This window comes from Gymnoscopelus braueri (genome assembly GCF_963280865.1).
Source record: "Gymnoscopelus braueri genome assembly, chromosome: 22".
In the NCBI taxonomy this organism is placed as follows: domain Eukaryota; kingdom Metazoa; phylum Chordata; class Actinopteri; order Myctophiformes; family Myctophidae; genus Gymnoscopelus; species Gymnoscopelus braueri.
Window position 1 is genome coordinate 37,577,823 of NC_137624.1, and position 144,179 is coordinate 37,722,001.

Consider the following 144,179-nt stretch of genomic DNA (forward strand, 5'->3'; position numbering starts at 1 on the left):
TTACGGCTACACTCCACTTTAACAGCTAAACAGGACCCTGAGTTCTCACAGGTTGATGGATTTGCTGACTCTTCCTAAATGGTGCTTCTTCAAATGTTACAATCTAAATCTGATCATTTAGGTAGCTAAGCTAGGATGCTAATGTTCAGCCACTCCCTGCACCCTGAGCTCATGCTTCCTTCAATGCATGAGGAGCTAGCAAGCCGCTTCTTATCACCTGACCGTAGGACGTAGCGCTAGCGCATGGAAGGATCACGTTATTCCAACCAGTTCCTTTCCCCTCCATCAGGCCAGTGACCAGTACAACTATAGTTAATGTAACCCAGGTTTAAAAAGGGTTTCAAAAGGTTTTCAAAAGATTTGTCACTGCTGTCTGTGTGTCACACACAGTCACACACACACAGAGTCTCACTCAATCAATCAGTCAATCAGTCACACCAGTGCTTGCAATTGCAATCACAGCCACACCCTATAAAGCAGAGGCAGTCTGCAGTAGCAGAGTGAGGTGCACACCACTCTGAGGCTGCTGCAGGTCTGTACTCATTTCCAAACACTGCTCACATTTTTCAACTTGTTACTTTTGATCAATTGACTAAAATCACTATTGTGGCTTTTAGACTTCACCCACACTGATTGCAAACTGGCTGCTGGCACAACCTGCTAGCTATGACTATATGAAACTGATTGAATTGGTGAGTGAAATGTTTGTTTCCCATTTGAACCAAATGTTTGTTTTGTTTTATTTGAAATGTTTGTTCTAATGTAATTATATTGAAAGTTATGCAATGCTTGTAGATAAGCTGTTTTTATTTTATTTGATATTAATTTGGCCTTTGTATGTATCCAGGCCAGGTTTCTTTTCCACATAATAGAACAAGGATCATGATGGCAAGCCAACTAAGCTGAACCCAAACTGAATGAAGTTTGTCCTACCAGGACGGGTAGGCCAAACAGAGCAGCAGCCTCACACACACATTCCCCCCAAGTAACACTACACACTACACTGCCATTACCCTCTGACCATTGACAATTATCTGCCTGCTTAAGAACTCTGAACTTGGATACCTTGACGAATATACTTTGCTGAAAGTTATTGAACTGTTGTATGTTTTGTTTTATTTGTATTTTGACCAAATACACAGTCACACACACACACACACACACACACACACACACACACACACACACACACACACACACACACACACACACACACACACACACACACACACACACACACACACACACACACACACACCCTTCAGGGGTATATATACCCCCACGCCCTTCAGGGGTACAAATACCCCCACACCCTTCAGGGGTACAAATACCCCCACACCCTTCAGGGGTACTTATAACAGCGTCTTCGCCATATTTGGATGCTACCGATAATAGAAGAGATTCCACAGAACTTTGTAAGCCTCGATGAACCCCCAAACAATTTGCTGACTGCTTCCTTCAATGCATGAGGAGCTAGCAAGCCGCTTCTTATCTCCTGACCGTAGGACGTACCGCGTGGAAGGATCACGTTATTCCAACCAGTTCCTTTCCTCTCCATCAGGCCTGTGACCAGTACAACTATAGTACACACACACACACACACACACACACACACACACACACACACACACACACACACACACACACACACACACACACACACACACATTTAATAATGTATTCATGTCCACATAAGAGATACAATACAAGGACACAGATATTACAAGGTGCTGTAAAAAATGTACAGTCAGCAAATCATGGACAAATACCACCACACCCTTCAGGGGTACAAATACCCTCAAACAACACCGCCGTCAAACCGGTTTTCCTGCCCAGAAATAGCTTCACATTTCATTATTGTTGTGACTTGTGACTAGTCTACTACTCTACAACATGAAGAAGCCACCAACCAAAAAACGATTCGTCCAGAGCAGCATGCTACTACACTTCGCCGCCAGCTCCAGCAAGACGCCAGCAAAGGACAGCGGCAGTGCCAGGACACCAGCGCCAATCAGCGTGCCAGCGGTGACGACTGCAACCCCAGCCCCAGCAGTGGCAGTTGGTGGGGGGCCACAACCAGCAGCCACAACGCCAGACCCGCCACCACCAGCAACCATCGCTGCGGTCAGCACCATACCCATACGCCCCTGCTCCCCGGATTCCAGCGGCGCAGTTGCTCCAACAGACCTCTCTGCTATAGACAGCAGACTAGGCTGCTATATGTTTGCACTGCAGTGCACTGTATTTGATTTGTTAACTTTGCTGTTGTAAATACACTTTTGAGAATAAAAAAACATACCGGTCAACGTTAGAATTCACCATACGCCACTGAGTGGGGGACACATGCAAGCGCACGCATCGGCACCCCTAGGTGGTTTCTGTAACAAGCCCTGTGGTGTGATGCAAACAATGAGGTACATGGGTTGTGGAAAACCAGAGGGAAAGGTTGAGTCTGGTGGGAAGGATCTGTAACCTGGCTTTTACTGTATGTTATGTTATGTTATGTTATGTTTATTTATTTGATATGGACATCACAAATTACATTGGACGGAACCAGATGCATTGCTTACAGTGTATATAGCACAAGTGCTAATTTTCAACACCTGTCCACAGGAAGCTTTTCTAAAATACAGTAACACCAATCTAAAACCCAATCAGGTACAAAAAAATAATAATTGTATAAATATATATATACACACATATACACACCCATACATAAGTATGCATACACATATAGACACACCCTCACATGTACTAATAGTTAACATAATCAAACTCAATATCAGACCCAATACATTAACTAAACAAAAGAAGACATAATCATTCAAATAACCAATCAGTAACTATACATGTGAGCACAGTTGATTTGATTTCAACCATAATTTGAGCCCTCTGTTAAACACATTACCATCCGTCTCTAGTTTTAGAACCGTAGGCAAAGAGTTCCAAAGGTTTACTCTTGTAAAGGTGATAATGTCCTCATTGAGAGCAGTGTTCCTTAGAAATGAATGGGAAACAGAGTGATCAGCAGAGGGAAGACAAACAAGTTTTCACTGAAGTTTATGTCCAGTCCAGTGTTGTTGTTGTTGTCTCACACACACACACACACACACACACACACACACACACACACACACACACACACACACACACACACACACACACACACACACACAGTATAGTGACGTTGATGCTGTCGCACAATTAAAACGTGCCAAATTAATGTCTGCCTTTTTCATTCAGAGAAATGCATTATAGGATGTAACCTATGTCATAGTGACCATCCTGATGTACTATTTACTGTGGGATGAAATTAATCCACTATAAGGTATTATAACAAGTAAGACGCGCGAACGCGGTAAGCGAACGCAAAAAAAGAAAAAAAAGAATGAAAAAAAATATTTAAAAAAAAGTAACCAATACATTTTTTTTTTTTTTTTTTTTTTAAATCTGCGTTAAAAGGAGCATCTTAGAAAAATACAAATTCACAAAAAAAAAACTTGGAATGTTTTTGAACAATTCAACAAAGTGTTTGAAGTGCCTGTTTCACCCACTTCCGGGGGGCGGAGCCAAAATCCGAGCCCGATGTATTTGTTCGTAGACCCCCACTTAGGGGGGGTAGAAAAAGTTTGGGAGCGATTCGGGCACTTTTCATTTAACATGGGGTTTCAATGGGGAGTTTTTAGGAGCCTTCTCCGGGGCGTGGCTTCCGGGGGAAGGGGCGGGCTTAAACGCAACCTTGACAGGTGTGTTCAGTTTTCAAAGACCTTTCATTTGATGTATGGTACGTCTAAATTGGACATTTACTTATCTCAGAGGAGCTGCACACAGGCAGTGCACACAGGCAGTGCACACAGAGACACAACCCAAGCAGGGTTACATAGTAAGCTCCACTTGGTCGGAGGCGCGGCTTCGCCGCGCCTCCTCCCGCGTTCGCAATCATAAAATGCATACACTATAAGGTATAAATGGTGTGTGTGTGTGTGTGTGTGTGTGTGTGTGTGTGTGTGTGTGTGTGTGTGTGTGTGTGTGTGTGTGTGTAGATGCAATGTGTGTGTGTTAGTATGTAGGTTAGGTGGAACAGTATTATTTCGTTGTGGTTTCTGATTGCAAGAACTCGATGAACAAACAGGCTGCCTGCGTCACAGACGAAGACCACTGATGTTTCCATATCAAGCCTTTCTTTCTCAAACAGGATGTGTGTGTGCGTGCGCGCGCGTGTGGTCTGCTGTCTGCTGTGCAAGGTGCTGGATAGAAGTGTTGTCACGTGTTGTCTGTGCAGGAGAATCAGTGTGAGAAACTGCTGGACTCCCATACTGAAAAATGAAAATTAGATGCAAAAATGGTCCTTTACTTACAAAAGTGCAAAAGAAAAGTGACCCAGAGAGTGGACATGCTACACCTGACGAGTCACGTTATAATAAGTCACATCTACCCGCAGCACACTGGGCCAATGTTCTCCCAGTTGAGTTGAGACTGTTCAAGTTCGGAGGAGGACGGCTCGTTGTGATTAAAAGTATGTTATAGCTCGTTGAGCTGTGGAAGGAAATTAAAAAAAGATTGCATAATGATCCTCGCATCACCCTCAGGGTGTGCCTGTGTTAAATTTATGTGGGAGGAGCTAATGTGTGTGTCTACTGCACAGGCCCCGCCGCTCACCTTATCAAACGGCGAATTTACATAAAGTGTGAACGCGTCTGAAACAGACATTCTCCTGTCGCTACATGTGTGAACGGCCAACACTGGACATTGGCCCCGATTCACTAAGCAATTTACGACCATATTTTGATCTTACCGGCATTTAAGACAATTCCTACACTTGCAGTCAGATTCATTACTGTTTTTTTGTCTGTGTTTTGAGCGTGAGGTGCGCACGTTCTCAAGTCACCTCCGAGGCTGTCTTACCAGGGCTGAAATGTGCGTATGTCTTTAGAATGCTTTATTCTTCATGCCAAAATCAATTACAACAGTGGCAAACCTCAAATAAAATATGGATGTGGCCAACTTTTGTCAACACATATATATAAAAAATAAAACATATGTCAAACGATTTATTGCTTGTAGCCTATGCATATGTAGCAGGATGGGCGTGGGTTCCCACGCTGCCCACGGCCCCATCCTCCGCCCACTCATCAGTGGGCTGATTGGCAACAGTATTAAAGCAACGCACCCCCAAACTCAGTTAATTCAATTCAATTCAATTTTATTAAAGTGTCAAATCACAACAGCTGTCTGTCTGTCTCCACACCTGGTCCACTATTGGTTCAGGCTGGCCTGTTGGTCTCGTCTGCACTTGCATCGCGCACCAGCGCAGGTATGTCTCTCCGTCTTGCTGTTTATGAAATTGTCTTATGCTGCGTGGTGCATGGTCGTGAACTTGACAATGACCGTTTGTGTCCTTTGTAGCCTCGGTGTGTCTACCCACCTTGTTGGCGTTTTGCGCCCAGCATCCGGTGTTGCTTCACGCTGCACAACGGGTACGTTGGTGGTCCTTCCTCTCCGCAGTATAACAAGTTAATGTCAGGCAGGCACTATAATAATCATGGCCTTTATTATTACTACAGTTTGTTCCTACCGGTGTCCGCCGCTGCAAGCGGGCCATCGTGGCTTCCGCCTTTGCTGCATAGCGGTACGTTACTGTCTGTCTCTCTGCTCCTGTCTTAATGAACATTAGTATTATAAATTGGTAGAATGACACGGCCATTTATCGTTTCAGGCACCGTGATACCTGCTGCTGCTTTGCGGGGTTTGAATCACCCACGCCTTACGAACCCTTTAACACTGACGCTCCACGCTGAGGTTCTCTTCCCCCGTTCCTAAACGTCCGTGGAACAATTTGCTCCGCCGAGCTCAGGCCCTTATATGGGTTAAGGTACTATTTTCTGCCGCATTGGTCCACACCCTCAGGCTCACCGCCAGCCTTCTGGTTTATTTTGTTTATTGTTTATTATTTCGCATTATTGCTTATTTTGTTATTTGCTTATTATTGTTTATTTAGTGCTATTGCTTATTTTGTTTATTTAGTGTTGTTATTTTGTGATTATTGCTTATTTTGGTGAGATAGGCCTACAGACGGCATTCTATTATAATATATATAAGATATAATATATATATATATATATATTATACATATATCACCTAATCCAAGCCAAATGTTAAATTAATCTATTTGTCCGAAAAGCCTACTTTCTGTCTTGCAGGCCTGTTGCTGGGGACCCCTTGCTGTGTTGGAGCAGGTGGCGGCCACCCAGTTGGGTTGTGGTAATCCCCCCCCTTTGCTGTGCTTTTAGCGTGAAATCGTGTGCTGTGCCATATTGGGGTGCCCTTCCTCTGGGTCGGTCGGCCTGCTCCTCCTCCCCCTTACTCCCCAGCATCAGCAAATAGGTTTTATTATTAAGTGCATTGCTCCATTGTTTTTAGCTATTAATTGTTTTGCCACTTTTATTATTGATATTACCCTGTTAGCTACAATAAAGCTTTTTGTACTTTGTCTAAACACCGTTTCTGCCTTTTATAATTATTGTACAACGAACTTGTGTGAGGAGCAATATATGTTCAGGTGGTTGGTTTACATATAATAATAATAAGAATAATAATATTTCCTGGGGTGCAACTCCCCAGGTGGCGTAGTTGGCTATATTATATATTAATGCATACCGCCCTGCTACACATAATATAGACTTGATGCAGATGCCACCGCTTTTTATTTATTTTGTAGGTTTTAGAGCTGAATTATTAGGTCCCTCAGTGTGTTTGCCAGTTTCGGGCAAGCGGGCCATCTCAGCCAAAGTGTCACGTAATAATGAAAATAGACTATCATGCCTTAATGTCACGGCGGCGGCGCAGACCTGCGCGGATTAATTTATAATACTGTAGGCTACTGTATATTGATCACATGAACACCACACACAATAGCCTAATACATTTTACCATCTGATGAGGAAACTATAGTGGATGAAAGCTGTGTCCAGAAGATCCATTCCGACGTAGGACAGTGATATATTAATCCAAAATTAACTAATTTAATCAATAAGTAATCAATAAGCTCTGGTCCATAATCGGATAGCAGCGTTCCACTTGTATGCTGGATTTCATCATATTTTTACCTCTGTAAAGGTAAGCAATGTTCATTAGAAAAGGCTTATATAATATCCTTTCCATGTTTTATTAGCCTTTTATTTGGTCATGGGGTTAAACCTTGTAAACTTCTTTATTCTCCTTACACATGAGAGCATGTATTACTTGATCCATCGTGCGATCGAAGGACTTGCTTCCAGACAGAACAGTTGTACAAGTCAAGGCGATGCGACGCCGCATCTGTTATGTTTAGACGATAGACACACCAGAGAGCACCAGCGTTGCCAGATGTTGAGAAAAATAAGCAACCAGATCTAGGAAAACAAGCCCAAAAGAAGCAACTATGGCACTAGGCCATTATGAGCACTTTAATTAAACCTATACATTGAAATTATATAGGCTACTGTATACATTGAAAATAGCCGATCTACAAGCCAATTTAAATCATGCAATAAAATGTGGAAGATTTGGAAGATTTTTTAAACATTCTAACAACACAAATCTCTCTGGTACGGGGCTCCAGCTGGCACAAAACATTTTCAGATACATTAGCCTACATATTAATTTGGGGGTCCATAACATGAAAATGTTTGAGAACCACCGGTTAAAATAATTTAAAAACTGTGAAGCAAGTCCAAATAAGCAACTACACTTTAGAAACAAGCCCAAAAAAACGCAACCCACAACTACCAATATTTACAAGCAACTTTACAGAAAAAAAAAGCCCAAATTTGCTTATAATAAGCGGATATGGCAACACTGTTCAGTACGGTGACGTTGAAGTTGGATGTTGTTGGATGCTAGCCTGGTAAACCCTCCCTCCGGAAATCTCATTTCTATTTGATTCCAGGAGTGAGTCTGGGCCAAGCCCCCAGAGTTGCTGAGAAACATTGAAGCTGCCACTCCAGTGGCCAAAGCTGGAACTGCAGGCGGGGAGAAATGCATGCATGCGCAAAACACACGGAGAGATATTTATATATATAGATATAAATATGTAAACATATTATACAGAAATACATATGCATATTAGTTATACATAGGCATCTCGAGTGTATTTAATAAATATATCGCGTTCAATCCTTGACACACGGGCTGCCGTAGAACGCAAAAAGGACACTAGTGCGCATGCTCATAAGTCTATGGGGGTACAAAATCAAACCAATAATTCTACTTCCGGCAGGTTTCCGGGTGCTTCAAAACGCCACTGAGCACATTCATTGAAATGATAGCTGGGGGCGGGGCAATCCGCCCTCTAGTTATATTATACCTCTATGGTGTGGGCTGATCGCCCATTCTGCAATATTGGCTGCAGGCTGAGTTGGGCGGAAGGAATACCGTTGACTGACAACCCCTTCAGCCAATGATATTTTTTCCCCTTCAGCCAATCAGCAGTTCACCAGTCTAATGTGACGCCACGGGACTTTTGAGACAGCCAAGCCCAAAATGGGTTGCCTTATTCGGATACATGGGTGTCACTGCCCACCCCTACCGGTTCTCTAAATTTTTTTTTTTAAATAGGCTTTGTCATGATTAATTGACCACATATATGAAGTTAAACAACTAAATTCTATCCAAACGATATATTATAAGTAAATTCCGTGCCTCAAAATAGAAGTTAGAGAGCTTTTTGAAGTAAAAAAATAGCGGAGATTATAGCGGACAAGAAAAAGATGGCTGCCGTTCGTGTTTTGGGCTCACTCGAACTCGCCACCTGATTGGCCAACTGTCGCTGTCAATCACAGAACGATGTGCGACGACGCTGATAGGCTCGGTTAGCTGGTAATTCCACTAGAAACCCCCACAAAGGGCTATCAGGCCAGACTCACTCCTGGAATCAAATAGAAATGAGATTTCCGGAGGGAGGGTTTACCAGGCTAGTTGGATGCAGCCTTCCAGATTAATCATGTCCTACACCTGGTCATCCGCATGTCTCAGGGATATACGAACTCCTTTGGGAATTGCATGTCATTTTGTGAGTACAGAAAATACGCCCTCCTTTAAGAACTTTATTTACCCCATATTTACGACCAGCATAATGAATCGGGGCCAATGTCCTGACATGAAGCCCCGGACATTTTCCAGTGTTAAATGTCTGAAAGTGGCTTTACATTAGTTTTTCTTGACCACAAATGTACAGCATGGTATGTAGAAAGTTGTTTAGACCGATGTTAGGATCATTGTGTACCTGCTATCAGTGGTGCCTAGCAGTGGTTGGTGTGTTCTACCGTGTAACGCTGTGTACGTAGTATACCGTACAAGAACATTTTTAAAACATCATTATGGTTTACCCTCCTAAAAAACCTAGTACACACACCACTGGTACACACCACATAGTGTACGTGTGACGTGTGCGTGACATCTTTAAAACTAGAAAAAGTGCTCCTCGGAGCACAGGTCTCCGCCAGGTCAGGTAGGTTATTGTGGGGCAGCAATGTTCGGAATTAGCCAATCAGGATGGAATATGAAAAATCGGACGGAACCATCTTGATCACTTGACTATATGTGTACCGATTTGCATGATGTTTGAATTTGTAGGAGTAATATAAAAGAGAAAAGTGTTGCAAAATTGGCCTCCTGGTGGCGCTATAATAGGGCAATGTTAAAAGGGTGGCATTTGTTCTTCAATGTAGTGCGAATCTGCGTGCAAAGTGTCACCGCAATCGGACGCTGCATTCATGATTTGTGGCATTTTGTTCAAAACGGGCCACTCCTGCAAACTTTAGATGTCAATGTTAGCCAATCAGGATGGAATATGAAAATTTTAAAAGATCCATCGTGATCACATGACTATAGAGATCATGTGTACCGATGTGCGTGAAATTTGGATAAATTCTGAATGCTTAAAGGTAGGGTAAGTGATATTTTTTGGTTAAAACAAAAAGTATTTTGTTAAAAGGTTAAAATACTATATTCTGATAGTAATCATTGATATAGAGTGTTTTTTTCAGTAACAGATGTCTCCCTGTCTCTCCAGCTCTTTAATAAACAGACAATACATTTTTCGGTAGGTGTCAAAATCTCAGCCAATCAGGAGAAAGTACCCATTTTTAAGCTTAATTTGTATAGTGTTCCAGTTCCAATTTTGTCTGCTCATTTCTTAGTGTAATCACTTCCAATTTCACTTGTTTAATCTATATCCTGATTGAGTTCTCTGTCCAGGTTGGATAAAATTGGAAATGAAACTGAAACTGAAACGAAAATGCATTTTCTGTTTAATAAAGAGGTGGAGAGACAAGGAGACTCCTTTTACTGAACAAACACTCTATAGCAATGAGTACTATCAGAATATAGAGCTATTTAACACTTATTTTAACCATAGCAAATCACTTACCCTACCTTTAATATCAAAAAAATTGTTTTACATAAGTCGGCCTCCTGGTGGCGCTATGAAAGGCAAATGTGAAAAATGCAGGGCAGTTGTTTTTCCTTGACCTCTAGGGAGTGTGCGTGCAAAGTTTCATGCAGATCGGTGCAGTTATAGTTAAAAACACAAATCGTCCATTTATAGCGCCACCATGAGGCTGATTTGAACATTTTCAAGTGGCATTTCTTCCTCGGCCTAGTGGGAATGTGCGTGTGAAATCTCACGGAAATTGCAAGCTGCGTTCATGATTTGAGGCATTTTGTTGAAAACGGAGCAATCCTGCAAACTTTGGAAGCCAACCTTAGCCAATCAGGATGAAATATGGAAAATTGGACAGATCCGTGTTTATCACATGACTATAGAAATACTGTGTACTGATTTGCGTGATGTTTGGATAAAATTTGTAGGAGTACTGTCAAGAAATGTGTTTTGCAAAAAGCGGCCTCCTGGTGGCGCTATAAAAGGCTAATTTGAAAAATTTGGGGCAGAGGTTCTGCTTTGGCATCCAGGGAGTGTGTGTGCACAGTTTCACTGCGATCAAGCCAACGGTGCCAGAGATTAGCTGTACACAAAATGACAGAATGACGGACACACGGACGGATGGACGGACGGACGGACACACACGGACGGACGGACAGGGGGCAAAACATACTCTCTCGCCATGCCTTTCGGCCTGGCGGAGACAATAAAGGTCCCACCAGTTCAAATAATCACCACTACTAACTACACTGCCTACTATATCCTCTAGTTTCAAATGTTCATAATGCTACTTAGATAGCATGTTGTTCCAGGAGTAAGCAACATGTCTTTCCTCCAGAGGGCCTGTAGGCTACTGACTTTGATAAAGTGAGTGAAGGGCCGAGACTTGAAACACATGGTGCTGAATTATATTCAAACGGCATGAATTTTGCTAGGTCACTATGAAAAGATGTCATACATCAAACAATCCACCTCAATGCATTTTCTACTTTTAGATTAGCCCAACTAATGTATATCTTGCCACTGTCTTATTAATCACCACTTCATGACAGACTGTTTCACAATGATAAACATTTGATATTTACCATGTGAGTACATAGTTACATGATATTTACCATGTGAGTACATACAGTTACATGATATTTACCATGTGAGTACATACATACAGTTACATGATATTTACCATGTGAGTACATACAGTTACATGATAGGCTATCTACCATGTGAGTACATAGTTACATGATATTTACCATGTGAGTACATAGTTACATGATATTTACCATGTGAGTACATACAGTTACATGATATTTACCATGTGAGTACATACAGTTACATGATATTTACCATGTGAGTACATACAGTTACATGATATTTACCATGTGAGTACATACAGTTACATGATATTTACCATGTGAGTACATACAGTTACATGATATCTACCATGTGAGTACATACAGTTACATGATATTTACCATGTGAGTACATACAGTTACATGATATCTACCATGTGAGTACATACAGTTACATGATATTTACCATGTGAGTACATAGTTACATGATATTTACCATCTGAGTACATACAGTTACATGATATTTACCATGTGAGTACATACAGTTACATCAGTAGAATGCAGGAATGGACTCACATTGTAAACATTACTTTCCTATATATTTGGAATGGAGTTAAATTAATTTAGCTCCAAATCTGGGGCTCGTTTTGTTTTTCTTTGAGGAAATTGTGGACCGGATTGGTTCAAGGGTGGTTCAAAGTCTGGCCCTCGTGCCATATGTTGAACATAATGTTGTTTAGACAGATGCTGGTTCATTGTTTACCTGCTATCCTATAGTTTAACATGTACACAATGAATTAATGGCATACATTATTCATATATTAATATACATATTAAAGTCATTTATATGTTTCTGTATTATGTTCACATCATAGTACAGCAATATGTTCTACACAGTCTTACTATGCCAGGAATATTATATTATACAGTAGTACTACATCAATATAAGATATTATACAGTAATACTATAGTAATATAATATATAATATCATTGTTTCATAGTAACGTTGCACAGAACAGGTCACATGGTCTGACATAAATAAAACTAGGTCATGGAGACGCACAGTGAAATACAGTGTTCTCATGTGTCTTTACTGACACCTAGTGGTTCCCCTGAGGAAGTTCAACAGCAAGTGAAGGGCCTGTAAAACCAGGTCAAAGCCGCTCTGTTAATGATTGGTTGAATACTTTTTGAGACAGAAATGTAAACAGCACGAGGTATCAGGCCCGGAGTGGGCCTGTAATTCAGGCTGGGAGTCAGACACCCTTCCAGGCCACCCTACCCAAACACTAGGCTACATGAACACGAACGCGCCTGCCGCCCGCACTCACACACATGCCTTGTGGCACTGACAGCGTGTCAGACCATAACAATAGTACATTTGTCTGAGATGTTTCTTGTTAAAAAAAAACTAAAAATACAAACATATACCACACACTGTAGGCCTACAGTAGTATAGTCACTACAACACTCACTTCTACTGTACAGTATGTCACAGGAGCAATCCTTATTAATCAACAGTTACAGCGTTATTCCTTTACACATTGGCAAAGTAATCACCGGAAATCATTATCACCAACAGTCACACAACAGTTCTATATCCAGTGCTTTTCTATTCCCTACATACAACATACAGTACTGTAATGTTTCTGGTCTTACTGTCACTCTTAGTGTCTAGTAAAAGAAACGTAATGTCCACACAAGAATATATCATTGAGCGTTAGTGTTTACTTCCACACTTGGGTTGCATACGTATCTACATGTTCCCAAAGTCCTGGGTTCAAATTCCACCAAGGGTGGCCTAGTCTTTACTGCCAAGTATGTTTTGAAGACTTAACATCCACAAACTATTTACTTAATGACAGCCACAACAGAAGAAACAAACTGCAAAGGCGACTTCTGAGCCTGCATGTTCTCAAAACCTGATTACATCCTGTATTTTCTGTATTTTAAATACATAAAAATGTACACATTTTAAACAGGTTACCTCATTTACATCTTTGGAAATAAATGTTTCCAAGCAATCAATCAATGACTCAACCAACCAACCTTTATTTAAACCTCAACGTTTATTAATTCAACCACCACTTTTATTTATTTGTACATTTGGTAAAACGGACTCACCATTTATTCATTTTAAAATTGCGTTAAAATTAGCAAACAGGAAAGAAAATAAGACTTTTTGTTATTCCTTTTTTTTGGCAAAAAACAAACAGAAAAACAAGTCAGTTCCTTTTTTTCCTAATCTCATGCAACGTCCAGAATGTCCAGAGTGTTTTTTGACTGGGGTGGCCCAAGTGAGGCACTGATTTATGTATGCGGGGTGAATGAAGCACGAGCGCATGTGCATACGTAGACGCACGCACATAAGCGGACACATGCTTCTCATTATTACCATTTTTTGTCTCCACAACCCATTTCTACTTTAATTACTAACAATACAGTGTCTTACATTCCTGTGATTCAAGTTTAAAGTTGGTAAATATGCTCTGAATCAGATTTCATAGTGCTCTGATATCAGAGTGCTCTGGTGTTGACGTTATAGAATGCTCTGACGTCAGAGTGCTCTGGTGTTGACGTTATAGAGTGCTCCGTTATGTTTATTCACGAACAGTCAAGTCGATACTCAGCGTTGCCATTTGCATCTTTTGAAATTAATTCAAATGAACGTAAAGTCACCCCATCTATACACATAATAACAACCTGTTTAACCTGTTACACGTACTGTATGCATGTTGAAAACTCTAGTCTAGAGGACCAAAGAACCATCACATTTTGCAATAATTTCATCCATCACTGTTATCACAAATGTTCAGACGCACGTCGGACAACCTGGCTTTTCACTCAGAGTGGTCATTGTGTGCTGCTCCAGAGAATCCAGGGGTGGCTTGTGCCACCTTAGGCGACCCCTTGGACACAGCACTGCTCTCATGTGCTTTGTGAATTTTAACAGTGAGAGAGAGAGAGAGAGAGAGACAGACAGACAGAGAGAGGTGTAACGAGTGTTTACGAAATAAATCCGAAACCTTTATACGAGCAATAAGTTATTTTTTACAAGTGATTATTTTAACTCTACGTTAACGTCGTTTTTTTCTGCAATTGTTAGCTTTAGCCTAGCATAGCGTGCGTTCATACGACTTTCATGTCTACCATATGAATACTTTCAGGATATAAAAAAGCCCCTCAAATTCTGCCCCTCCTCTGCAAAATGGCGGTAACCACTTCCTGCTTCGCTTTTAAGAAAAAGGTTAGAGGTCATGGGATTTCACCTCAATTCAGAACAAATTATGCCCGGAAATGAGACCCCATATTTATACTTAGAATAATTATTTTTCTCAGGTGGTTACTGCTCTTTGGCCTTGACGAGGGGGTGGTGGGGTAGCTACTATTCCTACTGTTGCTGTTGAACTCTGGGCAAATTACAGAACAGGATGTTTTTAAGCTGAAAACTAGAAGTTAGACAAATTTTGGCTTCATTAAAATATTTCAGACAGACAGTAAAGTGACTGAAAACAAGGCAGCGGATACGATCGACCATTTAAGGGGAAGGATTTCATTCAGCGGACGTCCCGATTTCATCGACAAGCGATGACAGTCTTGTGTGATGTGTGCTACTCAAGTAGGATCTAATCTAGCAAGTACATAGATTTTAGGATTGTTCCAAATAACGCTATGAATTAATGCTAAGAAAACGGAAACGCCGGACTAAGTCAGAATAAATTAATGTCGGAATATTGGCCTCTCCAAAAGCGAAATCCTTCCCTGTCATGCGGCATATATTTCTTATTTTCTTCATATCTATTTACACAAGACGTTAAGATGCCGTGTCAATGGTGACGCATGTTCCAAAAAACTAAACAAAACAAAAAAAAAGACATGGGCCGAAACTTGGGTTTCTTGTAGTCTTCTTGCGAAGAAAAAGAAGAGGAGAAAGACAGTGAGAGACTGCTGTTGGGGGTGGGGGGGGGGGTCTAACCTTTTGGGAGGCAACATGCAGAAAAGGGCAGGTGGGGTATTATATATATTTATGTATATATATACACACACACATACACATACACACACACACACACACACACATACACACTGGCTGGACCCCCGTTGCAGAAAGTGAGCTCAGAGAGGGGGGAAATAGAGGGGGGAGGAGAGAGGAGTGAGGGAGTTGTAGTTTTAAATAAGTTCAATGTCTGTACAGCAAACGATTCCCATGTGCGGGTCCTCATAAATATTGCTCGCTTTTTTTTTTCCTTTTCTTTTTACATGGATGAGGAACTCTTCTCCTGTCCGAAAGTTCCTCCCTCACCCCAAAATTCTTTCCCCCATCCCACAGCAGTTGATTAGCTGTTGTATTAATATTTACATGTCAAACCGTTCTGTCTTCCAGGGAGGGGTCCGATACACCGCCAATGAAAGTAAAGGGAAACAAATTCCAAAATAAGCACAATTGAAGTCTATGCTTGACGATAATCAATAACCGACGATATTCCATCTTGTGTTTTATATTAAAAACAATAATAATACGGAAAAAACATCTCGAGGGGGAGGAGGAGTGAGATGACGGGTTGTTAGGGAACGCCCCTTGGCGGACGGGAGAGTTAAGAAAACTTAAATAAATAATGGAATACTCTCACTGCAAACTTTACCCTCTTCCACAAACCCATTCTCCTCTCTCCCCTGTGTGACTCAAACCGACGTCACAATGTACGAGCCGCTCTCGCCTCCCGGCACGGTCTCCGCTCCGCTGCCACCTCCTCCTCCTCCTCCCTTGTCTCCTCCTCCGCTCCCCCCCTTCTCGCCCGCGTCTCGCTTCTTGCCGCCGCCCGCGTTGATGGGCGTGGGGATCTGCGAGGGACGTCCGGCGCTCTGTGGACCGTCGCCTCCCGCCGCTGCGGCGGTGGTGGCGGCGGCGGCTCCGGCGGCTCCTCCCCTCCGGGGGCTCGGCGTGTAATTGAACGGGCTCACCCGGGCGGCCAGGAGCGCCTGGTTGGCGGAGGGAGGCGAGGCGGAGGGAGGAGCGAACGGGTTCGAGCGCTGTTGCTGCTGCTGCTGTATCTGTGGCTGTGGGTCAGAGACGATGCAGGGGTTGCTCCGCGCTAGCCGGCGCCGCTCCGACAGGAGGTGGTTGAGGTTGGTCTCCGAGGAGGAGGACGAGACGCCGTCGATGACGGGAGGGGCGTTGCCCGTCGTCCCCGGGGTGGAGCGCGGCTTGTTCACGGGGCAGTCCTCGATGCGCACCCACACGTCCTCCTGGTTGGACGAGGAGGTGTCCATGGGCGACGTCGAGGAGGCGGCGTGGGCGTTCCGCGTCTTCCGTCGCCACGTGCCCTTCCGCTGCTTCTTGCGCTCCTCCTCCTCCTCGCTCCTCACGCCGCGCTCGCTGGACTCGCTGGAGGCCGACAGGATGGACGAGGCGCTGCCGGCGCGCTTCCACGTCCCCACGCGGGGGAGCGAGGACGTGGTGGAGGACGGGTTGTTGGCGGTAGTGCCTCCTCCTCCTCCTCTGCCTCTTCCCTCCCTCTTCCAGGTACCCGCCAGGGGCCGTGGTCGGGGGGAGGGGCTCTCTGAATGCGAGCGGTTGGGATCTCCGCCGCCTTCTCCTCCTCCTCTTCTTGCGCTTCCTCCCGTCTTCTCCTGATTGGAGGTGGACGAGGGCTTGGTCCCCGGGAGGAGCGGCTGCTGATTGGACGAGGGGACGGGGGACATGTCGGGGAGGGAGGGGCTAGAGGAGAGCGACTCGACGGAGGCCGACTCCTCCAGCTTCCTCTTTAGTGTTGGACTCGGCGCCTCCTTGATGAACGTTGATTGGCGCACGAGGCCGGGGGGCTTGTCAGGACGCTCAGAGGTAGAGGAGGCGGAGGAGGACTTCCTGGGCCCTCCTCCAGCACCTCCTCCTCCCAGGGCCTTAGACGACGACTCGCTGCGCGGGATCCCACTGTTCGAGGAGGTGTTGTTGGTGGTGATGGAGGGGGAGGAGGTCTGGCGGGCGGGGGAGGGGTGGTGGCTGGAGGAGGAGGAGATGCGGCCGGACGACAAGGACTTGGTGGAGGAGGCGGAGCTGCCTCCTCCTCCTCCTCCTCCCGGGGAGGCGGTGCGAGGGAGGTGGGAGGAGAGTTTGGAGGCCGGGGAGGAGGAGGTGGGCGGGGTCAGAAGGCTCTGACCCCGCCCCGGGGAGGCGGAGGAGGACGAGGAGGAGGAAGGTCGGAGGCCGGCTTTGCCGCCTCCGCCGGGCCCCGGGGGTCCGGGCATGGGCTTCACGGCTCCTCTCAGGGCGTTCTGATTGGACGGGGCGCCGGCGGAGGAGGAGGAGAGAGTAGGGAGCGCTCCTTGCTTGACGGGAAGCTTCTTCTGAACGGGGGAGGTGCTGGGGGAGGAGCTCCGGCCGCCTCCTCCGGGGAGGTGGGCGTTGCTCCGGCCCCGGGGCCCCAGCAGGGCCGTGGGAGGAGCCGTGGGATCCCGGGGCCGGCCCGTGATCAGGCTCCGGTAGACTTTCTTCCCTCCCTTCACGGCGGCGGTTTCGTTCTCCTCGACCCGCCGGGCCTCCAGGGAGCTCCGCTCGCCCGGCTTCAGGATGCGGGGGCCCGCGCCGGGGCCTCCTGCCAGGCCTGGACCTCCTGGAACGGTTCCTCCCGGAACTCCTGTTCCTGTTTTAGAAGAAGGAGCAGAAGGCGCGGCGGGCAGAGAGGAGGGCAGCGGGGGCTTGGAGTTCTCCTCCTTGTTGTTGTTGCTGTTGGACATGGAGGGGAGGTGAAAGGGAGAGCCGATGGAGGACCTGAGGGAGAGCACCGAGTCAGAGTCCTCGTCAGAGGAGGAGACGGAGTCGGTGAAGGAGCGGTGGGAGAGGCGCGGCGTAGCGGCGGCGGCCTGGTGCAAGCTGCACACCACCGAGTTGGCTCCCTCCTGGATGGCCTTCCAGTCCAACGTCTCCTCCCCTTCCTCGTCCTCCTGGACCTCCAGGTGCTCCTCCTGGGTCTCCTCCTGAGGCGCTTCTTCCTCCTCCGTCTGTACCTCCTCTTCCCCTTCTGTCGTCGCCTCCTCTTCCTCCTCCGCCCGGCCCTCTGGCTCCTGCTCCTCCATCTCCCCGTCGTCCGGCATCCTGAGAGCTCTCTTGTCCTCCTTCTCCGCCTCCTCCTTACCCATACTTCCAGGAGCACCTCCTCGGCCCCCCTCTCCGGCAGAGAGAGGAGGCGTGGCTTGCTTGCCGCCGTGGTTCGACGCCGACGGCGCCTTGGCGGAACTGGCCGTCTTCTTCTTCTTCTTGGGCATGGCCGAGGAGATGCACTCCTGCAGGAGGTCGTCCTCCGAGTCGACGACGCTCAGCGACGACAAGGAGGAGTTGCGGGAGAAGCAGACGGGCGTGTCCTCCACGTTGAACGCCCGCGGCGCGTACGCCGAGGAGGAGGGAGGAAGAGGAGGAGACGAGGAGGCGGGCGGGGCCTGCTGGCTCTCCGTCTGGCAGGAGGAGGCGGGAGGAGGAGGAGGAAGGGAGGAAGGAGAGGGAGGCGATAGAGGAGAGGAGTGGACTCCTCTGTCCGCTTCTGCTGGCCCGTGGCGTGACCCGGGCGGCGCCTCCTTGTTGTTGTTGTTCTCCTGGTCCACGTCGCTCAGGTGGCGAGAGGAGGAGGAGTAGAAGCGGGGCCCGTCCTCGCTCCCCTCCTCCCTGGTCGGCTGCTGCTGGCGGGCGTCTGGGAGGCGCCTGGGGGGCTCCGCCCCCCCGTCCTCATGCTCCTCCCTCTGCCTAGAGCTGTCACGATTACAAATTGAAGTCGACGATTAATCACTCAAATAATTGCGATTAATGATTGAATTGTGTGTTTGGCTGCGTTGAACATTGGAACATATGAATAAAAAAACATTTCTGTTTGCCTTTTAGGCTTCAGAATCAAACATTGCACAGGCCAGATATGACAAATAACTTAAATATCCAAATAAACTATTAACATATTTAATCATTTTATACATTTAAAAATAGCAGAAATAGCTGATCTACAAGCTTGTAGATCTGCTATTTCTGCTTTTTTTATATATTTGGAAATTAGTTATTTTTCACATTTTTCAACATGGAAACGATTATGCAAAAATAATGGCGATTATCTCAAATAATTGCGATTAGACGATGATGTAATAATTGTGACAGGCCTACCTCTGCCCGGGCCCCAGCGGCCTGCCTCCTTCCTCCTCCTCGTCCTCGTCAAAGTCCAGCGAGCTCAGCGAGTCGTTGCGCGAGAAGCAGCAGGGCGTGCCCTCCACCGGCGTGTAGCGGTGCGGCGAGTCCAGGGAGAACCCGGCGGTGGGCGGGTTCCGCTTGGCCCCCAAGCCGCCTCCCCCCGGAGGCGCGGGAGGGGGAGGAAGAGTCGAGGAGGAGGAAGGAGGAGGGAGAGACGAGGGATGAGGGTGGGTGGGAGGGGAAAGGTCGCGGGTTCGCCTGGTCATGGGCTTGACCGGCGAGGTGGGCTTGCTCCTGCGCCTGTCCTCCTCCCTCACCTCCTGCCGGTGGAAGGGCGGGTGGTGGTGGTGGTGAAGGAGGTGGTGGGGGAGGTGGGAGGGGGTGGGGTCGAGCCTGGCGGTCCCGCCTCCCCTCGGAAGGTTGTGGGTGGCGGGAGGAGGGCGGCCCTTCGGCATGGCGGCGCTGATGCACTCCGCCAGGATGTCGTCGCCCGCCGCCTCGCTGTCCAGACAGGGGCCACGGCGGGAGGGCGGCGGGAGGAGGCGCTGCTGCTGCTCCTCCGTGCCCTCGGCGACGGCGTGCATCCGCTCGTTGGGCGGAGAGTCGATGGTGAGGTCGCTGAGCGACGAGGCGGCCGTGGAGAAGTTGAGGGGCGTGTCCTCCACGCAGTACACCCGGGGAAGCTCCTCGCCCGCGACCGCCACGGAGGAAGAGGAGGAGGGAGGGGCGGGTCCTCCGCCCCGCGGGGGGAGGAGCTTGTAGACGGGGAGCTGGCTGGGCGGAGGCAGCTTGCGGGAGGAGGCGGCGGCGGCGGCGGATGTGGGGTTGTTGGCGGGAGGAGGGGCCGGTTTCTTTGGCTTCCGCGAGGAGCGCGTGGGCATGGCCGAGTTGATGCACGCCTCCAGGATCTCGATGTCGTCGCCGTCCGAGTCGTCCAGGAGGTGATCGGGCTCCTGGAGGAGAAGAGGAGGAGGAGGAGGCGGCGGTTGAGGTTGCGGCTGCTGGGGCGGAGCCCGTCTCGTCGTCTCCTGCACTCGGAGGGGAGGAGGAGGAGGAGGAGCCGTCGTGGCCGCCACGTGGGACATGCGGTCCGCCTCGCGGAGCTGCTGGGGCGTCCGGAGGAGGAGGAGGCTCCCCGGGTCCCGGCGGATGAACGGCTCGTCCAGACTGAGCGCGCTCAGACTAGAGCAGCGGGACAGGAAGCCGTCGGGGGTGCTCTCCGTGGCGAAGTGGAGCAGCGCGTCTCCCCCCACGCCTCCCCGCCCCTCCTCCTCCTGGAGGAGCAGCAGGCGGGGCCCGCCGACGCCGCCGCCGGCCGACGGGGGCGACGCCTCCTCCACCACCCGCTCGCCTCCCGCCGGCTTCTGGGCGGCCCGGTCCGGGCGGCCCGGCGCTCTGGGCATGCCCTTGTGGCACACGGGCAGGTCGCGGACCTCGCGGTAGTCGCCTTCGGCGCCGTCGGAGACCGCCAGGGGCCCCCCCGTGGGAGGGGAGGCGGTCTGCGGCGGGGGCGTCTTGGAGCGGCTGGGGGGCATGGTCTGCCCGGGGCTGTCGGGGAGGTCGCTGGGGCTGATGAGACCGCTGCAGCAGCCTCCGCCCGCGCCGTCCTCCCCGTCTCCGCTGGACGGGATGGAGCTGGCGATGGAGTGCGTCCCGAAGCTCTCCAGCGAGCTGACGGAGGTGCAGCGGCTGAACATGAGCGGCGTCTCGTGCTCGACGTGAGCGGGAGGGGGCAGAGGAGGAGGAGGCTGGGAGGAGGAGGACGCGGGAGGGCCGCCGGAGGAGGAGGTCGCCGACGGATGAGGCGGGGTCTGGGAGCCGGGGCTGGTCTTGTGGGGGAGGACCAGGTGCGGGTGGCCGGAGCCGGGAGGAGGAGCGTGATGGTGATGGTGGCGCGCCTTCATCCTGCCGTGCTCCTTGGAGGAGGAGGAGGTCGGGCAGGGAGCCGCGTTGCCGCCGCCGGCCCCGTCCTTCCGAGCCATGGGACGGGCGGAGGGCTCCTCCCCGTCCTCGTCCTCCTGCGAGGACAGCGACGACAGGCTGGAGCCGCGCGAGAAGCAGATGGGCGTGTCCTCCACGCAGTACGTCTGGAGGGTCTCGTGATTGGCCGCCGCCGCGGGCCGGCTGGCCACGCTGGCCCCTCTCTCGGGGGGAGGAGGCGGCTGTTTGGGCCTCCTGGAGCTCTTCATCAGGGAGGCCTCTTCCTTGGAGGTCGAGGACGAGCCGGAGGTGGCGGTCGCCGCCGCCGCGGAAGGAGGCGGCTGCAGCTTGCCGCCGCGGAGGAACAGCTGGGGCTTCTGGGAAGGCGCGGCGGCGTGGCCGTCGTCGCTGGACCCGCCCCCGTACTTGAGGCTGTAGTCGATGGGCTGCGGGTTGGCGTCCCTCGGACTCTCCTGGCGCTCCTCGTCGTCGTATCGCTCGCTGTAGTTGATGGGCTTGTCGTCGTCGTCGTCGTCGTCGTCGAAGGAGGCGGCGGTCAGGGTCTGCGGGGAGGTCTTCTTGGGGTCCGAGGACCTGAAGGGGGCCTGGATGTAGAGGGGTGAAACGTGTCACTGATTAAGACCTGAGGCCGCTTCCAAACATTTTCAAAATCCTAAAAAAAATATCGGAATAAAATAATTTTCACGATTTTTCAAAAATAGCAGATCTACAAGCTCGTAGCGCGGCACTCGGTGCCGCGCTATGAGCTTGTATATCTGCTATTTTTGAATAGCCTAAAGAAATCTAAAAGTGACACAGATGCGTCCCAGGTATCAATGGGTTAATAGAAATGTTATGGAACTTTATTAGCTTAATTCACCATCATTTTATGCTCTTAAAGGGCAAGACCACTTTGGTAGAGGTTTGGGTTGTGTAGTTACCTTGCCATGATGTAACTCCAAAGGTGGACAAGAAATCAAAAATGATTGCTCCATTGATTAGAAATTGATCATTCTAAATATGCTCCTCATTGACTTACATTGTACGGAAAAAAACGCTCTCAAAGTCACTCTTTTAGCACGTAAACAAACATATACAAAGTTGATTCAGACAGCAGAGAACATCACCAAACCCAGCACATAAAAATGATAACTTCCTGTTGATTTTGATTTGTATTAACACATTGACTGCCAGAATTATTTCAGATTTTTAGCTGTAGCCTGCCAGAGATTTTTCATTGAAAAAAAAAAAGTACTCAGGAGCCGAGATACAGAATTTTTAAGTTTTAAGTTAACAAGGAAGTGGATAGGAGTCTAAATCTTCGAACAATCATATCTCCTTGGTCTTTGGGTCAAATTAAAAAAAAATTACGAAAAAAATTTTTTTTTCTTTTTTTTTTTTAAAATAGAACGCAGATCTGCGTTTTTTCAGCTTTGCTTATGATCGTTTATGTGCTAAAAGAGTGACTTTGAGAGTTGTTTCACCGTACAAAGTAAGTCAATGAGGAGCATATTTAGAATTATTTATTTCTAATCAATGGAGCAATTTTTGTTATTTCTGTCCACCTTTGGAGTTACACCATGGCAAGGTAACTACACACCATAAACCTCCACCAAAGTAGTCTTGCCCTTTAACTCTTGCATACATTAATGTAACAGAGTAAAGGATCAAGAGATTCATGGAATAACAAGAGTACTGAAACAACAGATTAATAGAATAATAGAAAGACAGTATCGTTAAGGACCTGGATGTGGTACTTCCTCTTGAGCAGTACTTTCTCCTCGCCCTCGTTGGCCGCCACGTTAGCCCCGTTGCCCCCGTTGTCCTGGTAGTGCGTGGGACGGTAACCGGGGCTCCCCGGCGCGCCCCTCCCCGGGGTCGGAGCGGTCGCCCAGCGGTCGGCGGGGTCGCAGGTCGGGCTCTGGCGTCCGGAGTTGAGCTGCTCGTCCGAGTACTTGAGGCTGTAGTTGATGGGGGTGTCCAGCTCGGCGCCCTCGCCCGCCTCCATGTCGTGGTTGGCGCTGTGGATCTTGTGCGCCAGGTCGGCCGGGTACTTCCTGTAGGATGCCGCACAGCGGACACCGCTCGAGGCGTTCGAGCCGGAAGACGCCGAGACCTCGTCGTCCTGGAATCAATATACAGCAATTAACGGGGAAATGTGGGGGTTAAAGGAATAGTTCACCCAAAAAATTACGTATTTTCTATCAATTACACACCCCATGAAGCATTGAATTCATGGAGATTTATTAGGTTTTGACGCATTCCTGAGCCAATAATTTGATGACCGGGTGTATTTCCGGTAGGAGACTTAAAGAGTCTCCTTTGTGTCTCCTACCGGATACATTAGCATCTTTCCGCCGGTGAAAAAATTGTTGGCTTAAGTGTAATTGATAGAAAATAAGTAATTATTTGGGTGAACTACTCCTTTAATGGGAAAATACGGCAATATATGGGAAATAATGGGACTATGTATATATACGTACTACTGCTAGATTTAGGGTTAGTACTTTACCTACTTGTGTACTACAACTGTACTGAATCGATTTAACAACATCAAGTGCCAGTGGGTTTTTAAAACCTCCCGTCTAACGACTGGAACAATAATATTTCTAACACGATCCGCCATTGCAGAGTGATCGCCCGTCGAAAATGGCTCGTTTTCACCACTGTAAAAAAGTATGGAGATCTGGACCCTTTTCTCCAAATCCTATCATTGGAGCGGACGGAAGGGACGTTTTTTGGGGCCCTTGTCACATCCGTCCATTCCATTTTACAGGGACCTAGAATCATTCCTAAGTTGCGTTAGAGCGCCCCTTGTGGAAAGAAAAAATATATATGTTTATGGCACTCGACGGGTGTATTTGAAAAAAACGTTTTTGGCACTCAATGTGTTAATTGTCACTTCCATAATACATAATATTCAGAATACATGGGAGCAAAATACCGTTCTCCGTAACTCTGGTGGTGCTTGTCACATTAAAAACAGACAAAAAAAAAAGAATTAGTTCTACGGCTCCTACTAGTATTAGTAAATCTATTATTACTAGTACTCCTACTACTATACCAGTATTACTACTTAGTATTACTTCCGCTATTAGCACTCCTACTACTAGCACTAGTGCTACTATTAGTGCTACTAGTATTGCTATTCATACAGCTAGTCCTACCATAACTCTGCCTACCTTGTGGGCCAGGTCTGGGGGGTACTTCCTGTACCCGTGGCGACTCCCCGACGTGGAACCCGCGTCGTCGTCCTCAGAGTAGTTGGAGTCGGCGGCCGCCGCCCGTTCCCGCCGGCCGTAGCCGTCCGCACTCGTGACGCTGTTGAGGCTGTCGCTGGAGGCGCGGGCGTACGCCGAGGTCACGGCGACCGGCGGAGGAGCGGTCGGTCTGGTCTGGTCGGACGGAGCGCCTCGCTTGGCGTCCGGCTCCATGTGGAACGCCCCCGGGCCTCTTCGCTCTCCTCCGCTCCCTGCTCTTCGGTCCCTCTCTCCTCCTCCTCCTCCTCGCCCTACTCCTCTTCGGTCTCTCTCTGCCACTCCTCCTCGAGAGGAAGGACTCGACAGGACGGGGGTGTTGACGTAAGGCGAGCGTCCTCCGGGGCCGTTCGGGCTCCCCGTCGCCGCCTCGTAATCCCCGTAGCCCCCCGTTCCGGCGCCGCCGCCGCCTCCTCCGCCGCCCGCGCCGGGCTTGGCGCCCCGCCCGCCCGCCTTGCCCCGGTGCATCTTGGGGCTCAGGTTGTCGATGTTGTCGAAGGTCTCAGAGAGGTCCTGGGCGTCCAGCTCCTCAATGAGAGCTTTCTGTTCAGGAGGAACGGAGTGAGGGAGAGAGGGAGAGAGGGAGAGAGAGGGAGAGAAAATGGAAAGGAATTCAGAATGGATTCTCTGCTATTTCATACAAAACACGTATACTACAACAACTATTAATACTAACAATACTAATACTACTACAATCACAAATGCTACGCCTTATACTACTATTAACCCATTCCCTGCCATCGACGGAGATCTCTGTCAATAAAAAGAAAATCATGTTTTTTGTGATTACGCTAGAGGGCGCTCTTCGCCAACCTATGAATGATGCCTCGACTGCGAGAGAACGATAGAACCGGAAATGACGTCATCCAAAAACAAATAACCCAATGTTATGAGATGTAGAAAAACACATCTAGCTCGGATTTCTTCTCCCAGACTGCGTTTTTTGTGTGAAAACGAGACATTTAACTGCAGATAACAACAGAACAGACTATCGCGGTTAAAAAGTTTTGGTTCCGGTGGAAAGAGGAGAGACTCGTCTCCCCACGGAGACATCGTTTGTTTACATCCGGGTTGAAAAAAAAGAATGGTGGATCGTCAAAAAGACTCAAAATAAGGTAAAGCCACTGGCAGTGGCGGATGAATTAATTAATTAAATAATATCTGGCAGTGAATGTGTTACTACTAATACAGCTGAACTACAACTGCTAACACTACTACTAATAATAACTGAGAAATATTGCATTGCGATCGTATGCCTCTGCCAACCGGTTTAGGGTCTTGTCCAGGCTCACATTCAGTATGTAGTTTACCTGCTTCCTGGCGTGCAGCGACGGCTGCTGCGCCCCCCCGGCGCCGCCGGGCGGCGACATCACCACGTTGGCGTCCTTGTACTTGGGCGGCCGGTTGGCGAGGAGGTTCCTCAGCGCCGCGGCGCTCCCCATGGCGATCATGCGGTGCTTGGAGTGCACCAGGTTGCGGAGCGCCGAGACGGCGCCGGCGTCCCACAGCGCCTCCTGGTCCCGGGCGCAGCGGGCGGACAGGTTCCACAGCGCCCCGCAGGCGTTGGACACGATGGTCAGGCTGTGGGAGCGGAGGTGGCGGAGGAGCACGTGGAGACAGTCGTGGTCGCGGAGGATCTGGCTGTTTATTATGGTCAGGGATGGAGAGAGAGAAGAGAAGAGAAGAGAGAGGGGGAGGCAAGGCAGGCAGAGAGGGGTGGGAGGGAAGTAGAGAAAGAGAAGAGAGAGAGTTTGGAGAGAGAGGGATAGAGGAGAGAAGGGGGTTAACCCATTTAGTAAAAAAAAACTGTTTTCTGAAAAAACGTGTGTTGCTATATCAGTGGTGCTCAAACTTTTTCGGGTCAAGGACCCCCGAAATGATATATATATTTGGCCGCGGACCCCCATTTAAAAATATTTAGTTCCAGGGACGCCCAGAAGCGAAGGTTTGAGTTAAAAATATTTATTCAAGGATTTGAACAAATCTTCCAGTTTAAAAAAAAATTGCAGATCTACAAGCTCATAGCGCGGCACGAAGTGACGTGCTATGAGCTTGTAGATCTGCTATTTTTGAATAGACAAAGTATAGAATGACACCGATGCTTTCCCATGTGTTAATGGGCTAACAGGTGTTTGTGAATGAAGATCGTTCGGCACTTGTCGATGCGCGAGGCCATGGGTTGCTCAGCGTGTCCCTTCTTTCTGCCTTGTTGTCAAGCGATATGTAAAAAAAACGTCATGCATTTGCTGTGAAACCATTAAATGGTTATTTACCGGTAATCCTCGTTGGTCGCTATCAGACTGGAGACGTTGCGCAGGATCCCGCCTCCGCTCTCGACCACGGCCAGCGTGTTGCTGTGGCTACGGTGAGAGAGGGCGGCGACCAGGAAGGCCAGGGCTCCGAGGACCCGGCAGATCTCCGCCTTGTTCTCGGTGCAGTGAGCCGATAGGTTCCACAAGGCTGAGAGGACGGACTTCAGGGTGGACTCCTTGGGTGATGAGACGGGATGGAGAGAGAGGAGGAGGAAGAGAAAAGGATAAGAGAGGAGGGGGGAAAGAGGGAGAAAGGAGAAGAGAGAGCAAGAGGCAAGATTTTTTGTTTTATACATGTATAGTATTCCCAAAGTATACATATTTTCATAGATACTGGAATACTACGTGAGGACAAAGAAGGTATGGTGAATCTATTTTAGGGATGTTTTGGGGGGTAGAAAACTAATAGACATTTATTAACACATTGCCTGCCAAGAACGCATATATGCGTTCTTTAGAATCCATCACTTGCTTGCCAAGAACGCATATATATATATATATATTATTTTTTTTACATTTTTCTTTTTTAAATTTGACCCAAAGACCAAGGAGATATGATTTTTCGAAGATTTAGACTCCTATCCACTTCCTTGTTAACTTAAAACTGAAAAATTCTGTATCTCGGCTCCTGAGTACTTTTCTTTTCTCAATGAAAAATCTCTGGCATAAAACTGCAAAAAAATCTGAAATAACTCTGGCAGTCAATGTGTTAAACAGGGACGGTTTTCTGAGGATTTAAACAACGCCAAGGGTGTTTTAAATACTGGCAGACATGGGTATGTATGTTGTACACTAGGTATGTGCATGCTACCACACTTTATCACTCATGCCCTCAGATTTATAACAGGGGAGACAGCTACAACACCCATCACTGCATACTGTATAATAGGGTTGGTTGGCCCTCACTTGCGACTAGGAGAGATCAAGCATCGTTTTGTATTTATCTACAACGTTTTAATTGGGAGTTTACCCCTTTACTTAAATTCTCTTTGGAGGTGGAAAACTAGTACCTATCACACGCGCTCTCAGGACTGCTTCATGCTTGAGATTCTGCGTGTCTCCACCGAGTTTGGAAAGTCTACTTTTCAGTTTTGTGCTCTGCATACCTGAACTAACTTACAGGGTTTGTCTCTTGTTCCTCTTGGTAATTTTCTGTTGGATATATCAACTCTGGTCAAGCTAAATTGCACCCGTTTTAATAGATGCTGATAAATCATGTGATGTCATTTTCTTTTAAAATCATGTTATTTTATGTGGTTTTTGTTATCTCTGCACCACTGGAAGAGATGGTATCAGTGTGTTTTCTGAAAATTAAATAAAGGCTGAAATTAAATTATATTAAACAGCATAGCACTCCCCTATTAAACAAACAAAAACAGTAGCATGTGCATCTTTTAGATTATTGTAACTAAACCAAATAAATTAAGAAAACACAAGCTTCAACAATGAAAATGGCATTTATTCTGGTACCCTTATTAATGTGTTTGTATGGCTAACATAACAATGCTAATGCATACCAGAATGTTTTCCCTCATACTATGCATACCCTAAAATGTAGTTACTGTGGTCAGCCTTCGGATGGCAGTATATACAGTCAAAAAATATCTGAGTTTTGCTAATGGTATTAAGGATAGCACTTCTTTGATCCGATTTGTGAATGATTCAGGCTTATCAGTCTTCTAACTGGCTTGGGGGGCAATTGTAGTATGACAAATACCTGAGGAAGCTACAAAGATGCAATCCTAAATGCAAGGATGTGCATTCCCAAAACATGGCCAACTGTGGCTGGCTTCAAGTGGCACCCAATACAGGTAGGTGCAACATTAGGATACATTTTGGACAGTTTCTCTCTCATGAGAGCATGTATGGTCAAAATAATTAAAAGAACAATCTGCCGCGCGGTAATCGTGTTAACCAGCAATACAAACAATGTACTTTATATGGAGATTCCTCTGCTTTGTCAATAACAGCATTCCCATACCAGATAAAATATTTTGGGAGGAAAAAGATGACTATGTGTCATGTGTATATGGCCACATGTACTGTACTATTGAAATGAACTAAAGTGGTGTCAAATTTGTTGTGCAGAACTCTTTATGGTTATTGGAGAAACATTGGCATTAGACAGCATCTCCAGAAGAGCCCAGGTGGGGCCCTGTTTATTTATTTTACAGAGATCCAGTGCTCATATCAGCTATATTTGCTGACCAGTTCTAGAAGGGTTCTTTTAGCTCACGGGTTGGATACATTCCAAATAAATGCGGAGATGTGACTGTCAAGATCTCGGAACATAAGATTTAGGTAGAAAGAAAGGAATAATTTGAAACAGATACAGCAAATGAGGCAACACTGTCATTTTAAATCGTGTTAACCATGCCCGCCACGGAAACCGGCAGTGATGCCCATCTCACGAGATCCAATTTTGTACAGTCTAAAAGTGTTTAAAAGGGGGAACTGTCCTATTTCCTCCTAAATAATGATCATTGGGTGTTATTATATATGGAAGATCCTTTTAAATGCAGTTTTTCTGTGGACACGCACATTAAGAATACCAGGTTGGGAGCTTAGGATCACCCACTTCATACATAATGAATATCTACAGCTACTTGCAAAAGAGACTGAGGTACTCTGCCTTTTCATTTATTTAGTTTGTATTGATTGATTAGACACGACAGGCATGCTATTTGGAGTGAAGTGAGTAATATTAATGTGACTGAAGGGAGGTAATATGACCTTGGGTGCATCATAAGTCAAGTTTGTTTCTACCAGCCTGTTTGACAGAGGAGCTTGCAGCTTACAAAAAACAAACCAAAAACACACAGGGAAGGCATCCTCGCACATTTTAACCCCATCGTGTGGCCTAGAGGAGTAACGTCAACTCCACAAACATAAAAAACTAAACAAATGCGAAAATCGTGGCACTACCTCTTTAACCCATTAACACATTAACCGCCAAGAACGTAGTCCTACGGTCCGTTAAATCCAACTGTTAAGCGCCGAGACCGTAGCCCTACAGGCTGCGGTCTTTTCGCGCATGCGCGGTCCGGGTGCACTTTCGGAATTTTTTTGATCCACTTCCGTTTCCGGTTTGATGACCGGAAATAGAATTATTTGGGATCCGGTTTTGACGATCACGCCCGCTCCCATTCTACAGACGAAACTGAAACTCAATTCTCTTCCTGTAGTTTTTTCTCCTCGCATTTCACTGTTTAACGTAATCCGCTCTAACTCAAACATGGATGCCCCGTTTGACACGCGATCTTCACTGGGAGATACAGGGAGATCTCGCGGATGTAAACAGACCGTGTAGAGCTCAATCTTAAGGATTTTAACAAGATCTATGGCGACATGAAAAAAACAAAAAAACAACAAAAACACCTTGGCACTGGTGAGTACATTATGAGATTAACCTCTGGCGGTCGATGTGTTAACTGCCAGAGGTATTTTCATATTTTTTTAGCCAGTGCCAGAGTTTTTCATTTAAGTTTTAAGTTAACAAGGAAGTGGATAGGAGTCTAGATCTTTGAAAAATCATATCTCCTTGGTCTTTGGGTCAAATTGGAAGTTCACGTAGATCTACGCGATTGGCACGTGGCGGCTTTAAATAGGTTCGCGTAGATCTACGTGATTGGCAATGAATCAGTTAAAGTGATATAAATATAAATCATTGTTGGATCGTGTAACAGAAATTCCAAGATAATATTCAAAGATTTTCTATCAATTATACACGCCATGGAACCTTGAATTCATGGAGATTTGTTTTGTTTTTGTCGCATTCCTAAACCAATAATTTGATGACCGTGGCATCACTCTTGACTCCACCGGTCATCAAATTATCGGCTCAGGCATGCGACAAAAACAAAACAATCTCCATGAATTCAAGGCTTTATTGGGTGTGTAATTGATAGAAAATAAGTAATTTTTTGGGTGAACTACTCCTTTAATGTGGTTAATGTAGATAGTATTTTTAAGACAGTCGCCTGTGGGCCGCTGAAACTCCTTCGACGACCCCCTGGGGGCGTCCCGGGACCACTGAGCTAGTAGTGATCGAGGTGTTTATTTTCTCTCACTCACACCACCGGTACAAGCAGTGAAATGTTGCTGTGACAACGGTCGGCAAGACTGTGCAACATCAGCGATACAATATACGCAAGATAATAATAGCACTGTATTATTATAATAGCGCTGTGTTCTTACCTTCTGGACTTCCAGGGCGCACTCCATCAGCGCACGTACGCTGCCTACTTCTCTCAGCGTCTTCTTGGAGTTGACGTCGGCCCGCCAAGACAGGTTCCTCAGGACGCTGGCGATCACCTGCAGCACACGACGGTGCAAAACTGTTACTTTTCAGGATTCTAATTCAAAAATAGCAAATCTACAAGCATTGGTAAATCCATTTACCAATGGATTAGATCAGTGGTTTTCAACCTTTTTCATGCCAGGGACCCCTAAATTGATATACATTGATATACCATCTGAAAATGTTTTGTGCCAGGGACCCCCAGAAGCAAAGATTTGAGTTAAAAATGTTCTCTTTGAAAATGTTATATATTCAAAGATTTGCACACATTTTCATGATTTTTCTAAAATAGCAGATCTACAAGCTCATAGCGCGGCACTCGGCCGCGCTATGAGCTTGTATATCTGCTATTTTTGAATAGCCAAAGCTAAGTGGTTAAAATTATCCTGAGGCTATGTTTACTAATTTAGCTGGGGACCCCCTGGTAGCCCCCCAAGGACCACTGGTGGTCCCCGGACCACTGGTTGAAAACCACTGGATTAGATTATTAGGCTACATAACATTACATTAGCCTCGTCCCTACCTGTTGCAGATCTTCGCTCTCCGATTTGAGCTGAGCAACCATCGCACGCATGCATGCCTTCATGGAGCACAGTGTGGCCTGATGGGAAAAACAGAACAAAAACCACCACCACCCACAGGTTAGACAGATCGACAGATTACACAGATCGATAGATCTTCAAGCAGAGGGATAAGACTTCAAACCTTGTTTGCCACGTCTCCGAAGGTGAGGTTGGTCAAAGCCATGCCTGCGTAGCGGCGTAGTGTGATGTTGTAGTGTTCGCTGGTCAGTCCGTAGATCTCGCAGTCCACGTGGAGCAGCTCGCCGATAGCCTGCAGACCGCCTGAGGATGGATGGGACAACGATGCCAGGGTGAGAGTAAGGTACGGTCAGTAAGGTCTGTGAGTATAATGCTTGGTCAGTAAAATGGTCTGTCAGTGAAACTGTTGCTAAGTAAAATGGTCCGTCAGTGAAACTGTTGCTAAGTAAAATTGTCTATAAATAAAACGGTATGTCGATGAAATAATCGCAATAAAAATAAATGATAATAGGCCTGACTTCGATTAGTCGACTAATCGATCGAGGGAGTCTGATTCGACTGCCAATCTCTTAGTCGAATAATATATATATATATATTTTTTAAAGTTTATTCGACTGAGAGATTGGCCTAATTTGTTATGTTAATTAACTAATAGTTTGAAAAAATAGGATATACATATATCATATATCATGATTTATTGGGAGTAACCAAGCAAGTATATGTTAAATCAGACATTAAGCACCCCTACAGCCCAAATGTAACGTTTCTCTATTGCATAACATCTTGTTTGCATGATTCGACTGAGAGATTGGCAGTCGAATCAGACTGATTCGACTGCCAATCTCAGAATCAAGGTAAAGTCGATCAGAGTGGACTATAGACTATAGGCCTGTCCCCTTAGTTGGGGATGGGGACAATAATAATAATGAGGACATTGTACCCAGTTCGTTCATGGCGTGCCGGTGTTCCTCATCAAACGACAACTTCATGAGGACACACACCGCCGGACAGATCTGGTGGTCCACCGGAGACGGCACTTAAAAAGGACAGACAGACAGACACAAGTTTATTCTTCCCCTACATTCTCACTGTGTCACACAGGTGTCTGTCAAACTAGGTCTCAGTAGGTTGAGGAAGGTCTCAGGATGTCTCAACTGGGTCAGGTAATCTCAAGACATTTCAGGACATCCTAAAATTATCTTAAGACATCCTGACATGCATTAGGACATTCTGAGACATCTTAGAACATCCTCACATGCTTTAGGACATTCCAAGACATCTTCGTACTGTACATGCCGACACGTGTTAGGTCGGGACATCCTGAGACGTCTTAGGACATTAGAAAAGGAAGGGAAGAAATGTATTAAGTTGACATAATACATTTTTCTACAGGGAGCTAAGACACAGTGTGCGGAGTTCAGCACCTGTAAAACAAAATGCGTTGGGATGTGCGTGCTTCCCTTTGGACTCTACCTCTTAGGACATACTGACATTTTAGGACATCCTGAGTTTTTTGTAGGACCAAGAAAACACAGCAAAGCCCATCTGTTCATCTTTTCATCCGTATAGGACTTAAGGACGTTCCTAAAGACATTTTTGGAATATCCTAACACATCATGATGTCTTAAGATATTTTGGAATGTCCTAACACATCTAGGGCCTAAGGTGTCTCGAAATGCCCTAATACCTCAGGATGTCCTAAAACGGTGCAGCCATCATCAGGACACAAACATAAATGTGTTGTGACAGATCACACAAACATTGACAATACTACACACAGATACAGAGAGAAAAATAGAATAGGCTATATCAGTCATAGTTCGAGGGCATCACATATCACATGCGGCATCACATATCGGGTGCATTGGGTGCATTCTATCCCTGGTAATAGCCTTCCCCTTCCTAAGTACCCGGGAACCATAACCACAATTTTAACTCATTCACTGCCAAGGACGACTTCCAAAGGCCCAGACTGCCAAGGAGGGGGTTTCCACCACATGGTGCTCTTCACTAACACATGAGTGACCATTTCATCCCCAGATGCACACAGAACCAGGAGATCACGTGATCCCAAGATTTACTGCTCCATTCACTTCCTGGTTAACGTCTTTGGGTAATCGCCATGTATTTTTGGCGAGACATGCTGTATTCAACGGCCTATAACAAGCGAACGGTGGGTCGCGATAACATTGGGTTTTTTTCTTCGGGGAAGCACAGTGAAACCCTCCGTGATTAGCAACGATCAGGGGATCGATCATACTGGAGATAAATATTCTGTGACTACTTGAAAAGTCGCTGGCAGTGGATGATTCATTTATTTATTTATTTATTCTGGCAGTGAATGAGTCAAGATCAACTGTCCTAAAACATCTAAAAAACACGTCAAGGTCTAAGAGTTCTTTATAAGGACTCCCCCAGGTATGGTCTAGTAGTCCTAGACTCCTAGTCCTGGTTTCCCCCGGTCTAGGTGTAATCCTGGTCTAGATTGAAGGGGTCTTTTTAGGGATCTCACCTGGATCTAGTCCTAGTAGCCCCCCAGGTCTAGGTTTAATCTAAAAGGAAGAGGTCTTTGTAGGTACCGGTCTAATCCTAAATCTAATCCTGGATTTAAAAAAAAGGGATGTTTTAAGGGAACTTACTAGGGTTGTGGTCCTGGTCCAGTCCCTGTTCGTGGGCGTCCTGCCAGGCCCAGCACGCCTCGCAGTAGACCCGGATCTGCTCCAGGAGGTGCAGGACCCGGATCTCCCTTCGGCCGCGCTTGTCCTCCGGCCGGCTGTGCACAATGTTATGGAGCGCGGCGCTGGCACGTGCACGCGCCTCCTTGCTTCCTCTGGAATTACCTGATAGGACGGACAGGTAGGCAGGTAAGATCAGGGCCTGAAATAAATGTTTCTAAATGTGTGTGTGTATGGGTGGGGGGGTCCCTGGCTAATAAGGCTTAATACATTATAATTGCCCTCTATAACACAAATTAAAAATGTAAAACTATATTTTAAATATTGTATTTATTTTAGAAATAGTTAATCTTTTACTCAAGGGTGACAATGGCCGTGGCAAGATGATTGATGAAATTTGTCAATGTGTGGTCCAGCCCTATGGAATGTATGGAATGTGCTAACTAAAAACCAACGCAATACTCCCTACGGTTAATGAGCATCAAAACTATATTTTAAATACATTTTTAGCACATGCATTCCATACATTCCATGAACAAATGACATCATCAACTTGCGACGGGCGCTGTCGCCCTTGAGTAAAAGATGAACTATTTCTAAAATAAAGAAAGTATTGAAGGTGTTTTACAATTTTTATTTCAGCTATAGAGGGCAAATATAATGTATTAAGGCATATAAGGCTTATTAGCCAGGGATCCTTTTAACTACTTCACAGAGGGAGGATTTATACACTTTTGGTGGATAATCTATCTTGTGAGCTTAACTAAAGGTCTTAGACTGTCCGTCTCAGATTGCATTTCGTCGCTCTGCTCCAACTTAATGGGTTCTCTGAACTATGCTGTAGACGGCTGTCTCTTTCTCCTTCTACTCTCAGTGCTCTATTCTTGTACTCGGTATCCTTGACTTCACGTCTTTCCACTTAACTTTACAAAGTTAAGTTTTACACACAGACTCACACACACACTGCAGTTACCACTGCAGTGTGTGTGTGAGTCTGTGTGAATGTGTGTGTGAGTGAGTGAGTGAGTGAGTGCGTGCGTGCTATACACTACTCTTTGGAAAGTTCCTCAAAATAATGGGGAAAGGGAAGAAAAATAGAGAACGAACATAGACGTTTGTGCCAGTACTTTAGAAGTGCTCTGGAGAGAGAGAGAGAGAGAGAGAGAGAGAACGCACGCCCATCTCTCGCGCATTCATGTCGGCTGATTATATTAATCAACATTGCTGTAAATGGATTGTTACCTAGCAACAGGGAGTCCTTGTCGTTGCCATGGAGAAGCTGAATGAGCAGGGGGAGACATCCGGACTGTCTCATGGCGATGCAGGAGTCCTGGGACGAGGACATCGCCAGCAGAGTGCGAGACATGTCGTCTTTATCGTGTGTCCCCAACATGGACAACAGACTGTACACCATCTCAACCTGGTAATACATCATCATCATCACCATTATTATTACTACGACTATTATGAGGAATAAATACTATCATTAAGTATTCAAAAGAACAAATTACGAAGTACATTTTCTTTTTAATATCAATGCATACATTCATTTCAATACAACGCTGTATTGAGAATTTCCCCCAAAAACTATTTTCACTATTTGATATAGGGCTTAAGTGGTGAATTCATAATATATTTATACTCAAAAGTGCAAAATACTCAAACAATTTACTTAACACATTGGGTGCCAGAGGTTTATTAAAATATTATACTTTGAGTGCCAGGACTTTTTAAACATTTTGAACCTTTTTCAAGTAGTCACAAAAAAATTTCAGTGATCACCGTCCTCACGGTGATCCCCTCATTACACACATACAGGTCTCGTACAATCGGGGGGAAAACATTTTAAACATTCGGAAATCCATTCCATAGTTGCAGCCAGTTCAAAAAAGTTAAATTAACATTGTAAAAAAAAAAAGTGCACAGGAGCCGAGATACAGGTTTTTGAAGTCATAAGTTAACCAGGAGGTGGATTGGAGTCTAAATCTTGTAGGAGTGATATTTCCTGTTGCTGTGAAGAAAAAAATAAAAAATAAAAAAAAAGTAATTTTTTTTTTTTTTTTTTCAAAAACCGTATATATACGGTTTTGGCACTCAACGTTAGTATGCGCAAAACCGTATATATACGGTTTTGGCACCCAATGTGTTAAGTACAGTTACTTAGTTTACAGTCCACCACTGGTTAAAGCTAACAAGCTAGCAGTTAGCAACGGGTTTACAATTATCACCTTGGTTCCCAGGTGACTGGTGAGTCGCCGAGGGGCGGAGTAACCTCCCACACAGCTAATCTCGTTTGACGGCTCATGGTCCAATCGGCTGCCAGCAACCTGGGCGGACAGAAAACATTAGAAAAATTAAAAATATTCAAAAACATCCCGACATGAACAATGAATTGTAAAGTACTTTGAATTGCCCTGAAATGTCCCATACAAATAACCTTCCCATGCATCGTAGTATTATTACCTGTGAGTCTGCATTCACTCCGTCAACCTGTAGCGCAGTATTGGAAGGAGACTGGAGGATATATAGAGAGAGAGGGGGAGAGAGAGAGAGAGAGATATTGTTAAAAGAAAAATACCACTATCCGGTATTCTGACACTCTATTCTCTCTCTTTCACGTTCTCAATCTTCCGCTCTCTCAATTATTCTCAGTTTTCTCTCGTTCCTCATATTTTCTCTCTTTCTCTCTTATTCTGCCCATTATTACCTCTTGTCGATGTTGCCGGAGTTCTTTCTCGATGTATTGGATGCGCGCAACTCGGGCCTGGCGGTGGGGTGTGGGGTACGGTTCAGCACACATGAGTAACAAATGCACATGAAAGCACAAGAGAGAACAGCATACAAAAGCACATGAGTACACGTCATCATGGCTGCCTCGAAAACGAGGATCCGCACAAAAGTAGGTGAGCGTACACAAATGTACAGTAGATTACAGTACACAGTACATGAGTACACAAACACAGATGAAAGTAGATCAGAATAGGCAAAAGTACACAAGAGTGCACACTGCACAATAATAGAAAGTGCAAGTGTGCTACAAATAACACTCAGCAATAACTACACGCTGTGGACATATTAGTTATTTATCCATCTAGCTCTCTACACAGACGATATTCAAATGTTATCATCGGGCCTCATGCAGGAAGCAATATACAGTAAGACAATAATACAAACGTCTTCTTATTTTTGTTACTACCCATTGATTTCTGCGATTCACCAGTTTTTTCTTATTTTTGCTCTTCTTTTAGGCATGAGAACGTTTTAAGTTGCCGAGAGCACAGAAGAGGAAAACATCTAGTTTTCTGTCCACAAAGTATTTGTCCAATGCAAGGAAACATACACTTCAAATTTGAGGAAAACTAAAACTGCACGTATATCATGTAATCAAATTTAGATGATTATTATTATTATGTTTTAGATTAATTATAATGAGTATTATTACATCTGTGGTCTACTTTCACTCATGAGGGTGAAAGGGCTAGGCGGGTTAGGGTTTTTCACTTATTTTCAGTCATCGGAGTGAAAGTAAGTAAAAAGATGAAATATAAATATTACGTTTGTTTAACCCATTAAAACCGGGAAAGCATCTGTGTCATTTTAGATTGAACGTTGGCTATTAAAAAATAGCAGAGATACAAGCTCACAGCGTGTCACTACATGTCCCGCTGCGAGCTTGTACATCTGCTATTTTTGAAAAGGATCTTGAATAATTTAGAATTTTGAACGTTTGAGAACTACTGATTCAGAAGGCATTTGTAGAATCGGCCTCACAGCCTGCTTTTGCGACACAAATTTGACCCTCCGTCTCCTGCTCCTCCCATTAGGCCTCTCCTCTCTCCCTCCACCCCTCCATCGTCTACCTGTCCTCTCTTCTCCTCTCTCCCTCCACCCCTCGATCGTCTACCTGTCCTCTCTTCTCCTCTCTCCCTCCACCCCTCGATCGTCTACCTGTCCTCTCTTCTCCTCTCTCCCTCCACCCCTCGATCGTCTACCTGTCCTCTCTTCTCCTCTCTCCCTCCACCCCTCCATCGTCTACCTGTCCTCTCTTCTCCATGTCCTGACAGGTCCCCAGCTCCTCCTCCATGGCCGCGCGGAGCTGCCGCGCTTCGAACTCCAGCTGTCGGCGAGTCATGTCCGTCTGCATGGAGAACTGATGGGAGTAATGAGAAGGAGATGGAAAGGAGGAGAAGGGAGGTTAAGAGATAAGGGGAGGGGAGGAGAGAGCCGAGGAGAAGAGGAGGGGAGACAAGAAAAGGAGGAGACAAGAGGAGGAAAGAGAGAAATAGAATCAAGGATGTAAATAATTAACACAAAATCCAATCATACCCAAATTGAATTGTAGAGGAGCCTCTATAGAGGGCACCTGCAGAAACGCCTTCACAGCTGCCCATAGGAACTCATACATACTCTATTACCCCCCCCCCCCCCGGGCCACCTGTTTCCTTGTGGCCTGGCTGCTGCAACACACCATTGATTGACACAGCCCTGGGTAGGCAACCCGGCCTGGCGGAGATCTGTGCTCTGAGCAGCGCACTTTTCTAGTCTAATTCTACTACTAATGTAGTACTAACAGCAGTGTTGATTTCGTCGAAACTATGACGAAAAACGTTCATCGACTATCCTTCTTCACTGACGAAAACTAAATAAAAACTAAGCTACCATGACTAAAACTAAGACTAGTTTTTATTTGTTGACGAAATTATCAAGATATTTAGACTAAAATGTTAGTGAGGGACTAGTGGAGAAGTAGAACTAAAAGACAAGTCATTTCATGTTTGTTTGCGCTCGGGTGTTGTGCTCTTAAAATAGCAGATCTACAAGCTCACAACGCGTCGCGCTGCGACGCGTTGTGAGCTTGTAGATTGGCTATTTTCAGCATGCAACCAAGTGTAAAATCAGCCATTACGACGCCATCAAGGCACCGTGAAAATAAATGTTTGACTAAAACTAGACAAAAACTAAAACATTTCAGGTGACTAAAATATGACTAAAACTAAATGGAATCTTATTCAAAAAACTATGACTAAAACTAAATCAGAAATTTGCTGTCAAAATCAACACTGACTAGCAGTGCATGTAGAAGTAACAATACTACGTACGTTCTCCGTCAAAGGGAGGCTATCGATCCTCTTCGTGAGGTTCTGCAGTTGAGCATAATACCAATCCTTCTCTTTCTCCTCCTTGTCCAGCTCGGCCAATAGCAGCGACCTGGGGGATACAGACACAGACGTTAGCCAATTAGGAAGAGGGAGGCTCCCGTCACAGCCAATCAGTAGCCCCAACGGGTCAACCAATCGAAGCTCACCTCTCCTTCTCCAGCTCGTCCAGATAGCCAGGCTGCGGGGCGTCTCTGGGGTCCCTGACGCCGGGCGTCGGGGGGTCTCGAGCCTCCCTGCCTGGCGGCAGAGGTATCCCTCTCCGGGGAAAGCCCGTGGCAGAGGGCCCGGAGCCCTGGGGGTTGTTGCCCGAAGACGAGGCACCGAGCTGGGGCTTGGAGCGAAGCTTCACCCCCTGGAAACCTCCGTTTGGGTCCATACTCATTTCTGCCAGAAAGAGAGAGAGTATTAATCCAAGTACTATTTGGGTGTACTTTATAGAGTACCGAAGTCCTGACGTCACTCGTTCATCCCCTGGGTCGTGGAAGTAATTTCTCTTTGGAGAATAACATTGGGTCATCTTAAAATCGTCTCATGTAAGAATTGTGGTCCAAAACTAAACCCTGTCCCGACGATATTAATTCGGCGGAAGTAACATTAGCATTTCTCGCCGTCAGTTGATGCTTCATATCCATCCATCAAACCGCCGGGATCGTTTGTTTATTTTTGGAACACAGTTGTTATTTGACGTGATATTAAACAAGTCTATGGGAATTCTGAATGGGGAAATAAACCGCGACCCAGGTAGGATGAGTAAATGACGTCAGACTTCGGTGCTCTATTTGTTGATCTTGATCTTCATGTATTGTGTACTCACCTTTCAGTCGATCAATGAGCTCCGACTGGCTGGGCACCTCGTTCGGCTCTTCTTCGATGCTGCCCTGTAGCTGCTTGAGGACTTCCTGGAATGACAGGAAGAGGAAGTGATGCATCAGGGGCGACATAAAGTCCATCCCTCTTTGCTTATGTAATACCATTGATGATAACAATGTTTTACATTTGAAATTTTACCAGAACACACACACACACACACACACACACACTATTTATATTAATAAAATAAAGTATATACTGTACATAAAATCTATATGATATACAAGATTGTATATATGTATATATTAATTACTTTATATATTAATACATCCAGTATATATCGTCACCTTCGGGTGGAAACCTTGTATGTCCAAACAAAATAAATAAAGTTGTGTTCCAATGGATCCAATGCAGTCATTTAGTCAAAATCAGTTGTTAAAGCGGCACTATGTAACTTTTTTTTAAATCAATCTGTATGGTAGAGAATGTTAATATACAATATAACTTACAATTGGGGTGGTTATATTTTGTCTCCCTGCTCTCCTATGGAGTCATTTAGATCGTGTCAAATAAAAGGTCATGTCTCACCTAGACACAGGATCTGACCCGAATTTTGACCTGATGGTCAAGATTCAATTTATCCCCTGAGCAAGCAGGCAGGCTCTATTAAAATGTCAGCACTTACACAGGAAAACGGGTTCAAATCCGGGGTAGAAGAGAAAAGTTTCATAGTGCAGCTTTAATACTTTTTCATTGATTCAATATTTTTAAAACCCATACTTAAAGCTCTATTATGGAACTTCTTTCAGTGAATAAAATGTTATTTTGTCCAATCTGTATGGTAGAGTATGTTAATACAATATAACCTTAATAATAATCTTGAACGGGGGTCCCCCGCTGGCACAAAAGTATTTTCAGATGGGGTCCACGGACAAATACATTTTGGGGTCCTTGATATGAAAATGTTTGAGAACCACTGGTTTAAACAGCATTAGGAATGAAGCCCAAATAAGCAACTCACTACACTTTAGAAACAAGCCCAAAAACAATGGAGACCGCAACTACCAATATTATCAAGCAACTTTACAGAAAAACAAGCCCAAAGTCGCTTACTATAAGAGGACATGGTGGCAACACTGGGTTTAGTGTCTTTCTCAAGGACCAACGACACTTCCGACACTAAGCCAGGATCCAAGAATCGAATCAAGAGTCACCGTATTCTACTAGCACTTTTCCACTAGTACTACGACTACTATTACAGATACTAGTATTACTACTGCTAGAGCTACTCCTCCGAAGCCGCTCTACTAGCGCCCTACTGTAAGAACTAATCGATATTAACCCATTTAGACCGGGTAAGTATCTGTGACATTTTAGATTTCTCTGGCTATTCAAACATAGCAGATCTACAAGCTCATAGCGCGCTATGAGCTTGTAGATCTGCTATTCTTGAAAAATCGTGAAAATGTGTGCAAATCTTTGAGTATATATATATTTTAAAGCGAACATTTGTAAAATATTTTGTTCCAGGGACCCCCAGAGGCAAAGATTTGAGTTAAAAATGTTTAAAAAAAAATATATGTATCCAAAGATTTGCACAAAATGTTCCAAGATTTTCCAAAAATAGCAGATCTACAAGCTACGAGCTTGTATATCTGCTATTTTTGAATAATAATAATTAAGTATAAATTAATGGTTATAGCTAAAATGACACAGTAGCCTATGCGTTCCCGGTCTTAATGGGGTTAAAGAGTTATGAAAACTGTATTACTCACCACTATGAATCGACATCTCTTATAAAGTTTCAAGTCCATAAATCGACATCTCTTATAAAGCTTCAAGTCCATTCAGGAGCTGAGTGAGAAGCCAGAGTGAACGTACTCTAGGCCTAACTACTCTCATGGAAGTCTACTAGTATTATTCTGTCAGTAGTGTAACTAGTAGTCCAGAATGTCTGCTAGTCCAGAATGTCTACTAGTCGTCCAGAATGCAGAGCGAATGTCAACCCCCCGATGAAAACACCAGACAACACCTCTCCCTCTTTCTCTTCCTCCCTGAGGAAGGAAGCCAGCATTTCCACATACATACGGAAATAAAAGCATTTCCCTTCTATTTTCAACACAATAGCTAGCTTGTGTGACGGGGCTAACTCTCAATATGAGTGTGTGCGCGCGTGTGTGTGTGTGTGTGTGTGTGCGTAAGACCTTTGAACACCCCCACACACATAAACTGATGAATGATGATGTCACCAGGTCAACACAACAGAAAAAAACACTGAGTTCTTCTCTCCGAACACAAAAATACAGGAAGGGGATGGGATGGGAGGACGGCCGAACGCAGGCGCACACAGACAATGAATCACAAGCCAGTCACATTAATTGTGTGTGTGTGCGTCTCAAACAACGAATCTTGTTGTTGTGCGAGTCTCGCGACTCACGAGGCCCTTTGGAGAGGGAGAGTGTCATTGAGTTCCACCAGCATGTCAGTTTGAACACTTTCATGCCGTTTGTTCAAACATGGATGAAACTTAATTGAACAGAAATCAATCCCCCTTTTATCATCGTCCACTATGTGACGGGCGTATTTTACCTTTTTAACCCATTAAGACCTGAGGCCGATTCTTACTAATGTCTTCTAAATCCTAACAGTTTTCTGAAAGACGTTATGTTTCTATATCCGTGGTTCTCAAACCTTTTCATGTCAAGGACCCCCAAAATGATATGTATTTGGCCGCCAAACCCCATCTCAAAATATTTTGTTCCAGGGACCCCCCAGAAGAAAAGATTTGAGTTAAAAATGTTCGCTTTAAAAGAAAACAAATATTAATTTGCACACATTTTCTCAATTTTTCAAAAACAGCAGATCTACAAGCTCATAGCGCGGCACTCGGTGCCGCGCTATGAGCTTGTATATCTGCTATTTTTTAATAGCCAAAGTGTAAAATAATGCTTTTTAGCTCAAATCAAAAAATGACACAGATCCAGGTCTGGATCTGTCGTCGTTCCAGGTCTTAATGGGTTTGCTATAGTTAGTTATAGCCATTTTCTTGTACACGTGGGGTGTCGAACGGTTTAACGCAGTTAACTGTTGCGTGATGTTTATAGCAAACAAATTAACATTGCAGTGCACACCATTGGACACAGCAACTGTATCATAATATGTAGCGCAACTGAACCGCTGTCAGCAGTGCAGTGAATGAAGCCATGATCTCTGACGTACTTAGATACTTTCCAGCACTATTCAGTTGTTGTCACTACTAGCATCGTCCGTCACACGGACGGACACATCAAAGCAGAGCACATATTATTAGGGAAACGCTCGCAGAACTAATCAATGTGCTAAATCCAGTCTGATAACTGCTGACCCGTCACTTTGAAAAACAGAACGAGCGTGTAACACTTCTCTAGAGTCTTATGTGATGATAGTTCTCAAAATTTTTCGTGCCATGGACCCCCAAGTTGAGATATATTTGGCCGCGGAGGCGCGGACCACCATGTGAAAATGTTTTGTGCCAGGGACCCCCAGACGTAAGATTTGTGTTAAAGAAAATCGCTTTAAAGAAATATATATTCAAAGATTTGCACAAATCTTCCAAGATTTTTCCAAAAAAAAAAGAAAATAGCAGATATACAAGCTCACAACGCGTCGCGGTGCGACACGTTGTGAGCTTGTAGATCGGCTATTTTCAAATAAAATCATGCAGGGAAATTATAATAAGCAGATCTGGCAACCCTGGTTGTATTTCACATTTGTTTTGATGAAACATTTTATTATTCAACGGTCGGTAGCAACAAAATAGCCGATCACGGTTACAACATTTTTGTTTTCCGGTGGATAGAGGAGACCCTCCCCCTCCCCCCACACCCCCATTGTTTACTTCTGTGTACACACCGTGGTTCCCGTGGGTCTCCGTGGATCGTCAAAATAAGGTAAAAACCGCTGGCATGGGGATGAAAAACGATGTTTTAATGTTGGCAGTCAATGTGTTAACAGTAGTGATGATAGTACTGTGGTGGCTACAGCAGCAGTAACAATAGCAGCAGTAGTAATTAATGGTAGTAGTACTGGTAGTAACAGTAGGCATGTAACGAGTTATCGTAAATCGATTAGAATCGATTCAAACTGGTGACAATTTAAATCGATTAATAAAAAATGTATCGCGACGGAAACAGCAGGAAAAAGAAAATACAGGATCTTTGTAAGAGAATTGATTAAAAAAAAAGGTTTTCAGTCATTTGCTACTGCATTGAAAAGAGGATAAGAGAAAACACAATATTGTAAAAAAAATAAGAGAAGTACTGGATTTGTGTAAGAGAAATACTATTTTTTACTATTTACTAGTTTTTTTTGGCAGATGTTTGTGTTTAAAAAAATCATGAAAAATCATATTGTGAATCGTGATTCGAATCGTATCGCGAGTGGAGTGAATCGTTATCGTTACATGCCTACAGTCAACAGTATTACCAGGTACTCACTTTCATATTAAAGGCTTCAGACTCCAATTTGGTCAGATGGTTGGAATTGTCCTGTAACTCCTGTCGTAGGTTGGAGTTCTCCATCTTCAGCGCCTCAACCTGCCTGAGGAGCTGATCGTAAGACGCAGCACACATCTTCTACTTCCTGCTGACCTGCGATACACAGAGGTTATGGGTTATTAGGGGTCTTCAACGTTTTTCATGCCAAGGACCCCCTAGCTGAGAGAGAGAGATGAAGCAGGGACCCCCCCCCCCACTACATATTGTATATAATTGTGTTGCAGATTCAACTTTTTCACAGATAGCTTCATAGACATGTTTGACATTACTGTCATCAGTGCAGGTTGGATCCATGTTAATGAGTATTTTCAGGCACTTAAACACTTAAACACTTAAACGGTCAATGCTTAGTAAACTTGACCTTTCACCTCTGTACTTGGTCTCCTTTTTCCCCCCCCCTACACCAAACCTCTTTGCCTGAAATTAGCCAATCTACAAGCTCACAACGCCTCGCGGTGCGAGGCGTTGTGAGCTTGTAGATTGGCTATTTTCTCCCCAGAATAGGGATGCTGGGGTTCAAGTGGTTAATGTACAAAAAAAAGTTGCTATCACACAAAGATTTGGCAACCCCCCCTGTAGTAACTCTGAGGACTCCCTAGGGGTCCCAGACCCCCTGTTGAAGACCCCTGGGTTTCGATTGATGCAGTATGTTTGTTTTGTAGAATCATACAAGGGCACACACGCGAGCCGTGTTGACCTGTAGGTACGCATTATTTACAATACTACTATATTACTCCTTTCTTAGGGATGCATGACCAGTCCTGTCGGGCCGATAAATGATCTGCCGATAATGGGTTTGATTATATTATTATGCATTATTATGAAAATGAAATTATAGCCAATAAATAGAGCTGATACTAGAAGTTGTGCTCATAACAAACTGCTGCACATGGGTAAAGCCACACACTGTAGAGTCTACACAGTCTCAGACTAATAGAGCATTGGTTCTCAAAGTGGGGTCTGGGGACCCCCAGGGGTCCTTGGGGAAGTACCAGGGGGTCCCCAGCTAAATTAGTTACAATTAGTTACTAAACAAGCGTCACGATCATTTAAACCACTTTAACCATGTGTTATACTTTGGCTATTAAAAAATAGCAGATATACAAGCTCATAGCTTGTGGCGGCAGTGGCTCAGGGGTAGAGTGGCCGGTAGAGCGGCCGGATGGCAACCGCGAGATTCCCAGTTCGATCCCGGGCTCCCCCAGAGTTAGTGTCGAAGTGTCCTTGAGCAAGACGCTGAACCCCTAATTGCTCCCGATGTGCAGGTTGGTGCCTTGCATGGTTTCCTCCGCCATCGGTGTATGAATGTTTGTGTGAATGGGTGAATGTAATGCACAATATATGTAAAGCGCCTTGGAAAAAAAGCGCTATATAAATTAACCATTTACCATTTATAGCAAGCTTGTAGATCTGTTATTTTTGAAAAATCTTTGTGCAAATCTTTGAATATATGTATTTTTTAAAGCAAACATGTTTTACTCAAATATTTTCTTCTTGGGGGTCACTGTCAGAAAATATGAGATGGGGGTCCGCAGTCAAATATGTTCATTTTGGGGGTCCTTCACATGAAGAATTTTGAGAACCACTGGACTAGAGATCCAAAAATAATTAGCGCCGATATAGACATTCTTTTCACCGTTTCAGAGGTGGATAAAATGATGCGACAGGGACAGTTCAGGTGGTGATGCACGCACACACACACACATCCAAACATTGCAACAGGTGCTGGATAAAAAGTAGCACGTGGATGTGGATGTGCATTCGACCTGCTGAGGGGGGGGACTTCCTCTTTCATTGGTTTGTCGCCTAGGTTGTGTCTAAACCCTAACATTTAACTTCCTAAAAACTACGCTTAAACTTAACCCTAACCTCACAAAACAACATGCCTAACGCTAGCCTTAACCTAACAGAAATTATGTCTAAACCCATCCTCAAAACCCTGTCCACCTGGGTGAGATACTGGGAAACTCTCCTGGGTGAGATACAGGGAAAAGAGACTCTCCTGGGTGAGATACAGGGAAAAGAGACTCTCCTGGGTGAGATACAGGGAAAAGAGACTCTCCCCTGCGGGAGGTCTTCATCAGGAAATGTGTGGGGGTGGTTAAGTAGAACCAAGTGGGCAGAGCTCACATCGATCACATGGTTTGACACACCTGGGACACAATATAGGTCCTAGTATGAAAATGAAACAACGTAAGAAAGAAATGCTGTTATTGCTCTCATCAAGTATCTACAATAAGGACAATAGAAACCAATGTGTTAAAAAATGTATATCAGTCCCCCATACATAACAACCCATGTCCCCGATACACAAGATCTCAAAAAGAGGACCTGCAGGTAGAAAAAGGACACACCCCCTATAATGCAACAGGCCTACATATTTTTGTAGGATTCCTAGAGGAACGGAAAAGGTCTATGAGTTTTAACACAACAAATCTTCTAATTCACCTGAAATAAAACAGAATTTTCAGAAGAAAGGAAGTTTACTAAAGACAGCCCAAAAGGCCTTTTTTCCGTGGTACAGGTCTGTAGATTCTATCAGCCAATGGCATATTTGTGACCACTCTCTCGAAGCCGCTGCTACTTTAGATGTGGTCAACATAAGTCATACCATGGACACGCATACAAATTAGGCATCTATCAAGTGCAAATTACAAGTGCAAGATCAGCCTAAACGGAATGAACCCTACAGCATTGGTTCTTTAAGACCCAGGGGTCCTTGAGGGGGGGGGGGTCCAGGGGGTCCTCAGCAAAAGTAGTTCAACAACCATTTTAACCACTTTATCCATTTATATGTTGGCTATTAAAAAATAGCAGATATACAAGCTCACAGCTCGTCATTTCATGTCGCGCTGCGAGCTTGTACATGTGCTATTTTTGAAGATTTTTGAAAAATATAGAAAATGTTTGGATATTTTTTAATATATATATATTATAATTTTTTACATAAATCAGATCCCGGTTCCCGGTTTTAATGGGTTAAAAGACAGTGAGTTTACAGACTGCGGTGGAAAACGGGGAGTCAGTGTGAGTCTGCAGTCCTGAGCTCATAGGGGGGTACTGTAGGTCATTCCACTCGGGCGCCAGGAGGGAGAAGAGGACTCTCTAGGCCAGTGGGTTCTCAAACTTTTTCATGGCAAGGACCCCCAAATTGACACTTATTAGCCCCGCGGACCCCCATTTCAAAAGATATGCCAGGGACCCCCATAAGAGAAGATTTTTTTTACGGCTCTAGCAGTGATTCTCAACCATTTTAATTTCAAGGACCCCCAGTTTGACATGCATTAGGGCTACAGACCCCCATTTAATGGCATTTCTATCACTTGGACCGCAATTTATATTGTAAAATCTATGTCAATGTAACTCTGAGAGTGTACAAATGGAACCAAATGGACCCGCTAGGGTCCATTTGGTTTCATTTGTACACTCTCAGAGTTACAGACCCATAAGGGTCCATTTGGTGCCTAATCTATCATTTAGCTGGGGACCCCCTGGAACTCCCTCAAGTACCCCTGGGGGTCCCCGGACCCCACTTTGAGAAACCAATGCTCTAGGATGCTTGGAGCGTTGCCCAAGGTGTTTTGGGGAAGAGGACAAACTTCCTGCCATGCCCTGGCCCGGCAGGCCATCACCAGTGACACCAGCTGCGTCATTTTAAGATTCCTTTGGCTATACTACAAAAATAGCAGATATACAACCTCATAGAGCGGCACTGAGCTTGCAGATCTGCTATTTTTGAATATAAAATCTGTGGAAATGTGTTCATGAACAAGGACGCTTTATGTCAAGAACAATGAACCACCAACAAACAAACAAAACCAAAACTATTTGCCATGAGCCTGAGAGAACAGGTGTCTTTTCAAGGCAGCCTTATAAAAGAGTCCAGAGTTGGAGCATGGCAAATCTCCACTGGGAGAGAGAGTTCCACAGGGTGCGGGGGGGGGGGGCTGGACTGCCACACTGAAGGCTCTGTTCGCTTGCTAGTTTGGGGGGGTAATACTAGTAGTGCTATTCCTGCTACTAGCATTACTAATACTCTTGTCCTTTTTGTACCTAGTATATTACTAATATAAACAGCAGTGTCTCAGGAGGCAGAGAGCGCCCGTCTGGGAGCCAGGAGGCTCCTGGTTTCATCTCTCAGTGGCCTTGAACAAAACAAACACTGAATGTGTGTGTGTGTGTGTGTGTGTGTGTGTGTGTGTGTGTGTGTGTGTGTGTGTGTGTGTGTGTGTGTGTGTGTGTGTGTGTGTGTGTGTGTGTGTAAAATTAATTTCATGTTGCATCGTTGATACGATTACATAGTATTTGTAGTGATGTGTCGTGTGATGATCATGTGTTGGTAATAGGAGTTAGTAGTACATGAAGTAGTAGTAGTACTACTAGCAGTAGTGGTAGTAATAGTATGATACGTTATTAGAGCTGGCATTGTAGTAGTAGTAGTAGTAGTAGTAGTAGTAGTAATAGTAATTCTAGTAGTAGTGGTAGCATCTTTAGTAGTATGACAAGTCGTTTGAGCATTTAACCCATTAATACCGGGAGAGCATCTGTGACATTTTGCATTATTTTATACTTTGGCTATTCAAATATAGCAGATCTACAAAGCTCATAGCGCGGCACCGAGTGCAGCTCTATGAACTTGTAGATCTGCAACAACAAAAAAAGATGTGAAGATTTGTGCAAATCTTTGAATATATATATTATTATTTTTAAGCGAACATTTGTAACTCAAATCTTTGCTTCTGGAGGGTCCCTGGAACAAAATATTTTGAGATGGGGGTCCGCGGCCAAATACATATCATTTTGGGGGTCCTTGACATCGGCCTCAGGTCTTAATGGGTTAAATAGTGCCTAAAAGTGTAGGCTACTCAGAGATGCTGCTAGCCCTGCGTCCTGGACGCACATTTTTAATAAAGGACGCATTAAACCAACCATCACAGCGTCCACGGGACGCATACAACCAAAGCGAGCCGCTAGCCACGCAGCCGTGCTCCAAACCGAGCCACGCAGCCGTGCACCACACCGAGCCGCGAGCCGCGCCCAAAGCGAGCCGCAAGCCGCGCACCAAACCGAACCGCGAGCCGTGCACCAAACCGAGCCGCGATCCGCGCAGCAAAGTGAGCCGCGAGCCGCGCACCAAAGCGACCCGCGAGCGCACACCAAACCGCGAGCAGCAAAGTGAGCCGCGAGCCGCGCACCAAACCGACCCGCGAGCCGAAACACCGACGCGCGACACGTCGTTTTCAGATCGTTATTTTTGGTGCGACACAAGCATAAATCATTTGAAGGTAATCCCACTTTTTAAGAAGAAAACACCAGAGCAATAAATACTGCCGCAAACATCTACTTTTCTTAAACAAATATCTCTGCTCCGTTTACATTCTCTTCCACAAAGTGTTGTTGTTCTTTAGTTCCTATCTATCTCTGCTCCTATGAAGTGTACATTATCTTTTTCATATTATTATTATGAACTTTATATTGTAGTTTGTACCCTGTATTCTGAGTTTGTGACTACAACAAGTAGCAAAATAGAATGTACATTAGGACAGTGGTTCTCAACCTGTGGGTCAGGACCCCCAGGGGGCTCCCCACATGATTTGGGGGGGGGGTCCCCAGATGACAGTGAAGTCACAATTTAAGGACTTTTAAGATATTTTTAATACCTCAAGAAAGAAAAGAAAAAAGACTATTACTGCATCCAAACTAATCAACAAACTATACTATAAATACGGTCAAAATTGTGAAATAATATAAGAAAGAGGCGATCTACAAGCAAAAAAACGACCTTGTAGATCTGCTATTTTGACTATGTATCTGTGGAACTGAGTTAAACTAAATTAAATGCCTCAACTCCTAATTCCAAGCGCTTCTCAGGGTGGGGGGTCCCCAGTTCAAATATGATTATTTTGGGGGGTCGCTGCCTGAAAAGATTGAGATCCACTGCATTGGGATATAATGTACACAGTCACACACACATAGAAGATATGGAGATTGGAGATCAAAGAAAACGATAGAAGGGGGGGGGGGGGGGAGACGTGTAATTGGGGACCCATAAAATGTTTCTGGGACCCATTTGAACGACCACCTGTGGGTCCCGGGACCCATTACATTGAAAACCTAGCAACATCACTGGCTACTACAGCTGAATCCATGTTTGACTAGTTAACATGATGTCAGAGCTGTTGCCGCTCACTAAAGTAACCAGTAGTAAGACTTCCTGTGTTACTAGTTCAGTCCAGAGGGCCACTACCCACTACTAGTACATCAACAAGCTGACTAGGTGGGACTTTCATGCTGCTAGTGCTCTGGAAAAGTGCCACTAGCTGCTAGAAAAGAGTGACTACTAGTACTGCAAGATGTTTTGTTCAACTAGTAAAAACTAGTGCCGACATTGACCGAACTGAGGTCTGATATCAAGGACAGGGAATACATGCTCAAACAGTTTGCCATATGGTAGAAGTAACAGGAGTAGTTGTAGTAACAACAATAGTAGCAGTAGTGGTGGTGGTAGTACTACTACTAGTAGTAACAGTGGCAGCGATATAGTATAGTAACAATCTAGAAATACGGAGAGAAGAGAAGAGAACGGCCATTTTGAATTTGACTCAGCTGTCGGTTGAAAATAGAGTCTGATGTCAGGGTTTATAATGATAGAACATAAGGTAAATTACATTAATCTAATACCAGTCAATGTTTAATTATATAATATATACAATTTAATAATATTCACTATTTCAGTATACCTTTGTATTTGTATTTACGAGATAATAACATTCATCATTTCAGAATATTTAGATATATATTTATGGTTATATTTATATAATTACGTGACTAACGCAAATATTTTAAATATATATATATATGATTTAAATTCAAGGAGCCCTCCATCAATGATATAGACTCAACCAAGCACAAGCAATCAAGGACCTCCAACATCGACGCAAAACAGCCAAGCACTTTCTCACTGCCTAAACAAGTAATGCAATTATTCATCATTATCAAGCACCTTCGAGGACTTCACTTAGTGATGTCATCTGAGCACATAACAGGAAGATGTCATACATGTCTCATCTGGTCCAAACGGCCATGAAATTCCAGCATTCTCCAGCACTTCCTCAAAGCATCCCCAGCACTTATAATGCTCGACTGAGAGAAACACCAGGAAAAACAATCAAGCACTTCAAATGTCTGGTTTCAACACCAAATGGCGTCCCCTCAGACACTGCCCCTCTGCATGTCAAATTTAAAAAGACTTCCTAGGTTTTTATCCAACACCACCTTAACCCCCGTCCAATCGAACGCCTAGCCTTCCCGGACGCCATAGAATCGAGCACATTCAAGCGCTTCCAAGAACCTCCTTAGTAACAGTGCAGCAAAAGGCCGATCAGACTGCAGAGAGACAGAGTGAATGGATCCACACCTCCCCCCACTCACCATTTTTTTCCACCCATCCCCCCTTCCCCTGATTCTCTCCTCTTCTCTCTCTCATCCCTCTCTCCTCGGCAACAGACAGACAGGGGGGGGGGGGGAACACCAGAGAGTATCGCCACGGCGACCCCTCCCTCTGTCTCTCTCCCTCCCTGAATCCATTAACCTCCTTTCACCAAAGATGGAGAGAGAGAGAAACCACTCATCCCTTTGTCTCTGCCCCGCGCCATCTGTCTGTCTATCCCTCCGTCCGCCACGGACTCTCCATCCCTCCATCCCAAAAAAAGGGACCATAGCGGGGTAATGCATTTAATAAAAAAACGAACGAGGAAGAGATCTCTTACCCCATCGCCAGATCAGCATCCATCACTTCTCTCTATCTCTCCCTCTCTAGCTCTCTCTATTCTAACCATCAGCACAGAGAGACAGGGGTCATGTGGTACCGCGGGATCAGCCAATGGGAGGAGAGGAGAGGAAAGGAGAGGAGAGTCTAATGGGTTGGGATTATTTTTTTATTTAACAACGCGCATCAAGTTATTATATAATACAACAATTTGACAGCTGAGGAGGACATTCAAGCCTTAATGCACTCCTTTTTCCCCCCCCTTTTGCCTAGTAAACTCTCCCATAGATAACACAGTACATGGATTAACAACATAAGTGTAGGTGAGCGGGCACAGAAACAAATAATAAACAGTAGCCTACAAACAATATAAAATAACTAAAACAAACAAGTAATAATATCAAATGTAACAGTGATAAGGAATAATAATAATGATTATTATGATTATTATTATCATCATCAAAAAGGAAAGAGGCAAATGACAAAGAAAACAATGATTCTTTTGTATTTCTAACCTTTTTTCTTTTCTTTTTTACAAATCAAATGGTTTTTAATGCTGAGACTTACTAGGTTTACTTACTCTGGGTCAGTTAATGCCAGTATTATTAGTAGTACTGGTATTATTATTATTACTACCACTACTACAACTACTACTACAACTCATCATGTTAATACTGTCTGTCAGTATTCATTCTATTACTGTTATATAATACTATTTAGAACTACTGTTATTACTACTTGTATTACGTTGTTACAACTAATAATAATTACTGTTAAAATGAAAAATGCTAATAATACATTTTCGTTACTGCCCTTAGTACAACTATTGATGACTTTTGCTAGTTCTGCTACTAACAACAATGTTATTGCAACCAGAAGTAGCCTAACTGCTATCGATTTCTAAAAGTCTCTGTGTGGATGCTACCAGTAAATGACCAGAATGTTAATAGCGCAGAGAGGAATGAATGAAAGCGAGAACGGGTTGTGTTCTTGCATGCAAATGAAAGAGGGATGAAACCGTTCCAAAAAGACTTCAGATGGCTATGAAGACTATGGCTACACTACCTATAGTACTGCTACTTCTAGTAGTAATATTGCCACTACTCTACTCTTCTACTGCTACTACTGTTACTACTAATAAGAGTAGGATAATGTAGTAATAGTTGTAGCTTTAATACAGCAGACATACTAACAGCAAGAGCAGTAGTAGTAATACAACATATAATAGTAGGCCTGTCACAATTATTTTTGCATAATCGTCATAATCGTTTCCATGTTGAAAATTGTTCACACATTTTCAAATATTAAAAAAAAAGCAGAAATAGCAGATCTACAAGCTTACAACGCGTCACTTCGTGACACGTTGTAAGCTTGTAGATCAGCTATTTCTGCTTTTTTTTTTCATGTATAAAATACATGGTTAAATAAATCGTTAATTGCAATTATTTGAGTGACAATTAATCGTCAACTTAAATTTGTAATCGTGCCAGCCCTGAACAGTAGTAGTATTAATAAAAGCGGTATTAGAAGTAGTATTATCAGTAGTAACAGTAACCGTAGCAGTAGTAAGAGTGGTAGTAGTGACAGTTACAGCAGTAATGGTAACTACAGCAGAGTTGGGTGATGTGAAGGCCCTGACACTGAAAGCGTCAGTGGCCGTGCCTCGCGTTATCAAACGCACCCATTGTTTACAACGGCTGCAGCCACATTGGAGGCGTCAAGTGCACGTATCGAAACCTGTCGACGCGTCTTTCAGAAGCACGGTTCAGATTTTGGAGCGTCGACGTGTGGCGCAGACCACCAAAACACAATGTGCATCAACTAAGGCATTGCCAACTAAAGCCTGTTCTTTTTAATGTTATCAAATACACAAAGGTCTGCAGTAGCAGGTGGAACAGAGAGAGGAGAAGTGTGAATTAGGGTGAAATTAACTGTGCTGTGTTCTTGATTCGGTACTTGAACTTGTATTCTTGTTAGAATAGACAGCATTCTCTTTTAGTAAGCTACAGAGGTGTAAAAGTCATGGCATGTGCAACTGTAGTTCTCCTTCACTTAAATCATGTTTTTTTTAATTGACCATCAATTAAAACTCTCAACAAACGTGACCGGGATGTTTAAGACAAAGCCGAGCATTGCTGTCCAGTGTCCACTTTTTTTGTGACACAGAGCGATCAAGCACTTGTAACAGAGTAAGCAATTAAGCTCAAGTAATGCCCCCGTAAGTACAACTGTGCCACTTGCCAAAAAGAACCGATCTAAAAGCTAATTTGTCCGAGGTGTTATGGGCTTCAGATGATATCCTGTTTATAGAAACAAGAACTCAAGTAATACTCTGTGGAGTGCCAGAACAGCTCACACATAACAAGCACAGACTAGTGCACAGACTTCACTGCACCCTCCTCCAGGCATCGCTAATCGAATCCATTGCCTACGCTATCATGATGAGCTGACAGGACCTTGTGACCTAATCTGAAACCCAAAGCCTGATTTATATTTCGCCATACAAGGCTGCAGGCCGAAAATAGCAGATCTGCAATTTTCCGTGTGCTACATCGTTGTATGATGGATGCAACCTTAATAAGAATGGAGTTTTTTAAATATACAATGACCATGATATAATTATATTAATAATAATCTAATATAATGACTAATGAGCAACTGCTTTTACAGAAATGTATGTATAGTAGCTAGTTTTTTTGTATTTTTTTTATTACGGGTCAATTCTTGACGAATGTTCCTGGGCCAGTGGTTACAATGGTGGAGCAAGTGATCTTGAAAAAATGTCCCTTAAAGGAGTAGTTCACCCAAAAAATGACTTATTTTCTATCAATTGCACACCCCATGAAGCCTTGAATCCATGGATTTATTTGTGTTTTTGTTGCATTCCTAAACTAATAATTTGATTCCTGTCTCCTACCGGCTAATGTATCCGGTAGGAGACACAAAGTAGATTCTTTGTGTCTCCTACCGGAAAAACACCCGGGCATCAAATTATTGGCTTAGGAATGCGACAAAAAACACAATAAATCCATGTATTCAAGTCTTCATGGGGTGTGCAATTGATAGAAAATAAATCATTTTTTGGGTGAACTCCTCCTTTAATGTCTACCCCTGGGCCCCAAGTACTCTGGATGAGCAGGTTGGTGCTTGCATCGCGATGCAACACATTGAGAACTTGTAAATCAGCATAATACTGGACTATAAATCATTCTTTAATCAGTTCTGTCTTACTCTTGACTGTCGTTTGGCACAGAGTGTACAGGGCAGGCAATAATGCAATACTAGTTGCAAGAAGGCATAGGTAAGCTTGTCTAGCTAGTCTTTACAATTTCTTAAACCCCGGACAGCAAGCTGACAATGAGGAATATAGCTGATACAACATAAATGAATTGTATGACATGAATGTTGAAATCAATAGCATGTTTTGCTTTACATCGTATGATTGACATTGCAACTTTGTTCAGAAGCAAATTAAGTCAACGTGAATGCAGTATGACTTCAATGGAATTGTCGTTATTTACAAATGAGATCACATGTATGAATCAAGGTCATTATTTTTTTCTCAGATTAATTGTGTAGGCCTATAAAAGTGTCTCTCACTGACAATAGCTGATCTACAAAGTCACAACACTTTGTGCGACGCATGTGAGCTTGTAAATCGGCCATTTTCAGCGAGCGAAACGGTTGTAGAATTAGTATCAGGCTTTAAGGAACTTTGTGCTTGAAAGGAAGACCAAAGTGTTAACGCCAAGCACAAAAGGTAAAGGGCTTTCATGTCTCAGGAGTCAGGACCCATGTCCACACATTTTAAAATCAAAGTTAAAACAGCCAAAGGGATGCCTTTGCGTCCATACCTGATAATGTCAGCAGTCAGCACATTAACAACAAGCACTGGGTAGATGTCAACAATGAAGCAAGCAATAATAATCACAGATTCAACCACGGTCTCACGGAACGGAAAACAAAGTCCTGCAACTTCACCTTGGCTATCGCACATTGAAGTTACAGCAACCCAATCATTTGATAGGAATATGCAAGTAAACACTAGAAATAAACAAAATTTGGAAGATCCTTCTTGATAGTAGCCTAGGGTATTCCACACGCACCGATTGTTTACTTCTTCCTGGAGGCAGACACAGTGATGTGCAACAGCTATCAATCTCAAAGACAACTGACAGATTCCCTCACAGAAAGATATTAGCGTACATACGATTCCCTTAAACTTAAAAGAAGCATGAGTCATTCTCTCTCTGAAAATGTAATTATAAAAATAATAACAACACTGTTTGCTAGTTGGGGTTTTGAAAGGGGACCAAATGGACACACATTTTCAAAATGGTTTTACATGTTGCCAAATACCATTGTATTGACCGTTTCTCCAACTGGGCAGGACAGGCGGTGAGACAAGGAGACTCACTAACTCAGATGTGGAGGCCAGAGCAGAGGAAGTGAAGGAGAAGCAGGACAAAAGCATAGAGGAGAGGAGCAAAGTGCTGCTGCTGTTGTTGCTGTAACCGGAGGCGCAGAGGTAGGAGAACCAATAACGTCAAGACGGGCTGCTGCTACAGCATGCCCGATTACTCATAGGCAATATGGCTTTCATAGGAATGTCCCAGAAGGGTATGCTTTGCAAGCACTAAAAAAAGAAAAATGTATTACACCCAGTATGAAGCAGTGCCTTTGATATGTTTATTTCATTGAGCTAATAGAGCTATATATATGAACTAGAGGAGCAATGTTAAATCCCTGTTCATTAATTTCAATAGACTTCTCTTGAAGCAAATCACACCTAAAGATCTAAATAGCAGGCTGCTGCTAAAGTGTGCAGTCTGTGCGTATCTCTCCCTGTGCGTATCTCTCCCTGTGTGTGTGTGTGTGTGTGTGTGTGTGTGTGTGTGTGCGTGCGCAGGACAGGTGCATTCAAACTTTGCATTCACTTGTTTGTGTGTGCACTTATGAGTGGCGTGCGTGTGTGCACATTGCATACGCACACACGCACGCATGTAAACACACGCACACACACACACGTGTGCCTTGCGCAGTGGCGGCCAGTGTGTGCGTATCTTTCTTAAGTGTCGCATGTGAGTGCTGTGTTACCTGTAATGTTAATTTTGGAGCACCAGGGGGCAAATTGACAGCTCGGGCATTTAAGTGGCACCAAAGTGAAGCACCAAAATCTGCTCTGTGATTCCAGCACATACTGGCACCAAGTTATGGTGCCCAACCCAAACGCAGACTACAGATTCTAATCAGCACAACCCTGCCATGACATACCCAGTCATTTTAACCACACAATAGTTTACTGATAGTGTCCAACAACATGGACGATTGGAGCCTTTTGCAACGTTTCAATGTCACATTACATCTTCGTCAGGTCATGACCTGACTGCAGTATCAGCAGTAGTAGCAGCAGAAGCATTGTAACAGTAGTAGTACTGCAGTAGTAGTAGCAGTCACAATAACAGTAGTAGCTAATAATAGCAGTAGTAGTATCATAATAGTAGTAGTCACAATAATAATAGTAGAATCATTGTAACAATAGTAGAACTGCAGTATTAATAGCAGTCACATTAACAGTAGTAATACTGTAGTATCGTAATAGTAGCAGTCACAATAATAACAGTAGTAGTCACAATAATAACAGTAGTAGTCACAATAATAACAGTAGTAGTCACAATAATAACAGTGTAATAGCACTGCAGTATCAGCAGTAGTAGTTAGCACTGTAGCAGTAGCCGGGTACTGCAGTAGCAGCAGCAGCAGCATTGCAACAGTAGTAGAACTGCAGTAGTAGTGGCAGTCACAATAACAGTAATAATACTGTAGTATCGTAATAGTAGTCGTCACAATAATAACAGTAGTAGTCACCATAATAACAGTGTAATAGCACTGCAGTATCAGCAGTCGTAGTAGCAGTCACGATGACAGTAGTAATACTGTAGTATCACAATAGTAGTAGTCACAATAATAACAGTCATAGTAGTAAAGCAGTAGTCTCAATAACAGCAGTAGTCTCAATAACAGCAGTGATAGTACTGTACTACTAGTACTAGTATAGCAGCAGCAGTAGTAGCAGCATTACTAATACTTTTAGCAGTCACTGTAGTGACTTACTTAGCCTTGGATGTGACAGTGTTAAGTTACTACAGTGACTGCTAAAAGTATTAGTAATGCTACTACTATACTACTACAGTTTACAAGAAGCCTCTTGTACCATAAGGCTATGTAGTAAACTGTAATAGCAGCAGCAGCAGCACAACAAACACCTCCAAAGTATTCATGTACCTCATGTACTCTTTGCCATCCAGTACCTGAAAGTAAAGTATGCACATCATCAGCAGGTGCCACCAGAGTAGACCGTGTGCTGCTGAGCACTGACTGCACTACTCCCTCTCTCAAGATTCAGGAATGGCACCATCAACCTTTTAGCTAGCAGGCTAACCGGCCGGTGGCTATAGGCTGGCTGCTAACTCATGTCAAACTAACTACTATGGTTTGCTGTCTGTCGTTGTGTTTAAACTACCAGTTAAAACACACACACGGACAGAGCGTCCATGAAACAGTAAATATTACAAGCGTTGGTTGTTTGTTAATGGTTGTAAACTAAGCAGGCTGCTATAGGCTAACAGCCAGGGTTGCCAAGTCCGCTTATTATAAGCGACTTTGGGCTTGTTTCTCCTGTGAAGTTGCTTGTCAGGGGGGGTTTTGGGCTTGTTTCTAAAGTGCAGTTGCTTATTTGGGCTCGTTTCCTAAATGTTGTTTAAACCAGTGTTTCTTAAACATTTTCATGTAAAGGACCCCCAAATTAGTATGCATTTGTCTGCGGACCCCCATCTGAAAATATTTTATGCCAGGACAGGGACCCCCCATACAAGATTTGTGTTGTTAAAATGTTTCCAAAAATATCCCAGATTATTATTTTTTTTATTCAAGATTTTTTCATTGTTGAATATATAAGATCTACAAGCCTCACAACGCGTCGCGATATTTTCAATTAGCCAATGTGTATATGTTTAAAGGGCGAAGGAAGGGCTCGCTTCTTCTGTGGGCTCGTTTTCATAGACCTGGTTGCTTGTCTCTCTCTCAAAACCTGGCAACACTGCGAAGAACCGCTGTGTGCTCGACTCTTTTTTTTTCTCCCTTTTCTTCTGGGAGGATATAAACGGCAATTTCTTTTATTATTAAACGTTACTAAAAACGTTTTAGTTTAAAGCGACTAAGTGAGAGAAATCCCACTTTTATTTATTAATTTCTTGAGCTTTAAAAAGAGAAATGTTTCCCCCAAACAAAGACACAACAAACATAACAAAGCACAGAAAAAGAAGGGGAAAAAAAGGCTACCTTTTCCCACGTGGGTCCTAGAAAAGAATCCTGCCGTTTCTTTTTCACGGAATCCGACAGTAATCCCAGTAAAAGTCCATGTTGTTGTAAGAAGTACAACTACGAAGCTTTTCCCAGGACTTTATTGGGTATTCATGTCTAGTTGAGGCTGTTTGGAAGCCATGTTGTATGAGTGTGACTCTCCGGCAGAGTTGCCAGGTTTTGCGAGAGAAACAAGCAACCAGGTCTAAGAAAACGGTAACAGGATAGGTGGGCACTATAGTTTAGCAACTATAGTTTAGCAAAATGTGACATCTGGGCACCTCGATGTAAAATTGGCTATTTTGTGCAAAATATAAAAAAATAAAAAAAGGTCTTATGTAGAATGTAAAGTATACATGATGTGAACATTGATTGATTGATTGATGTAGTTTATTTAGAAAGACATGAGAATAGTACATGACAGTACATAACAGTACATGGAAGTACAAATTCACAATACAAGGTCTACTAAACTGGAAACTCTCATTAAGCACTAAGCTTGTTTAAGATGAGAACCCCATGCACACAAATCATGATGTCATATAAGAGGCAGACAGATATACACACTACTATACAGAATGTCATACAATCAGCTTTCAGGTTACTGGTATGACGAGAGGAAAAAAATAAATATATATATACAAAAGAGGAAAAAGAAGGAGGGGGGGGTAGGGGGGGTAGGTTAAGACTTAGACAGGGGCCATTTTCGAATTGCAGCCTCCTGAAGGTGTATCTTTAGGGCAGTTTTGAAAGTGAGTAGGGTTTTACACTCCTTTACTCCTTTTGGTAGGGCATTCCACATTTTTGATGAATAGCATGAGAACGAGTTCATACCCTTAGTTGCGCCAAATCTGGGTTGAACATAATTTGTGGAGCTGCCTCTGGTGTTATGATCATAGACTGCATTAACATTTTGGAAGTATTTTGACAAATACAGGGGGATCCCAATGTTGTGGTGTATCTTGAAGACCAGGCCCATAGCAAGTTGCTGTACTCTGTCCTCAACCCTAAGCCATCCAATCCTAGCAAAATGAGCAGGGGTTAGATGGGTTCTGTGATTGAGGCCAAGAAGTAGCCTTACAAGTTTGTTTTGGGATGTTTGGAGCCTTGTTTTGCTTAAACATTCGACAATTAATTCATTTTTTTTAACAGGACGTTCATGAAAGTCCTTGCGGGCTTGTTTCCAATGAGGGCCTGTGAGCAATTAGGGGTTAAGAGTCTTGCTCAGGGACAAATTTCATTTCATCGACACATATGCTGGCGTGGCCTGGAATCGTACCTGGGACAACCAGGGCCTCTGGCTCCCTAAGCGGGCTCACTAACCACTCAGCTATGGCCAATTAATTAATTAAGGTCTATTTCTACAATTGCTACAAAACCTGTATATCCAGTCATTTTGGGGCATAAACAAGAAGTTGAAGGATAAAATTAAGTCTGATAATGATGTACCGTGCATGTTCACATCATGTATACAGTACAATACAACCAGATATCCCTAGTGCCCACCTGTCCTGTATCCAAGAAAACAAGCCCAAAAGAAGCCACTATAGGCCACATGAACACTTTGAAAATAGCCGATGCAATGCGTTGTGAGCTTGTAGGTTGGCTATTTTCAATAAAAAATCTTGAAAAATAATGTTTTTGAAACATTTTGAGTACACAAATAGGGGTCCCTCCCTGGCTGACACACAATATTTTCAGATCTGTGGCCAAGTCAAGAACACATTAATTTGGGGGTCTGTGACATGAAAATGTTTAAGAACCACTGGTTTAAACAACATAAGGAAACAAGCCCAAATAAGCAACTACACTTTAGAAACAAGCCCAAATAAGCAACTACACCTTAGAAACAAATAAGCAACCACACTTTAGAAACAAGCCCAAATAAGTAACTAGAACTACATGGAAACAAGCCCAAATAAGCAACTACACTTTAGAAACAAGCCCAAATAAGCAACTACACTTTAGAAACAAGCCCAAATAAGCAACTACACTTTAGAAACAAGCCCAAATAAGCAACTGCACTTTAGAAATAAGCCCAAATAAGCAACTGCACTTTAGAAACAAGCCCAAACCAGCAACTACACTTTAGAAACCAACCCAAAAAAACGCAGCCCGCAACTAACCAATATATTTACAAGCTACTTTACAGACAAAACAAGCACAAAGTCGCTTATAATAAGCAGACATGGCAACACTGCTCCAGACGGGAAGGGAGGGCAATGAGGTGCCAGATATCGCGAGAAACCCCCAAAAGGCCTCCTTTCCAATCAAGTTACTGTACTGTATAAATAATAATAAATATACTGTAGTGTCAGTGTCAGGTACTGTTTACAGTGTGTGTGTGTGTGTGTGTGTGTGTGTGTGTGTGTGTGTGTGTGTGTGTGTGTGTGTGTGTGTGTGTGTGTGTGTGTGTGTGTGTGTGTGTCCCATAGGGCAGCCTATGTTGAATGGGTAGAGAGGCCGCATGGGAGACAAAGTCCCAGGTTCGATTCCTGGCCCCCCCCAACCAGGGGCGTCAATTGGGTATGGCAAGGTATGGCAAGGTATGGCAGGTGCTCCAGGAAAAAAAAAAAAAAAAAAAAAAACACAACATGAATAGTAGCCTAATGCAGGTGTAAGACCATTGCGTTTGTGTTGTGTTATAGGTATATGCATTTCGGGGATTTTGACCCCAAAACAACCTATCCTCGCCCCGTGCCATGCAGGATAGGTGTCCCTTATTTTAATCTCTGGGAGTTGGCAACCCTAACCTTGCCATACCTTAGCTTTTGCTGAACTGACGCCACTGCCCCCAACGTGTCGAGGAGGTGTCCCTGAGCAAGACACTTAACCCTTAACTTAATTCCTGCAGTCAGTCTCCACTTGGAGAAGTTCTTGTCACCTGTCTTGTTTCCATAGCCTAATGGACCCTTCGCTAAACCCCACCCCAAAAGCGATTGTCCAATGCCAGCTTAGAAACCGTTGTTAGCCTGGCACAGGTCTGGCAAGCTTTCGTCACCTGCCATAGCTGTCGATGTTATTTCACCCGCACACACACACACACACACACACAAAATAATTTGCAACATAATAGCAAGAACAGGAATAATACCACGATAACGCAATGGTGACTATAATGACTATGAACCAGGCAGCAACAGATTCCACGTACCCAAAACCGTTGGAGGGTTATTTTCCCAAGCTGAAATCTGCGTTTAAACTGCAAGGCTGCATGGTTGTGTTGTTGAACACATACACAGTTTAACGTCGGGAAAGTTACACGACTCACTCGCCCACTCACTAATCACCGTAATCATAACAAAATTCAGAATCACATCGCTGCCTGTTTCGGATTCCGCACGTTAAAGTATATTCATTCATTTGTTCGTCTATTTATTAACTGCTACTGTAGTCTTACCCTGCGGTACATGAAAACTCCCGTTACAGTCATGGATCAACTTCAACCTGGTGTTTGCACTTTCTCCATTTACGGTCCGTACATCTATAGAAACGTTCAGATTTCAAATATAAATTGCTTACCTTATGGCTACGGATGTTAAAATGGTGCACGGGACGCTCAAAAGTACCCGTATATTCTGTATTGTTCAATAAAAAGCATGTTAATCCGATCGGTGGCCATTTTCTCATAGAGTTATAATGTATCAGAGTGCAATACACCTACCAACCGATAGGGTCGCTTGGTTGAAAGTATATGGAGAAAATGACCAGCGATCAGATTAAAATGCTTTTTATTGAACAATACGGATGATACGGGTACTTTTGAGAGCCCGTACATAAATGTAACATCCGTGGCCATGGGATAAGCACTTTATATTTGACATATGAACGTTTCTGTAGATGTACGGGCTATAAATGGAGAAAGTGCAAACACCAAGTTGAAGTTCATCCATGACGGTCGAGACAGACGACCGTCGTGTATCCATGGCTATTACTCAACTCCCTCTAACATTTCCCGTGTTTTTAGTTTATTGAAATAATGTCATGCACATTTGTCCAGTGCATAGCCTACTGCAGGCCTTGTTGACTAGATTTAGGAGAGATTTTGAAGCTATTGCTGCTGAAATTATCGATTATTTTTAAGGGGAAAAGCCGTCATTTAACATGCAAGTCAATGGGTGAGAAGCAGAGAGTGCCAGGCGCTGCCAGGCCTGGGTGTGACTAACTTCGCACCACCAGTCACAGAGTGGAGTGGGTGGGGCTTAGCGAAGGGTCCATTGGAGAGCAGTGGGATCGGATGTCATCCGTGAAGTCCAGGTCTGTCTCCATAACTGCTGGGCGGTGGTGACTGGTGACCTCCTCATAGTGATGGTAAATCCGAGTTCGGCCTCCAACCCAGCTTACGGCTCTTCGCAATGCAATGCTGAACAGGAAGGGGGTTTAACTTTAGCCTATCCCCCTGTTGTTGTGGTTGTGAACCAATCCGATTCCCTGATTTCATAATCAGTTATCAACTTTACTTAGCATGCGTGTTGTGACTGTGAGCATCTGTTCTATTGCATGGGACACAGGGACAGACAGGGTGGTGCTCCGAAGGCTTCATTATTCTCATCTTTCCCCAATGGATAGAATTGAACGTCAGCTGATGAATAATGAACACTGCTGATGATGCGCCTGAGCCAGAATTTGAGCAATAGCAGAGCGTTTAGTGTGGAGCCAAATATATTTAAATAAATATAACCATATACATGTGTGTGTGTGTGTATATATATATATATATATATATATATATATATATATATATATATATATATATATATATATATATATGTGTGTGTGTGTGTGTGTGTGTGTGTGCGCGTGCTACTACTGAAATATGAATAATAATATCTAGACATTAAAGGTACAGTGATACGTTTTGTTAAAATAAGTGTTAAATAGCTCAATATTCCGATAGTAATCATTACTATAGACTAGTGTTTGTTTAGTAACGGGGGCCTGCCCGTCTCTCAGGCTCTTTAGAAACAGAAAATACCATTTCAGGTAGGGATACCAATCATAGCCAATCAGGAGAGAGAAAAACTCAAGACAATTCCCAGATTCCCATACAACTCAATGATAAATATGCCAAGCAACAAAACATTTATATAAGAACTTAATAGTAATATTCAAGAGTTTCTCATATACAGATACACAAGGAAAAAAATATTGTTGTAAAAAGACATAATAAAGCAATAGAGTAACATTATATAGCTGCAAGCAGCAGAGATCAGAGCCTCAGACCTTCGTGCATGTCAGGATCAAAATGACTCCTTGCATTACAATAGGGCCTCACACCAGTGGGTTCTTGGGTCCTAAATATATCTGCAAACGCAATGATCGGCCCTTCACTCTGAATAACTACTACGGTTATTATTAGCACCATTATTGGAACTAATGTTATTTTATACTTCTATTACTGGTAGTAATACTATTGCTAATAGACAATTACTACTGGTACCAACACTATTACCCCTATAATGATTGTGTGTACTCTCGTATTAGTACTACTACAAATTGCAACCATGAACCACCACAGACTATGATTTTTCCATACAAAAAACTTTATTCATGTCAACATTCAAGCATAATATGGACAAAAAAAAAACTTTGACTTTTTACATTTTTCTTGATTTGTGTTTTTAAACAAATGTACCACTTGCTAAGAAACTTCGTAAATAAAAAAAGAACAAAACACAGAAAATACAAGAAAACATGCGACTAAAACTGTTGACTGAAGAAAACTTGTGGCGTAATTTTTTACAGAAATGACACTGGCCTTTAACAAGGAGAGGGAAACTTTGTCCATGTTCATTCTACGTTGAAATATTGCCAGGAAAAGTCACATGTAAACAGAAACGATGCTATTCACACAAGCCTACTGAAGGACCTTGCTTCGTCCTTTCTGATCTCAGTTCCATTAATAACATTTTAAAAGTATGGACATTATTTGTATGGATATCGACATCAAGAACTACATACATTTTTCTTCTTCGCTTTTAAAAAAAAGGTCAAATGTTGGGGCGAAAAAAACAGAAAAACGACGGATAGGAACCAACAGCATTGATGCTGGCCAATCAGTCTTCTGAAAAACTGAATTCTTCTGAGGTGCGTTCATTCCTGAAAGAGAAAGATGCCTCCTTCCCTAGCTCGCCTGTCTCCTTTTCCTTCCCTACTCTCCCCCCGCCTACCTCCGGTACCTCCCTCTCTCCTTGTCTCCTCGCTCCCTGGGCCTCTCTCGCTCTCTGTCCCTGTCGCTCCTCCTCTCCCTCTCCCGCTCCCTGTCGCGCCTCCCTCCTCCGTCGCGGGCCCCGCCTTCCCTCTCCCTCTCGCGGGGGCGGTCCCTCTCGCGGGGGCGCGATCTACGGCTGTCCGGCACCACCGCCTGCGTGCGCCGGAGGAAGTCGTCCACGCGCATGTCGTAGTCGTGCTGCAAGTGCAGAAACGAGAGTAAATAGATGTTGCATGAACAAGAATAAACAGAATATCGTCGCTGTCGGGTGGAAGCCTTGTATGTCCCAAACTGTTACTTTTACGGAAAGTAAATAACTTGTGTTCCAATGGATCCAATGTAGTCACACAAGCTCTTATCAGTACCTTTAATTGGTTACACAATTATTTAAAAAAAACACATTTAAACACTTTCATTAAAAAAAAATATATAAATCTAGCAGAAGCTCACAATGTGTCACATTGTGAGCTTCTGCTAGATTTATATATTTTTTTCTTGTAGATCGGCTATTTTTGCTACTTTTGTGTGACACTGTAGTGTGATAAAGTGGGGCCTTAATTCACAAAAGAAAATAAGTTGAAACATGGAGACACAAGGTTTCTGCCAGCAAGGATTAGATCAGCGGTCCTAAAACTATGTGTCGGGACATCAAGTGGGGTCGCGGGTAGGTAAAGGTGGGGTCAGTGTGTTGATTTTGACATTTAGTTAGTTTAGTACTAATTTTGTCTTTTGAATAAAATGTCATTTAGTTTTAGTCAAACTTTAGTGATCTGGGGCCAGTTGCACCACCTCACACTAAGTTCAAACTTAGCCTAGTTATAGCTCGGTGCCGCGCTATGAGCTTGTATATCTGCTATTTTTGAATAGACAAAGAAATCTAAAATGACAGAGATACTTTCCTGGATTGAATGTGTTTAAGCTATAACTAGGCTAAGTTTGAACTTAGTGTGAGGTGGTGCAACTGGCCCCTTAAATGTTTGTGTTTTTGTCCGACTAAATATCATAAGATTTTAGTCGACTAAATCTACTGTTGATTGTCGACAAAATGTATTGTACCTTGATAGTGTCGTAAATGCCTGATTTTACACTTGGCTGCATGCTGAAATTAGCCGATCTACAAGCTTACAACACGTCGCAGCACGACGCGTTGTGAGCTTGTAGATCTGCTATTTTCAGAGCGCAACACCTGAGCCCAACCGAACATAAACTGACTTAGCGCTACTGGATCTCTTCTCCGCCAGTCCCTCACTAACATTTTAGTCTAGTTTTTATTTGTTGACGAAATTGTCAATATATTTAGTCTTAGTTTTAGTCATCATAGCCTAGTTTTTATTTAGTTTTAGTCAGTGAAAAAAAGGTAGTCGACAAACATTTTTCGTCATAGTTTTAGTTGACGAAATTAACTCTGAGGAGGGGGGAGGGTCACATATTGACAACAGAAAAATAAATAAAAGAAAAACTCATATTCACCAGGCTGGAGGAGAAGTTCCTTGGCCCGCCGGAGGAGCGCTTGTTTTCCCGGTAGGCCTGGTGGGCCAGGGGTCCCGCACCCTGGGGGGGATAGGGGTGGTGGTGGTGGGGGGGCGGGGCCGAGGAGGAGGAAGAGGCCACGGCCGACTGGTGGTGGTAGTACTGGGAGGAGTGGTGGGGGTGGTGGTGGGGGGGCGGAGCCTGGGGCTCCACTGCCGAATAAGGAGCCTGGAGAGATGGAGAGAGCGTGGAGGATTATCTGTGGTGTGTTTGCATGTGGGGTATCCTAGTAAAACTAGCAGTATTAATAATAATAATAAAAGTAGTAATAATATCAGTAGTAGCAGTAGTAATAATACTTGTACTAACAACACAAGTAATAACAGTAGAGGTAACAGTAGAGTAGAGTGTGGTTGCAAAGCGTTTCTGCAACATACGGTTATCTTTTTCTAAAATGGTGGCGCCCCCCATAGGTCAAAGTGAAATCCAGCACCTTTTGATGCTGGGTTGTACAGAGCCCCCCCCCCTCAATGTGATTATCTCAAATCACAGCCAGGCAGGAAGGCAGGAAGGCTGGGAGGCAGAGATTATGTTTGTGCCCTGTGCGTGAGAGAGCGTGTGTATAAGTGTGTGTGTGTGTGTGTGTGTGTGTGTGTGTGTGTGTGTGTGTGTATATATCTGAGCGCTGCATATCTTGGAAACCGCTGGGTAGATCAGGCCGACAGGCCACTTTACATTTTGGACTGTAACCCTTTTACTGTAGGTCTTACTCTGTATGTGTCTGTGTGGCCCCTGTGTATTGCGAGAACCATCGGGACGAAATTATTTTAAGTCATATCGCCCAACCCCACCCCCCCCCCTGTACCCTGATATTAACAGGTACTGCACGAGTGCTCTTACTGTTTCAGACGAAGCACTTTGAGGTGGATCGTTCAGATTTGCTATACAAATAAACCTGCCATCCTAGTGTGAGTACAGTGTGAATATAGTGCGAGTGTAGGCCTACCATTCCTTGCCAAGGCGGCGGTGGGCCCATGTTGTGATGGAAGTCTCTCATGTAGTCATACTGAGACTGAAAGCAACACAAACAAAACATGTAAATGCCATGTCAAAAAAAAAAGATATATAATATATATATATTTTTTTTTTATATATATATATATATATATATATATATATATATATATATATATATATATATATATATATATATATATATATATATATATATATATATATATATATATATATATATATATGAATGACTAAACAAGGCATGATTTAGAATGTAAAACTGAAAAGAAAAACAGTGTTTAAAAAACACATAATAATAATCAAAATGTCATCTAAACATTAAACCGGGAAAGCATCTGCGTCATTTTAGATTTTATACGTTCGGGTTGGCTATTCAAAAAGAGCAGATATACAAGCTCACAGCGCGTCACTTCGTGCTGCGCTGCGAGCTTGTACATCTGCAATTCTTTATCATTTTTGAAAAATCTTTAAAGTGTGAGAACTACTGGTTTAGAAGGCATTTGTAGAATCAGTCTTCAGGTCTTAATGGGTTCTTAAGCTGGTATGTTTGGTACTCACGCCGTTCAGGAAGACGTCACGTCGGACACCTGAGAATCTCCTGAAAGAAAAAGACAATAAAAAATACAATAAATCTCTGTAAGAGAATACCAGCACTCACGGAACAGTCCTTTTAAAGGCACTTTTATTTAAATATATACTAAGTCGGCATGGCATGCTGCAGGGCAGACCGCAACGTACGCGCTTCGGCATCAAGCCTTCATCAGCGTTGTGTTTTCTTCCCAACAATAGCCGTAGGTCAACCTTTCGCGCAGAATGTTAAAGGCTAGTGGTGAACTCCGCAAGGTCAATGATAAATACTAAGTGGAAGGCTTGTTTACCTGTCTACCGGTGGGTTGCGCGGGTCCGGGATGAAACCTGGATGGGGGAAAGAAACTGTAAAAACTGTCTGTGTGCGAACCAGTGAAGTGGTCTGTGAGCGTTGGGGGAGTAAATAAAGTCAATGAATACATTTGTCTGTGATTAAAGCAAGTCTAAATAAAAGACAATTTCAGTCAATAAATAAAAGGCCAGACCTGCGAACATTTGAGGGGTGAAAATGGTGAAAAGCTCTGAAATCAGTGGGGTATGGCTTGATTATCTACCCTGGCAAATGTATAGCAGCCAATCAGAGTATAACGGTTATCATTTAGTGACATAGCAAACAGGAATCCAATCTACGCACACCTCAACATTTTTCAGAACCATCTCCAAACACTGTCAGCCGCTCCAAAGTAAAAATTGACTGCCCCAAATATGAAAATGCCTTTTGTACATAATTGTTCCATTATGAAATGTTTGTGTTGCCATTACAAGCATTGCCATAAAAATGGTCTCGGGCAAATAAATAAAATGGCCTGAGTAAATTAATAAGATGGTCTGTGAGGAACTAATAAAATACATAAAAACACTGAGTAAAAAAAAAAAAAGGTCTTTGAATAAAACAGTGTTTCTAACTAAACCAGCCAGTGTCTCTGAAGTGTCTACTAGTCTCACACTAGACGTAGTCCAGTAATAGTATTACCGTACCTGGTCTAGGGTTGAAGTCGGGCGCGTAGTCAACGCGCGGGCGCTTCCTTCCGTGAATGTCGTACTCTTCTGGACGACGCCTACGTGAACAGGTGGGAAAGTAAGACAACAAGAAGGAAAAACACACCTAGTACAAGCATGGTATGCACATAATACACAGCCATTTGACCTGAAATTGTATGCTTAATATCTATCGTTAAAACTTACATTTCAACCTTTACATTCGGACCACTTGGAAAAAGTTGAAAGTTATTTAAAAATACCTTCAAACCTTAAGTATTAATGGTAAAATACACTGGTTTCCATGACATTTCTAAATGCTCCCCCAATAAAACTAACAATTTAAATGTCTTCTTTTGGTTGTGCCCCCTCAAAATGACTACAAATGCAATTTACTTAACTCTGCCACCGCACTCTGATCAATCTGGTGCGTTATCCAAAAAACTCATTCAACAAATCAAACATGGAGGGTCGCACTCAGAAATAAAAGTCCATGAGAAGGATGAGGAGGAAAAGTGTGTCATCCTTGTCAATATGAGGCATATGGAACAATACAAAGTATGGACTTTTATTTCCGAATGTGACCCAACATGGTTTGATTTGTACAAATTTAATTTCTTAAACAAAGTTCCATTTAAAATCTGGGTTATTTTCCTGTTCCTCCCCCATATAAACCATTTAATTTTAAAGTGATAGTCCACCGCACACCTAAGCCAATAATTTGATGACCTGCGGACTGGTAGGCAGCGGTTCCGGTAGGAGACACAAAGGAGACTCTTGGTGTCTCCTACCGGAACCGCTGCCGGTCATCAAATTATTGGCATAGGAATGCGACAAAAACTAAAGAATATATCCATGAATTCAAGTCTCCATGGCGTGACTAACCGATCGGTTAACTATCTTTTTGGGGGGCCAAAGTAAAACTACAAATGTAATTAAAATATTTCTGTTTCATATTGTTTGTCAAAAGAAATCTATAAAGTTTAATAAAAAATTCCCCCCCTCCCCAATTATATATATATATATATTTTTTTTTTTTCAAAATAAGACTTTCTAGAGTCTTCCCTAAAATTGAAAGTATAATCTAATGGCAATACAAAACTTTCTGCTTGTTTTTTAGAAGTCAAACTAAAATGTCTTTCTTTCTGCTTCATATCATCTTACTCGTCTTTTTAAAATAATAATCTTCCTGCTTGTGGTTTCAAAATGCAAATCAAATCTAAAAACCTTTCACACTTTCTGTAATGGTTCTCATTTTTCAGTGCACACACTCTCCTCAAAAACAACTTTCCAACACTCTCACACACACACACACACACAATCTTTTGAAAAGTGACAACATACCGCATTTCCCGTTTTTCACTTTTTGCGTTAAAAAAACAGGAAACAGTTCATAATGTGACATCATCACCACCTTAAGTCCATTTTTAAGCAAATATTCTCTCTCTCCCCCTTTTTCCGTCTGTCAACCCCGTTTTACAACTGCTGTGGCTTTTTGAGAGGAGCTTAGGAAAAGGGGGGAGGGGCCAACAGCAGAGATGCCAACTGTCCATCAAATTAAAAAAAAAAGTAAAATGATAATAAAACAACAGAAGAGAGGAATAAATGGCAAAAACCAGACAGGGGGGCTGGGGCACCTCAGTCCATTTGTAGCAGCAGAGCTCTCTTTTTCTCTATCCCCCCTTTCCTTTTCAGACAGAAAGGGGAGGGGGGCATTTTTCAGTTCATGGACAAACAGGAAGTGGATAAAAGCTACCCACAGTTCCTTGCTCCTCGCTACACAGTGGGTGGGGGTTTGGGGGTGGGGGGAGGACTCCCTCCCTCTTTTCCTCTCTCTCTCCCCCCCTCCATCCCTTCTTGTTGGAGAGAGAGAGAGAGAGAAATCCCTCAGTTTGTGAGACGGGAAACAGCCCCCCTCTCCAGTCCAACGTGGAGTGACCCTTGAACATGAGGTCAACCTTTTCTCTTTCATTTCCCCCCTTAGTCCTTTTTTATGAATTCTGTACGAATTCTTTCGTACCCCGTCAGTCCTTTTTTATGAATCCTGCACAAATTCTCCTCTTTTTACGTTTTTTTTTATTATCCCTTAGTCCTTTATGTATTCTCTTTTCCGTTTCAATTTCAGTTTGTATGCAAAAAACCTTATGACATTCCTGTTGTCGTGTTTTTGAGATTTACACATCCCCCCCAATATTCTAACATCCCACAATGCAACTGTTCAAACAGGGTGGGGTGGATGGGTTGGGTTCAACACATCGTCCTCAAAGACTCCCTCTTTAACTTGCAACTTAAGCACTTACACTCCTAAAGCACTTTAAACCCTGCGATATTTCTCATCTCCCATAAGGCAACTCTCCCGCAACAGTTCAACCCTTATTTCTCAGTTCTTGGGACCGGGAAACTGTATCGCAGATCTGGGATTTTCAACGCGTCCTCAAATCCCACTTTCTGATTGGCTCACTAGGCCCAAAACGCAGCCCACCTCAAAACATTTCTCCGCCCCCGAAAACAAGTTCATTTTTTTCAAGCCACGCCCCTTCCTTCCGTTCTCTCAAGGGTCCCTGATAAACCAAAAAGTCTGTAGTCCAAAACCGGCCGTTCACTCGCCAGTGGAACTGAAAGGAGGGGAGGAGCTTGGGGGAGGAAGGAGGAGGGGCTTAGAGCTGAAAGACCCCTCCCTCCCCCCCATCTCTCCTTCTGTCTCTAATTTATTCAATTATTTTCTTATTTGGGAAAATGGGATAATCAGTCGGTCAACGTCCTGACAACCATCGTCCAATCAGCTAGCGACAGAACGCCTCCGTGGGAAACTCCTGGAAAGATAAAGAACTCAGGCAAAGAACGGTTATGAAAGACGAGAGGAGAAGAGGAGGGAAGGAAAGAAGAGGAGAGTACAAGAGAGGAGAGTAGGAGAGAAGAGAGAAGAGGAGAGGGGAAAAGAGAGGGGAGGTAAGAAAAAGGAGAAAGAGCGAGGGAATAAAAGAGAACAGAGAAGAGAGGAAAGGGGAGAAGAGGGAAAAAAAATGCGGTGCAATGGAAAAGTATTCTAGCTAACCTCCTAGCAGGTACAGGACACGACGCTTAGCTTCCCTGTGTGCGGAAAACAACTCCCTGTCACCTAAGAGAATTGCCTGCTTCCAACCACAAGTTAACCGTTTGTTTTTAGGGGTGGTGCCGCTGAGCAGTGCTTGGAGGCCTAGCCTAACTGTGGTTAGCCTAGCCTCCCCTTCCCGGCAGCTCCAGAACACGACGGGGAGCTATAGCTTTAGCAACTTAAAAGGCTTTTTTCTTTGATTCGTTCAAAGTCGTTTGAACGTCACCAAACTTACCTGAAAATAGCCCAGTTGTCGTTTGCTAAGCGAAAATAGGTGCAGGTTTACAAAGTTGATTCTCCAGGGACTCTGGTCCCTCTAAGTTGACTTAGTAAGCGTAGACTCGAGACCATATTTAACCCTCTATCGTCTCCGCCCGACTTACGTCATTTAAGCCACCGTTAAGAGGTCTAGCATGGACTCTGAAGTAAACCGCGGCTAGCTTCAGCGGGTGAGACCTCAATCGCGGGGGATTAAACCATGAATTCAGCATCTTAGCCGCTACTTATCGGGGTCCAGAATAGCTTGTAACTCAACAGAAGCCAAGCTTTAGCCCTGAACCATCTATCCCCGGGTCAAACCTACTTAGGTCTGGATGGAACTCGGAACCACATTCAAACCTGGGCCTTTTCAAAACCTGGAAACACTGGGGGTCCGAGGCAACTCGGAATCCCAGAACGCAAATTATTTTAAGGAGGGAGTCCAAGTTGTCCTGCGGCTCCGATCGAAAACAGCGGTTGGAGGGGGGGTGGGGGGGTTATCCGCCAGCAACCCCTCGAAACCAGAGGGAGGGTCCTAGGTGTCCAATAGGTTCTTAGGATCGCTGCTAACCTTCCCGGGTCACCATGGGGGGCGGGACCGTTGCCGCGGTGAGGAGGTGGGCGCCCTCCGCGATGGTGATGGTGGTGGTGGGGGGGCGGGGCGTCCCCCGGGGCGATGGCGGAGGACACAGCGGGGTTGGAGGCCGGATTGTGGCGCTGCTGGTGGTGCTTGTGGCGATGGATGCGGTGCATGAGCTGATGGAGGTCCACGCTGTCATCAGGGGGGAAGAGGGTGCACAGCTGGAAGCCTATTTCTCCTTCGATCTCCTAGGAGAGGAAACACCAGTGTCAGCAGAGGGGCAGGGGTTTTAAATAGGCTAAAATTTAGGTATCTGTAGTGTTCTTGGGTGTCTTGTATTTTAGGTCAAAACTAGGCGTTTTTTTTAACTGTTAATTGTGTTTTTTTCTAGAGATGCACCGGTTGCAATATTCTTGGCCGATTCCCGTTTTTTTAATTAGTATGACCTGCCTGTACCGTTTTTTTCCGATACAGATGAAGAACTAGACTGTAGGGTTGCTCCAATGCCATTTTTTTCAGGCTGAGTACAAGTACTTAATCTTGAGTGATCGCCAATACAGAGTACCAATAAACCAGGAAAAGACAACACTACACAACATCACAAAACCTGCATAAAACCGGAATTTATGACAGTGACCGGCTGGTCGCCTATGTGGCCGGTTTGACATAAAACCGGACAATTTTGATCGGTGCATCTTTCGTTTTTTCCCCCTGTTCAGTACCCTTTTGCACACTTTGTGTCCTTTTGTAATGTTGCCTGTTTTCTGTATGGGGACTAAGGAAGGAAATTACCATTCTCGCTAAATCCGGTTACACTACATTTTGTAAATTTTAATGGTCATCAATATGCACTGTCCCGTTCAAATAAACGTGTCAATAGGAAAGCGTGGCTATTATCAGCATACAGAGATGTATGGGGTAAATTTGCACTGACAACGCATCGCAAAACAACGCGTCGATCAGACTGGAGGGTGAAGGGAGGGAGGATCCTACCTGTCCGTCTCGTCCAATCTTAACAGGTTTGTTTTCATTCCAGGGGTTGAACAGATGAGCCGTCTTAGTGAATGGAAGCTCCCGTCTGAAACGCATGGTGGCACAGCGTTAGGATCACTAGTGGTAATACTATACGGCAGGGGGGTCTTCAACGTTTTTCAGCCCAAGGACCCCTTAGCTAAGAGAGTGATGAAGCAGAGACCCCCCACACACTACACATTTTGTGTAACATTGTGTTGCAGATAAAACTTTTTCATAGCTAGCTTCATAGACTTGTTTGGCAGCACCATCATCTAGTGTATGTTGGGTTAATGTGTATTTTCAGACATTTAACCACTTAAAACTGTCAATAATTAGTAAACTTGACCTTTGGCTCTGTACTTGTTCTGCTCTTTTTCCCCTCTACACCAAACCTTTTTTCCCGAAAATAGACGATCTACCAGCTCACAACGCCTCGGGTTCGTGAGCTTGTAGATCGGCTATTTTTGGCTTAAGTTCTCCTCAGAATAGGGATGCTAGGGTTCAAGTGGTTAATGTAAAAAAAAAAGTGTATCCTATCACACAAATATTTAGCAGTCCCCCTGTAGTAACTCTGCGGACCTCCTGTTGAAGACACCTGCTGTACTGTATAGAATATAGCATTGTATTTTTATGGCCAAAGCTGACAAACACTTTAAAACACCAATAGCTAACCACTGACCTGCATATCCAGTGGATGCGGAAGACTCCGCCTAGCATCTTGGCGTTCATGCCGGCTGGTAGGACCCAGTGGATGGGAGATCCACCGTGGCGTGACTCCGACGCCAGACGGGCCATACCTGGAAAATAGCATTACAAATCATTTAATAATAATGTTTAAAACAGCCATAATATCAACGATTTAGGACCCGGTGGCCTGCTCAATGTGAAAAGTGCCATTAGGTAACTTCTGTTGTGATTTGGCAATATATAAAATAAAATGTATGTGACTGTATTTACTGTATATACGAATAAGAAATATTACCTTGAAACTTGCCACTCTCCCGGACGGAGAATACGAGGACGACACTCCTCGCCGAACGGAAAGCGGCGTTCAGCTTGTTCTCGTTCATCGGGAGGGTCGACCACACGCCCTGCGAGAGGAGGGAGAAAAAGAGTGTGGAAAAGAGAGGAAAAGGAGAAGATTGTCAACCAGGTGGAAAACACGGCTGTCTAGAATGGAATCAAATCAGTATATAATAGAACTGGGGGTCCCCAGGCCCCACTTTGAAAACCACTGAACAAAGGAATAGAGGGGAAAGGAAATGTCCTAGTTATCTTCCGAGATAACTAGTAGACTAGTGCTTGTTGTAGTGCCACCAACCTTTGCTTTGGCTAGCGATACATTTTCGTGGTTGTTGCTCTTGATGAGGAAGAATCGAGCGTCTCTCAGGATGTACTTCAGTTTGCTGGTCTGACTCTGGTCTGCAGAGAGGGGAGGAGTCAGTACACAATTGTAAACAAACAGAATATACTGAATACGGCAATGAGAAAGAAAAAAAAAGATGTCCGTGTGTGACTTCTGGACACTTACTCTCCATGACTGCCTTGCGCACGGCGCGCACGGCACGCACGGACGACGACAGCTTCTCCCCTTTCTTCTCGGAACCTGGAAGTTACAAAAAGAACAGACTTTAGTAGTGCTGGTGCAAGTAGTCGTTGAACTCTTATTACCAGGCCTGACAAAATTATTACATAATCGCCTAATCGCAATTATCTTTGCATAATCGTCATCATAATCGTTTCCACGTTGAAAGATTTTCATACATTTTCCAAAAATAGCAGCAATAACTGATCTACAAGCTTACAACGCGTCGTAAGCTTGTAGATCAGCTATTTCTGTTATCTTTTCTTAAACTTTTTGGAAGTATAAAATGATTGAATGTGTCAGTAATGTCTTTGTATATTTCAGTTATTTGTCATATCTGTCCCGTGCAACTTTTGATTACGAAGCTTAAAAGGCAAACAGAAATGATGTTTTGATTCATATGTTCCAATGCTCAATGCCGAAAACACAATGAAATCGTTAATCGCAATTATTTGTGTGACAATTAATCGTCAACTTAAATTAGTAATCGTGACAGCCCTTACTATTACTAGTACTACTAACACTACCGGCATTCCATCAGAAAGGTATCACTAGCAGGCAGCAGTAGCAGCAGTACCTGAGCCATCAGAATCGGAGCCGTCCGTCCTCACAGAATCTCCATCGGAAAAGCTGCCCGAGCGCGAGCCTGAGTCGCTGGCCTCGCTCCTCGTGTCGTACCCTCCTGCTACCCGGCCCTCCTCTTCCTCCTCGATCTCATACTCCTCCTCCTCGCCTTCCTCCTCCTCTTCTTCCTCCTCCTCCTCTCCCTCGTCCTCCTCCTCCTCCTCCTCGCCGTCGGTGGAGCGGGCAGAGCCTTCCGACTCGCCCTCCTCCGAGGCAGCCGAGGCAGCCCCGGCGTCCTCTGCTGCCTCGTCCGATTGGTTGTCTTCCTCCTTGACTGCTGGGGCAGGACTGGGGCGGCGTTCATCAGCACTCGGCCGGCGAGCCTTCTGGGAAAAGATCATAAAAACAATTATATGAATTATCAATACTAGTAAATCATTAAAAAAAATCCCCATTTAGTCATTCTGCTAAGTCCCAATCCCACTTGTACTGAAGTCTCACGTCTTTGCCAACCCCTACTGGTTTGTTCGTTAGGGGGGCTCTAGCAGGTGCCCCCCGGTGAAAAATATACTTTTATTCACCCGTTTCCTAGGCTGTGTGTTTTCCACTTCCTGTCGATTTCATTGGATATCATTGGTCATCTGACCAGTTTCATTGGATCAAATCGACAGGAAGTGGAAAACACACAGCCTAGTAAACAGGTGAATAAGTTCACGGGTACAGGCGGTACTGAACTAAATGCGGGTGTGTAACATTTTATTGTGAAAATCAAAGAGCACCGTTTCCGCCCAAACAACGTCACAGTTGTCTTAACTCACAAAAACACATTGAACATCCTTCAAATTAAAACCACCAATGTAAACAACGACACGTACGTACTGCGTGTATGCGCGTGGCTATATTAAGCTTGCTCCTCCGTTCTTCACTTGACGTGCAGATTTCTGAACGAACCTGACCACTGAATGGACCGCTATTGTTGAAGGCTGCCATCTTGTGTTAAAAGCATTTTAACACACTTTTAAATTGAGTGCCTGTCTGTAGTCAAAATTGCCAAAAATCACCTGAGGGCGATTCTAAAAATGTCTTCTAAATCCACAAACACTTTTCTGAAAAAAACGTATGTTGATTTGTCAGTGGTTCTCAAACTTTTAAATGTCAAGGACCCCCAAAATTATATGTATTTGCCTGCGGACCCCCATCTCAAAATGTTTTGTTTCAGGGACCCCCGGAAGCAAAGATTTGAGTTTAAAATGTTCGCGTTAAAATAATATATATTTTCACGATTTTTCTAAAATAGCAGTTCTACAAGCTCGTTAATACTAGTAGTTTATGGTCTTCACCTCTGTCATTTCAGGGAGGAGGAGAGGTTTAATCCGATGCTCCTCTCCCCTCCTCCTCCCCCCGTGACCCTTGCGGTCGTCATAGTAATTATAGCCCTTCTTCTGGAGCGGAGCCCTCTTATTGGCCGCCTGTGACCGGGGTGTGTGGCCTGAAGATTGACGGGCCCTCTTGTGATCCTGGCCGTCGGGGCGGCCATCCGACTTCCTCTTTAAAACTACAAGAGAGAAAGAAAAAGATGGGAGGGAGAGAGAAAGATGAGAGGGAGTGAGAGAAAGGTTGGAGGGAGGGGAGAAAGGTTGGAGGGAGGGGGGAAAGGAAGAAAAATGGAGGGAGAAAGATAGGAGGGAGGGACAGATTTTATTGAGTTGATCATCAATTTCATACCAAAAAAATACCTTGAACATTTCTCAAATTATTCTAATTTTAGATTATTTTGAAAAAATGTTTTTCCTAAATTCTCATTTAAATAACATTCTGATCTCTTATATTTCATATTATACACATTTATATATTTTTTATAATATTCCATTCATATTGTTTGTATTACTTGAAATGCAAGACTATACTTTAACAATTAAAATTAATTATAACTATACATTTTATTTTAAATACAAAGTATCATTTTGCATATACTGTATATATATATATATATTTAAAAACAAATATATAGTTTTGTACCTTTCTTGTCAGTGACATTGTGTTCACTCTCTGGGTTGTAAAGTTCGTCATCTTGGTCAGGAGCTTCTGTCAGAATGTCTTCGAGGACGTTCAGTTCCCCCTCTGAAAGGAAAAGTACAGCAGTGTTTTTAAGACCATGTGACCTTTCCTCTGTGATAGTTAAATAGATACCCCACCGCCCAAAATTATATCCCTTTGCAGTTGGATGGCTAAAGGGATAGTTCACCCCCAAAATGACTTTTTTTCCTATCGATTACAGTCACCCCCATGGAGACTTGAATCCATGGATATTTTTTTGTCGCACTCCAAAGCCAATAATTTGATGACCGGCAGCGGTTTCGGTAGGAGACACAAAGAGTCTCTCCTTTGTGTCTCCTACCGGAACCGCTGCCTACTGGTCCACTCACTGGTCATCAAATTATTGACTTAGGAATGCGACAAAAACTAAAAGAATATCCTTAAATTCAAGTCTCCATGGGGTGACAATTTTTTTTTGGGTGAACTAACCCTTTAAGTGTGAAAATCAGTGTTGCTAAGTCTGCTTATTTACAGCGACTTTTGGCTTGTTTGCCCGGAGAAAAAAAAACAAGTCACGGGTTGTGTTTTCTTGGGCTTGTTTAACAGAAAACCTGGAACGCATCTGTGTCACTTTAGATTTCTTTGGCTATTCAAAAATAGCAGATATACAAGCTCATAGCGCGGCACCGAGTGCTGCGCTATGAACTTGTAGATCTGCTATTTTTGAAAATCTTGGGGAAAAAATGTTTTTTTTTAACTTAGGATTTAGATTTTTTTAAAGAATCGCCTCAGGTCTTAATGGGTTAAAAAAAACACCGAAGCTTCTTTGGCAAATCTAAGAAGCCAACATTTCGGGTCTCCCACATTGAGGGAGACTTGATCCCGTACTGCATGTCCACCGGTAGGGTGTGTCCTACCCGAAACCATGTTTCAATGGAAGAGAAGGTAGAGTAGATCAGTGGCTCTCAACCTTTTCAGGCCGTGAGTGACCCCCCCCCCCCCAAAATAATCATATTTGAACTGGGGACCCCCCCCCCCAAATAATCATATTTGAACTGGGGACCCCCCACCCTGACAAGCACTTGGAATTGTAGGAGTTGAGGCATTACATTTAGTTTGACTCTAAATATTGTGAAAACAGCCGATTTACAAGCTCACTCACAACGCCCCATGTCGGCTATTTTCACTTTTTTTTTTGCTTCTTTCTTATATTATTTAACAATTTAGTCAATGTTTTACCAGTTTTTAAACGGTCCAGTTTGTTGATTACTTTTGATGCAGAAATGGTCTTTTTTTGGGGGGGTATTAAAAGGTCTTAAGTCCTTAAATTGTCACTTCACTGTCATCTAGGGACCACCCAAAATCATGTGGGGACCCACAGGTTGAGAACCACTGGAGTAGATCACCTCCAATCACTGCAGATGTGTACTAGTTACCTACCAGCAGCAGTAATATTATCAGCAGCTAAGCTCTGTGATTAGATCATTTATAGATCAGATGTCTTCAACGTTTTTCAGGCCAAGGACCCCTTAGCCCCCCCCCAATAGTACATATTGTATAAAACTGTGTTGCAGATTAAACTTTGTAATAGATTTCATATTCGTTTGGATTCATTTTAATGTGCATTTCCATACATTTAGCCTCTTTAACCCTCAATACTACAAGTAAACATAACCTTTGGCTCTGTACTTGGGTTTGCTCTTTTTCCCCCATTCCACACCCAAACCTCTTTGCCGAAAATAGCAGATCAACAAGCTCTCTGGGTGTCTGCATTGTTGTGAGCATAGTCTGCATAGTAACTGAGGACCCCCAAGGGGTCCAAGACCCCCTAGTCTAGAGCAGTGGTTCTCAACCAAATGGACTCTTATTGGCTCGCGGGCCACCATTTGAAAAGACATGCCAGGGACCCCCATAAGGGAAGATTTTTTACGGCTCTAGCAGTGATTCTCAACCATTTTAATCTAAAGGACCCCCAGTTTGACATGCATTAGGCTACAGACGCGGACCCCCATTTAATGGCATTTCTATCTCTGCGACCCCAATGTATATTGTAAACATCAATGTTAAATTTTAACTCTGAGAGTGTACAAATGGACCATTTAGTAAACTCCTTCAAGGACCCTTGGGGGTCCCCGGACCCCACACTTTGATAACCAATGCTTTTTTAGATCATAATTTGGATGAGATCCCTCCCTCAGCATTAAAAAAAAACAATGCTAGCCGTTAGCACAACGTTAGCATTACCTTTCTCGTCCCGTCGGTCCACCGCCATGTTTCTGTCCTTCTCTCTCTCCTCCTGCTCTCTCTCTCCCTCCTTTCCTTCTTATTCTCGTCGGTTTTTCCCCCGACTTCTCCTCCTCTATTGATTTGTCTGATTACTTACTAATGTTATGGTTTAAATAATTGATCGTTTATGTGTTGTTTCTTTGTTCTTTTGATCCTCCTGGATCGAGTTCCGTCTGTCTTCTTTCTTCACTCCCCTTTCTCTTGCTGCAGTTTACATCAGGATCAGTGTTGCCAGATGCTGTCTGTGTGAGAGAAATAAGCGACCAGGTTTATGAAAACAAGCCCAATATAGATGAGCACTTATATTGGTGCGTTTGTGAGCTTGTAGATCTGCTATTTTCAACAATAACAAAAAAATGAAATCTTGGGGATAAAAGGGGTGATGTGGATTTTATTTTGTTACTATTGTTTTAACTTGTCGCTTATAACAAGCGGACCTGGCAACGCTGCACCCAGGATGCACCTCGGGCCACTGACGTCGCGCGCCTCATTGTCTGTAGTGCTTCCTGCCAACCCCCCAAATTCCATAAGAATACTACTTAAAATAGTATTTGTTTAATCCCAGACATACCAATGCCACTAATGTGGCAATAGTAAGTGAGACTTTCTGGTGTGTCCTAAAGCTTAGTATCCACTCAACAGTACGCGAAATGCGTTCTAAATTCGGTAAACATTACGGTATAAAACGAAACATGTATGTGTAGTACCTCCGCTTTGTCACAAGATGGGGGGATTTCCCAACATTCCGTGTGGTGGGGTCTGATTAGGCCGAAATTAAACGTAGGCATGTTGAAAAAACAGCATACTGATTAGTATGTAGAGGCTGAAATCACATACTACATGTTACATATACTACATGCTACAATGTAGCATGTAGTATGTAATTTTGGCCACTACATACTAATCAGTGACTTATGGAGGAACAAAAAGAAAAATATATAAAAGCAAAAAGGAGTACTGCTCACTACTGCTTCCGGGGTTGCGCTTCCGGGTTCATCTTCCTCGAGCATGACAACCATGGATGTATCAACACGTCAGGACTAGAGAAAACTGTACACAGTCAACACTCACATTCTTATCTTATCCTTTGCTTTATAATATTCATATAATATACTGTTCTTATTAGACAAAACAAGGATGGCAGCCGACGAGGCGACGCGAAAGTTGGTGTCTGAGATCCCTCTACTGAAGACCAACTCTGGTCCCAGAGATAAAGGTATTATTATATTATTATAGATAACGGTATATTTCATAACAATGGTATATTTCACACATAAAGGTGTGCTTTACACTGCATGAGGTTTGGCAACTTACAATGTTGATGACTTCTTGTATGTTATTGTATGTCTTTAAATGTCTTAATGAACTGAATACATAGGACCACAATGGAAACAAGCCCTCAGGGCTTTTTGTGTTATCCTTTTAGCTATCGTACCACTGTACTATTTGCAAATTAATAAAGTATTCAATCAATCAAAATGTGTTTAGAAGTAAGTCTAGAGCCATACACATTTCATTATTATTGGTATTATTAGTATAGTATTCATTTAAGTACATAATCATGTTACCTGTGCAATATTTCTTACTAAGACAGTGCTTTGCAGAGCTATGGGTGCAGAGGCTGAAGGAGGAGTATTTATCTCTCATCAAGTACGTTGAGAACAACAAGACGGCCGACAACGACTGGTTCCGACTGGAGTCCAACAAGGAGGGGACGCGCTGGTTTGGAAAGTGCTGGTACATCCACAACCTTCTCAAGTACGTATGGCACATCATGGTTGGTGGCATAGTGCAGTGGTTCTCAACGTTTTCAGGCTGCGGCCCACCCCAAAATAATCATAATTTTAAGTGGGGACCCCCCCACCCTGACAAGCACTTGGAATGGTAGGAGTTTGACAATTTTGTTTGACTCGGTTCCACTGATAAATATTGTAAAAAAAATAGCCGATCTACAAGCTCAAGAAGTTGTAAGCGTTTTTTGCCTCTTTCTTATATTATTTGACAATTTGGCCAATGCTTGACCAGTTTTACTGTATAGTTTGTTGATTACTTTTGATGCAGTAATGGTCTTTTTTCTATTCTTTTCATTTTCTTTGAGGAGTTAAAAAGGTCACAGATGCACACAATCTCCTTGTGAACTATATCAATACCTTGCCTTGCTTTACCACCAGGTATGAGTTCGACATGGAGTTTGAGATACCGGTCACCTACCCCTCGACGGCCCCCGAAATGACCATCCCAGAACTGGACGGAAAAACGGCCAAAATGTACAGAGGGGGCAAGATCTGCCTGACGGACCACTTCAAGCCGCTCTGGGCCCGAAACGTGCCCAAATTCGGACTGGCCCATCTGGTGGCCCTCGGACTCGGCCCCTGGCTGGCGGTCGAAATCCCAGACCTAATCTCTAAAGGACTGGTTGTCCACAAGGAAGATCAATGAGTGAATTGAACCCCTTTAGCCTGGCTTTATTATTTCTTTTACAGGTTGTTTAAACCCACTAAGACCTGAGGCCAAAATGTATAATAAATCCTTTGCACAAATGTTCACAATAAAAACAAAATAGCAGATGTACAGGCTCATAGTGCGGCACAAAGTGACACGCCATGAGTTTGTATATCTGCTATTTTTTTAATAGCCAACCAATGTGCTATATATATATATATATATATATATATATATATATATATATATATATATATATATATATATATATATATATATATATAGTTAGAATAAAACATTACACAGACGCTTTGCTGGTTTTAATGGGTTAAAAAAAGACACATCCATAACTGAATGAATGAGTAAATACACAAGAAAGAGTTGAAATAACTGAATAAATATCAATATTAAGCCGTTTATTATGTACATTTGTGGTTTGTAGCAGTCCACGGGCACTGCTCCAAGAATAGATAGTTGCAAATGCAAAGGACACATTTCCATCGGGTCATAATAAAGTCTATAGAAACAGTCCGCACACAAAAATTTAAATAGATATCGCCTTGTGAGTGTGGACTGTTTCTATAGGCTGTTCAGAGAGTGCATCTCTGAAACTATTGACAGTAGAGCACGCTCAGCTCGGGACTTCTGTCCTCTAGTATTGGGATATTAAAGTGTAACTTAAACTATAATGTGTGTAAATCAGGGGTCTTCAAAATGTTTCAGCCCAAGAACCTGTTAGCTGAGAGAAAGATGAAGCAGGGAACCCACACACATACTGTTTAAAATAGTCTTGCAGATTAAAGGTTTTCATAGACTTCATAGATCATGTTTAAATTGATGTTTTGTGTTTGTTTGCACATTATCTTTTCTATTAATATGTTTGGATTAATGTTAATTTTCAGACATTTAACCATTAAACCCTAAATACTTAGTAAACATGACCTTTGGCTCTATACTTAGTCGACTCTTTTCTTCCCTCTACACAACAAACCTCTGTCAAATAGCCAATCTACAAGCTTGTAGATCAGCTATTTTAGGCAAATGTTCCCTTCAGAATAGGGATGCTAGGGTTAAAGTGGTTAATGTAAAACATAAAAGTTTATATAATGGGACCCCCTATAGGACCCCCTGTTTAAGACTCATTTGTACATGGAAGTGTTTAGACAGTACATTTATTTAAAAAAGAAATACTAGTACAACTAGTTTTCAATGCATCTTTTTATTGCAAAACCACATCATTAAACAGCAGCTAAAATGCTAACATGCTAATGTACAAAAATACGAACATAAATAAAAATGAAAAAATAAATAAAAATAAATTATAGCATTACTATTATTAAAGAAATATTACAGTATTTATTGTATGTACAATCCAGTTACCTGTCAAGACCATTACTAACACTACCGTAGTAGCCCCCCATTCAAATCAGTACTAATGTTAACGTCGATCCTGATTCCTGACTGGGTGGAAAGGTTGAAGTTCAGAGGAAAATTCTACAGTTTTCCAGTTCCAGAATGTCAGTAGATGACACTGAAGGTATTTACATCTCTTGCATGTCAATGGGTCCACTCCAGCATTGGGATTTGAAGTCACAACTCCATTATTTGCAACAATCATTAAAAAGATCTTGAATATTAGCACCCTTATTGACCACTGTTATACCAACTTGAAACTCACACTTCCTTTCTTTAGTTAGCATCCAGTGTTTTAAGTGTTCCTCTTCCCATATAAAATAAAAGGACAAATAGCATCAAAAGGTTCCTTCCCGATTCAAACTGACAGGAATATTATCGTTTGTTAGCGTCGGATGTTAACCCATTCACTCCGGGAACGCATCTCTGTCATTTTAGATTCCTTTGGGCTATTTTTGAAAAAACGTGAAAATGTGTGCAAATCGTTGAATATACATATTTTTAAGCGAACATTTGTAACTCAAATCTTTGCTTCTGGGGGTCCCTGGAACAAAATATTTTGAGATGTGTGTGTGGGTGGGGGGGGGGGTCGTGGCCAAATATATATCATTTTGGGTGTTCATTGACATGAAAAAAGTTTGAGAACCACTGATATTATAGCAACATAAAAAATTACTGTAAAAGCGGTTACACACCGGCGAATATGCGAATATACGCAAAATTCGGACTCGTTCCGAATAATTAAAAGACGCTTTTTTCGCTCCACGAAACTGGTGTGGAAGCTTGCATTGACTTTATAAGGTTTTTTAAAAAAGCGTATTATTCGCATGAAAAAAATCGCCCCGGTGTGTAAGGACCTTAAGGCTTTAGAAGACATTTGTAGAATCCCCAAAAGCAAATATTTGAGTTACAAATGTTCGCTTTAAAAAAACAACAACATATATATATATATATATATATATTCAAAGACTTGCACACATTTTCACGATTTTTCAAAAATAGCAGATCTACAAGCTCATAGCGCGGCACTCGGTGCCGCGCTATGAGCTTGTATGTCTGCTATTTTTGAATAGCCAAAGAAGTCTAAAAATGACACACAGATGCGTTACCGGTCTTAACACATCGAGTGCCAGAGTTTTTTTTAAAACAGGGTACATCCAGTGCCAGCGTTTCTTACCGTTTACGCCGATCGTTTTAGAGCTGTAGAAGCCTCCACGAGGACCCGGATGTAAACAAAGGGTGTCTGGGCGATGGCCGACGGTCCCCGTCTAACGACTGGAACAATAATATTTCTAACGCGGTCCGCCATTGCAGAGTGATCGCCCGTCGAAAATGGCTCGTTTTCACCACTGTAAAAAAGTACGGAGATATGGACCTTTTTTCTCCAAATCATTGAAGCGGACGGAAGTGACGTTTTTTTGGGCTCATGTCACATCAGTCCATTCCATTTTACAGGGACCTAGGGTCATTCCTAAGTTGCGTTTTGCCACTTGACGGGTGTATTTGAAAACATGTAGATGTGTTTGGCACTCAATGAGTTAATGGGTTAAGCAATCTTATATGTCCCGGCGGCTCCCCATTCAAATCAATGGGACCGCTAGTGCCGTTAAGTGGTGGGACGACAGTTCAGTACACCTGGACGACTTCGTCCCGTTCGGCGGGCGGCCAGCGCCCGTTGTCGCGCACGTTGCTGGGAGACGTCTTCCAGTCCCACGTGTGCACGGGCGACTGCCACCCGGGGCCATAGTTGGCCTCCATGACGACGTGCGCCTCGCACGGGACTCGAACGCGCAGCTCCAGGAGCTCCGTCCAGCACAGCGCGAAGCGAGGGAAGACGTACCTGCGGAGAGAGAATGAGAGAAAAGGAGAACGAAAGAATGAAAGCGAGACAGTATCAGTATTAGCAGTATTACAAATATTAGTGTCGGTATTAGTATGAATAGTACTACTATTGCTTGTAGTAGTAAGAAGCAGTATTAGCAGTACTAGTAGCTAGTACTATTACTTGTTACATTAGTAAGTAGCAGTATTAGCAGTGTGTAATTACTTGAACTTCCTGCCGGTTCGAGCCTGAGTTCCTCCGTTCCAGATGATATCACCGTCCTCGTAGTAGAAGAAGACATCTAACTTGACTTCCTGTCCCTGGAAGGACAACTCTAGACTGTCCTCTACCTGATGGGGGGGGGGGGGAGGGAGAGAGAGAGAGAGAGAGAGAGAGAGAGAGAGAGAGAGAGAGAGAGAGAGAGAGAGAGAGGAGAGGGATTTTAAGTTTTAAAGATTTTGCTACAAATAGAAACCAATGCTACAATTAGAGTCCCTTTCAAAAGTTCAGAGTTGGCGTGAGCACCTTGCCGAACTTGTGCTTGAGCGGCAGGCCAGCGCGCGCCATCGCTGTGACGATCTCGGGTCGGTAGTCGCGGGCCAACACGCCCAGGTCCACGTCCCGGCTCCATGTGATGATGTCACACTGCCGGAGCCACCCTGATTGGACGAGAGCGGAGCAGAGGGAGAGAGTAGTTTTTAGCATCACTTAAGGCACCCCGATCCTGGGTACGGGGCTGGGTGGAGGGGACCCCCTCCCAGGGACCTGGTGGTACTTTGTACTTAGACAAATTTTCAGAATTTTCAAAAAGAACCAGGCGACACGCCGCCCGCCTCTACCCAGACAAGGCACCCTAATCCTGGGTACGGGGCTGGGTGGAGGGGACCCCCCAGTCGGCCCTCCACGCACCAGCGGGAAAATTCCTTGAGGCAGGAAGGCAGAGGCCGTGCTCCCGGAGGGCCCTGGACACTTAGCACGATTTTTTATTTTTCAAAAAGAACCAGGGGAGGGGCCTCATGCCGCCCCTCTACCCAGCCCAAGACACCCCAATCCTGGGTACAGGGCTGGCTCTCTTCTGAATGTGTCCAATACTTTTAGAAGCACTAGCACTCACCCAGGCAAGTGCCGCTGCTCAGCCAGAAGGGAATGGAGAGATCATTCAGCGTCTTGGCGGAAAGGTGGAGGAGCGTCTTTGCTTGTCTGCGAAACTCTATCGCTTCCTGCCCACCATCATCTGGGTAGAGCTAGGGAAGGAAAGGAATGGATGAGTAAAACCCAACAGTTGGGTTGAGAACATGAGTTGAGACTTAACGAGAGATTTGATCATAGGCTCTTGCTCACGTCCAAATTGATTGCATTGGAAATACGCTCAGTTTGTTTCATAAATAAGGGCAATCTCCCTCTCCAATGGAGATGGAGGTAGCATAGACCTACGTACATACAAAAACAATGGCTGGTTAGCATAGAGCTCCATACACAATGAATGGCCAGAGAGTTAGCATAGACCTACATACACATGAATAAATATAGAGTTAAAATAGAGCTACAAACACTAGGCTTGGGCACGATACCAGGGTATTTCGAAAGCCTGACAGTATGATCTTCAATACTATTTCTACTAAACCCATACAGAGATTCTTCTGTATTGATGCGATGTATTGTAGTGCACAACATATGCCACTAGAGGGCAGTTTGAGATCAGCTGAGAAAGGTGGTGACTGTGAGTGGTGGGGATACAGCATGGGATAAATGCTTTAGCCACCGTTTGGGAGTATTTTCAGTTTATGCCTGATTCATAGGATCATGGCGCTGGCCAAAAACAGACAACCTACAAGCTCACGTCTCTATGTGACACGTTTTGAGCTAGGAAATAGGCTATTTTCAGCAAGCAACATTGTTTGACAATTCAATGGAGTATAAATTCAGCATTAGTCCTGACGATAAAGGGGAACCAGTCAACTAAGGTTTAGACTGCCCCAACGCTCCTGATTTCGTGTATAGAGGGGCGGGTGTATGAGCCGGCGAGAGATTGCGCCTGATCCCCATTGGTTCACCGATCTGTCCGTCAACCCCCGCCCCGTTAACACAACATTACGAGCGACGCCCACTGCACTCTGGTTGGTTGGGAAATGAAACACTTCCTCATACCGAGTACACCGACTCGCTGGGCCAGGCTTTTATTTTTTAGCAAAACTAAACAATAAAAGCCTGGAGATCGAGGCTAACTAAGGTTCAACTCCATTCACATCTCATGTCCTACCAACATTTCACTGTTTGTACCTGTATGAGTGGCTGACAAATAAACCCCTCTTAATCTTTGAACTCAAAGTGCATTACCTATTAGCAGCTATTGATTAGCTGCTACAAAACTGAAGCCATCATCAAACCCAGCCACAGCCATCAAACCTGTGACGAGGCTACAGCAGTCAACCATACTGGGTACTTGCAAAATTAACAAATTACAAAACATACAGCCAAAAATGTGAAACATGCAGGCTGCCACAACTATAGTTAACTTCCCTAACTTCCCTAAACTTTATTCTGATGGCCATCACCACTAGGGTAGGTGCCTTTTGCGCGAAGAGACACTTTGACGCAGTCAACGAGTTACAATGATGCATAATCTCTCCCTGAGATGCATTTTGTTAGGGAAATAACCATACCTTAAAGGGATAGTTCACCCAAAAAATGTATCGTTTTTTTTCAATCGATTAGTCACCCCATGGAGACTTGAATTCATGGATATTTTTTTTGTTTTGGTCGCATTCCTAAGCCAATAATTTAACTAGCAGACCGGTATGCAGCAGTTCCAGTAGTAGACACAAAGGAGACTCTTTGTGTCTCCTACCGGAACCGCTGCCTACCGGTAGGAATGTGACAAAAACAAAAAAATATCCATGAATTCAAGTCTCAACGGGGTGACTAATCGATAGAAAAAAGTCATTTTGGGAGTGAACTATCTCTTTAAGCACAAGGTTGAAAGTTGAAAGGTTGAAACTTGAACAAAGCCTGTGAAGGTGTTCAATTTCAAAACAATTTGCACACAATAAAAGCATGTTTTTTTCAATAAATAATACTTATCCAATTAGTAGTTCCACGCCTACTAACAGGAACGGTACATTTTAAGTATTCAAGTATAGCCGCACACCTTGATATGACCACTTCAAAACTGCGACACTGTCATACTATGAATATACATTAGGATGCAGTGCTTTGTGTACAGTTTAGATTATTTGTCAGTGCTCCTACCGTTAGACATGTTCCATCCTGATCTGGTCCCTATTCAGCTAAAACCATAATGCAGGGGTCTTCAACATTTTGAGCCCAAGGACCCCCTAGCTGAGAGACAGATGAAGCAGGGACCCCCCCCCCCCCACTATACATATTGTATAAAATTGTGTCGCAGATTAAAATTTTTCATAGATTTCATAGATAGTTGGATAGTATTTTCAGATAGTTAACCTTTTAAACCGTCAATATTTAGTCAGCTTGACCATTGGCTCTGTACTTGGTCTGCTCTTTTTCCCCCTCTACACCAAGCTCTCCGAAAATAGCCGATCTACAAGCTCACAACGCCTCGCAGCGCGAGGCGTTGTGAGCTTGTAGATCTGCTATTTTCCGCTAATGTTCCCCATCACACAACGATTTGACAGACCCCCTGTGGTAACTCTGAGGACCCCCCTACCTAGGGGTCCCGGACCCCCTGTTGAAGACCCCTGCCATAATGTATTTATTTTGGGGGCGGTGCTTCTGGTGAGACCAAGTTTGGTTTTGAATGGACTTCTGGAAATCACAGTTATAACAGATTGCTGTAATGACCAGTGGTGTCGCTACAAAGACTACAAAAATATAAGTCACACAGTATGACCTGAAGCCTGAAAATAGCATACAAGCTTCGAGTTTTAGATCCTAGCACTAAATAATAATATGTAAAAAAAACATCATGTACCTTACAATGTCAAGAAAGTGCGACGTAGACGTAATTCAAAAATAGATACTGAACACAAGCCTAACTGACGTAACACTCACCCGGTAGAAGTCACGCGCCTCCCGGTGTCGACATTCAACGTAGCGGGCGCTGCGCCGGTCTGACAGAAAGCGCGAGACATTGCGCGGGATTCGAACATCCAGGCCGTCCAATGTGGTCAAGACAAGCACCGGTCTGAAAGTGGCCCACCGCGTGTACACACATACAGTACACGCACACACACAGACACACACACACACACACACACAAAATACATCAGAACACACAATAATACACACGATTATTCAGATTCTTTATGCAATAATCACATTTTAACACATAGACTTTCATAACCAAATGTTTTAACCCATTAGGACCGGGAACGCATCTGTGTGTAATTTTAGATTTCTTTGGCTATTCAAAAATAACAGATATACAAGCTCATAGCACGGCACAGAGTGCCGCGCTATGAGCTTGTATATCTGCTATTTTTGAAAATAAATCGTGAAAATGTGTGCAAATCTTTGTATATATGTTTAACATACGTTTGCTTCTGGGGGTCCCTGGAACAAAACATTTTGAGATGGGGGTCCACGGACAAATACATGTCATTTTTGGGGGTCCTTGACATGAAAAAGGTTTGAGAACCACTGATTATAGCAACATCAGTTTTTTCAAAAAAACTGTTAGGATTTAGAAGACATTTGTAGAATCCCCAGCAAAGATAAAGGATAAGGATAATTCCTTTAAACGTCGTTCATGAAAGTCCTTGCGGTCTTGTTTCCAATGAGAACCTGTGAGCAATTAGGGGTTAAGAGTCTTGCTCAGGGACAAATTTAATCGACACATATGCTGACCTGGCCTGGAATCGAACCTGGGGCAACCAGGGCCTCTGGCTCCCTAGGCGGGCTCACTAACCACTCAGCTATGGCCGCCCCAGATCTGAGTTAAAAATGTAAAAAATATATATATTCAAAAATGTGCAAAAAAATTAATCACGATTAAAAATTAATAAATAGCAGATCTACAAGCTCGTAGCGCGGCACTCGGTGCTGCGCTATGAACTTGTAGATCTGCTATTTTTGAATAGCCCAAAGTATAAAATAATGGTTATAGCTAAAAGTCTAAAATGACACAGGATGCGTTCCCCGTCTTAATGTTTTGACCTGGGTGGCGAGGACTAACTGACCTGTCGTAGGCCCCGGCATGGCGCCCGTAGTCCAGCATCCTGAACGGGGCGAACGTCCGGTCGGCGGACGCCTTGAGCCGCAGCGGACCGTGCCAGAGGTAGTTCCCACTCCGCTCATACAGGAGCGCCACCTAGTGGGAGAGAGAGAGTTGGATATGATAATAATAATAATGATGACAATACTTCTGCTAACGGGGGCTAATAATTCCATGAATTAACCCTTTAAGACCTGGAACTGTGTCATTTTTAGATTTGAGCTAAAAAGCATAATTGTACACTTTGGCTATTCAAAAATAGCAGATATACAAGCTCATAGCGCGGCACCGAGTGCCGCGCTATGAACTTGTAGATCTGCTATTTTTGAAAAATCGTGAAAATATTTGAATATAAATATTTTTAAAGCGAACATTTTTAACTCTATTCTTTGCTTCTAGGGGTCCCTGGAACAAAATATTTTGATGGGGGTCCGCGGCCAAATACATATCATTCTGGGGGTCCTTGACATGAAAAAAATTGAGAACCACTGATATAGAAACATAGGTTTTTCAGAAAACTGTTGGGATTTAGGAGACATGTAGAATCAGCTTCAGGTCTTAATGGGTTAAAATAATGACAATACCAGTGCTAATGCTAACAGGACTAATAACTCCAGGGGTTCTAATAATAACATATAAAACTAGAAAAAGTGCTCCTCGGAGCACAGGTCTCCGCCAGGTCAGGTAGGTTATTATATTTACCATTTCTTCTTAGGCCTTGCACGGCAATCGGACACTGCCTTCATGATTTGAGGCATTTTGTTCCAAAACTTTGTGTTTTGCTAAATTAGACCTGCTGGTGGCGCTATAACAGGCCAATGTGAAAAGGGTGGCATTTCTTCCTCGGCCCAGTGGGAATGTGTGTGCAAAATTTCAAATATCCAGCAAACTTTGGAAGCCAATCTTAGCCAATCAGGATGGAACATGGAAAATCTTGACAGATACGTGTTGATCACATGACTATAGAGATACTGTGTACCGATTTGCGTGATTTTTTGGATAAAATCTGTAGCAGTAATATCCAAAAATGGGTTTTGCACAAATCGGCCTCCTGGGGGCGCTATAACAGGCCCATGCCTGGGGCAGAGGTTCTGAATTGGCATCCAGGGAGTGTGTGTGCACAGTTTCGCAGCGAGCGGGCCAACGGTGCGGGAGATTACCTGGTCGCAGACAGATGGACACACGGACACACAGACGGACACACGGACGGACGGACAGGGTGCAAAACATAATCTCTCGCCATGCCTTTCGGCCTGGCGGAGACAATTATAATAAATAATAATATGGCCAAGAAGAGAAATAATAAAAAAGTTTGAATATCAAATGGATTCAATCTTCTGGACTTTCCTGGCCCAATGTAACTTTAATGGACCACCAGAATTCAGCCTATAAAAGTAACTGAAGATTAGCATACCTGGACAACGTAGCCACGGTGGCGGAACAGGAAGTGTAGTGGAATCTGGTTGGCTGAGAGGTCGTCCATGCTGGCCAATCGCGGGTCTTCGCCTCGCACCTCCAGCACGTCGAAGCCTCTCTCCTCCGCCAACACTAGCAGAGAGGGCTAAACGAATGACAAAGTATTGTACTCTATGTCAGTTATCTGATCTCAACCTGTGGGTCGGGACCCTCAGGGGGGTCCCCACATGATTTTGGGGTGGTCCCCAGATGACAGTGAAGTGACAATTTAAGGACGTTTAAGAGCTTTTTTAATACCAAAAAAAGAAAGAAAAGAAAAAGATCATTACTGTATCAAAAGTCATCAACAAACTATACTATAAAAACTGGTCAAACATTGGCCAAATTGACAAATAATGTAAGAAGAAAGAGGCAAAAACTTTGAAAATAGCCGATCAATATTTATCTGTGGAACCGAAAATGTAATGCCTCAACTCCTACATTCCAAGTGTTTATTAGGGTGGGGGGTCCCCAGTTAAAATATGATTATTTTAGGGGGTCACGGCCTGTAAAGGTTGAGAACCACTGCTCTATGTTAGTAAAAGGATTATTTTTTTCACGACAGTGTTACCTAGCGAATTATAGACCATGTCGATTCCATAAATGCAGTAGCAGTAGAAACAACAATAGGCTCTGTGCATGACTGTAGTTCCCTTTTCCAGAAAGAAGGTGGCATTCCCGTTTCCTGTTTCGGGTCAGTTTCTCATTGATTGATTGAATACTTTATTAACAGGTTAAAAGGATAACACAAAAAGCCCCAGGGGCTTGTTTCCATTGTGGTCTGTTGTACTCATTCATATCTCCCTTTGATTGGCTCAGCAGCAGATTTGAACCGGCAACGCATATGTAGGTGTCGTGTGTTTCTAGTTTAAATTAGCTGCTGAGCCACTCCAATGAAGCCATGAGAAACGGACCCAGAACAGGATGGAAACGGGAATGCCACCTTCTGGGAATTTGGGGAACTACAGTCATGCACAGGGTAGGGAATCTAGGGATGGGACGGTTTGAAATTTACATGTCACGATTATTGTGGCAAAACATTATTGCGATTAACGATATTATCGCGATAATCAAAATATGCTTAACATTTTAAATGGCACTTTTGTTAACCACTTGAACACCTAGCATCCCTATTCTGGGAGGAACGTTCGCCAAAAATAGCCGTGTGAGCTTGTAGATCTGCTATTTTTGTATAGAGGGTTTAAGTGGTACTGAATTTGCAGCTCAACAATAGCCAATTCATCCTAGTGTATGACAGAGGACAATTTCACGTTAAGCGTTTTTTTTTTAATCGTGATAAACGATAACGATTATCGTCCCATCCCTACACAGATCCTATTCTACAACTTACGTCGTACTTCCAAAGGTTGGCCAGCAGGCCGAACGAGGTGATGGGCCGCCCGGTGCACAGGAAGGTGCAGTGTGGCTCCCTCAGCCGGCCGTCCTGCTGCAGCAGGTCGTCCTGGGAAAGCAGCGCCAGGCTGGCCACGTCCGCCAGGAACACTGGCAGGTTGAAGTGCTGCGCCAGGCTGAGGAACTTCTTCACTGTATTCTATCAAGATGAAGACATTTATTATCATTATTATGATCAAAATGATGTCTATTCACAGGATAAAAACATTAAAATCCTGATATTAAATAATAGCTTTAAAAAAGTAGTATTTAGTTAACAATTAAAGTGGGAAAAGACAAGTCGACTAGCTGCACACATCCCTATGTCATCCTTCGATTTTCTACTTTTTAACTCTATTTGGTCCTTGAAAGACACCATATACCCACTTGTCCTTGGTCTGTATAGTAGGCCTATGTAACTGTATAGTAGGCCTATGTAACTGTATAGTAGGCCTATGTTAACTGTATGTTTTACCTAGAGTTAATTAGCTGCAGTTATTAGTTAACTCTTAGTCCCCCGAGCCAGACTGTTGCCTCCCACAATTTTCAAATGCTTCCGTCACATACAGTACTGTCTGGAGCACAGAAGTGCAGAAAATGATCCAGAGGTACGTCTTTACAGTTTCGCAAATGTGTCCTATACTACTCCTACTATAAAAAAAATTAAAAAATCTAAGCCTATAAAGCTAGCTGCTGATCATTTTCTTATTTCAAAAATAAAATCATAAAATATTTTAAAATATATTTCCGTGAATGGAAATGACAAACAGATGACAGCTTCCTTTCGGGAGGCGTAGTTCCAGACTTTATGTACTGTAGCATTCGGAGATTGTTATAGTTGTCTGGCTACGTGAGAGTAGTTAACTCTGAACTTACCCACGCTACATCATTGGACGACAGGTGCCCTGTTCTACCCAGGAAGTGAGAACCAGGCTGAAAGAGAGAGGGGAGAGAGACAGTTAGTGTACTACTAATACTGCTACTAGAACTGCTACTAATACTACAAATTCTATACCATTACTGCAAATACTACAATAAATACAGTATGGGATTGGGAAATTGTGATAATTATTTCTAGTCACCGACTGGACTGTGTATGAAATGCCGGAAGGCTCTCTCCCTCTCTCTCTCTATTTGCTTATTTTACACATGATATGGAACAGGCAGCACATGTGAGGTTTTTGGTTGTTCGTCGTAGGTACACTCTAGGGCCAGGTAGTAGAAAACTCCACAGGCTTTGACCCCCATGGAAACAGTGTCTCAAATTCACACTTCCAAGTTTTTTAACCCATTAAGACCTGAGGCTATTCTTAAAAATGTTTTCTAAATCCTAATTTTTTTTTGAAAAAAAAAAAAAAAAAAATGTTTTTCACGATTTTTCAAAAATAGCAGATCTACAAGCTCATAGCGCGGCACTCGGTGCCGCGCTATGAGCTTGTATATCTGCTATTTTTGAATAGCCAAAGAAATCTAAAGTGACACAGATACGTTCAAGGTCTTAATGGGTTAAATAGATTGCTATTGCATCACATCGGTTCACTTTCTTTATTGTTATGTTATTTGCAGAATCAAAATGATTGTTTCCTGGGCAAATGACACATTTAAATGAACGTCAACCCCTGATTAAATAGTTAGTAGTTACTACTATACCACCGCTTACTAGTAATTCTCATAACTAATTAGATCAGGGGTCTTCAACAGGGGGTCCGGGCCCCTCAGAGTTACTACCACCAAATTATTGTGTAATAGGAACTTTCTTTTGTACATTAACCACTTGAACCCCAGGATCCCTATTCCGAGGGGAACGTTAGCCCAAAATAGCGGATCTACAAGCTCACAACACCTCGCGGCAAAGAGGCTTGGTGTAGAGAGGGAAAAAAGAGCAGACTAAATACAGAGTGAAAGGTCAAGTTAAGTATTGATGGTTAAAGGGGTTAAATGTCTGAAAATACACATTAACACTGATGACAGTGCTGTCAAACATGTCTATGAATCTATCTATGAAATCTATGAAAAAGTTCAATTTGCAACACAATTGTATACAATATGTAGTGGGGGGGGGTCCCTAGCCTGGTATCCAGCCTGCTTCGCTACGTTCGGCGGACTTTTTTTTCTCTCTTAGAAGCGAGAGAGAAAAAAATGTCCGCCGAACGTAGCGAAGCAGGCTGGATCCCAGGCTAGGGGGTCCCTGCTTCATCTCTCTCTCTCTCTCTCTCTCAGCTAATGGGTCATTGGCCTGAAAAACGTTGAAGACCCCTGTCTGAATAGAATCTATTAGATCACAGTATATATGCTACTGTCTCACCTTGTAGGAGTACTGTCTGTAGTAATACTACTGTCTCACCTTGTAGGAGTACTGTCTGTAGTAATACTACTGTCTCACCTTGTAGGAGTACTGTCTGTAGTAATACTACTGTCTCACCTTGTAGGAGTACTGTCTGTAGTAATACTACTGTCTCACCTTGTAGGAGTATTGTCTGTAGTAATACTACTGTCTCACCTTGTAGGAGCATTGTCTGTAGTAATACTACTGTCTCACCTTGTAGGAGTACTGTCTGTAGTAATACTACTGTCTCACCTTGTAGGAGTATTGTCTGTAGTAATACTACTGTCTCACCTTGTAGGAGCATTGTCTGTAGTAATACTACTGTCTCACCTTGTAGGAGTATTGTCTGTAGTAATACTACTGTCTCACCTTGTAGGAGTATTGTCTGTAGTAATGCTACTGTCTCACCTTGTAGGAGTACTGTCTGTAGTAATACTACTGTCTCACCTTGTAGGAGCATTGTCTGTAGTAATACTACTGTCTCACCTTGTAGGAGTATTGTCTGTAGTAATACTACTGTCTCACCTTGTAGGAGTATTGTCTGTAGTAATACTACTGTCTCACCTTGTAGGAGTACTGTCTGTAGTAATACTACTGTCTCACTTTGTAGGAGTATTGTCTGTAGTAATACTACTGTCTCACCTTGTAGGAGTATTGTCTGTAGTAATACTACTGTCTCACCTTGTAGGAGTACTGTCTGTAGTAATACTACTGTCTCACCTTGTAGGAGTATTGTCTGTAGTAATACTACTGTCTCACCTTGTAGGAGTATTGTCTGTAGTAATACTACTGTCTCACCTTGTAGGAGTACTGTCTGTAGTAATACTACTGTCTCACCTTGTAGGAGTACTGTCTGTAGTAATACTACTGTCTCACTTTGTAGGAGTATTGTCTGTAGTAATACTACTGTCTCACCTTGTAGGAGTATTGTCTGTAGTAATACTACTGTCTCACCTTGTAGGAGTACTGTCTGTAGTAATACTACTGTCTCACTTTGTAGGAGTATTGTCTGTAGTAATACTACTGTCTCACCTTGTAGGAGTATTGTCTGTAGTAATACTACTGTCTCACCTTGTAGGAGTACTGTCTGTAGTAATACTACTGTCTCACTTTGTAGGAGTATTGTCTGTAGTAATACTACTGTCTCACCTTGTAGGAGTATTGTCTGTAGTAATACAGTATAATACCTTGTAGGAGTACTGTCTGTAGTAATACAGTATAATACCTTGTAGGAGTACTGTCTGCAGTAATACAGTATAATACCTTGTAGGAGTACTGTCTGTAGTAATAGAGTATAATACCTTGTAGGAGTACTGTCTGTAGTAATAGAGTATAATACCTTGTAGGAGTACTGTCTGTAGTAATAGAGTATAATACCTTGTAGGAGTACTGTCTGTAGTAATAGAGTATAATACCTTGTAGGAGTACTGTCTGTAGTAATACAGTATAATACCTTGTAGGAGTACTGTCTGTAGTAATACAGTATAATACCTTGTAGGAGTACTGTCTGTAGTAATAGAGTATAATACCTTGTAGGAGTACTGTCTGTAGTAATAGAGTATAATACCATAATACCTTGTAGGAGTACTGTCTGTAGTAATAGAGTATAATACCTTGTAGGAGTACTGTCTGTAGTAGTACAGCTGGAAGAGCAGGAACACAGTGCTCGTAGCCACTAGTAATCCCAGTATGACTGATTTGTTCATTCGAGGCATTTTCCCTGTTTTGAGCCCGAATCAAGTGATGAGACGGAGGTGAAGATAACGCATGATTGGAGAATAAAAAGCCACTTTAATAACTAATAACATATATAATATATATATATCTATAATAACGTTATTAGAGAATAAAAAGCCTATGTAATAACAGCTGCTGCTGCTGATGCATGTTGCTGTTGTTGCCAAGCACTGTCGGAAAACAAAACACAGGGGACACTTCCGGTTTACGGTGGAAGGCGTGAAGCACTTCCGGGTGACGAATATTATCAACTTAAAGGAGTAGTTCACCCCAAAAAACTTTATTTTCTATAAATTACACACCCCATGAAGCCTTGAATTCCTGGCGATTTTTTAGTTTTTGTCGCATTCCTGAGCCAATAATTTGATGATGAGTCTCCTATTGACCGATGACCCGATGTCTGTGTGTGTGTTTTACGAGAAAAGTCATATTGCACCAGTAGGCTATTTTATATAAAATATAGCCTCCTTTACCAATAGCCTACTTTAATATGCAATAAATAAATACTTTAAAAAAAAGCAAACACAAATAAATAAATACATAAAAAAGGATCATCTTTCTTTTTTTTATTTTTATCCCACGATTTTGTAACCCATTTCTCCACCCAGTGCCAATTGCCTAAGCATGTAATCCTGGGCGCAACTCTCCCTCTGCCAGCCTGGGGAGAGCCCCAAACTGAGGTCATGCCTCTTTCAATGCATGAGGAGTGAGCAGGCCACTACTTATCACCTGACAGGGGGGAGTGTCCCTGGTTGGACGTAGCGTGTGGAAGGAACACGTTATTCCAACCAGTTCCTTTCCCCTCCATCAGGCGCCCGGCTGACCAGGGGGAGGCAGTATAGAGACCAGGATTAATGCATGTTTTTTTGTGAGGGTACCTACCCTACACACAGGGAGAACATGCAAACTCCACACAGAAAGGCCCTTTCGCCAACCCCACCTAGGGTATGGGCACTGATGACGCAGAGGAGAGAACACGCCCCCATCGCTATAGACCAGCTAATTGTGATGATGTCTCCCATGAGGAACAGAGCAAGGAAAATCTTTGTTTCATGCAGTTTCAGCTTTGTTTTAATGGTTGGGTATTGATATTGACAATTGTAGGGGCAACAATGCTCTTTACATTAAATGTAGTTGGTGTGAATATGCTGCCTGGAGACTGAGGAGGTATTTTCGTTCATGCAGTCCCTTTATATATATTTTTCCATTGATGGTGACATTAAGCATCTTCAACATAATGAAAGCAGCCTAATCGCCTGACACTTTAGTAATAGCCCCAGGGACCGAGACCTACAAAGTCTTAATCCGGCCCTGCCACTGAGTATAGTAACACAGTTGAACCCCATTCGTCAGCGCAGATGAAGCGCACGTAATACATAAACCACATGATTGCGTCGTCGTGGACGGTTCAAAGAGTGTCCTAACTCTCTCTTTCAGGCCCAAAAGGAAATGGTATATTCCACAGCTTTGCTTCATTGCGCTCATAGAATACCATCTGGTCAGAGGTCACAGATATAAGGTTGTGCCATACATATAAATCAATAAATAAGGGTGCTCCACTGAGCGCATATCTCCACCAGGCTGGGTTGTGTACCAGGGCTCTGTAAGTCATGGGTTGCAGCCCTCAGGACATGCAGGAAGCTTGGTGGAATAGCATTTTTACGACATACGCTCAAAGTTAAACTCCGATTGGTCCAGCGTTGTACGAGATTAGCTTTCCACAGCCACACAGACATACGGACACACAGACAGGGTGCCTCCCGACCTGGCAGAGATAATAAATAAATAAATACATACATTTGAACACCCTTGGGGTTTTATATCTGTGTCATGACTCACTTTGATTTGATTTGATTTTCTGCATGATGGGCCAGATTATTATATCTGAAATGGATATAATTAGAATAAATGAAAAGAGGAGAGGAGAAGGAGATGAGAGGAAGAGGGAGAGGGAGAGGAGAGGAATGGCATAGAAACAAATGGTAAGCAATGAATCATTGGTCATTTGGGTCAAATTAATACTACTCCTACTACTTCTACTAATAATAAATACAATTACACTTTAAGCATTTAGCAGATGCTCTTATCAGAGGGGTTTACAAGTGTGAGATCAGAGTAAATGGCACTAACCCTAGTTACAAAAGCAACGTCAATGATTGATTGATTGAACACTTTATTAGAAGTTTGCAGCAAAAAGCACATGAAAGTACAGTTCAATACAAGGTCAGCTAATATGAATTTAAAAACCCAAGAAAACCATTGGCTTGTTTCCATTGCGGCCCTTTGTACTCAATTCGTAGTGACATTAAATGACAGACAGATATACACTTCTTCTGGTCTTTGTAAAAGTTGTAAAACACTGATAAAAGTAAAAGTTGTTAAACACTGATATATGACTTGACATGATTTAAATGACTATGCATCATGCAAAGAACTTTATGTCCTGTATGCTGTCCCTCCCACTTTTTTGTCTTCAACTCCAAGTGGGCTATAGTGTCCAAAAACCCATCCATTTTCAGATAAAATGAAGTCAGTTTTTATCAAATTTTCTTCTTTTTATTAGCTTTAGTGTCCCTTCTTGTCTTAAAAACAATTACATAGGAAAATGTCTCGTCATCCAAAGTTTTCTGTCTGGTGTTGAGTTCCAGAAATAGTCATTCATGAGAGGAATTTATATTGTGAAATTGACAGCATCTAAAATGATCCATTTACAATTGAAACACACATGCTTTTTTATTATGAATGTTTACAATAGATCATCATTTAAAAAATATAAAAACCCACAAGGGTCACCTTTATCATCTCACTATTAGGGAGAAATATGTTGCACACAAAGGTTGCAAATAGATCACATATTCTAAACGTCTACTCCCTCCCACTTGATGCTGAGGTGGGTGGGGGGCTGTGAGTAAGAAGCGAGTACGTTAGATTCTCCTTATTTTTTTACTGAACTCGAGAGGTGTGTCCTGGAGCTTGCTTTAATAAGTGATCTGCCAGTCACTTGAAAACCACAATGACAACTTGACAAAAATGTGTTTCCAATCAAACTTTAAATCTCCCTTATAAAACAATGCATTCTTCCAGGTCATCATACACTTAAGCTTGGGCAACTACCTTTCGCGTCCGATATGGACGCGAACCCCTGTTTAAATCCCATATTACTATTCTCTTCTGCGATCTCGCTCAGGCACTCCTCACGGGGCTCAAGTCTGCTTCTGATGGAACCCCTGCCTTGTTTTAGGTTTTGATTCCGATTCGTTGCCAATGTATTTGGAGTTTTCATGGTCCACATTATGCATCATGACACAAAAAAGTTAGTGATGAAAGGAGGTCGTGACCAAGCGTCAGTATGTGACGATCGAGTTGGGAGTGAGAATATGTTTTTTATGGGATTTTAACAAAAATAAATAAATACATAAAAACGCTTGAATCTTCAACGCAGATCAAAATATCCTTATAAAAGATGATAATAATAATAGTTATTTTACGCACAATAATAAATAAAATCAAGATAATATTTTATAACCTACACTACAGCATGATTCCAAATCTCCTTCAAATGATCATAGTAAAATTGGTACATGTGTCCAATGCATCAAAAAGGTATGAAATAAATAAACACTGTACATCAATCATCAGAAATGCAAAATAAAATAAATAAATAAATAATCGGATTAAAGCCATTTCGAATCTCCCCGGAAGCTGATTCGCTAGCAGCGATTGGTCCTGCCCCCTTCCTGAACGAGTGGCGACCCTGAACGTTTATTTTTAACCACTTAAACCCCAGCATCCGTATTGTGGGGAAAGGTTTCGCTGAAAATAGCAGATCGACAAGCTCACAACGCGACGCGTCGCGTTGTGAGCTTGTCGATCTGCTATCTTCAGCGAAGCCTTTCCCCACAATAACAGAAAAGTCACTAGTATAGAACCCTGATAGCCTGATTATCAGACATTGTCTGACATTGGCTCCAGTGTAGTCGATTACAAGGGGGAGGGGATTAGAATTTCCCTGAACCAATCACAAGAGATCCACGGATCCGCCTATATCTGACGTCATCGCACAACTTGTTTTAGCAGATATTCGCTGATTGGCTTGTCGTTAGGCCCACCCCCACCTCCGACTCTCATTGGACGGTACTTTCGGTACCGAATAAATCCTATAGGTTCACATTACAACACCAGACCAAGAGAGGCAGTCCACTCAGAGAGTGGGCGGGGTCTATGGTTTGGAACCTGGCTAGAACCCTGAGGGACTCCGCTTAACCATATGGGGTTTAAGTGGTTAATATTTAGACTTTTTTCCCCACGATGGATTCCCCTCCTCCTTTTCTACAATCTCCCCCCCTCTCCTTCCTCCTCCTCCTCCTCCTCCTCCTCCAGTGATGATGATCTGACACCCACGGGTCATGTGACTCCGCACCTTCTCCCTGAGATGCTCCACTTCCTGTTTCAAGATGGCCGCCGTGGACGCCAGGTCGCCGTTGAAGCCTTTGAGGAGCGACACTTTGTCCTCCAGGCGGGCGATTCTCTCCAGTTTACGCTTGCGACACTTTGAGGCTGCAATGCGATTCCGAAGCTTCTTTCTGTCTGACTGGAGAGAGGGAGAGAGAGAGAGAGAGAGAGAGAGAGAGAGAGAGAGAGAGAGAGAGAGAGAGAGAGAGGAGAGGGCGGGGGAGAGGGGGAGAGGGGGAGAGGGAGGGAAAGACAAAGAGATGGGAGAGAGGAGAGAAAGGGAGTGAGAACAGAGACAGATTGAGTCGAGAGAGAGAGAGAGAGAGAGAGAGAGAGAAAGAGAGAGAGAGAGAGAGAGAGAGCAATTATTAGTAGTCTACTAGTAATAGTACTAGCAGCGGTAGTAATACTAACAGTAGTAGGAATAGGAGTAGAGTTGTATCATTATTATTATTATTAGTAGTAGTATCCTAGTAGTTGTATTAGGAGTAGCAGTAGCCTAGTGGTAAACTATTGCAGATTAGATTCATTTAGAGATTTATATTGTAGTAATGTTCACACATTTCAGCAATGTCTTTTGGACTGTCAACAACTATGCCTGTTAGGGAAAGTCTTGTTCTGACATTTTAGTTTTGCCTGTGTTTTCTCTAACTTGGGGGAAAAAAATCTGGAGTTCTGTTCAATCCATTTAGTCTCCAGTGTGTGTAAGCTCCTGTGGCTTTGCTCGTACAGTATAAAACTGAGCTGGTTCCAGTTGCTGTGTTTGCAGTGTGCATGAGCACTTTGGATCTCAGTCATAATCTTTCAGAGAAGGAAATTACTTCAGTAATCAAATATTTTCTTCTTTCTTCAACTTGGCACCCCTGTTTACATTAAAAGTTAAACTCAAATTCTAAAATCATATATTGGGAGAGATATTTTTATATTTCCCATGAGCCTTTACACGTCCTGCCATTATCAGGTACTCAGCTGTGTTATTCTTAATAATTACCTTTTCATTTAATTATTGAAATTAAGTAAGACTAAAGGATTAAGATACACATATATTTTTCATGTTTCATATTTTATTTTGTCAATAGAAATGACAATCAAATCAGTCAACGTGTTCCTGCTGTGTTCCTGCTGACCGCTGATTTCAATGCAACGTCCACAAGTCCTAGCGTGGTAAACCCTCCCTCCGGAAAATCTAATTTCCATTTGATTTCAGGAAGGAGTCTGGCCTGAAGGCTTGTATGGGCGTTTCTAGCGCATTACCAAAAAACCGAGCCTGTCAGCGTCGTCGCTCATCGTTCTGTGATTGACAGCGAAAGTTGGCCAATCAGGTGGCGAGTTCGAGTGAGCCCGAATGGCACCGACTGCAGCCTGAATGCAGCCGACAAAACACGAACGGCAGCCATCTTTTCTGTGCGCTATTTTCTCCGCTGTTTTTTTACTTCAAAAAGCTCTCAAACTTCTATTTTGAGGCACGGAATTTACTTATAAGATATCGTTTGGATAGAATGTAGTTGTTTAACTTCATATATGTGGTCAATTAATCATGACAGAGCCTATCTAAAAATAAAAATTTCGAGAATCGGCAGGGGCGGACAGTGACACGCATGTATCCGAATAAGGCAATAACCTATTTTGGGCATGGCCGTCTCAAAAGTCCCGTTGCGTCACATTAGTCTGGAAGTGGTAAAAATGCACTGGCTGAAGTGGGAAACAGCTGATTGGCCGAAGGGGTTGTCAGTCAACGGTATTACTCCCGCCCAACTCCAGCCCACAGCCAAAATTGCAGAATGGGCGATCATGCCAGACTCACTCCTGAAATAAATTACAAATGAGATTTCCGGAGGGAGGGTTTACCAGGCTACACAAGTCCTGCCTCATTGTGACTTCCAAATAAGACTTCAACAACATAATGAAACCAGGATCAGACAAAAGTCTGTAAGGTGTATCGCATAAAGAAATAATGACTTATGTTTGTTAATGTCACTCAAATCTCAAGCATTAACTGAAAAATAACAATTAAAGAATGTATCACGCAACTCAGACGAGGTGTGACGTCACACACCAAACACCATGTCAGAGCCTCACTAAATGCAGCTGTGGTCACAGTGAGTGAAGTTATGCAGTAACGTTGAGCTATACAAAACATGCACAACCCAACACCACCGCTGGTCCCGTCAATAAATAAAGGTTTGAAATGAAGGGGAAAGGGACTCCCTTATTGTTTTCGATTTTCCCAGTACTCTTGGATTACTCAAATTCTCGAGGATCAAATGTATGCATGATTCATAGGGATATAGAATACTAAATGAGTGTAATGTTTCTTCTTGACGTTCTGGAGGGGGGAAAAAAACATATTGAACAGAGTTTTATTTATTTTTCCCCTGAGGATTTAAACCCTACCATGGGACATTTGGATAGGGACTTTAAACTCCTTGCAAATATGACCTGTCCCTCCCCCACCAACCCATTCACTCACACACACATGAAATGCACTTTATAGACAAAAAATAAGAATAATCGTGCCACTTTATGGATTATATGGATTCTGATTTAGCATCGTAACAGTTTTTATGGTTTTATTAACTCTATTGACCCTTTATCCTGTACTGTCCATTCATTTCAGTTATTATATTTATTGACATTTTTATCTGGGTTGTTTTTATTGGAAAAAACTCGAAAATTATGACAAATAAAGTAAATCTGTAGTCTAGCACTGTAGTAGTAGTCGTAGTCGTCGTCGTCCGTCATATAATAGTAGTATTATCAATAGAATTACCTTGATCCTCTCCTGGGTCTCTAGGTCAACCGGTGACAGGGTTGGAGATGATGAGGAGTTGTGGAGAGGAAGAGCGTGAGGCACCACCTGCAGGGGTCCGTCACGCCCCGGCCCTCCGGCGGCGCCCTGGTATCCCACCTGGTGGTACCCCATCTGGTTCTGAGCGCCGTAGCTGCTCAGGTTGGTGTAGATCGGCACGTCCGCGCCTCCTGTTCCCGGCACGCCGCCGCCGCTCCCCATTCCCGGAACGCAGCCTCCCGTTCCAGGTACATTACTTCCTCCTCCTCCTCCAATCAGCTGGTTCTGTTTGTGGAGGTCGGCGAGAGCTTTGACGAAGCCGTCGGCAAAGCCCTCCTGCTCGTTGGTGGCCTGCGCGCGGTACAGCAAGTGGCCTCCGGGGTTGGGGGTGTGATTGGTCGCTTGGACCATCAGGAGGTCGGCATCAGAGGAGGAGGCGGCGGCGGCCAGCAACTGGCCAACGCCGCTGGCGTGGCCGGGAAGCCCCAGGGAGTTGGATTTGACCCCTGCGCCCGCCCCCGCCCCCAGGCCCGAGAAGTATGACGACATGGTGGCCTTCTTTGGCGTGGTCGGCGCCTTGCTGTTGCTCGGGTAGCGCTGGTAGTCGCCATGGAAACGGTGGGGGTACTGGTGATGCGGAGTGAAGGCCCCGCTCATGTTGTCATGGTAGAAGGGTGTGTCCATCTGCATTGACCAATCACAGACAAGAAGGCGAAACCAGGACCAGTTAAATGGGAATTGGAGTATTATTATCAGTAACAGTAGTGAAAGTATTAGTAATAATAGTAGTAATAATAATAGTAATAGTAATAGATAGACGTATTAGTAGCAGTAGTAATAGTAATAGTAAAAGTACTAGTAGTAGCATTAGCATTAGTAATAGTTGTAGAACAGTAATGGCACTATTGTAGCCTAATAATAGTAACAGTAATAGCACAATAACAATTGATACTTACAAACAACCCTTTTCCTTTCTTTTGTTTAGACAAACAGATGACAAGAATTGAAGGAAGAAAATCCAAAATAAATTCACGACGACTCAGACGAATAAATGCCAGACTCTCTCTCTCTCTTTGTATTTTCCCTCTCTTTCCTCAAGCTCTTTTTACATTTCATTTCTTCCGTTTGCAGAGAGAAACATGTCTCTCCCCTCTCTTCCTTTCCCCGTCTCACTGAGGAACTGCCACCTCTCTCTTTCTGTCTCTCTCACTCTGCCACTCTGCCCCTCTCTCTCTCTCTCTCTGCAGACTCCACTGCTCTCTCTACTCTTCCTTTTTCTCTCACTCTCTTCTCTCTCTACATAATAATCCAATCTCTCTCTCTCTCTCTCTCTCGTCCTTCTCTATTGTATCTATCTTATCTCTCTCCCATGTCTTTCTCTTGTCGTTTTCTCAATATTTCTCTTGTCCCTCCCTCCTTTCTCTCTCTTCTTTGCTCTCTCCTTTCTATGTCTCTATCTCTCCTCTTCCCTCTGGCTCTCTGTCTATTGTCTTCCTCTCCCTTGTCTCTTGTGTCTCTGTTCTCTCTTGTCTTTCCCTCTTATCTCTTATCTCTCTCCTCTCTTCCCTCTCTCTCTCAGCTCTCTATGAAATAGTCCAATACTGCTTAACAGATCTCTCTCTCTCTTGTCTCTCTCTCTCCCCTGTCTCTATCTTGTCTCTCTCTCATTGCACTCTGTCTCTGTCCCTTGTCGTTGTCTCCTATGACACGAACGCCTGCTTGATCTCCCTCTACACATTAATCCAATGTGGATCAGCTTGTATCACGTCTCGGTTCTGATAACAGATCACGCACACGCAGCTGTGATACGATAACCATGGCTATAAGCTAACACTAATGTTATCAGTGGACAATGAGATTCACATTCACCTGGACAGTAGCAGTAGCCGTCGTCGTTGCTCAGTTCACTTTATTTGGGTGCATAGATGCAAACAAAGTGTGCAAAACAAAACATGCCTTGTGAAGCTCGCCCATATGTAGGAACTATAGGCCTGAAAGGGAAGGTTGACCATGCCCTCTTCCGTGTCCTAACATGACCTCTGCCCTACCTGTAATCTTTACCGTAACTCCCTTCTCTCAGTGTCTTTCCTTGCTCTCTCGTCTCTCAGTCTCCCAGTCTCAAATCTCTAATACCACTAATAGTAGTAATAGTAGTAGTAGCACTACTACTATTACATTTGCTACATTAACTAGTGATAGCAGTGGTAGCACACACATACATTCATAAAACTGTTAAGAGGAACTGAAATGAAAATCGGTGTATACATTTTATATTCAATCGTTCATATAGAGAGTGAGAGAGAGAGAGAGAGAGAGAGAGAGAGAGAGAGAGAGAGAGAGAGAGGAAGGGGGATTATGCTAATCTGTTAACCATGAAATGTGTCAGGATGTGATTAAACTGCAGTTTAATTTCTGGCGTTTCTGGCGAGCAGAAAAATGTTGTCCTATTTAGAATATTAGCCTACTATATAGTGCTCAGTATTATATATTATATATTACTACTGCTAGTTTACTAATCTCTGTATGCGCATCTGTAGTTCACGTATCTCGACAGCCGTCCGGCCGACCGACTTGAAAATCGGCGTGCGCATCACTGGGGACACTAGGGAAATTGAGTTGGTTGAACAGGCGGTTACCCAGAAACGCCAATCCAACCAAAAATGCCCATATAAGGGCATGCCTAAAATATGGGCATATACTGATGACATCAGGGATCTCCATATATGGGAATAAAAGGAACAAGGACAGCCAGAGACAGTGATCTCCATATATGGGCATAAAAGGGACACAGGCAGACAGTCAGATACCTCCTCCTCCTACTACTAGCCTACTACAACTACTAATAGTACTATGAGTAGCACGGTATTATATACAATTATTACTACTTCTACTAGTACTCCTATAGGCTATATGACAACTAAGAGAGAGCTGAGAGGAGAAAGGAAAGAGAGTGACTAAAACAACCTGTAATCGTTAAGCTAATGCTAACACACGCTTTTCAGATTAATTCTGTCAGCATGAGAAAGGCGCGCGCGCGCACACACACACACACACACACACACACACACACACACACACACACACACACACACACACACACACACACACACACACACACACACACACACACACACACACACACACACACACACACACACACACACACACACAGGGAGAGAGAGCGAGAGAGAGAGAGAGAGAGACAGAGAGACATACTTAACCCACTTATGGCTAATCTAGCCCTGAAGGCGTTAGGGTTACAACTGTCAGAGAGAATTAGCCATCATTACTAATGTTATGTTTCTCTCTGTGTGTGTGTGTGTGTGTGTGTGTGTGTGTGTGTGTGTGTGTGTGTGTGTGTGTGTGTGTGCGCCCCGTGCGTGCGTGCTTGTGCTTGTGTGTGTGTGTGTGTGTGTGTGTGTGTGTGTGTGTGTGTGTGTGTGTGTGTGTGTGTGTGTGTGTGTGTGTGTGTGTGTGTGTGTGTGTGTGTGTGTGTGTGTGTGTGTGTGTGCGTGTGTGTGTGTAAAGGGAGTGATGGCTTTGTATATGTACTAGTAGTTGTACTAATACTAGTAGTTTAGTATTGGGGTACAACAGCTAGAGCAAACATTGGACTGGCAGGGAAAGGGCAGGGAAGGAAATAGGATTGGATCAGCAGAATATAGGTACAGTGAAATGGAATGAGACCGGACAGAAACACAGGCAGAAGACTCTTTTCAACTAACCCAGAAACTTCTATAATCTGAAACTTTCGAGAACCATGGACGGATTATAGCCCGGGCCAATGGTCAGCCTTGGGCCTCAATGCTCAATGACAATTTACTAAAATGTATATACTTTAACTCTCAACTACTGTACGTATGCCCCTCAGCCTATACAGTACAAGACCCCTCCTATATGTCTGTAACAGGGCCCCAGGCCCTCCTATAGGGCCCTTTTAGACAGGTAAATCCTGTAAACAGGTCTCTACAGGAGTTCCCAGAAGTTCTCGCATAAAAATGCCTTACAATCCCAATACTGTATATAGAGTGCCCACCCATTCTGGGTAGCATGGGGGGCCCTCAAAGATAATTGGCCCCGGGGCCCCTGGCCTGTGAGTCTTAATGTGTCCAGAACCTGTGAAGTTCTGTGATGGTTTTTGTTTAGGTTTCCATTATACCCAGAACAAACCGTGGGGAGGTATGTCATAAGAAAAACTCATAAAACAATGAAAATAGCAGATCTACAAACTCTTTTTTTCCCCCTTCATTTTTACCCCATTTTTCTCCCCAATTTAGTTGTTATGCCGATTGATTCCTCCCCACGCACATTTCTATGTTGTCACTGCTGTTGTATACTAATTCACTTGCCAGTGAGGAGCCCCCACCGGGAAGACGTAGGACTCCTACTCCTCCCGCCCAACATTCCCTGCTGACAGGTGCCGCCCCAGCCCGTAGGATTACTTGTAGTGACTATTATCAATCTCCCCGCCCGGGCTTCCCTCCCCTGAACACGGGCCAATTGTCTTCGTATAGACACTCGACAAAGCCGGATGATGTACCAAGGTGGATTCGAACCCGCAACCTCCGCAGTGGTGGGCAGGCACTTTACAACTGCGCCAGTGCGCCACATGAGCGCTGTATAGTTCCAGGTTCCGCGAATTACCACCTCCTGTGCAGGTTCTGAGGAGTGAGGAACTTATCTGACACTGAGGATGTACGGAAACAAGGCACAGTTCACTTAGTTGTTGCAGTCGAAAAGAGCCCAAGAGAAAATGACTAAAGCTAACAAGAGGACAGGTAGACCGACTTGAGGCACCAACAAACGACAGGCAAACAAACCAGACAGGAAAACAAGAGACAGACTAGAGTAATGCCTAAATTATGCTCCATCGCACGATGGCGTCACACGCTGAAAATAGCAGACCTGTAAGCTCACAACTCCTCGCAGATAGGTAAGGTAAGGAAAGCTAAAGTTTGTTTATGAAGCGCCTTTCAAAACTAATTTTAAATAAAAACATTGGATTGGATAAACAGTCACAAAAGAAAAAGACAACATTACATGATAAAGTGCTTGCGACACAGGTGTGTTTTAGCAGCTTTTAAAGGAATTAACTCCCTCTGCTTTTGTGAATGGGAGAGGAAGGCCATTCCAGAGAGTGGGGGCTACCTACAACTGCAAAGGCTCTGTCACCTTTAGTTTTCGCCTAGTTTTTAGGACAGTGACAGATGTGACACATACAGTATGGTGAGCTTGTAGGTCTGCTATTTTTGGTGCGTGACGCTGTTGTGCGACGAAGTATGAATCGGAACAGAGACATTAACCCATTTTTGATTTTAGCGTTGGCTATTCAAAAATAGCATCTATAGTACAAGCTCGCAGCACTTAACTTTGTGGCGTCATCCCAAAAGCCTATACCACTTGTGCAAGGATGCGCTGTGATTGGCCAGTATCCACTTTGAGTGAAAATACTGAATAATAATGAATACTTTTTTAACACAAATCTTTTCTCCTGGGGGTCCCTGGCACAAAACATTTTCAGATGAGGGTCTGCGGCCCAAATACATATCATTTTGGGGGTCCTTGGCACAAAAAGAGTTTGAGAACTACTGATTTAGAAGGTATTTGCAGAATCATTAAACAGGCTAACGGACAAGGAAGAGGACAGACAGATGAACCATTAACAGATACTCAGACTAACAACAGGCAAGCTAAAAGACAGGGCACACAGTCAGACTGAATGCCACAGAGAGACACATTTACAAACTAACAGACTGGTAAGCAGTTAAACACACAGATAGGCACCAGCACAGAAAGAAAGAGCGACAGACACAGACAGACAGGGAGATGCAGCTCAATAAACAAGACTGATAATAGGGCAGACAGACAGAGGGATGCACATTGTATTCATTTTTTATTCCCTGCAGTATGTTTTAATATTCATGTAATTGTTATTATTCAAAGAAAACTGAATATTTCTGACAGATCCACTTTGACGTGTGTGTGTGTGTATGTACAGTATGTGAGAGAGCCTGTCCGTCTGTCCTGTACGTGAAATTCACATTTACCCATCCTAACTATAGGAATAGTGGGTAGTTCTATTAATACAGCGCCTGGGGAGCAGTTAAGTGTCTTGCTCAGGGACACTTTGTCACCGGGGAGGGGAGGGGCGAGGATATGTAGCTACCTCTTTCAGATAGCACATCTGATGTAGATCAAGTGTTCCCAAACTTTTCAGGCTGTGACCCCCCAAAATAATCATATTTGGTATTAAAAAGGTCTTAAAAGTCCTTAAATTGTAACTGCATAAATGTGCAGAGGGGACCCCAACTGATGTAGATAACCTCTTTGGAACATTTGTATTATATTTATTTATTAAAAAATGATTTCCATATTTTATAGATATGCCTATTGGGACCTATCCTGAGCTATGGAATGAGTCATACTCTTACCTAAAGATGGACAAGCTGGTTTTACTGGCTCCAGCGGCTGAACTATTACTATACTCCCTCTGCTGAGTAAGATACATGACAAGATCATTTTTAATCAAATGTTAAATTATTTTTAAATACTGGCATCTACACTGGTTTCTGGGCAGCATTTTCCAGCTGTGGGTCATCAATCTGATCCTGTGTATATATAAAAAGAAAAAAACACAACTACATAAGTTGATCCCAAATTAAACAATTTGGCACTGATCTGTCCAGCGAGATTATCTTCAAAAATAGCAAACGTTGCTATTTTTGATTTTTTGGGACTAAGACTAAAACCAATAACATTTTCTTTATTAATTTTGTAAATACACAATACCGTTTCAGGTAGTTATTGTTTTTGTAAAGCTTTGTTTATGCTTTTATGTCATTTAACTAAAATGTCTTTTTTTCTCCCTGATATTTTGTTAGCTTTGGTTAACTACAATTAACCTGATTTGGGCAGGACTGACATCATCACTAAGACAACAGAGATTCACCGTTAATAGACACAGTTTTGTTACATAATTATACTGTAGTGTAAAAAGTGTGGCCATTATCATTTAAATGTAGATGGGAATCTTAAAATGTGTCCTCTTGTCAAGGCAAGTTTATTTGTACAGCACATTTCAACAACAAAGCAATTCAAAGTGCTTTACACAAACCATTAAGTGACAATAAGACATTAAAACACACAGCAAAAGAAACACATTATAAAAGGACATTTGAATACAATTACAAATAAACAGTTGAAATAAAATTACATTGCAGAACCATTCTAACCATCACTCTATCACTCTAACCTTTAGAGTTTAACCAACAGTCAAGTTTTGCCATACACACACACACACAGGAAAATGTAATGCACCGATAATAAATTCATATCATTCAAACTCTAAAAAACATGGTTTGATAAAATGATAGCACACAAAAACCCGATGAAGCAGATCAATTTGATAAATCCCACGTGCACAAACTGTGGGCCCTATTAACGGGATCAACCTGTTTGAAGAAACAGTAATCAGTGCAATCACTATACTGTGGTTGCCTAAGGCAGTGGTTCTCAAACTTTTTCATGTCAAGGACCCCCAAATTGACACTTATTAGCCCGCGGACCCCCATTTGAAAAGATAAGCCAGGGACCCCCATAAGAGAAGATTTGTACGGCTCTAGCAGTGATTCTCAACCATTTTAATTTCAAGGACCCCCAGTTTGACATGCAGTAGGCTACGGACCCCCATTTAATGGCATTTCTATCTCTGGGACCCCAATTCATATTGTAAAATCAATGTTAATTTAACTCTGAGAGTGTACAAATGGAACCAAATGGACCCGTTACGCTTTCAGAGTTACAGACCCATAAGGGTCCATTTGGTTCCTATCCATCATTTAGCTGGGGACCCCCTGGAACCCCCTCAAGTACCCCTGGCGGTCCCCGGACCCCACTTTGAGAACCAATGGCCTAAGGGACTGAATTAGACTTGTGCTCAGAATGGGAGAGAACACTTTGAATGAGAAGATTGTGTACCTTTTGTGTAGCCTTTCTTAACCCATTAAGACCGGGAACGCATCTGTGTAACCACTTGAACCGTTATTTTATACTTTGCCTATTCAAAAATAGCAGATATACAAGCACCGAGGGCTGCGCTATGAGCTTGTAGATCTGCTATTTTTGAAAAATCGTGAAAATGTGTCCAAATCTTTGAATATATATATATTTTTTAAAGCGAAAATGTTTTACTCAAATCTTTGCTTCTGGGGGGTCCCTGGAACAACATATTGTTGGGGTGGATGGGGGTCCGCGGCCAATTACATATCATTTTGGGGGTCCTTGACATGAAACAGATTGAGAACCACTGATTATAGCAACATAAGTTGTTTTTCAAAAAACTGTTAGGATTTAGTAGACATTTGTAGAATCCCCCAGAAGCAAAGACTTGAGTTACAAATGTTCGTTTTGAAAAATATATATTCAAAGATTTGCACAAATTTTCATGATTTTTCAAAAATAGAAGATGCTTTCCCGGTCTTAACTCTCTCAGTGCCAAGCCCCGAGTTTTTTCTGAATGCCCTCAGTGCCAGAACGAAAAATCCCGAGTTTAAAAAATATATATTATTATTATTATTTTTTTTGGAGAAATTGTTCAGAACCCAAGATACCATTATCTAAGATTTGCAGCTCCATCCACTCTTTGTTTAACTTATAACTGAAAAAGGCTGTATCTCGCTTCCCAAGCACTTTTTTTTTACTTTGAAAAAGAAAAAATTGCTGGCAGTTTAGAGAACATATTTTTGGGCGGTGTAGCCGCCCCTATAAGTGGGGTTGGGACACCTCATTAGTACACATTTGCTGTACTGTGATTGGCTCATTAGTATACCCCTAGCTGTACTGTGATTGGCTGACTCTATCCAGCACTGTGATTGGCTACGAGACACATGATGACATTAATAACCTATAAATAGGACTATGCACTTCAAAAAAACATTTTTTAAAAAAAGTGAGCTTCCATCACTGTGATGACCACTGTGATGACCACACCGCCCACTTCACACTGGGTGTGATTTTTTTATTTCATTGGCACTGAGAGAGTTAATGGGTTAAGAGGCCATTTGAAGCAGTCAAGGGAGGGTACTACTATTCAGATACATCCGACATAGGATGACATTGAAATTGCAGCTGTTGCATCAGAAGTGTCAGGTTTCAGCACAGACATTTCATCAAACACACAAACATTTGCAATCATAGGGTTTCCTCCCTTGCATTCTGGACGCTTGCTACTGTACTTGCTGTCTGATTCTCTGATGGTGCGTTCACACCAGGTGCATTGGCATGTCAAGCAGTGGTGGAAAGTACATTTACTCAAGTACTGCACTTAAGTAAAATGTTGAGGTACCTTTACTTCACTGGAGTATTTCCAATTTTCAGTACTTTAACTTCTACTCCATTACATCTCAGAGGCAAATATTGTACTTTTTACTCCACTACAATTATTTGAAAACTTTAGTTACTAGTTACTTTGCAGATATAAATCATTACATTATAAAACTTACATTAACAACTTTAGCCCTATTTCATACCTAGGCTATTTGAAAATAGCCGCATCACGACGCGTTGTGAGCTTGTAGATCGGCTATTTTCAGTACCTTTACTTTTGGTACTTTAAGTGCATTTTGATACCAGTACCTTTACTCAATTACATTTTGAATAACGGACTTTTACTTGTAACAGAGAACTTCTACATTGCAGTATTGATACTTCTACTTTTATTAAAACATTTGAGTACTTTTTCCACCACTGTGTGTGTTGCATGATGGATACGACAGGGCAAGGTGGGTCTGAAATTTGCACAAAGTTGCTTGAATTGAACTTTATACAAATACGTTTCCGTCCACCACAACACGGCCGGCTCGCTAAGATCTGGTCAAACGATCCGAGTAGTGCCGATCAAATATGAATCAAGATTATGTTTCTGCATTGCCTAATAGAGCACCCAAGTCTGACGTAATTTACGCATCCTACCCGGGTCACGTTTTCCCCATTCTGAATTCCCATAGACATGTTTAACTCATTCAGTGCCACATGACGTCTAAGATGTCACGAGGCCTGACGCCCTGAGCGCCAAGACGTCATGAAAAGATGTCATAAAATAAATAAATAGGAAAAACACGTTCAGAACTTAAGATATGATGATTTGAAGATTTGCTGCTCCATTCACTCTTTGTTTAACTTCTTACTGAAAAAGGCTGTATCTCGGCTCCTAAGCACTTTTTTTTTACAATAAATTTTGGTTGTGGCACTCAAGAGCCAAAATTCCATAAATAAGCATGGCATTGAAAGAGTTAATATTGCGTCTTATAAGAACTGTGTTCCAAAAATAAACAAAATGAGCACGGCGGTTTGACTCATATGGACATGAAGCATCAACTGACGCCGAGAAAACACTAACGTTACCACTGCCGAATTAATTACATTTTTTCCAGAAACAGACCGTATCAAATATGAGTGACTTACTATCATAAACGATACAGAGCCACCTCCCTGACAATTTTGTTTATTTTTGGACCACAATTCTAAGACGACCCAATGTTATTCTCCATAGAGAAATTACCTTCCGTGACCCAGGGGATGAACGCGTTATGTCAGACTGACTTCGGTACTCCATTTCTTGCCTCAAATGTTTTCAGACACTGTCTGTTTAGCAATAAAATGAGATTGTGTATTACAGTTACGCTGTGAAACAGCACACGGCACTGCAGCAGGTTTGAACCGGGAAAAAAAAAACATGTTTGTGACACCTTCACATTTTCACGTTTTTTTTGTGCTGGTGAGCCAATCAAACAAAGCTATGGGAAAATTCACTGGAACAGGAAACACCACCTTCTGGAAACCCAGGACTACGGTTATGCACAGAGCCTATTGTCAGCTCCATCGATGGACAAGTCAAGTTGAGCATTAGGGATGGGACGATAATAGTTATTATCGCGATAAAAAAACACTCGCAATAATCGTATCGTGGAGACTTAAATTTATCGTGAAATTGTCCTCCGTCATACACTAGGAATGAGCTTTCGCCGAGCTGCAAATTCAGTACCACTTAAACCAGGGGTCTTCAACGTTTTCGGCCCAAGGACCCCCTAGCTGAAAGAGAGATGAAGCAGTTTACGTGGTGTGCTCTTTTTTCCCTCTACACCTATACCTCTTTGCCAAAAATAGCCGATCTACAAGCTCACAACGCCTCGCGCTGTGAGCTTGTAGATCTGCTATTTTTGGCTAAAGTTCTCCTCAGAAAAGGGATGCTAGGTTTCAAGTGGATACGGTAAAAAAGAAAACATATCACACAAAGATTTGGCGGACCCCCTGTAGTAACTCTGAGGACCCCCTAGGGGTCCCGGACCCCCTGTTGAAGACCCCTGACTTAAACCCCTCTACACTTGATAAAACGGACCTGTAAAGCAACTGTGAGCTTGTAGATCGGCTATTTTGGCGAACGTTCCCCCCCAGAATAGGAATGCTGTGTTCCAAGTGCTTTTTAAAGTTTTAAGCATATTTTGATTATCGCGATAATATCGTTAACCACAATTATTTTTGCCACAGTAATCGTGACATGTAATTTTCATAAGGAGATACACAAATGCTCGAAAGAGAACCTATTTCAGATAACTAAATAAGAAAAAGAGGTTGCGCATCAACAATGGGTTTTCTCAGTGGAGTGCTAGACCCAAAGTCCAGTACCGGTATACATATGAAAAAAAGGAATTTAAAAAAATCCAAAAGGGTGGCACATCCAAAAATTTCAATTAAATAGAGGACAAATTACTCACATTTCCACTTTTGTTATTGGCACACCAATAAAATGAACGTTTCGGCTATGAGCCTGCTCTGAGGAAGGGCTCAAAGCCAAAACGCGCAAGCGTTCATTTTATTGGTGTGCCAATAAGTGGAAAAGTGGAAATGTGAGTAATTTGTCCTTTTGGATGTGCTACCCTTTTGGAGTTTTTTTAATTCCTTTTTTTGATATGAAACCTATTTCAGATGTTAGTAGAAAGGGGTGTTATGAGTGTGCATGTAATAATGGTTATCCCAGGGACACCTCCAATATTGAGGTTTGTTCAATTAGACCCAAAATACACCCCCTTTTGTCTCAACTGTGAACGCTGGCGTTGTACAAACGCAGCTATTGGGCCTCATTCACAAAGCTTTTTTTAAAAGTCTGCTATAGCGTAGGCACTATATTTTTGTAAAGTCCCATGTCGGATTCATGAAAGGGTGTACAGCCTTTGATTTGAATTTTGTGTGCAAACACAGGTTACAATGAATGGCACTTGGTTCATATTGGATGCGCATACTTGTTAATCATTTGCATAGATCAATGCGCCATTTAACACATTGACTGCCAGAATTATTTCAGATTTTTAGCTGTAGCCTGCCAGAGATTTTTCATTGAAAAAAAAAAGTACTCAGGAGCCGAGATACAGAATTTTTAAGTTTTAAGTTAACAAGGAAGTGGATAGGAGTCTAAATCTTCGAACAATCATATCTCGTTGGTCTTTGGGTCAAAAAAAAAAAAAAAAAAAAAAAACTTAAAAAAAAAAAAAAAATAGAACGCAGATCTGCGTTCTTGGCAGCCCACGTATTTATTAAAAATAGAACGCAGATCTGCGTTTTTGGCAGCCAATGTGTTAATACCAAATTCACCTAAGAATTATGATGAATCAGACTATGCTCGTGGAGACACTCGCGCGAGCGCTATACGATCAACTATGATCGTAAACACGTTTTGTCAATGAGGCCCATTGAGTCCTACACTCAGAAACAGACTAAAGACCCAGCTGAGCCTTGCTTTAAATATAAGTACGTATGTGTTTCATAAAGGAAGCGCCGTGTGATCGTTGTGTGTGAAAAGCACCCTGACAAAACTACATCTCTTCTGACGTGCTGTGGATCGTCTCGATTATCATCTTCTTAAGTCTTTTCACTTTGTCCGGCGGCGTTTCGTTCAGACACTCCTCGACGTACTTCAGAAAGCCTGCGTGCGGCGAAGCAGCGAGACTATGACAACAGGTCCCTATCAAGCCCAACGTCCCGCGCGGCGGGGTGGCGGAGGAGTGCGCCATCAAGTGGCTGGGGCGCTTTAGGCCCGGGCCTCTGCCGTCTATGAAGGAGGAGGACAAGTGGTTAATGGCCGGGGAACAGGAGGACCCAGAACCGGAGGAAGGAGACGAGTGAAAGGAGGCGGGAGGCGTTGGAGAAGAAGGGCCTTCGTGGTGGTGGTGGTGGTGGTGGTGAGCCGCCATGGTTAGCCTGGGGTCCGATTGGTGGAAAATGTGAGAGGAGGAGGAGGTCATGGAGGAGGAAGGAGTGGTGCGGTCGATCGGTTTCAGGAGACCGTCTTCCTGCAAACGTCCAATAAAGGGGAGGCTGCCCGGATCGGGCTCTGGGGCTTCATCCCCGTCACAGGAGTCACAGAGGAACATCAGCTGGCGGTAATGCCTCCACTTAGGCAGGCAGAAGTCCTCGGAGCCGCTGGTCTTGTTGGAGGTCATGGCCTTGTGCTCCCGTTGGAAAATGGTGCGAAGGTTGCGGAACTTGGTTTTGATTTCTTCCACTGGAAGTTGGAAGAAAAAAAACACACAAACAAGCCAAGCGATTAACTGAAGAGATCTAAATGAATGACAAAAGAATGATGAGATGCAGTTTAAAATCGATGACAAAACTGAGAATGGATATTATAGAAGTATTTAGTCAACTGTAACTTAGAAAATACTAAATAAATGTAGTTCTGTAAAGTAGCCTACAGTAAATACATACATTTTGTAATTATCATTAACCCATTAAAACCGGGAGAGCCTCTGTGTCATTTTAGATTTGAGCTAAAAAGCATTATTTTATACTTTGGCTTAAATAAATGGAGTACTTTTTTACACCACCGCTCACAGCATTATAATTACCTGTGAAAGGGACTGGATGATTGTGAGACAGCTGTCTGCTCAGGTTCTCCAGCGTGCTCTGTCTCAGCGCACGGTTTCGATAGCTCTCCGACCTGTGGTTCCATAGGCAGCTGTTTTCTGAAAAAACGTGTCAATATTAATGCTTCATTCATGAAACCACCAAAGCAGAGAGTGTAAAAGTAAAGTATTGCAATGAGGTGGTCTTGTCTGTGTTACGTCAACACTGCAAATTTGTCCACCAGAGAGGAAAACTGTTTGCTAAAGGGATAGTTCACCCCAAAAATGACATTTTTTTCTATCAACTAGTCACCCCATGGAGAATTGAATTCATGGACATTTTTTTGTTTTTGTCGCATTCCTAAACCAATAATTTATAGGCCAAATAGCGAAAAATAGGTGAGCTCATGTGTCGCAACACAATGCGCTTGCAGATCTGCTATTTTCGAACAATGTTGGCCGGATATGTGTCCGTTTTTGCAGAATGTTCACCTATTAAGACATGCCCAGAATAGGAATGATAGGATTCACGTGACAGCGTTGTACACAGAAAATAATCGATCTACAAGCTTACAATGCATCAATGCGTTGTGAGCTTGGAGATCGGCTATTGTCACAAGACACCATCATAAGACAAAGTATAAATTAACCCTTTTAGACCGGGAACGCATTTTTTAATTTCTTTGGCTATTAAAAAATAGCAGATATGCAGAGCTTGTAGATCTGCTATTTTGGAAAAACAAATCGTGAAAATGTGTGCAAATCTTTGAATATATATATATTTTTTCAAAAAACTCAATCTTTGCTTCAGGGGAAAAACTTTTCCTGCTATAATGATATAAATCACTTGTTCTCAAACTGTTTCATGTCAAGGGTATGTATTTGATATGTATTTGTCCGCCGACCCCCATCTCAAAATATGTTGTTCCAGGGACCCCCAACCCAGAAGCAAAGATTTGAGTTAAAAAATAATTGCTTTAAAAAAGCAAGCTCTGCTGCGCTATGAGCTTGTGTATCTGCTATATTTGAGTAGCCCAAAGAAATCTAAAATGACACAGATGCGTTCCCGGTTTGAATGGGTCAATGAAGTAATAAGATAATTCCCACTCACCAGCATAGAAGGAGATCAGCTCACAGACGTTTGCCTCTGTCCAGTGGCAGCGTGGGTCGGCGTGTCCCAGCCTGGCACACGTCTGGACGGTATTCATCGTGGTGGGGAAGGCCAGCGAGGCCAGGGTTCGGTTTAGAGCGCCGCTGCCGAGTTTGCCGTCGACCACCTGTGTGAAACTGGACAGACAGGCAGGAGGGAGCGAGGTGGTGGTGGGAGCGGCGAGTCCGAGTCTCTCCTGTCTCGTCGAGATGGTGACCTGGCACTGATGACCGGTGATGGCGGCCGGGATGTAGGGCTGTGTCACGATTACAAAATTTTAAGTTGACGATTAATTGTCACACAAAATAATGAACGGTTAATGATTTAATCGTGTTTTGGGCATTGAATATATTGGAACATATGAATACAACTTAAATTGTGTGAGTGTGGTTTTTAGGCTTCATAATCACAAATTGCACAGGGGCAAATAACTTAAATATACAAATAAATTACTGACACATTTAATAATATACATCAAAACATTTAAAAAATAGCGGAAATAGCTGCAAGCTTACAACACAGATTGTAGATCTGCTATTTCTTGCTATTTTTGGAAAATGTTTGAAAATGTATGAAAACATTTTCTCCATGGAAACGATTATGAGGATTATGCAAAAATAATTGCGATTATCTCAAATCATTGTGATTAGGCGATTATGTAATAATTGTGACAATTGGCCTACCGTGATATCGGTTTTAGTGTCACTCTGGTGGAAGTCAGGAGGAAGAGAGTGGAAGTCGGAGGGCGTAGGAGAGTCCTCCTCCAGCTTGACGACCACTTGGGTGCCGCACGAGGAGAAACCGTTTACCACGTCAGGAAGGAGGAGGTGGGGTCCCCCCCCCACCCCGCTTCCTGGTTTGAGGTCCTCCTCCTCTTCTTCCTGTGTGGCAAGCAGAAGTGGCTGAAGGTGGTCTGGGTTGCTGTTTTCTGGCTCGTCTTCGCAGGACTCCCGCAGGAACATGAGTTGGTTGTAGTGTTTCCACTGGGAGACGTAGTAGGCCTGGTCGGAGTCACACGTCCTGCCGGCGTTCGCGGCCTTGAACTCACGGTTGAACACCGTCCGCAGGTTATTGAACTTGCTCTTTATGTCCTCCACTGGAAAAGTGACAACACAAAGCATTTAAAAGTCATTAAGACCTGAGGCTGATTCTACAAAATGTCTTCTGAATCCTTACGGTTTTCTGAAAAACATATGTTTCTATGTTAGTAGTTCTCAAACTTTTTCACGTCAAGGACCCCAAAATTATATGTTTTTGGCCGAGGACCCCCATCTCAAAATATTTTGTTCCAGAGATCCCCAGAAGCAAAGATTTGAGTTAAAAAATGTCACTTTAAAAATATATATACAGTATGTATTAAAAGATTTGCACACAATAAAAAAAAGTTGCAGATCTACAAGCTCATAGCGTGGCACGAAGAGACACACTTTGTGCTTGTATATCTGCTATTTTTGAATAGCCAAAGTATAAAATGTATTAATTGGTTAAAATCTAAAAAGATACAGATGCTTTTCCGGTTTTAATGGGTTAATCAATCGATGTATCGCAATCAGGCCTGTCACAATTATTACATAATCACCTGATCGCAATTATTTTTGCATAATCGTCAAGAGTAGTTTCCATTGACAGCAAAAAATAGCCTATCTACAACTATTTTAGTTATTTTTTTTAAATGTTTCAAAGTTAAACATTATTAAATATATCGCCTATTTTGGCCATAGTACATTATTTATTTTGATTATTGGTACTGGTCATTGTCAGTCATTTCTTTGTACATTTAAATTATCTGTCATGTCTGCCCTGTCTTGTTTACAAAGCCTAAAAGGCAAACAGAAATGTAATCGTTTTTCATATGTTCCACTGTTCAATGCCAAATCACTATTAAATCGTTAATCCCAATTATTTGCATGATAATTAATCGTCAACAAAAATGTCATGAGGCCTGGTCAGGAGGCCTGGTCTTGTTTTACATCTGCATTTTTGTCTGTGATTGATAGCATAGCACCCACAAAAGTGGTAAGGGTCAAAGCCCGCACTGAACCTTGGATGAAGGGAGAAATCTTGAATGCTATCAAACTCAGAGACAAAAACTACTCTGCGTACAGGAAAAATCTTAAGGAGCAAATACTTGAAAAGATAAAAAAAATGTAGTAGTAATGTAGTAAACGACATGATCGAAAATGCCAAAAGGAATTTCTTAAATGAGAAAATTGAGGAAAACTAAAACCACCCAGAAAAACTCTGGAAGACTCTAAAACAATTAGGCTTCAACAACAAACTGCAAACTAAAACTAGAAACCTCAGCATTATTTCAAGTGGTTTACATTTCTGACTAATAAAGTATCCAATCAATCGATAAATCAGGACAGAATGAAACATCAAAGTTAAAACAACAAAGACCACTTCATGAAATACCTGTGAAAGGCGCTGGCTGCCCTTCAGACAGTTGGTTCTGGAGAATCTCCAAGGTCCTCAGTCTGAGCTGACGGTTATTGTGGTTTACAGACTTCTTGTTCCACAAGCAGCCGTGCTCTGAGAAACCGGACATGAAGAAAAATACCACAAATCTGGGCTGAGTGAAGAGCTGAGTACTTGCTTCTAATGTCATTCTGTTCCGTCAGTATTTAATGCTGTAACAATGCCATTACTACTTGTTTATTAGCCATTTTATTTGCTTACATCTCTCCTCATATACCATACCCTCCCATTACAACCGTAGTATAACTGTCCATGTGCCCATGCTGTTTTCATTTGTTTTGAGGTTGAAGAAGGAGTTTGGTGTGTTAGCTTGCTATTATTCTTCAGATGTTGCTTTAGGTTCTGCCTGATTTAGCTGTTGATCAGTTTTTTGGACATTTAAATATCAACTGATGTATTGGCACACAGTGTTATGAGAAGGATTATTGTTATTATACATTCCAGCTGTAAAAATAAACATAGCGATTTGCAAATGTATCAGTAAAGACTCATTCTTGCCAACCTGTTATCAGTTTCAATGATACCCCATCAGTCTGATATTGGGGAAAGAGAAATGAGCTAGTTCTGCCCCCTAGTGGTCACAAATTTGAACGATAATGTCAAATACCTTTCTATTCCTTTTAGATCACATCCCGACCATATTGTGCACCTATTTAGCAATATACACTAAATATATTTATTTGTATTCAACATCAAAACATGTCTGTAAAACAAAATGTGATGTGCTAGGCTTTTAGTATCAAGAGATCACCTTTTCGTAGTAGTCATTGCTGTTGACAATGACTGTAAATATGTACTAATGTATGTATGTATGTACAAGCCTGGGTTATTTTACATATCCACAAAGCATCCGGTTAACATAACACAATAGATACTCCTCGAATGACCTGAGGAATCAATTACCAACTGTATTAACCCATTAATTAATTAATGTAGTTCACTGGCTTCCTTTAAAACAGCCCTGAAAATTCACCTTTCAGGAGGCCAAAGGGGGAGGTACCGTAGTTATCACTTCTACCTTCATCCCCCCCCCCTTTTATTTACCCCCATTCCCCCCCCCATATTTGTGATGATATTGAATGTTTTGGTGCTATTTTTATATGTGGATGAATTGAATACCTAGGACCCCAATGGAAACAAGACCACAAGGACTTTTTTGGTGTTATCCTTTTAGACAAAGTGTTTGACTACTCGTGCTGTTTTTACATTTCTGTCTAATAAAATATTCAATCAATCAATTAAGTCCTGAGGCCGATTCTACTATATCATATATCATACTATACAACATATACTATGTTGCTATATCAGTGGTGCTCAAACTTTTTCATGTCAAGGACCCCGAAAAATGATATGCATTTGGCCCACCGACCCCCATCTCAAGATATTTTGTTCCAGGGACCCCCAGAAGCAAAGATTTGAGCTAAAAATATATAAATATTCAAAGATTTGAACAAAGTTTCAAAACATTTCAAAAATAGCAGTCACTTCGTGCCGTACTATGAGCTTGTAGATCTGCTATTTTTGAACCACCAACCAATGTTTGGTTGGTGGTTCAAATCTAAAATGACACAGATGCTTTCCCGGTTTTAATGGGTCAAAGTTAAAACACAGTTTTTCCTCTCACCTGCATAGAATGATATCAGTGCACGCTCCTTCTCTTCAGTCCAGTAACATTTGCCCGCGGTGGACGAGAAGGAAGAGGAGGAGGAGGAGGAAGAGGAGGAGGACGGTGCCGGGAGGACGGGCAGGACGAGGAGGAGGGGCTCGTTCTCCATCTTCACCGCCAGATCCTGGCGTGGAACCGCCTGCCAGTGGTGTAAAGTAACTTAAGTGCATGTACTTAAGGACAATTTTGAAGTATTTTTTACTTTACTGGAGTACTACATCTCAGATCCAAATATTCAAATTTTTACAGCGCTACAATTATTTAAAAACATACATTAACCACTTCAGCCCTATATACTTTCTGAAAATGTCTGATCTACAAGCTACGAACTTGTAGATCTGCTATTTTCATCAAAGGATTTTCATACATTTAAAAATGCTTAAAGAAATGGGACATTCTGCATAATGAGTCATTTCTACTTTAGGTACTAAAGTAAATTCTTATACAAATACTTTTGTCCTTTAACTTAAGTAAATTTTAAATACCGGACTTTCACTTGTAACAGAGAACAAGTCTGCAGTATTGATACTTTTACTTAAGTAAAAAAAAAAAGAGTACTTTTTCCACCACTCCCGCATGCCGTGGCACCCGTGTCGTGGGGTCGTCGTCTGAGCTCTTGTCCTGCTCCAGCTGCTGGGAGTAGCTGGTCAGGAACAGCAGGTCGTGGAAGTACTTCCACTGCGACACGAAGACCTCGTCGGACGGCGAAGCCTGGCCGCTGGCGCTCACCATCTTGTACTGGCGCTGAAACGTGGTGCGAAGGTTCTTGAACTTGCTCTTTATGTCCTCCACTGCACAAACAGAGGAGAGGAAGACACCAGGGCAGGGCTGTCACGATTACATCAATTTAAGTTGACGATTATGTAATAATTGTGACAGGCCTACACCTGGGGTTTTGTTTTATTTGAATCTTGATAAGTAACAGTTTTGGACAATAAGTGTCTAACAGGTGAGCACAAATAAAATACATCGGTGCATAGCTCCTCTCTCTCTCTCTCTCTCTCTCTCCACTATTCCGGTGGGTATAACATAAGCCCAAAATAGCCGATCTACAAGCTCACAATTACATTTTTTGGGAAGAGATTTGGTGTAGGCAGGGGGGAAAAAAAAGGTTCCATGTACGGAGCCAACTCGGGTCCTATTTTACTAAGTCTAGACAAGTGATTAATTGGTTAATACTCAACTCATTATTCTCTCATCTTATTTTCTTACATCTTTTGTTGTTGTAGTTTCACTCTGCTGGTCACAGATATGAAAAGAGCAGCTTTTATTTCTGGTCCAAAGTCATATGCACATATGTGCATATCTCATAATGTGTCCCAGCACACATCTCGTGTGTGCATTGAAACCACTGCGAAACATTTTAGTGTGTATACGCAGGGTTTATACATGAGGCCTCGTGCGTGTTGGGGACAGCCCCCCCTTACCTGAGAACGACGCCGGTGGAGGGTGTGCCGACAGGATGACTCGCAGGTGTTCCAGAGTTTTACATCTGAGCTGACGGTTCTTGTAGCCCTCCGACTTGTGGTTCCACAGACAGCTGTGTTCTGGGAAACAACAAGACATGCATGGGATATTGTCAGTGGTGTAAAAAGTACTTTTTTTTTTTACTTCAGTAAAAGTATCAATACTGCCATGTAGAAATACTTGCAAGTAAATATAAAAAATTTACTCGAGTAAAAGTGCAAAAGTATTGGCATCAAAATGAACTTAAAGTACCAAAAGTAAAAGTACTCATTATGCAGAAATGTCCCATTTCAAGTTTTCAAAATGTATAGAAATCTTTTGAAAATAGCAGATCTACAAGCTCACAACGCGTCGCATTGTGAGCTTGTAGATCGTCTATTTTCAAATAGCAGAGGTTAATTCTGTTTAGTAATAAAAGCTAAATCTAAAAAGTAACTGAAGTTTTTAAATAATTGTAGTGGAGTAAAAGTACAATATTTTCCTCAGAGATGTAGTGGAAGTAAAAGTATTGAAAATTGGAAATACTCCACTAAAGTAAAAAAAATAACTTAAAATTGTACTTTAAGTACAGTACTTGAGTAAATGTACTTAGTTACTTTACACCACTGGATATAGCAGCTTTGGTTTTCAAACTGGGAACTTGCCATCAACCTGAGCTTTATGGTGAACCGACCCCTTGTAAATACAGCATTCTGTAACAGTATTATGCATGTGCTGATGGGTCAACCTGACTGAAAGGTCATGTTTTTCTTTCTTTCTTTTAAAAAATAAATAAATGTGGTCTATTTTTGCACAAATATAAGTGTTTTGTGCCTCCCTCCTTCCTGGTGAACTGTCCAATAAGGACAGGATGGGATGTTGTTGCCATAACAACTGTGATTGGGTTGCATTCATTGGTGCAGAAATGGCACAGTTGTGTACTAATAAACATACCTTATGACTACAACACCATTTTAAATGTTGAATGTAATTTTATATTTAGAATATTGAGGACTGCTTATGTATAATAAACTCCAATATTTGTATTGGCCAAGATCCCAAGAATGTGTCCAATTGCCATAACAAAACTCATTTGGTTGGTTGCTCTCTACACACAGACACACACAACACAAAATACCAACATATAAAGAGATAAAATAAATATGAGTTTAATGCAATCTAATGCATACATGCATGGGTGAGGATGAGGATGGGCAGAGCTCAATATTATTTTGCCATGGCTACTTATTAACACCATAATAATTATGTTCATAACTGCAATTCCATACACTGACCGCAAACATACGCACAGATAATGCTGCAACACAGTAAATGAAGGCCAACAACTACTAAAGTTACATGCGTAAGCATATGAGAAAGTGGACTGGCCGTGGTTAGAAATTAAGTTTTAATCCCACTCAGGGCCAGTGCCAGGCTGACTGACCTTCATCATGAAATACAATTAATTGATTTAATGAAACAATGCGTTACTTTATTTAATCAGCGCACTTGAATTTATGAATGAGTCTCTGTCAAAATCGGCAGTGGGAGGCGTGTAGGAACAGCTGTTTGTAGTTCTCTCTCTCTCTCTCTTCTGTCTGTGCATTGCTTTAATGCAGGGGTCTTCAACAGGGGGTCCGGGACCCCTAGGGGGTCCTCAGAGTTACTACAGGGGGTCCGCCAAATCTTTGTGTGATATGATTTTTTTTTTACCTTAACCACTTGAACCCTAGCATCCCTTTTCTGAGGAGAACTTTAGCCAAAAATAGCAGATCTACAAGCTCACAACGACTAGCGCTGCAGGCGTTGTGAGCTTGTAGATCTGCTATTTTTGGCTAAAGAGAGGTATAAGTGTAGAGGGAAAAAAGAGCAGACCAAGTAAAAAAAAAGAAGTTGATTCTGAAACTCAATTTTAAATAATATAGAGGGGGTTCCCTGCTTCATCTCTCTCTCAGCTAGGGGGTCCTTGGCCTGAAAACGTTGAAGACCCCTGCTTTAATGCAAATAACAAACAGCGCTGTCCATGGTTCTGAATTCCATACAGTCCACATCTGTTTGTTAGATGATTTTGGAGATAGGAAAAAAAGACACACTTGATAGGCTAATGTGTAGCTGGAATTAATTATTTCAGCGTGATTTAAGTGGCGGATTGTAAAACTATACTTCCAGAATGATTTTCCCAACAGGAATTATAATAGACTACCCCAAAGAGAGAGAGAGAGAAAACCTTCTACAATATTCCTCAAACCAGGTTTTTATTTAGGGTGCGTTCGGAAATTACGCACCGGAGCACACTCGCCTATTAGTTTGTATTGGCCAGTGCGCTCAGTGCTGTATTTTCGAACGCGCCCATAGAAACTCGCTCCCGGAAGTTCAATAAATATTCCTAGCAGACAGTGTTTCTCTCCAGTGTTGCCATGTCGACTTATTATAAGCGACTTTGGGCTTGTTTTTCTGTAAAGTTGCTTGTACATACCGTAGTTTTGCAGATTGCGGTTTTGTGGGCTTTGTTTCTAAAGTGTTGCTTATTTAGGCTTAGCTTCCAATTTGTATTATTATTATTTAAACCAGTGGTTCTCAAATATTTTCATGAAAATGTTTTGTGCCACCAGGGGAGCATTTGTGTTGTTAGAATGTTTAAAACATATTCCAAATATTTCACATTTTATTGCAAGCTTAAAAAAAATAGCAGATCTACAAGCTCACAACACGTGTGAGCTTGTAGATCTGCTATTTTCAAATAGCAGATCAGATGCAGGTTTAAAGTGCTTATGTAGCCTAAAGCTGCTTCTTTTGGGCTTGTTTTCCTAGACCTGGTTGCTTATTTCTCTCACAAAACATGGCAAGTTACACTGATAATAGACCTTTAAAGTTATTTTTGCAAACTGCACCATAAAAACATGCACAACAACGATATATTGATTTCTCGGTGTTCTAAACATGTACCAGATGGCTTCCTTCTTTTCTCCCAAGCTCATTCAGTCGGTCAAGTTTGATTTGCTTTAATATCGGTTGGTTGCTGATTATTACGCCATATTGCCCGTTGCTGGTGACTGTCGAAGCAATTGTTGCAGCAAATGTTGCGGCATTTCACGGTATTTGACGGCATTTCACGGCGTGTCAAGTCTGTTTTGGGTCACCCTGGGGGGGATATGGTGTATAATAGTTTGACTTACTGGAGTAAAACGCTATCAGTGCCCTCTCTTTCTCTTCTGTCCAGTATCGCTCTGAAGCAATGCTGCAACGGGCGACCTCCTCCATTGTTGCTGTGTTGCCAGATATATCGTGAGAGAAATAAGCAACCAGCTCTAGGAAAACAAGCCCAAAAGAAGCAACTATAGTTGCTTTTTTAAATGCTCGTCATAAGGCATGCTCATAATGGCCTATAAGTGCACTTATAGGCCATTATGTGCACTTTAAGCGTATATACTACTGTATACATTGACGTGTGTCGCGATGCGACACGTGGTGAGCTTGTAGATCTGCTATTTTCAAAAAATCTTGAAATAAAATGTGGAATATTTGGAAGATTTTTAAAAACATTCTAACAACACAAATCTGGTACAGGGGCTCCCTGGCACAAAACATTTTCAGATGGGTTAGGGACAAATACAAAATACAAATTTCCATGACATGGCATGTCCATGACATGATTTTTTTTTTAGAACCACTGGTTAGAATAATGAAAAAACTATGAAACAAGCCCAAATAAGCAACTACACGTTAGAAACAAGCCCAAAAAAACGAAACCCGCAACTACCAATATTTACAAGCAACTTTACAGAAAAACAAGCCCAAAGTCGCTTATAATAATCAGACATGGCAACACTGCATGTTGCTGTGTTCCTCGCCTCGGCTCTCACCAGGATTTGCAGAAAGCCGAAGAAGTGCTCTGATCCGGTCTAAAGCCCGCCTACTGTATCCGGTAATCTTTCTACATACATAATACATGCACTTAGCGTTTCCGTATCCGCTCTAAAACCCAGACCGGATTAGCAACCTGCAAAGAGAATTGATCCATAATCCTACCTAGATGATTCGAGATCCCATAGTCTGGAAGGAGGGAGGGGACCACGGACGGCCCTGTGATTGGTTAGTTCATTGTCTGGCAACCTTGCAGTTGACAATGAAAAGGGCAAAATAATGAGACACAGAAATTAATGATTTGATTCTAATTTAACTGTATAAATGGAACAACCTTCCATTTGGCTACATTTGTACACTCTGTGGAGTTAAATTAACACTAGGAATTGTACTGTGTACAAAAAACATTGTCCACAGTGACCTACACATCCTATGCAGTTAATGTATGAATAATGATTGTTTTAATTGTTTTAGTTTAGGAGGTTAAGTCTTTTATCCAAGAGATCCTGAAGTTAAAACAAGATGTTGCCAAACAACAATATAGCTAATCAAATCGTGACCATCTCTTGGAGCTATATGGGATTTAGACTCTAGCATGATATAGATCTGCTGTCTGTCTCAACAATAACTTACTATGTAATCTACTATTAAAATACTATCACCATTACCAGTATCCTAATGTAAAGCCCAATCATCCTCGGACCAATCATGTATTTATTTTTTTATTTTATTTATTATCAATATGAACAGCTGGCTCATATTTCCAGTCGACAAATGACAGGGGTGTTATTTACAGCAAATCCCATTTACATTTCTCTTCTTCAATTCAGAAAAACCCAACATCCAATCCACGTACAATCTTTTACAATTTCAGTCATTTTTATAACTACTTCTTAGACAATATTATGTTGTTTACCATTTTATCACAACTGGGATCAAACAGGAAGTACAAATGGCTGGAGGTTTCTTAGGCCTAGACATATATTCAATGGCATTGAAATTAAAGCCATAAATGATGGGTGTTGCCCACATTGATGACTACCAAAATACAGTACATGTTGACCTTCCCCGTTCCTCTACACCAGTGTATATCAACCTTTTTTGTGCCAAGGCACACCTGGCATAGACAAAAAATCCCAGGGCACACCTAGATATACGGTATATATATATATATATAATTATATATATATATATACGGTATATCTATATACACACACTAATTTCACGAAACGATACGATACGATATTGGGCACACAACTTCGATACGATTTCGATACGATACGCACTTTTTTATCATGAAAATATATGGAGGAGAAAAAAAGCAAAAGAAACTTGTAGCTTTTCAGCTTCCACAAGCCGTTTTGAATCCAAATAGGGCAATAGTGTGACACCTGACCCGAAAAAAAACAGCATGTTGTCACCCTTTTCACCTCGGGGTTGTTTGCATGCCTGATTATTATTATTGTTAAAAAAAAAAAAAAAAAAAAACGTTTTTTTTTTTCTTCTTTTTTTTTCAAAATGATATTTTTTCAAACCTTCTTCAAACGGCGCGGCACACCTCAGCAGTAGCCCCGGCCCAAAATTGGGACGTTTGCCAGGGTTGATATACACTGCTCTACACTACAGAGTGTAGAGGATTTTACTGTGTAGTCCATATATATATCTTGTAGATATACAAGCTCATAGTGTGTCACTTCGTGCCGCGCTATGAGCTTGCAGATCTGCAATTTTTGAAAAATCTTGAACATTTGTGCAAATCTTTGAATATATAAATGTCTTAAAGTGGCCATTTCTAAATCAAATCTTTGCTTCAGGGGGTCCCTGGAACAAAACATTTTGAGATGGGGGTCGGCAGCCAAATACATATCATTTTGGGGGTCCTTGACATGAAAAATTTTGAGCACCACTGATATAGCAAAAAAAAATAATTCTTCAGAAAACTACGGATTTAGAAGACATTTTTAGAATCGGCATAAGGTCTTCTTAATAGGTTAAATTAACACTGAGAATTCTACTGTGTAACGGAACTACATATTGGCACACATAAAAAAATCACTGGTTCTCACCCAGAATACTGCTACTTGTGACATGCCTGGAGCTCCATTTGTGGAGTCAAGTGATAATTCAGTGCATTTCTGACAAGTAAGATGACTGACTAGTCATGTAAAAGTATTATCCTGTGATTAAATTGTATACAACTAAATATTGGTACCATTTAAAATAAGTACCATTAAGCAAAAGCCATTTTACATAACAGCCCAAAATCTGGGGTGAATTTGATTTAATTCCATCCAATTTAAACTCTAAATAGGAAGTTTAATTTGACCAATGGATAATCACTCCTACTTCTTAATTGGATTAGAAATGACAATCTTTGTCATCTACAGTATTTGCTCCAAATTACTGAGTTAACACTGAACTGAACCCAATTTCTAGCAGGCACATTGGATATCATCATCATGACCACATAATAATTATCATGTTATTATCATCCGTTGATCATAAATATATAGAATACCTAACTAGACACATTTTAGGAGTGGGCAGTGAGTAAACACGTCTATAAAATGGCAGCAGTGGGAACTACAAAAATCAATGTGTTTGTTTTGGATGCAATGAAACTAAGGTTACATAGAGGGCTGCGCGTTTCCTCTCTGTAGGGCCAACAAGATCATCATCTGCCCCTAAATAATACGGCAGTCGAGGAGATATGTCTGGAGTCAAGTGTTTCATACATAAACACACATTATAATACAATATAGTATGCAGACACATAAGCATACACATTATCATCATAAACATAAATATACTCTCTCTCTCTCTCTCTCTCTCTCTCTCTCTCTCTCTCTCTCTCTTACAGGCTTGGTACAAAGGTTCTGCTCACTCAAGAACACAAAGCCTGAGTTTCAACTCTGTGACACAAATCTCATCTCAAAAATAAAAATAATAAGAATCTTTTGATATACTTTTTCCATATATAGATTTTCTTTAAATCCTATTTTTCTGCCCTGTGTCAACTCAGAACCAGTTGGTTCAGGCTGATGCACCGTGCATGGCAGGTGACGAGGCAGGCAATAGGCAATTATCCCCCCTCAGGTCCAAACCAAACTGCGTGGTTATACGAGTTTGATTCCCAACTCCCTTTCTCTGTACAGTCTGTCATCTCATCAATCTGGAACACACACTGAACCCATCGCTTAACCACTCGAACCCTTAGCGGTCCTATTCTGCGGAGAACATTCGGTGAAAATGGCAGATCTACAAGCTCACAGCAAGTTGTGAGCTTATAGATCGAGCTATTTTTAGCTATAAGAGATTTTGTGTAGAGGTTAATACTAGCGGACCTAGTATACAGCCCTGGGGGACTTGTAAAGTATTTAGGGTTCAAGTGGTTAAATCTTCTTCATGTTGACAGATATTGATGGGACTATAGATAATTGAAATCCTTAAACTGTGCGGCAAATGAAGCGGAATGAAGCCTCTTGCTTCTCGAGCCACGCAGAGAATGGAATCCCTGCATGGCCCCAGCAGTCATAAAGCCTGATTTGTAATTTGTCATTTTCCATTGAGCAACACGGTCATACAACAAAGTATGAATGACACTTTTAGTGCCTCGCTCAACCCATTGACCTACAAAGGGTCTTTTGAATAAAATTCCATTTAGTTTTAGTCATATTTCAGTCATCTGAAATGTTTTAGTTTTTGTCTAGTTTTAGTCGACTAAATATCATCATAAGATTATAGTCGACTAAATCTACAGTTGATTTTGTCGACTAAAATGTATTTTGGCGGTGCCTTGATGGCGTCGCAATGGCTGATTTTACACTTGGTTGCATGCTGAAAATAGCCGATCTACAAGCTCACAACGCGTCGCAGCTTGTAGATCTGCTATTTTCAGAGCACAACACCCGAGCGCAACCAAACTCTACTAGTCTCCCTCCATAACAGACGAAATTGTCAATATATTTAGTCTTATAGTTTTAGTCATCGTAGCTTAGTTTTTGTTTAGTTTTCGTCAGTGAAAAAAAGGTAGTCGACGAACATTTTTCGTCATAGTTTTTAGTCGACGAAATCAACAGGCAGCATTAGTGGCGTGCTCTACTGCGCTAATTGAACGACGCTGGACGGACCGTAACCTGCACACATACTCATAGCCAAAGCCAACTCCTTTTCAACAGACAAGCCACAGCTTCAACTACCACAACACATGCAAGGCTAGTCTGAACAGTTCAAATACAGTACATATATATATATACCAGGAAAGTAAATATATTTTGGAAAAATAAAATGTCCAACCGTCATAATGCTCACAAAGTTACGTACAAACCGTGCCACTCGCATAATGGTATAACTATTTCATTAGGTTTCCTCGTATAGTTTCTTCTCCATTGTATATTTCAAGTATGATCAAGTTCACAAGTGTTGCGCTGTTATCAGAGGAAATAAATACAATAAGAACGCTGTAAAATGGAAGTAAAAAGAAACACACTGCAGTGTTGCCTCCTACAGTCGACAAAAAGCACTGTAGTAGGATAAATCTTAAAGCCTGAATGGACATGGACATGATTCTGCATACTGAGTACGTTTACGTTTGGTACTGTACAGTAAGTATACAGTATATTGACGCCAATACTTTAGTACTTTTACTCAAGTACAAATGTGAAGGCAGGACTTTTACTTGTAACAGAGCATTTCTCATTTCTACGTTGTGGTATTGCTTTTTGTTTTTTTACTAAAGTAAATAATCTGAGTACTTCTACCACCACTGGAGGTAAGGTACTATACTGTATACTCATAGAGAGTAGAAATTCTGGTCTTAAAAAATACAAAACAAACAAGACAAAAAAGTAAAAACATATAAACACTTAACAATTTCTGGTAATGTGTTAAAGACATTTGTTCATTTGTACAGAAAAATATATAAATAAAATACAGCATCAATACAGCATAGCCATGATAAGATTTAAGGTAAAAACACACCCTTTCCTGTTTTACTAAAACAAACAATCAACAATTTTGCAGATAAAACAGAAGCTTCAAAGTGTGCAACATTCTTGTGTGTACGACACGTACGTGAGTATGTTTGCAGGGAAATGTGGGCAGGAAACAAATTCTCCTCTCCTCTATCTCTTCACAGTAAAATCCTCAGTGTTCATTTACCCCTTTGTAACTCTGCAAGTGTGCAAATGGAACCAAATTAACCCTTTATGGGTCCACGTGGTATTTGAACGCTCTCATCAGAGTTAAATACATTTTTACTGTAATCTTTCCTGGAGATATGGGCGTAACACACGCAACACTCACGTAATCCACGTTCCATGGAAAAGGACACTGTGTCAGTACACTTATGCCGCTGGTCAGACTCTCTGGTCAGACTCTCTGTCAATGAAACGAGGGTGTTGGTCTCTCCGTTTTGCAAAGCGATCCGAGCCCCAAACGGTGCGTCCCTCTGTCACAAGACACAAGGTGGTTATTGGTCGCGTGCCGATGTCCTGTCCTCTCCGTTCTCATTGTGAATGAAAGAATACTGTGCAATAAAATTATGTCTATCTTTTTGGTCCCTCCCTTGTGGTCAAAGACACGTTATATTTCCCCCTCTGTATCTCACTAGGGGTTGGCTGCCCTCCATGCCATCCAAGCAACAGTAGTAGTTCCTTCCACTGGACAAAAGAACATCCTTATTTCTTCCTCCAACCGTCAGTTAATATGACGTTGGCCTTTTTTCTGCTTACCGTTCAAAACCAGCCCAGAAAAAAAAAACATTGGTCCTTTTTAAGTGTGTCAGTCAAACTATACTATACTATCTTGTAGCAATGGCTCAAAGTCCTCATCGCTTGCTGTGGGCGGAGACTCTTCGTCGCTTCCCGGAAGGGGCGTGTTGACGTGAACGCCGGCCAATGACGACATGGAGTCTTTGCCGTCCGAGTGGGGCTTGTCTTGGGGCGACGACGGCGGTGAGGGCTTCTCAGGGATGAAGAGCGCCACCACGAAGGCGATGCAAACAACGCAGGCACCCAACAGGAAGGGAGGACCAGGGATGAGAGCTCTCTGTGGAAGGGAGACGTAAAAAAAAAACTGTGAGATGCGAATGTAAGAGGGAAAGCGACAGAGATATTAAGACATATAAAACTGAGGCAATACATACTCTAGTGTAGTCTAAATCACAGGTTTTTAGCTCAAAACCCAAAAGAGAAATTAGACTTTTGCCCGGGATGCAAGCTAGTGAAAATAGCAGATCTACAAGCTCACCGCGACGCGTTGTGAGCTTGTGGATCTTTTTATTTATTTATGGCAATTAGTGTATTTTTGAAACTTGAAAAATTTTGCAATTGTTTTTCATTGACTGCCAGAGTTAAAACCTCGTTCATAGCAGCCCTTGCCAGCGATTTTCGTGTTTTTTTGTTTCGTTATTTTGTTATTTAATTCACATATAGAAAGTCTAGCTGGACAGTTGAATCGTTTTGATCGTTCCACCACTAGAGAGCAGCACATACCAGCTTGATCGCCTCGCTGACATACTCCCCCCCCCCCACACCCACTCACAGAGTCAAACACATGAACCGGATGTGAAATGTCTCAGATTCTCTGGATCGGCGAAAATTACGATGTGATACACGACGGGGATGACTGTTCGTCACCCAGACCATAGATTATAGGAGGGGAGGTCTCCGATAGTTTTTTATAGCGTGGGAAAAAACGTTTGTTTCCCTATTATGGTCGAAAATGACTGGGGGGAAAAAAAAAAAACCGGAAACGGAACCCAAGTCATGAAACCGGATGCAGTGGTGGGTGACGTAAGTGGAACCTGAAACTTAGCCTGATTCATAACAGAATAGCGTGATCAGAGCATAAAGATCAATAAAGACCATAGATCGCATTAATGCGATCTTGGCGGCCAGGCGCGCTATTTATTAGATCGCATTAATGCGATAATGGCGGCCAATGAGTTAATTGATGAAAGTTTTTGTTTTTACTTTTTTAAATCTTTTGAAATAATAATAGATAGAAAGTAACTAAGTACATTTACTCAAGTACTGTTTACTTGAAGGACGACTTCCCCCATTTTTAACCTATCTTCATATAATTTGTCCTCACTAATGCCCATCATAAAATGGTAAAAAAATAATCGAGTCTGTCTGTGTCTCATAGGAGGGCTGTGGACACTTCAGAAACCCGCCTACCAGTGACAACCAGCCCAGAAAAAAAAACATTGGTCCTTTTTAAGTGTGTCAGTCAAACTATACTATACTATCTTGTAGCAATGGCTCAAAGTCCTGTGTGTGTGCTGTTACCTCTGTGGGACTGCTTATGGGAATGGGGTCTACTACGAATTCTCCTTGTATCGGGTCGACGTCTGTGTTGAGGTCAACGTTGAACAGGTAGAAGATAAATCCATAGAGAGCCGGTCCCAGACCGTTACACAGTCCTCTGATGCCAGTTATCATCCCCTGGACAACACCTGGATGCAACACACACACACACACACACACACACACACACACACACACACACACACACACACACACACACACACACACACACACACACACACACACACACACACACAAATGTGAGTACTTCTTCCATCACTGAGCAGCAGGAGAGGAGAGGAGAGGAGAGGAGAGGAGAGGAGAGGAGAGGAGAGGAGAGGAGAGGAGAGGAGAGGGGAGGGGAGGAGGGGAGGGGAGGGGAGGGGAGGGGAGAGGAGAGGAGAGGAGAGGAGAGGAGAGGAGAGGAGAGGAGAGGAGGATGAATAGACTGCTTTATGTAAAAAGCAGCTTGGAGTGTAGACAGATTACATGGCCAAATGAGATCAAGGCAGAGTGTGTCGGTGTGGAAATCACACTCTCAGCTGAGATGTCTTTTACCTTAATCTGTTTATACCGCCAACCATCAGCCAAGGTTGAAGTCTATGAGCAACTAAAATCTATTCTGACAGCCTGTGACTTTAACAAAGAGGTAATATTAATTGGTGACATAAATGTAAATTGAAGAAGATTAGGAAAAATCTCAAACAAATAACAGATTACTACAATCTCACTCAAATGATAGAGCAGCCTACGAGAATCACTAGCCACTCAGCAACTAGAATTGATTTACTGTTTTCCAACAAAGTGGAAAGAATCACCAAAACATATAATTTCCTAACAGGTCTGTCAGACCATAATATAATATTTTTTGCCAGAAAACTTTCAAAACAACGGTTCAGTAAAACCCAGCCCCAACCAATGGTCAGCACCATCCCAAAGAATCTACAACACAGCTTTGAGGTTGCCCTAAAAAGGGTTGAGTGGGATGACATCTACACATGTGGTGATGACATTGAAATTGGATGCAGTATTTTATTGTCCAAAATACAAAGTGTAATGGAATCTTTCACCAGGAGGAGGAGACAAAGGAAAGGGCAAAAAATTACCCTACCCTGGGTTGATGAAAATTGTAGAGCTCTTATGAAAAAAAGAGATATACTGCTTAAACAGTCATTAAAATCTGGTTTAACAACGGACAGGCAGAAATTTGCCCATGTACGAAACCAAGTCACCCAATTCCTAAGGAAGGCAAAAGCAAAATTGTACACCTATATCATAGAGAGTGCAAAAGGAAATGGTAAGAAAGTCTGGGAGTGCATAAAGAAACTGACAGGGAAATACTACAAACAGAACAATAATAGCTTAGAACTAAAAATAGACAACGCCCTGGTGAAAGATCCCCAAACCCTTGCTAGTACCCTAATTATGTTTTTTCTAAACTCTGTTAAAGAAATAACACAAATGTTTAATCCATCAAAGTTTGTACCCCGCCCTGTCCAAAAAGACCTCCCCATCTTCAATCTGGAGGAAATTACGGAAACCGAGGTGGCAAACATCATCAAATCACTAAAAGCATCAAAAGCCAAGGATGCCTATGGGCTCGATACAAACTTTTTAAAAACAAATGCAGATGCTCTGGTGGCACCGATCACACATCTGGTAAATCTGTCCATCAGACAACGCACTGTTCCTCCTCAATAGAAAGTTGCTGTAATAACACCAATCTACAAATCTGGCGCTAAAACTGAAATATCAAACTATAGACCCATAAGCATCCTACCAGTTATATCAAAGGTGGCTGAAAAGTGGATTGTCAAATCGATCATCAAACATCTAGACAAAGGCCACACCCCACTGCATCCCATGCAGTTTGGGTTTCGGGCCTTTCACTCCACTGAATCAGCAAACTGCCTATTCATAGAAAAATTGAAATGTGCTTTGAACAGAGCTCCCTGTGCAATGGCGGTGTTCCTGGACTTCAAGAAGGCGTTTGACACCGTCTGTCACCAGGTCCTCCTGTCCAAATTAACACATTTTAATTTTTCCCCAGAAGCTATACAATGGTTTAGTTCCTATCTATCCACCAGAAAACAGTGTGTAAGTGTAAACAGTGTTAAATCCCCCTACCACACCTGTTCGGTCGGTGTCCCCCAGGGCTCAATACTGGGTCCAATTCTGTTCTCACTGTACATAAATGACCTACCTGAAGTATGTAATCAACTACATGTCCAGATGTATGCAGATGATGCCGTTGTACTTGCCCATGGTAAAAGCTATGCAGAGGTGTCAATAATCTTAACCTCAGCTCTGACAAGCATTCAAGACTGGCTTATAGATTCATGTCTGCTCTTGAATGCCAAAAAGACAGTCTGCATGGCCTTCTCCAAAAGACCAGTTGTGTTGGAGTCCTCAAATGTGTTTCTGGGTGGGGAGGAACTTGAACTTGTCCCAGAGTTCAAGTACCTCGGAGTCATACTAGACTCAACCCTAACTTTTAAAAAACATGTGAAGAAAGTCACAAATACGATTAAATTCAACCTTAAAAATTTTAAACAAATTAGACCCTTCCTGACAGTTGGAGCTGCCAGATCGTATCTTCACTGTATGATCCTATCACACATTGAGTACTGTTTTACAAACTGGTCTTGCACTGGCGTGACGATCCTAAAACCCATCGAACAGCTCTACAAAAGTGCGCTCAAGGTGTTTGACAGGAAGCCTCACTCTTATCATCATTGTAACATACTCAGGAGGCTCAATTTTTTTAGCTTCGACAATTTCAAAAAGTTCAAACAGGTTGGGGTCATATACAAGACCTTACATGGTCTGTGCCCGCCCCCCCTAAGGGAATTCATTAAAAGGAAGCCTGAAAGAGGAATCAGTACCAGAGCAACCACTCGAGGAGATTGTGAAGTGCCGCACCGGCAAACAACCTTCGGTCAAAATGTCCTCTCAGTACAGGGTTGTGTAGCATGGAATGGCCTTCCTCTACATATAAGGGATTGTGCTACATTTCCATCTTTTAAATTCAATGTGAAAAGATGGTTGCTTGAAAACCAAAGCTGCAACCATTTGTGATCATATTTTAGTTTTTTTTAGGCTATGTGATGTAATGTAATTGTATTTCACCGTTTGTCTGTTTTCTGATGTTATTGTTTTTCTGTTTTTCTGTTTTGTGTGAGGACTGCGGATGAAAATTAGCATCTTTGCTAAATCCGGTGTATTTACGTTCATGTGACGTTCATTAATATGCTCTGTCCTGTCTAAATAAACAAATAAAGTAAAGTAAAAGACGGTGATGGTCATTTCCCTCACCTTGTTTATCAGGGTCAGCAGAGCGAGACACTAAGGCAGAGACCGCTGGGAAGGTTATGGAGGACATGGCTGCTACCGCACCTGCTGCCCACATCATCCTATAACACACACGCACACGCACACGCACACGCACACACACACACACACACACACACACACACACAGTTCAATATGTCACTGCACCTATACTGTACTGTGCTTGATTCAAAATCAAAATGTATCAACTTCACATTAAATGTCACAAATTGATTAAGCATTCGCACGCAGGCACACACACACACACACACACACACACACACACACACACACACACACACACACACACGTGTAAAAAAAACAACTCACCATGGTTCTGATCCAAGGCCATACCAGAAAAGCTGTACAATCTGGAAGCCCAGGCCCAAGAGAACTGTGTTCTTATTACCAATAGTCCTCATCAGCAGAGTTAGAACCAGAGTCTGGAGAGAGAGAGACACACACACACAGAGGCAGAGAGAGAGAGAGAGAGAGAGAGAGAGAGAGAGAGAGAGAGAGAGAGAGAGAGAAGAGAGAGAGAGAATATAATAATACAGTAATAACAGTAATACAAGCATTTTAAAGAACCGTTTCATTTTCATGGAAGCCAGGGGTTTCCATTCATTTCATGAATTCAAGGCTTCGTGGAGTGTGTAATTGATAGAAAATGAACTACTCCTGTAAGTGGTTCATTCCTACCTGTGCTACAATGCTCAAGATCCCCACCACGCCGATGTACACAGCGATGGTTGTGGCGGAGAAATTAAGGACCTGGAGAGACAGAAAACAGATATCGTTTTATACATTTTCACATTTTCACACATCTAACCTACTGCTGAACACACACGTGCTGATCTTTAGCTTCGGTTCGGTTCGGTTATAAAAAAATAAAAAAAAAGGCGAGGCGTTGTGTGCTTGTATTTCGGCTATTTCCGGCAAAGAGGTTTGGTGTAGAGGTAAAAAAAAAAGAGCAGACCAAGTACAGAGTGAAAGGTCAAGTTTACAAAGTATTTAGGGTTTAAGTGGTTAAATAAAATGTCTGACATTAACATGAATCCAACACATCACTGATGATAGTCTATAAGCTATCTATGAAATCTATGAAAAACACAATTGTATACAATTGTATACAATATGTAGGGGGGGGGGGGGTCCCTGCTTCATCTCTCTCTCTCTCAGCTAAGGGGTCTTTGACCTGAAAAATGTTGAAGACCCCTGCAAATAAAAAAAATAAAAAACAGCCTTAGACCCAACGATGACTACATCCAAATGGTCCAAAATTAACACAACAGAGGGGTCATCAACATGGCTGCTGCCGGAGCAGAGGCAGAACTGTGTGACCCTGGCCTCCTAAAGTAGGATTGTCTCAACCAGACCAGACCAGACCAGACCAGAAACACCTGAACACAAGGGGAAAAAATCATGTTAGTGTGTGACATAAAGTCACCACCAGGGGGGGGGCACGTGTAACACCAGGCAATTGGCAAAAGCCACAGCAAAGTTAATCTCTCAAGAACAGATTCTGCTCTGCGTTGGAATCTGTCGTGAAGGTTCGTCATAACGTGTACACACTGTGTGGGCGTGGGCGTGCCTTCAGATCAGGAAGCAGGCCGCGCTTTACCCAATCAAATGTAGTGGGCGGGATTCACGTGTCCGTCGATCCTGCCCCCCTCGAAACAAACCGAAACTAATTTAACAATAGCGTCCGCGGAGCAGACAAAACCACGGAAAGATATTCACATTTTAACTTACTCTTTCATCATAGAAACAAGTGGGCTTATAACCAAAACGATCCATGTTCTCTGGGAGAAGTGGTGTTAGTGTTCCGTGTAGAAATATTGTTAGTGGGAATGAAAACATAGTCGCACCAACCGGAAGTGATGCGCTAAAGGCATAACACAAACACCGGTTTCCTTGCGCTCTGGTGCTACGTTTTCTTCCGCCCAGAGCCAACAGACATAGAACAAACAGCAGAGGGCGCTGTTTTTCATTTTCAGTTGGCGATGGGTTCCCAGATTGCAGCAAAG

General features: G+C 42.8%; 6 protein-coding genes and 1 long non-coding RNA gene across 12 annotated transcripts in view; 1 reads left to right on the forward strand and 6 right to left on the reverse strand.

The window, feature by feature from the left end:
- Positions 1–13,547: 13,547 nt before the first annotated feature.
- Positions 13,548–60,432, reverse strand: apc (APC regulator of WNT signaling pathway). Of its 4 annotated transcripts, none has more exons than XM_080419059.1 (22): positions 60,275–60,432; positions 45,106–45,258; positions 44,522–44,569; positions 40,635–40,704; positions 39,967–40,204; positions 39,761–39,869; positions 38,698–38,811; positions 37,369–37,425; positions 37,125–37,175; positions 36,890–36,988; positions 35,904–36,081; positions 34,626–34,826; positions 32,927–33,022; positions 32,150–32,289; positions 31,968–32,045; positions 31,342–31,458; positions 27,106–27,320; positions 26,143–26,473; positions 24,758–25,375; positions 23,320–23,700; positions 19,632–22,180; positions 13,548–19,232 (listed from the first exon to the last, which is right to left on the reverse strand). In XM_080419059.1, exons 2-22 carry the CDS (start codon positions 45,238–45,240, stop codon positions 16,175–16,177), a joined length of 8,883 nt encoding a protein of 2,960 aa, XP_080275185.1. In that variant the 5' UTR covers positions 45,241–45,258; positions 60,275–60,432; the 3' UTR covers positions 13,548–16,174. The 4 variants fall into 4 exon arrangements, with proteins under 4 accessions (XP_080275185.1, XP_080275184.1, XP_080275186.1 ...); XM_080419058.1 differs by having other exon boundaries at positions 40,635–40,719; XM_080419060.1 differs by lacking the exon at positions 44,522–44,569 and having other exon boundaries at positions 40,635–40,719.
- A 5,391-nt stretch (positions 60,433–65,823) lies between these two features.
- Positions 65,824–82,205, reverse strand: ythdc1 (YTH N6-methyladenosine RNA binding protein C1). Of its 2 annotated transcripts, none has more exons than XM_080419067.1 (16): positions 81,954–82,205; positions 79,692–79,793; positions 79,013–79,227; positions 77,686–78,055; positions 77,055–77,129; positions 76,845–76,945; positions 76,506–76,614; positions 76,203–76,320; positions 75,503–75,587; positions 74,501–74,757; positions 70,578–70,657; positions 69,890–69,926; positions 69,570–69,609; positions 68,983–69,048; positions 67,977–68,204; positions 65,824–66,704 (listed from the first exon to the last, which is right to left on the reverse strand). In XM_080419067.1, exons 1-16 carry the CDS (start codon positions 81,979–81,981, stop codon positions 66,462–66,464), a joined length of 2,154 nt encoding a protein of 717 aa, XP_080275193.1. In that variant the 5' UTR covers positions 81,982–82,205; the 3' UTR covers positions 65,824–66,461. The 2 variants fall into 2 exon arrangements, with proteins under 2 accessions (XP_080275193.1, XP_080275192.1); XM_080419066.1 differs by having other exon boundaries at positions 77,686–78,058.
- Positions 82,206–82,997: 792 nt separating this feature from the next.
- Positions 82,998–84,648, forward strand: ufc1 (ubiquitin-fold modifier conjugating enzyme 1). The gene is made up of 3 exons (XM_080418982.1): positions 82,998–83,211; positions 83,600–83,753; positions 84,167–84,648. The coding sequence occupies exons 1-3, from the start codon at positions 83,133–83,135 to the stop codon at positions 84,432–84,434; spliced, it is 501 nt and encodes a 166-aa protein (XP_080275108.1). The 5' UTR covers positions 82,998–83,132; the 3' UTR covers positions 84,435–84,648.
- Positions 84,649–86,919: 2,271 nt separating this feature from the next.
- Positions 86,920–99,936, reverse strand: fktn (fukutin). Its single transcript, XM_080419074.1, has 10 exons — positions 99,650–99,936; positions 96,587–96,643; positions 95,670–95,870; positions 94,278–94,424; positions 92,829–92,959; positions 91,702–91,834; positions 88,787–88,916; positions 88,198–88,331; positions 87,898–88,022; positions 86,920–87,690 (listed from the first exon to the last, which is right to left on the reverse strand). Exons 1-10 carry the CDS (start codon positions 99,749–99,751, stop codon positions 87,477–87,479), a joined length of 1,374 nt encoding a protein of 457 aa, XP_080275200.1. The 5' UTR covers positions 99,752–99,936; the 3' UTR covers positions 86,920–87,476.
- A 14,113-nt stretch (positions 99,937–114,049) lies between these two features.
- On the reverse strand, positions 114,050–115,404 carry LOC308078024. The gene is made up of 2 exons (XR_013932486.1): positions 114,925–115,404; positions 114,050–114,510 (listed from the first exon to the last, which is right to left on the reverse strand). It is a non-coding gene; the product is annotated as an uncharacterized lncRNA (long non-coding RNA).
- Positions 115,405–119,648: 4,244 nt separating this feature from the next.
- Positions 119,649–130,913, reverse strand: LOC308078438 (uncharacterized protein). 2 transcript variants are annotated; one of them, XM_080419604.1, is made up of 9 exons: positions 130,825–130,913; positions 127,630–127,749; positions 126,770–126,993; positions 126,161–126,341; positions 124,474–124,590; positions 122,742–123,154; positions 122,020–122,314; positions 120,912–121,028; positions 119,649–120,568 (listed from the first exon to the last, which is right to left on the reverse strand). In XM_080419604.1, exons 1-9 carry the CDS (start codon positions 130,907–130,909, stop codon positions 119,880–119,882), a joined length of 2,241 nt encoding a protein of 746 aa, XP_080275730.1. In that variant the 5' UTR covers positions 130,910–130,913; the 3' UTR covers positions 119,649–119,879. The 2 variants fall into 2 exon arrangements, with proteins under 2 accessions (XP_080275730.1, XP_080275729.1); XM_080419603.1 differs by having other exon boundaries at positions 126,761–126,993.
- Positions 130,914–137,270: 6,357 nt separating this feature from the next.
- The window catches only part of mfsd14ba (major facilitator superfamily domain containing 14Ba), a 25,347-nt gene continuing 18,438 nt past the window's right edge, over positions 137,271–144,179 (reverse strand). Inside the window, exons 8-12 of the mRNA XM_080419073.1 lie at positions 142,852–142,923; positions 142,483–142,595; positions 142,138–142,235; positions 138,805–138,971; positions 137,271–137,560 (exon numbers count right to left, since the gene is read on the reverse strand). Coding sequence (XP_080275199.1) covers positions 137,303–137,560; positions 138,805–138,971; positions 142,138–142,235; positions 142,483–142,595; positions 142,852–142,923 — 708 coding nt within the window. The 3' untranslated portion in view covers positions 137,271–137,302. The remainder of the gene's footprint in view (positions 137,561–138,804; positions 138,972–142,137; positions 142,236–142,482; positions 142,596–142,851; positions 142,924–144,179) is intronic.

Bases quoted from the DNA above. Each gene is read 5' to 3' on its own strand.
- ythdc1 (XM_080419066.1), bottom strand. From the start codon at position 81,981: ATGGCGGTGGACCGACGGGACGAGAAAG. The intron at 79,228-79,691 runs GTACAAAACTAT...TCTCTCTTGTAG, and splicing joins CAATGTCACTGACAAGAAAG to TTTTAAAGAGGAAGTCGGAT. The intron at 76,321-76,505 runs GTAATATTTCTT...GCTATTTTCCAG, and splicing joins GGAGAGTGGCAAGTTTCAAG to GTATGGCCCGTCTGGCGTCG.
- LOC308078438 (XM_080419603.1), bottom strand. From the start codon at position 130,909: ATGGAGGAGGTCGCCCGTTGCAGCATTGCTTCAGAGCGATACTGGACA. The intron at 126,342-126,760 runs GTACTCTTTTTT...CACCACTGGCAG, and splicing joins ATGCGGGAGTGGTGGAAAAA to GCGGTTCCACGCCAGGATCT. The intron at 122,315-122,741 runs GTAGGCCAATTG...ATCGTGACACAG, and splicing joins ACACTAAAACCGATATCACG to CCCTACATCCCGGCCGCCAT.
- ufc1 (XM_080418982.1), top strand. From the start codon at position 83,133: ATGGCAGCCGACGAGGCGACGCGAAAGTTGGTGTCTGAGATCCCTCTA. The intron at 83,212-83,599 runs GTATTATTATAT...AGTGCTTTGCAG, and splicing joins CTCTGGTCCCAGAGATAAAG to AGCTATGGGTGCAGAGGCTG. The intron at 83,754-84,166 runs GTACGTATGGCA...CTTTACCACCAG, and splicing joins TACATCCACAACCTTCTCAA to GTATGAGTTCGACATGGAGT.
- fktn (XM_080419074.1), bottom strand. From the start codon at position 99,751: ATGCCTCGAATGAACAAATCAGTCATACTGGGATTACTAGTGGCTACG. The intron at 95,871-96,586 runs GTAAGTTCAGAG...TCATCTTGATAG, and splicing joins CGTCCAATGATGTAGCGTGG to AATACAGTGAAGAAGTTCCT. The intron at 91,835-92,828 runs GTCAGTTAGTCC...GGCCACTTTCAG, and splicing joins CATGCCGGGGCCTACGACAG to ACCGGTGCTTGTCTTGACCA.
- apc (XM_080419058.1), bottom strand. From the start codon at position 45,240: ATGTGTGCTGCGTCTTACGATCAGCTCCTCAGGCAGGTTGAGGCGCTG. The intron at 32,290-32,926 runs GTACAATGTCCT...ATCCATCCTCAG, and splicing joins GCACGCCATGAACGAACTGG to GCGGTCTGCAGGCTATCGGC. The intron at 26,474-27,105 runs GTAAATAACCAT...CATAATAAACAG, and splicing joins GCGACCAACGAGGATTACCG to CCAGATCCTCCGCGACCACG.